Here is a 144,179-nt window from a genome sequence, read left to right on the forward strand (position 1 = left end):
CGGATGGAAGCAGTCACAGATGTATTTTGCCCCGTTCTGGACAGGATGGTTCCACCTGTGTACATTTGTGCGTAGCACAGGGGCACAGCCCGTGCCTTGCATTTCTAGGCCCTAAATTGTTAACTATGTCTTGCATTTCCAGGCCCTAAAATCTTAACAAAGCCAAGGCAATACTACACCAGCTGTGAGCTCCAGCTCCAGAGGCTGGATGAAGTAATGATTTGGCAGCATGAAGTATTCACCAAAGTATTGCAACACAGCCAGTCCTGGGGAAGAAAACCAGATAAAACAACATTGCTTAAACATTGAAGAACAAGATCTGTAGGGGGGACTTTTTTCTGGAAAAAAAAAATTGTTCTTGAGCACACAAGCCCTTCCTTGGGTCAAGTCTTGCCTCTCCTAATTTATTTAAAACACATCTTTATACCTTCAGAAGTATCTTTAAACCATCATGATTACAGTGTTACATCAGGTCTAGAGACAACTGTCTAGAGACAGTCACAAGTGCAACTTTTGTGTTTAAATATCCTTTCTCTTACTAAAACCCAAAGCTGCTTTGCGTGCTCTTTTTCTCCATCCTGTGTTTTGGTGGAAATGTGTAACTGAAGATACAAGTGAAAGCACTCCTCCTTTCTTTTCAAGAAAAACTGGAATATTCTTAGCTTATATATAGCTAAAAAGACTCATGGCTGTCTCTTGAGAAACTGCACGTCCTTTTCTATGTCAGTTTTCTCTGTAATGCTTCGTTGATGCCCTGTTGCTGCTGCAGCCACAAAGATTGACACACAACCGACCCAATGGGAAGATGATCTGATTAGGTTACGTAAATGGAAGAATAAATAAATTATTTTAATATATTACAGTTAGAGCTGTATATGCCCTTTTGTCAGGAGTTTCTTAGAACAGTTACTTTCATTTACTTCATTTTCACTAAATCTGATAAAAATGTTGGGGTTTTTTTCTTGTCAAAAACCCCTTATAACTGAAAATTGGATGATGACTATTGAGCATTAATTTTCCTGAACTTATCTGACTTCTTTGGCATATTTTCATTTTGAACAGAAAAATTAATGCCTGTAAACCAAAACGTTTAATTTAAATCTTGAATAGTTTATTTTGGAAATGCTACTGCAATGTCTCCGGAGCATTGCTCACTCAATTCACCTCTGGAATATGCCTGCCTTCAAAACCGTAGTTGTATCAGTGACTTCATGCTAAATACATGTTAAGTACTCTGCATTATGAAGGTATAAAATAAAAATCAGCACAGAGCTTGCAAAAATAAATCTATTTCTCAAAAAGTTTTCAGCTGGTGTTTTTGCCACTCAGGGATTTAACTTCTTTTTTTTTTTACCCCATCTTAATACTAGTTGTTGTCGACTTTTTTCTTTAAAGCTGCCTTTGCCTGTGGACTCCACAAGGGGGTAGGAAACCCTTTCTCACAGTTTAGGCTGTGACAGAAAAGATCGAAAGAAAAAATAATAACAGAGAACTTGACTATTCTGGCCACAAACCATTTAAGAATAAAAATATAGCAATTGTTTGAATAAAAATCACTGGCTTTGAAGACGGCTCTGACGGTGTTAGAGGCATTGCAAGAGGGAGGATGAGTGTGGGATGGGAGCTTAAGAGCTGGCTGAGGTGCTCTTAAGTGTGTCCTGCATGTTCAAACTGGGGTGTATCAGAGAGGAAGAGGACCACGGTGCTGCTCCCAGGCTGAAGTGCCCAGACGGATGTGGGAGCTTGAATTCCCTTCTGAATCCAGGATTGGAAATATATCCTCCAAGGGCAACGTTAGATCTTGCTGGAATCATTCACAATAAAAAAGATACAGGAAGTCCTACCCCTTCTGCCTGCTGCCCTGAGGAGAAGAACATGGTCTGGATTTGATGTAGACCAGAATTCATGCTAAAACAGTTCACTGTGTAGTTTGGAAAAATAGACTATTGGGAGAGCATGTATTTCAGAAAAAAATAATACAAAACAACTTACTGTGATTCTGTAATATCTAAGGAGAGGAAGAAATGAAGACATCTGCAGTGCTTGCATCTGAACATAAGTGGTATGCCCCATTGCACTGAATGTGGTTAATATATTATAGCAAAACCCACAGACACCCAGGTTCTCCTGTGCACCAGCAGGTGTGGTCCACAAAAAAATCCCTGTTACTCTGCTGCCCTAGTTTTTGTGAAAAGCAGTGCTTTGTTTAGCACCAAGTTTAGCACCAGCATCGAGTTTAGCAGCAGGTGGAGCAGCACAGCTTGCCACAAAGTCGTTCAGGAACCAAATCCCACCATCTGACAGATCTGTAAGTCTCCTTGGCCAGAAGAACTACTGAAGAAGATCTAGCTGCAGACTGCAAGTTGGGTAGCAAAACTGACTAAGTAGATACTCCTTTAACATCCAAGGGCACACACTGGACACACACAAGGACCTGACACACTGAAGCCTCACAGATAGCTCAAAATTTTTTCCTGAAGATTTGCAGTCTGGAAGAAATGTTGTCTTTGTAGGAGATGTATTGGGCTGACTCTGAATGATTTATGCTATGTGTTAATGAAGTAATTTAATCATTAATTAAAATGTCTCAAATTGCATTGTATGTTACCGGCTAGACATATAATACATAGAAGAATTTTCAGAAATGCCTTAATGTGGTCATAGAGACTTAATTAGACACCTAACATTAATTTAACACATTCTTGTGTAACTAATAGAAGGGATTAAAACTCACTCCGCAGAATAGTTGAGTACAGTGGCAAGTAACGCTGGCAGCAAACATTGTGAAGACACTTAAAAAGGATCTGTAGTTGCTTCCAAGTCTGGTGTTATATCTATTTTTTTGTGGCCCATCATCTGACTCATGGATGGAGTTTCACTGCTGGAAGGATGTCAGGGACATTTAACATTTGTTAGTTAACATAAAGACAGACCTGATGGTATGCAAGTTTCTCTGAAGAAGCCACTTTGAGCCGCATGCAGACATGACCTGGCACAGCTGGCTGCGACACTGACTCTGCCACATCCACCATGACCCCTGGCATGGTGCTCCCCTCTCCCTCCAGCACTGGCACACTGCGGGCTCTCCGTATTGCCCCAAACACTATGTATTTCATGTGGCTCAGCTCCAAAAGGAGAAGCAGAAAGTTCCTGACAGCATCCCAGATGGCACCCTGGCCAGTAAGGTGTCTTGTGAAACGCAAGCAGAGGTTGCCCTCTGCTTCACCAGAGCTTCCAAAGCTGGCCCCCAGGAAAGCACCACAGGAGCAATAACAGATTAAGATGAGTCTGGACAAACCTGAGGTGACAGCACAGGCTCTGAAAGTCAGGGCTGGGCTGTGGCAGAGATCCGGCTCTCCAGAGCTGGGCCATTGGCCACAAGCAACCTGCTGCTCCGTTTTCTTGCTCTCCCTGGGCACTGCTCCCACTGCCCTCGTGCTTAATCCAGGGAACTCCCTGGGCTTGCATTGAGAAATGATACGGGACAATGTATTATCCAACTTCTAGGTGCCTGAAGACCTTATTGCATCCAACCCTGCTCTGGCTGTTCAGCTGGTGGCAATTGTGCACAGAGTATTTGCATCAACCTAAAGACCTTGGGGTTTATGTTTCTTATTATGAAAGAATAATGGCCTTACGCACCACCCCAGACAAGTCTGTGACCTTCCAGCTCCTTGCTGTCTCAAGTGTTCTAGGGCTGGAGTGAAATTGGGATTCTCCAGATCCAAAACAGAACATGTTCATACTATCACAGAGGCATTAAAAAGTTTTCAGCAAAGAAAATGAGAAGCTATCACTGGTGTGCCATGTTAATATAGATGCAATAAGCCAAGAAGTGAATAAAACTGTGGGTGGCTTTTTGGTAGTCAGACTTTAATAAGGGTAGAGTATACACTCTATGCATAGTGCTAAAGGCAAGTAAGAGGTACAATACACACTAAAAAGACTGCAGGAGCTGCATTCAGTAATGACAACTCAGCCAACCTTATTTTAAGCATGTAACTGATGTGATTTCTGGCAGTTATTCATACTGACTTCAGAGAGAGCTCAGCATGGCAAGGACCTCCATTAGAGGCTCCAGGTCAGTATGAAAGTGTGATGGGGAGAATATGGGGTGGGCTGTCAGCAAGCATATTTTATAACATCTGGAGCCTGACGTCTAAACAAAGAGAGCACAAGCACACACCTGAGTGTGGGCAGTACTCTCGTTCCCGAGTACCCCTCCCCAACTAGGAAGCACACGAAGGATAAGGTCTTGAAACTTGATTCTGTTGCTTTCAGTGGAAAAGATCGACTTCAAACCAAAGTTACATTCAAATTCTATTTGCTTGGGAATCACAGTAGACACTATACAACTGCTAATGCCTCGGTCACAAAAGGGTGACAAAGACTCACCATATTAGCCTGGGATGTATTAAGTTGAGGACATTATTGATGGTGGACCTCAAGAAAGATTAGCTGCATGCATACAAGGTTAGGTGAAATACTGAGTTTATGGACTGTATGTAAATACTTTCTGAAATTAAAAGACAACCAATGCATTAAGAGATCCTGGAAAGACGTAAACTTCTGAAACATTAACAAGGCATTAAAAGCGAACACAAGTGGTAAATAAATATCATATAAAATGAGCCTGATTTTGTTAAAGAAATATTTGATGAGATAATTCTAGAGGACTGTCTCATAAAATTCATATTGTGCATTTCAGGCTTTTAATGAACCATGAATATCTGGTAATCCACTGTCTCTTCTTCATTTCTAGAGCTGCTGTCAGTAGTAGAATCTATTACTGTGACTGATCTCAGATAAAAATTTTATTGTACAAAAATATGGGTTGAATTTAAATGTTTTCAGAAACCATGGATGGAAAAAGCCATATATTAATGGATTCCAGAAAGAATTTAAATACCCAAGCCAGTTTAGAGTATCAAACAAACGTAAAGGAGTAGAGAAATTTAAAAATGGATGAACTAAGATTGCAAAAAAGCAAGAAAACCAACATATTAAGAAACCCATACTCAAAGTCTTGGCAGCTTTTCTGTCTTTATTCTTAGAAAGCTCATTTTTCTTATCACGTTTTGTGTGCCTGTGTGCCTGGCTCGATTCACATATGTGCCTGGGAGACAGTAAAAATTGTAACATAAATCCCTATCATAATGCAAGCAGGAGCAAATAAACCAACTGTAAATAAAACAGCCCCCCCCCAGTTTGTTGAATACGATAGGGCACAAGCTCGAGCATTTAACCAACATTTCATAGCCCTCAATTCCAGAAGCATAAGCTTCCGAGAAAACCACACCAAAGGCAGAAGCAGCGGGCGCCGGTCAGCACGCAGCTACGATTTATCTATGGCTGCGACAGTCACGGTGCTGGCGTAATGCAGAGGGTGGCAGATTGCATAAAACCGATCCATGGCAATGGAACGAAGGTGGTAAATGGAAGCGAAGCAGAGCATCAGGTCGAAACTGTAACGAACTTTCAGAATGTCATCCCAAAATACCAGCATTTCTCCACAGACCTCACCATGCTGTGGGGCATACCAGCGAAGCCCAGCAGGAAATCCGTGACGGCCGTGGGTGGGATGGGGAAATTGGCCGGAGAATGAAGCTGCTTGAAATACGAGATGGAAATGCTTATGGCCAGATTCCCTAAGATGGTGAGAATGAAGGCTGCTGTTATGAATAGATACATTACCCCTCGTACTCCTGGTGACCTTAAGCTGTCAGGACAGGATCTATTTCCAAACTCGGAGCAATCAGTCAAATCCCTCGAGATATTCGGAGAAAGCATAATCAATCCTGTACTACATTTTTCTGCTGGAGATGCAGTTCCACAGGCAAATTTAATTTTCACAGGTTTCCAAAAGATTCCAAATCCTAACATGAGAATACAAGAAAAAGTAAGTCAAGAGCATGAATTAAATTACTGGGTGAAATGCAGTAATTCAGAGGCAATTTTTCTCTTGGCATAAATAGGGAACAACTGCAACCCATTATTTTTCTGAAATGGTATATGAAATCTGGTAACTGGAAGCTATTATAAAATTCATTGCAAATAACATTTAAAATAAAGCAGCTGAAAGTAAACTTAATTGCCTCTTAAATTAACTACATTAAATGATAACATCAGTTTTATTTTGTGCATTCTATTGTGTCTGGAGCATTTTGTAAAATATGGTTCTTACATTTTATATACATCATAATATTAGTAATATTGAAGTATTAGAAGAAAAAGATTCATAGAAAAAGAAACCTCTCAAGTCATTTCAGTCTGTAAATGCTGTATGGGATTTTTTTTTTGTGTCTTCAGTCTTAGAACATTGATCTTTTTTCTATAGGAGAGATGTTATGGGATCTCACATACCTCAGCTTTCTTGGAGGTTTCAGTTAATGAGCTATTCTTCTAAATGCTCATCTTATGAGTCATAAATCAACTGCCAAAACACCCTTTTCCAAATTATTTACGATTCTAAACTCACCTTCTGTGGATTATGAAGTGGTAGCAATGAACACATCTAACGGAAATCGGTTGTAAAATTAGTATAAGAAATATTCTTTTTTTCCCCTACATATACACTTGTTTTCTGTCATAATTCCACTAACTGAAAGGGAGTGGAGATAGGCCGAGTCTTGTCTCATTGTAACAGACTGCGGTCCAGCTGCAGTAATTATAAATGGAACCACTAGTGAATACTTTCAAGGGCCAAAAAATTCCCTTCATTTATCAGGGGAGAACTGGACCCATTTCTTTCACCTCTTTTCCTAATAACTTTTTTTGGACTAAGAGCAAATTTAGAAATAGCAGCCGAAAGAGATGCTCTTGTCCAAAGCAATTTAACCCATGTAAAAGGAACTTGGGAAGCAGCTCGATCCAGTCACTTCTTCCAATAGGTATCACTCTGAAATGAAGAAAATACAGAAACAGAGCATCAAAAGGTTAAAAAGAATGCTTGGAAGTAATTTTTACAGGCTAACCCTACCAGCATCTGTTTTAGTAATACCACCAGTAGCTTCTTTAAGTAGACATTTTCCTGGTTTGTTATTGTCCTGCCAAACTGCAATGTCTGTAAAAGGCATTGTAACTTAGCTCAGATTAATGAAAGGTGGAAATTTATTTTTCTTTTATGACATTACATTTAAGTCCCAGGAGATTTTGAGTTAAAAATATACATATAATTTAGGGGTTTACATCAACAGAAGAAGATAAACAAAACCAAGTGTCTCTATTCCCAAGACTGTTATTTTTGTTTGCTCTATTAATTCATTTACCCTCATGTATAGGTGAGTTTTTTTGGTGACTTAAGGTAGTCAAGATATGACAAGTCATATCAAAACAGTCTTTGAAAGGAGAGACTAAAGGTAAAGATGAAGGGAAGATGTTGTGTTTTTTATCTATAGTGCATTCTATCTTTCACATTTTTTAACTTCCATTTCTAGTGAAGCTTAGAAATGAAATATTTAACAACCTTGAAGAAGATTACCATCTTATCATTTAATGGGCTGCAACAGCACTTTCTCTCATGCTGGCTGTATCTGCAGCTTTCACATAGTATACAGAAAGTTTTCCCCATACATTACAGAAACAGATGAAGTGTTAATTTAGGTCAATTTATCATCTGGTATTGGACAATCTATCGTTTACAAAGAAATAAAAAACAGGAAAGGTAGTATTTATTTTCTTATAAGAAAAGACAAAATTAATTCACTATTAATGTGAATAAATGGAGTCTAAGGACACAGGTGGATGTTCAGATTTAATGCTGACACGCAGATATACTGAACATGCATTAGAAATCCAAGGGTAAAGGACTGCTGTTGAGCAAAGACTGGATTTTTATTGAATGCAATATACAGTATGTCATAAGAACAGGGCAGAAAACAAACATGTTTTTAAAAATTAATTAAGCGAAAAGTAAGAACATTTAAAGGGGTCTACTTTTATGGCAGCTGCTTTAAAGACAAACAATGAAACTTTCTGTTGGAAATAAAATCCCAGATAATTCTGAGATTATCTACAACAGAATCATTTACAGACTCCAAAAATAGGAAAATTTTGTCATTGTGTACAGCAGAAATACTTTATCTTTGAGATCTGTCAGTATTTTTGAGACAGGCAAGTCTAGTAACTTTAAGTAATCAAGTGAGAGATATGCAAGCTTCACACAGATGATCCTTTATAAAACATAAACTTGTGCAGAAATCTGTGCAGACACAATTAGATTTTAAAAAATAATAAATCTGTGGATAGAGGCTACACTTCAAAAAGCATTACCTTCAGAAAGCAGTGTCCCATGCGCCTCACCATTGGTCCTCCTTTCAGCATGGGTCAGAAGGCAGTGATGCAGGAACAGTTTGACACCTCACCTTTCAGAAGTTAAGCGTCTAAAAACTGCTAACAAATTTACAGGAACTGAAACCTTTATAAAAGAAACTGCTTAACTGGGTTAAAGCAAGCCTGCAGAAAGGACCTTAGAAATTGTGTTTGAGAATTAGTTATAGAAGGCACTGCTGTACTGCAAAGGTAGTGTGGAGAGAAAATTGTGTAGTCATTATTTTCACTGGTAAAACAGTTTAGTTTTGTTGCAGCCTGTGAGTTTCCTTCATGTTGTACCATGTCATTTCCACGTTGTTCTTAATTATTGATCGGAGAGAACTATTTGTTTTCTTATTACTAACCGCTTTTATTCATCTGGGCTGGTTTCAGTAAAGCAGAAATCACAGCAATCAAGAGCAAAAAGACAAGCTCAAATTTTCTCAAAGAATTATTTTCTCCTATTGGTAACTGAGAAAGTTGAAAGGGTATAGGATGCACTCTGTTTCCAGTGATCTCTCTTTAACTGACAGGTATTGACAAGAGTACTCAGTGTTTAAAGAGACTGACTTTTCCTATACCGATGGGAAATAACAAGTCCAGACATCTAGGAGTGGGTTGTGGAGTTCCCACTGCCTAAGTTACCTGTGGATCTAGTCTCTTAGAAAATGAATTTGTTTTACAAAGACTATTGCATAGTCATCACATAGAAACATTTTCCATTACCCATGTAGTTGGTTGGATTTAAAGTGGCAGCATGAAGGTGAAAGGATCTTGTTAAAAAAACTAAAAATCAGAAAATTAAATTTAGTTGGAAAAATCTAGTCATGCAAGACTACGTAACATTATGCAAGACTCAGTAAATATTATGGGAGTTAAATTTCATAGAATCACAGAATCGCAGAATCACAGGATGGTTGAGATTGTAAAAACACACTCTGCCCCATCATCCAGATCATTAATGAAGATGTCGAACAGGACTGGACCCAGTATTGACCCCTGTGGTACACCACTAGTTGCTGGCCTCCAACCAGACTTTGTGCCAATGATCACCACCCTCTGGTTCTGGCCGTTCAGCCAGTTTTCAATCCACTTCACTGTCTGCTCATCCAGCCCATACTTCATTACCTTCTCTATGAAGATCTCATAGGAGATAGGGTTGAAAGCCCTACTGAAGTCTAGGTAGGCAATAACCACTGCTCTCCCATTGTCTACCAGGCCAGTCATTTCATCATAGAAGTTTATAAAATTTAGGCTATGTCTGATGGAAACAGACTAGTCAAAAAGTGCTTACAGATAAGCATAGTTTTTTTTCGAATTATGTCTTTAGATGCAGTAGTATGACTAAGATGATCAGAAAAACTACAAAATTAAAGAACTTTTGTAGAAACATGAAGTAGCTTATGTTTGACTGTATCTAGTATTTTCTTCTTGGTTGAGTGTGGATTAATGCATTGTAGAGGACAAAGAGTGTACAGTATGCACAACATAGATGAGTTAATGATTTAAGGAAAGCCATACACTTTGCATTATTTACACAGTTTGAGAGCTCAATTTTTGTGTTTCAACACTGCATTAATGTATTTTTTTATCTATCAGCTTAAAATACTCCATTTTGGAGCGAGGCTTTCCTTGTGAGACTTCTAGAAGGGTCCTGCTTGGACAGTTGGTGCTCCTCCTCTTCCCCCATCCTGCTGCATCTAGTGTCTGAGTGTCAGACCGCAAGACTTGGCCACAGGTAGGACCATCATGCATGAGGCCATAGCAGGTGGCAGCCCGCAGCCTGCAGCACCAACCACCGAAACACAAGCTACAGGCACTAAGGCAGAGGGGACAGGAGGCAGTCCGTGACTCTGAAGTTTACTGCCAGTGTTGTACAAAGCATGAGGGGAAGGAGACATTGCAAATGGTGCTCACTGGTGGCAAAATGAACAGATGTAGGTTTACTGGTGAAACAGAGCCTTTCATCATGTTGGAGCAATTGCTTTGCGCAAGATTTCAGGGAAGCTAAAACATATGAAATCACCCAGTGGAGACTCGTTTGTTTTGAAAAAGGTAGCCACCTGGGAAGTATTTAATAAGGTCACTAATTAAATGTGTCGATAAGGAATTTAACGATACCCTTTGCACTTCGTTTATATCATGACACTTCGAGGTGGCAGTAAGATACATTCTGCTTCACCAGACCTAACTCATAATCTGATCGGACAACAATATGAGGCATTTTTCTTGTGCTCTCCTAATTTATTAAAGTCTTGGGTCCAAATAGAGTCCCTGCAGCCTCATTAACACATCTCATTTGTACATCCCCTTCACAGTGAGAAATAACTTTGTGCTGCCTGTGATTAGAATTAATGAGAGAAAGTAACATGGGACTTCATTAAAGTTGCTCTGCTAGAGAAGGCACTCTGTAAACAGAAGGCAAAGAGGCTCTTTAGGAAAATGTCACCTTTAGATAATAGGACACCAGAGGAAAAAGTTAGTTCTGAAACTTTCTGATCTGGGCTGTGCGCCAAAGGTGACTATATTGTAGGCTATTAAGAACAAGGAGAGCAACCTTCTAGGTGTGGATGAAGGTGACCAGCAGTCTATGCGTGGAAGCCCCTTGTTACTTCTATGGAGAATAAATATTGGTGACTCTTGGTTAGATTAGCTTGCAGGAGAGTTGTTGGTCTATATACGGAAAATTTCTTCTTCTACTATTTCCATTTACGCTGAATAGATTGTGGTGATCTTGTGCAGCTATGATGTTGTGATGCCCTCTCTACTGGATGGGATAGGGTTAATTTTCTTCACAGTAGCTTGTATGGTGCTATGTTTTGGATTAGTGATGAAAACTGTGTTGGTAACACCTCCCTGTTTTATCTACAGCTGAGCGGGCCTTCTCTGCAAGAAGGCTGGGGGTGCAAAAGAGCTTGGGTTGGGGCACAGCTGGGACAGCTGACCCCAACTGACAAAGAGATAACCCACACCTTAAGATGTTGTGCTTGTGCTCAGCAATAAAACCTTGGGGGAAGAAGGAGGAGGGAGCACAATCGGGATTAAAGTGTTCATATTCCTAAGTAACCATTATGCCTGGTGGAGCCCTGCTTTCCTGGAAATGGCTGAATGTCTGCTTGCAGATGGGGAGTAGTGATGAATTCCTTAATTTGCTTTGCTTGTGCACGCAGCTTTGCTTTACCTATTAAACTGTGTTTATCTCAACCCATAAGTTTTCTCAATTTTACCCTTCTGATTCTCTCCCCTATCCCACTGGGGGAGTGAGCGAGCTGCTGGGTGGGGCTGAGCTGCGTACTGGGGTTAAACCATGACACCTTCCAAACTTCTGCACAGCATGCATGGGATGGTTTAGACTACCCTAACCCAAGGTCTCACCTATCTGCCCTCCCTGGCAGGTCCTCTCCTCAGGATGACCTACTGGCTGCTGACAATTTTTGACCTGCTTCCCTCCTGATGTGCTCCAGGGCAGGACATACAGAACTGCATGTGTGCCTCTGGGACTTCACAATCCACCATCCCACCACTGTCTCTGAGCTGCAGCTATTCAGGCAAATCTTCAGTAGTAGCTTCATGGATCACTGCCTAGATCCAAAATCTCATTTCAGGGCTCTTGCTCGTCAAGAGTTGGTCCTGAGAAGACATCTAACTGCTAGTTCCAGAAAACTGGCCTTTGACACAAGCATTTCTGGAGTCCCAGGATCATCCCAGCTTTTCCACAGTGCGAGATTCACCTATGCTGAGTGTTCCTCATCAGGACCTGGGTCTTCAGGAATCTGGGTCTGGTTTTTATTGGTTTAAGTGGATTCGTTTTGCACTAGCGTCTAGGCACGGACTGGAGAGGCATGTGCTCTGTTTGAACTAGAGGCAATCCTGCAAGCAAGCTAGGATCATATTCATTCATGGACTACTGCTGCAATTAGAAAATAATGCCAGAAAGATGCTAGAACAAGTTATGAAGAGAGACTGACTGGTTGAGAACTCAGGTAGAGCTGAAATTCTCTGAAAACACGGTAATGTTTCCAGATTTTCATGGAGATAGACAGTGGATGAGGGGAAAGAAACAACTTCTCCATTGACTTCCTGAAGGGAGTGTGTTAGTATGTACTCAACTTACTAAATATACTTAAAAAGCCTCAGATAGGCAACATTCCTCACAGGGAAAGATCACTTTCTTTCAATTTATAATACCACCAGAAAAAAGGAGGTATCACCTGGCAGCACTTCTGAAACTGCTATTTCAAGAGAGATCAAGATGTCTGAGCAATCATGCTGTTCATTTCACAAGGTAACACTGAGTATGAGAAAACTAACTACATTAGGCCAGCCTCACTGGGGATGAAGGAAGAAGAGAATTACCCATTCATTTATCAGAAAGATAGATTTTTTAATCTTAACTTTGTTCCTGTGAGATAAAGAAAGTAGTCATATAGTCACTAAGAAGGATTATCTTCCACAGCACAAATGTTGATGTGTTGTATATTTCATTGCTCTTTTTTGTGTCATTTTGGAGCGTACAAACTTACAAGGTGGCAAGGAAAGAATAAAAGAGAACCTTAGATCCTGATATTTTGCTCTGCTGAAATGTAGCATCATTCAAATTTTATGCTCTATAACATAGAGTGCTTCAGTTCTGTTCTACAAAGCACAGAAAAGAAAGACAAGATACACATACGATGTGCACTTACACAAGCAACATGAATGGAAGGCATCATTTACTGCTGAGCATAGCTCTTACTTCAGTACAGAGTCATCAATTTCTCTCCGTAGTCTCTTCTCAGGTACTAATCCTTTCCTGTCCATTCCCAGGACTGGTCCTTCATAGTCCAACCAGATGTCACACGATCAGGCCAGAGGCATTATTTCCTTCTGTTTGGTGATACGTTAACTCTAGAAAAGCCAGGTCATATATTAAAAAATGGGTCTGTGTGTCTTCTTCAGCTGGTGACCATGTGCTAGATTTTGACTTACTCGCCTGTCCTTCCTGCCCCAGTCTGGGTGTCCTGAGAAGCTGCCCACAGGTGTAACCTTGACAGCCTGCTCACTCAGGTGCCATCACCCCAAGCCGTTCCTATAGCCCTTCTTCTGCCATTCCTCCTGGTGCTTCCGCAGCCACCCTGCCTCATTCACCCTCCATTCAGGCCAACCATAGCATTTCTTCACAATTCTCTGTATACTTTCCTCACCAGCTGTCACGGCATTGCCATCAGACAAAACAACAGTATGTCCAAGTTAAAACAAAGTTCTGTAAGATGCAAATAGGAAAATATTTTACATTGAAACATTCATTAGACAAGTGTAATTTTCTGGCATTGTCAGGTTCAATGTTGCTTTTTGCTATTGCTTTTCATTCCGTACATTGTATTTTTCCTTCTCTTTGATCTCATTAAACGTGCTTTTGATCTCATTAAGCAGCAAAGCCTTTAACTGACAAACTCATAAGTGACAAGCACTTTTCACAAGCTGAAATGGCAACAGAAGGAGCTGCACAGCTTTTCTCTGACCCATTTTCCCTCCATGGAATGTGACCGTATGGCTGGTTATGGGCCTATTTTGACCTCTGCATACATACGGAAGCAGACAGACAAAACTTAAGACCTTTGGTTTATTACTCAAAGATGTCTAGAAATTCAAAAGGAAAAGGCTTTTCTGCTCTTTCTAGAGCACAATCAATAAACACAAATATTGTAATATAAACACATCTTGTTCAAGAAATTAATCTGTTGTATCAGAATAATTTCTTAATGATTAAGAGCATGGATATAAACTGCTCTAAGTTTTTTTTAAACTTAAGTCTTGCTCTTCTGTGCATTGCATATAAATAGCCATAACCAAAGCACCACATACAAATCCCAATCTGGAATGAAAGAAGATGTAAAGCACAATAACTGCTTCTCTGCTTGAACCAGATTTGGTAAATGAGTAAACAAATAGGTGTTTCCTTCATTTTCAGCTCTTGCATGTGGGAGGTTAGCCTCTAGGCAAAAATTCAAAGCTGTGAATCCAATGATTTAAAGTACGTTACTCTAAAAACAAATGAGTCCTCGAAGAGTCCTGTTGAAAAACTTTTCCAAGCAGAATCATTTTTAATGCCCTGCGAAACCACATGTAAAAAAATGCATAAACAATTGGATTAAATGTAGAATTTAAATAACCAAACCAAACCAAAGCATCAATGAGAATAGGAGGTGTCACATAATTCATAAATGGATTAGTTGCTGTAAAGAAGAAGAATGGACTCCAGCAGATGAGAAACACTCCCATTATTATGCCTAGAGTCTTGGCAGCTTTTCTTTCTCTGCAGAATGAAATGTGGTGCTTCATTTCAAATCGCATCTTTTTTTGGCTAACTGCATCAATGGATCTTGCCTGCCTCTTGGCTATAGAGTATATTTTCCTATAGATGTACAGCATAACAAATCCAGGGATGTAAAAAGACACTATGGAGGCCACAACACCTGAAGTTTTGCTAAAAATGACAAAGCATCCTCCTGCACAATGGACATGATTATAAATTTCTTCTGCACCTTGCAAGTTGAGGTCCAGAAAGATCATCCCAAAAGCAAAAGCAGCAGGGACCATCCAACTTACAAATATCATGACCAGCATAACAAAAGTATTTATCTTTGATTTGTATCTTAGAGGGTCACACACAGCATAGTAACGGTCGATGGATATGAAGGAAAGATGGAAGATGGAAGCTGTGCTCAGCATAATGTCTGTGCTCGTGTGGATCTTGCAGAAGAGCTCCCCAAAATACCAGCAGTGCTCAACAGAGCGCACCATGCTGCAAGGCATGATGAGGAATCCCAGCAGAAAGTCTACTGTAGCCATAGAAAGGATCAGTAAATTGGTAGGTGTATGGAGCTGCTTGAAGTGTGATATTGAGATGATAACCATCAAATTGCCAACCACTGTTGCCAGAATAATGCAAACCATGAAGATATACATGGAAACACGGACACTGTTTGACCAGCTGCTCCTTATGCAAGAGCCATTTACAGATTCACAGCACAGTTGCATCCTTACTGAGGTCTCAAATCCACGTAGGTATGCAGCATGGGTACTGTTTTTCCTGAGGTACATTTATAACTGTTATTTTCTTTTCTATACAGGGAGAGCTGCAGGGAGGGAAAAAAAAGGGCAATTGTAAACGCTTTAATTTATTTGGATGTGTAGGAAATTCACATTTCATTATTTATGAAGGATAAATTATTTTTTAATTATACTTTTAACAGAAAGACAGTTTTATCATTAGACTTCCCTTGAAATGTGAATCTCATTTGATGTAATAAACTGTATAACGGGGTGTTCTCACACCAGAGCAGCAGTGGCTCACAGAGGCCTGCACTGGGCCATGTCTTGTCTAGTGGGAAGATGAGAAGTCCTTTTCATTGCTTTCTGTTTAATCTTAATTCATCAAAATTGGTTGGAGTCCCTTATCTCTCACTTTGCTCTTGAAAATCAGTAATTTTAGATTCTGAAGCTCCCTCAACTTATTTTTAGATACGTAAGTCTAAGATCTACAAGCCTAAACCAGAAGGCTAAAGCTGAGGAGCCCATGCTCAGCCTCTCCTCCAGCCTTGTCCTGAGAGCGGTAACTCAACCCACTGTGCAGCCTGGTGAAACCAAAAAAGTTTCCATGAGCCCTTGGTTTTTAAGCAGATGGCACTGCCTCGCCAGATCAATCTTAGTGCAAACCTCTTGTAGGCTCTAGCTGTAAATAGAGACGTAAGGAAAAGATCTAAGAGGAGAAAACAACTTTTCTGCCCTTTTGCTGCCAAGATATAATGGAAGGGCCTGATTAATCTGAAGCATTAGCCGTTGCATAAGCAAATATCTTTTCTGTCGGGCTCTGTTTTTTTCAGTGCTAGTAGTTTGGGATTATTATGTGTGTTTATTATATTAATGCTGTTTTTAGCTAAGGCACAAACATGGAGAGAAATATTTTCTGGACATTGCTTTAGTCTCCATCTAAGGGCACAAATACTGCTGTCCTTCTGTTGTGTGTGCAGTAGCTTGTCCCTTTTGCAAGTCTCTCTTTTTACGAAAGCATTTAATGAAAGTACTTAAGCACTTGGCAAGCAATATTCATTGTTGGAAGATCTGTTTTTCTTTTAATTAACAAAAAAAAAGTATTGTTGTGAAAAATAAAGAACATTAGCATATGCTGATCAGTAGCAATATCATTCTGGTATGAAACAGTTGTTTAAGTCAGAAAAATATTGATATGGCAATTCAGCCAGTATTAATTTAACCCATTTACGTCAGGACTTTGCTGCCTCTGGATGTTCTGGATAGAACACAACAGAAAAATTAATTTTTTTCCCATATTGCAAAAAGTATTATTACAAGCACACTATGCCATTAGGAGCTGAACGGAAGCTGAATATAGATGATAAACTGTAGCTTGCAAAACCCCAACAGCCACCACTAGCAGCCTGTGCATCCAGAGGCACTCTCAGGAATACAGGACATGTCTAATCCACGTATATTTATTTACTGTTTGGGGTGCCTTTTGCTTCCCCTTTTTTCTGCCTACTAATGTTTAAGACCATCTCTGCTCTTTTTCACCTTGCTTTAACTATCACTTCATATATCTTTTCCTTCACTTTTGGTCAGTCTTTTCATGTTTCTTTTCCTGCCTGTCATTCCTTCTTTTGGCACATTTACACCCAAGGTAGAGACTGCACAGCTAGATGGATATTTATGAACCCAAATTTTCAATTTTCACAGCACAAAGAATTAAACACCAATTTAACTGTATATACTGGCCATAATTATAAAAGTTTTAAGCCCATTCAGGTTGTAAATATGTCACACAGATTTTGACCTTCATTTGTTTCATGTGTAAATAAGTTAAACAAATATGCTAAAACAGCCTATGAAGCCAACGAAAAAGAATTAAGGTGTTATCTCTAGTTTTCTTTTAGATTTGAAAGATTAGTAACTTATCTATTGTTCTCTGACAGAGAAATTGTTCAGCCTAAAGTAATATGATCACCCCTAGAAACTGTTTTTCTTTAAAAAAAATCTGATGAAGCTTTCAACAAGAAAGCAGAACGCTTCCCTTCCGTATTTAATTACAAAGTTTAAAATTCAATAAAATGGAAATATGAAGAAGCATACTTTTAACAACCTGTTCTCATACCTTTCTCCCTTCACGCTGGGTAGAAGTCTACTCTTGACACTCATTTGTTTTCTGCTGATTGAGTGGCACTCCTTCCTTTTAAAGACCATCTCAAAAGACAGCTGAGCCTCTTCGCCATCATAACAGTTCTGGGTAACACAAATTTTGAGAGGGTGGGCATTTAATCCACAGCCGGAGCAACCTCCAGAAACTCACAGCACATCACTGGAGGATGTTGGGTGTGATGAATGGCGTTCTTGACCCCATGTCTCAGGAGAAGCTGTTAATGTGAATAATAACTCAAACTGTTTATTTTGTCACCCACTTAAGAACAAAATCATGTCTGTATACTTGTTTAACAGGCCTTATTTATAGGTAAATTCAACTCATCTGAACTGCGTTTACTTGTTTGATTAAATGTTGTGGTCGCATTGTGAGCAGCCGAAGATTATCTAGGCGCAGAACAAAATCTGCCATGTAGTCTCCCTCTTGTAAGCTTCTAAAATATAGCAAAATATGTGAGTATAGGTAGGCTACAGCAGCATGTAAGATTTCCTTGAAAAGGTGTATTGTGTACAGAGAGACAGGATGTGTATTCACCAGCCTAGTTCTGATTACTCTGCTGAACAAATGGGTTTAATCAAACAGTCTAATCAGTTAACAGCTATTTGCAAGATACAGCTTAAAGTAAACACCTATTATTGGCTGTATTGGAGTCACAGATGAGGACCATCAATTTTTTGCTCCACAAAGGACCTCGCAACCTTTTAAAACAGTGATACTGCTTAACATAAAAAACTGTTAATATGGCGACCATCAGCCATTATGCTGTGTGCCTCAGGGCCATATGAAACAAGGCAGACTAAGATACTACTTCTTGCAAACTATGCAGCATGAGCTGGGTTAGCTGCTTCTTTATATTATGTGCACAAAAATCAAAATGAATACAAACAGCTCAGTTCTTTTCTTGAGGCTGCACTTTAGAGGGACTGCGGTGTTGCAACACAAGTTTGTCCTTGGTATAGGAAGAGAGTTTGCCAACTAATAAAAGTGCAGAGACAACCATCAGGCTGAGTGAGAAATCACTTGAGAGAGTCAAGAGGATAGTCGAGGAGAGGAGCCAGGTCCAATTGCTCAGAGTTGGAGAGATGTCAAAGAGACATTAGGCACCCGAATACTGGTCTCTCAGAGAGGTCCTCTCCCTTTTGAGATTCATAGCTGTGGGCCTGCCTCCTTCTCTTTGAGGAGTGAGTGTTTATGCCTTGGTAATTACCTTGACATACACATCTTGACATATACATTTTTTAGGAAGGTAAAATTTAGGGGAACAAATCCATGTTGCCTTATTCTGTACAAAACTCATTGTTATAAAGAAGTCTGGTGGCCAGCTCATTATGGGGACTTAGCCAAAAGGCATCCATGCATGCACACATGCTGCTCTCCTGACATGCCTCTCCTTCGAATGACGCAGCAGCCAAAACTCAAGGGGACGATCTGGAAAGGCATCTCTGCTTGAAGTGTTTGTTTCAGAAGCAGCTGCCTGGCAGCAACCAGCCAAAGCCCTCTTGGGGCTGGGGAGCCTTCCCCTGCCCTGAGCAGCTCTGCTCTGCTGCAGGCGGGCAGGCAGCAGCCAGCTATGAAGTCTGGGTTTTTGTTCTGCCTCCCTTCATGACCAGATTTTGAGTCTAGTCAGGCAGCATTTTCTTCCAGTTTCTGATTTGCAATAAAATGCAAATTTCCATTCTTCCTCTCACATGTGACATTTCTCCAGGAGGCAACCTGCTTCTTTTTAAACCTGCTGAGGACTTCGGGAAGGTTATGAGTCCTCAGGGAGATGAAATAAAATGAAGAGGAAGAGTCAAAACCCTATGATGTAAAACAGTATATTGTAGGGTTATTATATTTATCAGATGGCTGTATGACCGTTTTATCTTGTTGGCCGGGACTGTGCATTGAACACTGGAATATGCTGGTGGAGGGGAATTTCAAATAACAAATCTGAGAGCAGCCAGTCTGAGTGCAGGTCCCTGGGGCACGCCATGTTTGCTCTCTAGCTGACTACCAGCAATGCCTATATACTTTAAAATAATTAAATGTATTTTTAAAAGAGAAATGCAGAGAAAGGGACCTGGTGACAGCAAAGGTGAATTTTGTCCCTGATACCAACATGGCTGGGTTCTCATCTTGACTTCACATCTAAAGAAGAAAAGATTCATCTGTGGGGCTGGCCAGCTTTCCTGTTTCTACCAAAATTGTCTCAGGGCCAAGGGCTGCAAGACATCTACCATGTACTTTGCAAAGCATAGGGGAGAGAGCGGGCTGGGGCTGGTTGGTGAGCACAACTGCCTGCAGCAGGGACGGGACCAGTGTGGGGTCCAGCAGGCACCTTTGGTAGCCCCATGGCTGCAGGAGGCTGCCCACAGCCTGGAGATGGCCATAGGGGGTTCCTGAGGGCACAGCAGGATGTCTCTTTATATACTATTTTTGCAGATGCCCTTCACTCTTCTACCAAGCACCAACCCACAGGCGTAGCACTTGGCCTTCGTTATGTGTGAATTCACCAGCTTGTACTGCAGGACCCACAGACGTCGGAAAGGAATGAACCACATACCTAGAGGAAGCTGCGAGCTTGGGGAGGGTGGTATTTAATGGTATGTTTACTGAAATTAATGTAAAGTAGCAGTTTATAAGATATCAAGATAATTAAGTAATTAAGCAGGCCAAATTGTCAACTAATTTAGAGCAACTAGGAACACTTAGGTAACAAGCTTTCATGCTGTTGGTGCAGATGCTTCAAACAGGTGTTTTTCTTGTGGCTTAATGCTGATGTGGATCATGAAAATATTCTCAAACTTGCTATTTATGATATCAAAGAGAAATATGTCAAGCTGTATTTTTGGGAGACCTCAGAGCATTTATAAACAGTCAGTGTTCAATAGTCTTTCGAGTCTGTAATATAGTAAAACAGTTATACATCAGAATTCAAAGTAAAAACTTGCATACAAAATAGTTGCTGTAGCTTTCTTTTCTGCAAAATTTGTATCTCTGCAATAACTAGTTTTCAGAGTTTTGGAAAACCCAGAAAAAGAGATGTTGTCATAATGTCTAGCATACCTTGGGTCGTCTACACATCTTGTCTGTTTTTAAAACATAAAATAATTAGAATAGAAAACAGCACAGAAGGGAATGGAAATGGCACTTTTGCCAGACACCAAACCCATTTGAACAATGTGTTAAAAAATGATCTGTACTTCTTAGGCAAGACTGTGAAAGGGACGCTGGAAATGGGAAGGAACAGAATGGGGCTTGGGAATGAGAACTGTTACGACAGAAAAAAAATAAAAGACAGGACAGCATTGATTTCTACTGTGATTCTTTTACCTTGCATTTCTATGGGTGCAGTTTGGTCATTCGGAAGAAAATACCATTTTACAGTATCTGTTAGACAGAGGAAAGTTTCTCATTTTCATATGATTCACTTTAAAAACTGGCTGTCTGCAAGGGCAGCCATGGATTTAAAACTACTGGAGGCTCTAAGGTGGCCCCATGGTTGGAAAGGAATTTTGAAAGGATATAACTCCACTCACCATTTATGCAGTCCTCAGGAAAAAAAGCACAGCATTACACAAAAAATTATCTTAAGTTTCCATGCCTATGTTTGAAATCTGCAGGAAAACGCACAAATTCCCAATGAACTATTAGTTCAAAATAAATACTTCATTTTATGGGTGAAACGAGAAGATGTGCCGACAACTAATCTGAACGCTACTGCTGCAAACCTGGTGCAGTTCCACTGAAGACATTCTGAAATTATCCCAGATTTATACCGGAGGAATGTAAAGAAGAACGGATGAGTTGATTGACCTCTAGATCTTTTCCCATGGTTTATATTCTTACTTTTCAGTGGAAACCATCACTTTTCCTTGCCAAGTAAAAATAGCTGTTTATGCCATGTTTATGCTCTTTCTCAAAGGGTAGTGCTTAAGACTGGGACTATAAATCCAAACCTCAAGATAAATGCGAATCTCTGAAATGCACAGAGGAAGAAGAGATTCCAAGAAATAATGCAGCCCGTTGCCCCGGCTCGGCGGCAAAAGCTGCTCCGGCAGACAGCAGCTCCAGGGCTGCCCGGAGGGCAGGAGCAGCCCCTCGCCTCCCCCCGGGCAGGGCGAGCGAATCCCCCCACACCGCGGAGCAGAGGCACCCACACAGCCAGGCAGGTCCCCGGTGCCTCTCCAGCGCTCCCGTGCACCCACCAATCCCACAGGAGTGAATTTAGGACCGTGGCCAGTTTGTAGGTATTCGGTGGCCTCCGAACACCACCTCCGATACGAAGGCGAGCACGGAGGAGGGAGGCAGCGAGCAGTCAGCAGGTTCGATCCCAGCTTCGTCATTCTGCATCCTCATGGCTCTGGAATAACTTCATGGAAAGAAAGAGCCTTGCCCTGAATTCCGAGCTGTGCCTGTGAGGAGTTTTGCCCCCTGGCTCTGTTTCTCTTTCAGCTATCGGGAACAAATGACTTTTTAAATCATCCCCTCAGCCACCACCAAAACCTCATTGCTGTTGGAGCTAGTACTGTTCACCACAGAAAGAATGCGGTCACCTGTGCAGAATAACGACTGTTACCTGCAGCACTAAGCACAGAAGATTCATCTTTGAAGCAAAATAATATCCCAGACTAGCATATTAGCAGCTCACCGTGTTTCAGACAGCGTGACGTGGAGACAATACCTGCTCAGGAGTCACTTCCTCACCACGAACCGGTGCAGCCTGCGGATACAGTGCGATAGTGACTCATCCCACGTGAATCCCACAGCTGAGCGGCTGCACACTTGGTCTGACTCTGGTTTACAGCCTGCTGGAAAAATCTCATCAACTGGATGACGTAAATATAAAATATTCGGAAAAGATAAGCAGATAATAAATCTATTCTGACACCGGCAACTAGCATATGCAAAGATGACTGCATTTGAATTAAAGTAAAGCCAGGCTCATGGAAAGAAGCATACAAAATAAAGACAAAGGTTTATTATGGTCAAAGTACACATGGAGCTAGCAGCACTGAACTGTTTTTAAGATAGCCTGATGTTTCTTGCCCTCATTTCAATTTTGTGTAACTTTGCCAATCTTTAGCAATTTCAGTTACCTTTGAAAATTTGATTTTTCTATCCCAGACTGGATATTTTAAAAAAAATTCAACCACAATACTTCAGCAGTATCTAAGAACAAAACCAATTAAAAGATGTTTTCTCCTAATGAAAAAACTCTGCTTGTCTTTTATTTACAATGCTCTGGTGTTTATATGCTTTGCAGCAGTGACTTAAGAGGCGTTGATTGCCTATTTATATATCTTTCACCATCCCAGAGGAACTATACCTAAATATAGCCAAATTACAAATCAGCAGTGGCCAAACTGCAACTTGTTGCATTTTAAAGCACAGCTCTTTGACTGGCATTTGCATCTTCAAATGCTAAGTTCTAGTATTGCCAAGGAGCCCAAGGAAGATCGTCCATCCAGAAAGAAGGAATCCCAGGAGGGAAATGAACTGACCCACTTCGGGTCAGTTTGCGTGCGTCGACTGGTGGGCTGCACTGGTGGAGGGCCATGCCTTACAGTTCCTGCTCCCCTGAGGTTTCTCTGAGCCCTGGGTGGGACCTGTGGGCTCAGGTCGCAACTTCTCCCTGGGGATTTGGGATCGGGGTGGGCTTGGGAGACAGGAAAGTATGGCCCTGGCAAGGTAGCACAGGGGATGTCAGACTGAACAAGAGGGACAAGTCGTGGTGAAACGAAGGTCTTGAAATGTCACATTCTGGTCTGGAAGTGTGGCTACTCTACTGGAAGCCACGGAAACCTAAAATTGCCGATAAAGGCTTATATGTCAATAAGGAATCTGCTGGAGCCTCCATTCTCATGGACTACTCGCTCTTGCCTTTCACAAATGCTGGATTTGACTACAATAGGCACATACTGTTTTCCTAGAAATGTTAAACAATTTTAATGGTTTCTAATTGTCCGTTTACAAGCCCAACAGACTGCAGATGCCAGTGCTGCTGCACCGTGGACCATTTTCAAGGAAGGGGGGACCTGCCAGTGCCATCCTTTGCTTCCACGGTTGTTTGCTGCAGCAGGAGGAGGGAGTGCTGTGCATGAGCATCGCTGGTATCGTGGCACTGCAGGAACAGCAACTCAACTAGTGCAGAAACTACCAGTGTCAGAAGCTGTGCCCTTTTGTGCCCACCCTCCGCTGCCCAGTTTCAGGAAGACATGCATGGGCAACCTGATTTCTCAGCAGAAGAGCTTCATTTATCTTCTCAGTAGCTGCTGTATGTCATTTGAATTTGTTTATTTTGGATCACTGAGCGGGAGGTAAGGGTGCACTGGAATTGGTCTGAATCTGATTTTTTATTTGTTATGAAGTTCCTGCTTGCTAGCCATCTCCTGCCCAATACCTGTGAGACAAAAAGGGAACAGATAGCCAGTGACAATCACGTTTTAACTATATACAGTATTTTTATAATATGAATTATTCTGGTCTCTCAAGTTAGCCACCTAAATTAGTGTCTACTGTAAACATCAGTTTCTTTGCACTTCATCTCCTCATCTACATTACAGGATAAAAATTACTCCTAGCTTCAGAAGCACTGTGATTGCAGATGTTCGTAAGACACCAAGATATTGTCTAATGATGAGCCTTGGCAAATCAAGGAGGGGTACGGGTCGCATCCTTAGTGATAAAAGAGCAATGATCTGTAAGAAAAGACTCAGCAGAAGACAGATCTACTAGTAGGCATGATAAGACTCCCTTGGCAAAACACAGGAGTGGTTACATTAAGTGTTGCACGACCCTCAAATGCGAGAGGTTTCATGCCTGCTTTTTGTTTAGTCTAATGCTGGACTTGGAAGAATCTCTGCAAACGGAGGCTAGTGTTAACATGAATAAACAATCTGTAGCATTGAAGGTAGGCTCAGAAAGTCTTCAACACAATGAATGTTTAAGACCGTTGCTAGGTAGTGATGATTGATCAAACTTAAGCTTTTTGTTTATAGCTCTGGTCCTTATACATACAACCATCTGATACTCTTGAGGTATAGCTAAATGACATCTGCTATAAAAGGCAGCACACATGTGTTTTTTACCCACACCTGCCAAAGATTTCTGTCTTTCAGTCTAGCTACCAGGAAGTACATCACTGTCCATTAATGTCCATGTTTTAACAGCATGCTCTTCCCTTTTATAGCTTGGTGTCAGATATATTTGATTTTTACTTAGGCAAGGATAATTCTTCTTTCGAACAATGTTTCCATGAATGAATTATAATGTGGTTTCACAATTTGCTTATGTTAGCTATTGTGGCCAACTCAGTGTAAGAACGAACATCTCTGAGAAAACTGGAGAGGCAACTATTAACCAAGTAGGGGATGGGAAGAAAACAAAGGTTTGTAAATTTTTGATCAATTTTTGTACAGTTTGTCAATTGGACAACAAAAGCAAGACACTGGGGATTTTACAGGGCCAGTGCACCTAACTTCTGCTAGGGTGGGAGCTATATGGATCACCAACTCTCCTGGGCAAAGCCTATGACTTCCAGCCCCAACCAAACCCAGTCACGTGGTGTGAGAGCCTCCATGCAGGGTGCACTGAAAAAAACCAACCAGAACCATAACTGAATACTCCTTTTTCAATGTACAAAAAGAAATTTCAAATGGTTGGAAAACACAGCAAGGTGAGTTGCAGAATAGAAAAATAACCATCCTATGAAAACTGACCTTAATTTTTCCACATACTTGACTGTGATAAATTCAAGCTTGTCTCATACTCCTAACACCCATTTAAAAGTAAATGTTCAAAAACTTCTGTTACAAAAATCATCGCTTGATCTTGATGACTATCTCTAAGGTAGTCTATTTTTTTTTAATGTTTTATGTTATTATGTTTTGCAGTATGTGAGCTTGGCAACCAGCTGTGTGTAAATACGTATTCTCCTGTTTTCTGCAAAGTGCTTTCCTAAAGTTTGTCTATTTTTTCTGACAATAAAAGATATTACAGCTTCCTATATTCTTTGCTGCTCTGGCATTGTGACACCATCACACCTACCAGACTATGAGTTCATCAAAATTATCTTTACCATTAGAAGCAGCAGATGAAGATGAATAGGCAAAGTTAAAATCATGTTGTTGCAACACATTTCTTATATTTGTAGTGGAAATGCACTGCTGCCATGAGAATATCTGAACAGACAATGGAGTATTTCACTTTCAACTTTATAGTAATGAATAGCTACATTCATTACTATAGAAACATTTTAATACGCTCACAGATGGAAGATCCATGTGCTTCTGCTAATTCTTAATTCTTTTCTAACTGAAAGAGAAATTAGCATATTGTCAATATGCTAAGCTTCTGTTTCACCAAGACTGATCATTTCTAGCCGTGTCTGATCCACAGGTAGACAACACTGGGTAATACTGTTACGGTCATCTGTGCCTTCAGTAGGAGATGCTGTTTGTCTACGGTGTCAAGAGGATAATTTTTAGAAGGTATCCTGGAATTATTTCTCTGTTGGGCTCCATGACATCTCATAGTCCATCATAAGCATTCCCATGTTAGCTGTGATAAGCCTTATAATAATTACTGCTGTCTTTATTGACCTTTGCAAGTTATTTCTCTTTTTCAGCTTTCCTGCCCTGATGGTGGACAGTGACATTGCAAACACTGTCTGGTTGAGGTGGGGTTATAATTTGGTTCTTGATTAATTAGACATGTATGAATTCTTCAATTCAAACTCAGGTCATGGTCATTCTATCAATTACTCACTATATCTGCACTGATCCTGTGTACCTAGGGATGGTGTCCCATACTGCCCATAATTCACCTATGATAACATAAGTTGTTCATAAATATTTAGTATTGTATTACTGGGTCTAATAGTTGCATAACCTCTGACTGCACCTTGCTGTTCCATGTCATTAAATGGATAACTTGAATTGATGACTAAAATATTCATACAAGGACATGGCTGTATTCTGTCACTCTCTTTTTGCTCCAGGTGTGCTTGCTTTAATTCAAGATATACAATAAAGTACATCATTAGATGTTACTCAGAGTTAAACTTTCCCTATAGTTGTTACCAGTCTTAACTTAAGGCAGCCATAAGATTTGGATCACACTTGTTTTAATGCAATATTTTTCTACCTTGATCTGAAACCTTGCATCAATAAAATCTATTACAAACTTGTTTTTCTCTCTGTGTGATCAGAAACACAGTGGACAGGTGGGCCTTGTTTGCTTTGGCCAGCATCAAGGTATAAGGAAGAAATATTGACGTGTGAAGAGCAGGCTTTTCCGGCTCAGAAAAGGATGAGGTTCATTAGGAAACCATCTGGAGTAGCGTGTTGAGTCATTGACGTGAATTACATATAAATTAATTTAATGCTTCTCCTCTGGCATATCTGTCCCAGAGTCAGTAAACACTCCTGTTCTTTCAGAAACTCAAATTCTGTCCCATAAGACAAAAGTAGGAGAGGCCTTTTTTTCCCCCTAAAGATGAGCTAATGTTCTCTCTTTTCTAAGTCCCACCCAGCAAGTAGGAAAGTAAGTGCATAGCTGGTTAACTTTCCATGAATCCAAGAGAAACTGTTCTAGATGAATGTGATTTGTTGCATCGGTCATTCTTTGTCTCTCTGCTACTGTATTCTGAATCTTTCTGTAGTTTGCATCATTTGAAATCATCCTTTATTACAAAACCTCACATTTCCTAAAACTGAACTTCACCTAGTCACTGTGACCACCAGCTGAAAGTCTGGTTGGTTTTTGCACTCTTTCCAGGGAACCCTTACCCAAAAGCAGGGTTCATGGTTCCTGTGCGTTAAAATGATGGAGCTATTCTGAGACTGCTGCAATGGTCCATGTAACTTCATCCTCTGCTTGGTTTAATTCTTGCTGTGTCATCAGAAATGAGAAAGAAATAAACTCCTCAGCAGTCCAGTGTTTGGCACCCTCGTTGCTCTCTGAGGGAGAGAACAGCTGTGCAGTAAATTTTGAAAACTACAGGTCAACCATTCTTTAAATTTGGTTTTAGCTTAATTTTCAAAGAATCCTGGACTTCTGCATCCCTAATGGATGAGGTTCGAGACTCCTTTCCTGTTATCCCATAAACTACTTAACTAGCAATATCAATTGTATCCTACCCTTTTCCAACTCTGACAGCCTAAGACAGTCAGCTCTGCATGGATCTGGGAAGTACTCCATACTTCAGAAATGCCAGCAAGCAATACGTGAGAGATTTTTATGTTCAATCATCACATCCTGAACAGTGACAAGGAAGCAGAATGTGACATAAACTCTACGTTTGAATAAAGAGAAAACAGTTATTTTAAAATATAAATATCTCTCAGGAGCCCTATCTGCTTAACGCTAATTCAGGAGCTTATATAACTCTCACTGACTCTTCTGGTACAGGTAGTTTAGGAAAGTTTAACCTGGTATATCAAGATAAGCCTAGAAATAATATACTGAATGTCTACAATTCTGTTCAGTCTACATCTCCTGACTGTATTCCTCTTCAGCTTCACAAAGATTTTTATAAATTCCAAATCCATTTTGAGTGCATAAAATACTCAGGATACCAGCGACCTGCTAAGTGTTTGTTTGTTTCAAGTGCCACTGATGCATATGTCAGGCATTTCTTTCTAAAATGTCCCCAGATTCTTCTTGTTTGTGGATTGGCATGTAAAGCTATTCATGCCAGCCAGTGAAAAAAGATTTTAACCAAGTGATTTGACTGCCACAACAAAAACAAAAGTCAAATTACGCTCACAGGCCACTCCAGTAAAGGTTCTTTTTTTTTTTTTTTTTTCCCCACATGAGCAATTCTAGGCCAGGTAATAAAAGCATATTTTGCCTGAAGGGCAGCCAAACGGGAGCTGGAGGTGGGCGGCCGGGAGCGCGAGAAGGAGGTGCGGCGCAGGCTCCACACCCGTGTTTGCAGCTCTTGCAGTGCCTGCGTGGTGGGAGGACGGCCGGGGCCCGCGGCCGTCCCCCCCAGCGGGGCTCCCTCTTTCTTCCAGCCCTACCCCGCCGGAGCCAAGGCCTGAGCTGTCTCAGGGAACGACCGAGGCCGGAACAGGAAGGTATCAGAGGTACCTCCTCTGGGGTAGAGAGGGAAAAAGCAGGGTTCAGCAGCAGCAGTGGAGACAATTATGTTTTGAAGTTAAAAAACATTTCAGGATCTTTTTCAGTACTGGAGTTCACATGTCCGGGTAGCTCTTGCCTTTCTCTGGGCGTTTCCTTGACCTCTCGCGGGGCAGCACGGAGGATGGGTGGGGAAGCACGGCTGCGGGGACCACCCCCAGGGCAAAGCCCCCGGCTGCTCTGCTGCAGGGACACTTTCCACCCAACGTGCCTGACTGTGCTAAGCCCTGCGCAAACCCACAGACTTGCGTGGTCAACGGGATGACACTGCAAACCGTGGTAACCAGCGTGCTCCGTCTCACTTGCCCTTCCCAAACTGTTGCTCCTCATATGTGAGACAAGGGGCCCCCAGAGTGTGCCAGACCGCCTCGGGGAGCAGGGTCAGCTCCCACCCTTCAGCATGGCCCTCTGCGTCTTGGAATTCTGGAGCCCACACGCACTACACACCCAACAGTCACTAACAGTACTGCCACGGGTCGGTCATAATCTCACTTGACCAAAAACTCCTCTGTTTGATGAAAGACTAGCCTGGGTTACAACCACAAGTCAGGTGAGAAGATGATGAGGTGCTGGACAAGCCACCAGCAAGCTCAACCTCGAGGTCCTGCCTGTCTTGAATAACTGCTCCCAGGCGGCACAGTCCCTCCCCTCAGTGCGAGCTCAGCTGCTTTATTCCCAGGATGAAACAAGTCCTGGAAAGAGCCGCTAAAGTTGTGTGCTGAGAAGCAGCATCACCTGGGAAAACAGAAATCATCCAATTTCAAGAACTTGTGGGTAACATATGCTGCTGTGCACGGGGCGGGAAGCCACAGAGTGTTTCTTATGTGCCACACTAAGGGCAGCTCAGTGCTAAGCGTGGTGCAGGCTGTATGACAGGGATGTGAAGGGCAGTGGATGCAAAAGACTATGGGATAAACACGGAGGCAGGGACCACTCCAAGGCGTGTGTGGTGCGAATGAGGCCTGTTTGCTGCAGAGCACGATAGACACACCCCAGGTCCAGAACTGCCAAAGTTACACATGTCATTGCCAGAAGTCCCAAATAATGCCCGTTTCTCACACTACGTGGTCAAATGTGTTTCAGGTACTACAGCGTTGCCTATTTCCTCATGTTTTAACAGTTCCGAAGAAATTTTTCAAATATCCAGGAGAATGTGTTGCCATACGTGTTTATACGGCGAGTCCGATCTAAAGTGCATTGGACCTGGCGGGTGCACGCCATGCACAAAGCCGTGCAAGCTGAGGGACTGCAGAACTGAAGATGCTTTACAGAGCTCAGCTGGACTCAGCGCCTGTGTGGGTTGTGGAGGACCACTTCCTCTCTTTAAGCCTGCACCTAAACCCATTTAAAAAATCTGTTTTTCTCTTCATCGTACAGTCACTCGGTCAGAATGGGGCCCAGGCCCGTTGAGCAGGAGGGACGCCCTGTGGTGTGGTGTGTAAGGCTGAGAAACATGGACTCTTAGTGCTTATACAGTCTGAAAAACAGGCAAAAGGGACAGAAAGGTTTCCTTGGCAAAGATTTGTTCTGCAGCAAGTCAGCAAACTTCACATTTCACACATTTCAGTATCAGTCTTTTTTCTCCTGTTTTCCGGGCAATCTACATGATACCTTTGTGAAAACAATAATTTCTAATTAAAGATTTCACGTGACAGCGCATTCGTACCAAAAAATAGTCGCACTGGCTCAAGCTCTATTAAAAAATATACTCTTGATAAAGGTACGGGACAGAGTGATCACATTGCCGCCTTCCAAACAAACTCAACTGCTGCGGCTGCTGAGCAAGGCAGCGGAAGAGGAATGATACAGGGTAACTGCCACGGCTCATGAGGAGACGGGTCACTGCAGGGAATTCCCCTCCTGCCTACGGTGGCTGCGTACCAGCTACGGAGCTATGCTACGGGGAGGGTCGCAGAGGATGCGGCAGGTCCTTTTCATAAAGCCTTCCGAAAAGCGTCGCTGTTACGAGCGGTTTCGATGTGCCATGCTTACTTTTCAAACGTCCATCACGTAGCACCTAGTTGAGAAGAGAAAGAACGATACTAATAGTCCACTAGCAGAGTAGCAGTATTGCACGGTACAGAACAGATAGGCCTTAGATGTTGAATATTTAGAGGCAGCACTTCTAAAAGACAATCATGAGAAGGAAAGAAACCAGAATTCTCTCTGGCTTTGCCATAGCCTTTCTAAATTTCCTCGGACCTGAAGGTCTCTAAAACTTCCTCCAGCTCAATCTTTGGGAAAAAAAGGTCATTTTCTCCACCTCATATGAAGGTGAGAGTGAGAATAACTAGTTTGTTAGATTCTCATTAGTTACTCATACATGGTGATAAAGGTTATATACATATCTAGTACAGTAACTTGAAATCTTTCTTTGCTTTGTAGACCCCAAAACAATTTCCAGATGGAAGTAGAGAATTTCAAGCTACTGGCTATATGTTGCTTTTCTTAGTTACTTTTTACAGATCAATTTGTGTCGCAGCCTAAACCACTCATTCATGACAATTTGAAATCACTGTTGTTCACAGACTGTGAACACCTGCAACTTTTTGAGAGTCTCTGTGACAAACAATAAGCAGGTATTTGTTAAGAAAATATAAAATATTTTCTTAAAATTAGACCATGATCATATTTTAGCATACCAATAAATCCTTTGATGTGTATGTTTTCACAGAAATCCCATTCAATGCAAATATGCAGGATAAGCAATGCTTTTTCATTCTCTACCTTGTAAAAAAGTCCACCTTGTTTCCCCTAAAACCTTTCAAGTCTTTTTCACTGTCTTCAGTGTTAATTGTAAGCTTTTACAGACCTCTTCCTTAAGAGGTTATTAAGGTTATTAATCAATTAAAATTTCATCTAGCCTTTTACAGAAACATAATCTAAGGTTTATGGATGAAAACATGTTTTAATAAACATACATGATAAAATTTCAAATAAAAAATAAACCCTACAAAACCTTCAAAAATCCCTTTTAACATTTTTAACTGCATAGGATCTCTTCTCTTTTGCATGACACTCATTAATAATTTTTCTTGCTTGAACATTTTCTCAGAGTATTTGATTTCTTTGTCTACTAAAAGGTCCATCAGCAGAAACCTGTAGAAAATTGCTCCTTCAAAGCTGCCATTTATAGATTTAGGACCTGAAGTGGGAAGGCATATTTGCTAAAGAAAACACTGAAGAGATTCTTGGCCTTAGCATTTATATGTTCTCATCAGTAAAGATTAATTTAATCCATCCTCTTGAGTTATGGTCTGCAGAACCAAAGAAAGCGGTTCTTGGATGGGACTTTGCTGCCATATCAGTTTCCAGTGCAACGGCCCGGAAAACCTTGTGCCAAACAGCTCCAGGGTGCCCCATTACCTCGAACTCCCCGGGGGCCAGCTGCACCCCGCTGTACAAGACTTCTGGAAAGACGTAGTTGGTGCCAAAGGTGCCGCTGAGGGAGAACATCTCAAACTTGGTCTGGGCAGTCTCCACCGGCTTCCCGCACGTGTTTAGGTCTGTGCTCTTGCACTTGAGCAGCGTGCATATCTGCAAGGGGAAGGGTACAGAAAGGCAAAATACTAGTACGCTTTCAACAATCAAGATCCGGATTTGACTGCAAGAGAAGTTCTCATTATGCAGGAATGGACAAGAGTTTTGGGATGGTTGGGGATGTAGGCATATACAACCCACACCCGCCCCTACAAAACCAGTTACCTGCCAATGGTATTTTATGAGAGAACCGTGAAGTCCATCAAATGCACCCAGGACATAAACTTCATCTTCGCTCTTGTTCGACATCCGATAGATCAAATGACAGCAGAGATCTCCTTGGCAAACCGTGTAATTTCCAGCTTTTTGCCTGAGTTCACTGAAAGTGAATATATCCCGCCGGACAGTTCCCGAAAATGTGTCTTTTCCTCCCGGGAATTTCTTGATGCTTGTGGCATATGAGCTCCAGTTGACGGCAGGGGGGTAGGTGGGGGAAAGACGAGGGCGTGCGCTCAGCTCCGCTAGCAGGAGACATCCCTCCTCTGTCCTGCTGTCGTAATAGTAGGCGGCGGGTCCCTCTGGCGTGAACAGCCCGCTGCCTGCCGAGGACACCCACCAGCCCTCCGTCAGCCGGCAGCCCGGAGCACAGCTTGGCAGGGGGGCCAACTACCCCCCATGCCACACCGGCAGGCTTTTTCAGTAATGCTATTTTCAGTCAACATGCTACAGAGAACTTTGGAAAAATTTTAAAGTGCAGAACCCATCATAGTGTAAAAACACCACCTAAACTTCACAGGTTTTGTGCATCGCTGGACCTTGAATCTGAGCCTTAAATGGCAATTTGACATGTGAGCATCCCTTTTTTTAAAAAAAACTTAGGTTAATTTAAATGTAAATCAGAGCTCTAAGAAAGGCATATTTGCCAAAGAAGGAATCCATGGGAATAATTACACTTCACAGAAGGAAATCCAGAGCTGTGGTTTACACTCAGCTCAGTCTATTTAGGGCAGGCAAAAATGTTCCTCTGTGGCTTTCACTTCTGCTTCAGCGAAGAGTTACAGATGCAGCTACAGCAACGTTTTCTCTGTTTACAGAAAAGAATTTTGCAGTACTGCAAATTTGCAAGTATTGCAAATTGGAATCAAACCAAAATATAAACATCTTTAATTCTCCAGCAGCAACAAAAACCTGAAAATGTTTTATTCAATATACACCAGGAATCCTCCTTTTGGTTTTGGGTTATTAGGTTCTGTTTAAAACATTTTTTCCTCCATTTAACTTATGATTGGATTGTAAACAACACATGCTGCTTCTAAATAAGAGACTGAAAATTTAAGTGAAACTTTGTGGTATTTTTTAAAGGAAGTTGCACTTCTGAAATATAAAAATGTAATGTCATGGAGTTTCTCATTTTGCCTCTCCCAGAATAGTCAACATTTTCTTGCCTGAAGCTGTTTACTACATTCAATACAACATCTAGATTATTTTTAGTCTGATTGAAACACTATTTTCCAGAGGCTTCACTATTTGTAAAACATTTCTGCCGGCTTCCGAGTCCAGTACTCTGAAAACAATTTCCCTTTTCCCAGGTGCTACTCACCTGTCATTGCCGAGATGATGTTGTGAGTATTTGCTGAAAGCAAATTCACACCCATGCCCATAGCCCAGGCAGAGTGAAACTCAACCGCAGTCAGAAACGGTAGGACATTCATCCAAGCTGTTGGGAAGAGCACGGTGTCCACCTGCAACTCGCTCACCAGCACCACGGCAGGCTCATGGAAGAGGATGTCGAAGCACGTGAAGATGCCAAACTTCCCAAAGGGGGTCTCAAAGGTGACGGCTTCTGGCTCTTTAGGGTAATTAAACTGAGTTTCTCCTCTAAATAGGTTGTACTGCAAGTGAAGAAAATGGCATATTAGAAACTAAAAATAAGGCAACATTCCAGAGGTAAACCAGTGGAACAGGTTGCCCAGGGAGGTGGTAGATGCCCCATCCCTGGAAACATTGCAGTTCAGGTTGGATGGGGCTCTGAGCAACCTGACCTAGTTGAAGCTGTCCCTGCTCATTGCAGGGGGGTTGGACCTTTAAAGGTCCCTTCCAACCCAAAGATTCTGTGATTCTGTGATTATGAACAGCTACTTTTACATCTGAGATAGGCTTGAAGGCAAAGCTGTGGGTTGAGATTCCTAAGCTGGCCTGCACAGTGGGTTTGCCTCCATTCAGCCAACCTCCTCCTGCTGCAAAATGGGGTGGCTGCATCCCCGCTGCCTCCTGGAAGAATGCCCAGCAGTACTAACTGCTGAACCCTGCCAAGATGTCCCCTGCGAAAGCACTATCTGGCTTGGCTAAAATTGTGCTGAGGATCAGCTAACATTTACTGAGTGTGGAAAACTCCGTCACGGCTTGTTTCCCGTTTATATCATAAATGTAGCCGTTAGGTGTTTGGTATGCGGCACGCACTCTGCTGCTGCGGTGCTCCTGGGAATGATGCCTCATGGATTGAGCACTTGCCTGCTTCTCCTCCTGGCCATGAGAACCTTGTACGGGATCATCCTGGACTGGTTGTAGCTCCACAATTATGTAAAATTATTGTATCCACCAGCTGAAATTGGTGCCAGAGAGATGAAAAGTATACTGGTAACCAACGGCAAGGTGATGCTGAAGCACCTGCTTACCTTGTGGTAACGAGCCACCAGTTTCCCCTCCGGGTCAAAGACGATGTTGGTGTTGTACTGATAGCGACCGTCGCTGGGGCAGCTGGGATCACTGGAGTTACACGGCTTCTTGTCCCCAATGTTTGCAACCACATAGATGGAGTTATTCCTGGCCATGCAGCTGAGTCGTTCCTGCACGGGTGCTGGAGCAAATCTAATGTTTTTTAGGTGGGGGAAAAAAAAAAATTACAAGTTTAAATTGTGATGTGGAAGAAATGCATTCAGTATTACTGTCCCACTAATTGCATATCCTGAGGTGCAGATCAAATCATATTTTCTGTTAATGTTCTTCTCTGTTCATAACACCGTTTTAAATTGCTGGTCTCTCTTAGCTTTAAAAAATTATCTCTGTGTGTTCTTTCCTGTACCCTTAACAATGTTATTTTCTGTGTGGGTATAATTCCCAGATAACATACATACAAAGATATGGACAGCTTCAGAAAACAGAGGAGAGACTAAATCAATATACAAATATAAACTTAACTTAAAAATAATTTTCAGGCAGACCTAAATCTTGACATAAAAGACTATTTTAGCCTTTTTAAAGACTCTTCACTTTAAGGCAGCTGCCCATTAGCTTTAATAAAAAGTGGCCGCAGCATTTAGAGCTGAGGACTCTTGAAAAATCTTCCTTCATAAAGCCACAGAACAGAAGAATACAAAAGCTTAGCTTAGACATGAACCTGGTCCTCATGGGGTCCCCTACTGATGGGCATTCAGAACAGCCCTGTGCAACACAGCAGACTGTGCAAGCGGCTGGATTTCTAAAAGGTGTTTCTTTCAAATCCAGAGAAATACGTTGTGCGGTTTGATTTAGAAATCACCCAGCCACACGAACTGAGGATTGAATCCCTTTGTCTAGTCAATGAATCTGACATGATAATAAACTAGCTTATACTTAAAGAAGATGTTCACAACTGATCTGGAGTGATAAAGTTTTACATGTTTTAAAAATAATGATTTTGCCTAAATTTCTTCATTTTCTTCCTTTTGCAATTTTTAAAAGTGAGACTGTCTCAATGCTTTTTACTTTGCATATTCCCATTAGCTTTCAATTAAGTGTTGGTTTTGATGCATCTCATTTATATGGTACTTGGGATTTTTAATAGATTAAAAAAATTAACAGCTCTTAGGCATTTACTGGGAGCAGCTCATGACTCCATGAGACACTACTTTAAAACCACATACATCAGTGCAGAAGACATCACCTTGTGGGGTCGGTGCAGGGAATCCAGTTCACCGCCGGATCAGGGATATCCTCCAGGTAGGGATAGATGGTTTCTCTTGTGAAACGCCAGCCGTAAATGCCGTCTTCAGGAGTCACAATGATGTGGGCACCCTGACACGACAGGCTCCGTTAAGAATTCACCCATCAACAGAACCAGAAGGGTCAGCAGGAGAAGACAACACTAATTAACAACGCTCACAATACACAAAGTACCTGCTGGGCAGCTTCCTTGATGGCCCCTTCCAAAACATCCATGTTTTTGTTCATCAGGGCCAAAGCATCATTGGGAGAAACGGGCTGGTAGGTGGCATCTGGCAGGATGACCGCGTGCTCGTAGACGGCTGCGATGAAGGTGTCGGAGGCAAGGGCCTGAAGGACTGCGAGTGCAAACACCGCAGCGTGCAGGAGCGGCTGGGAGGGGAGCATGGCTGGTGCCTCGCAGCTCCTGCATCAGGCATGGGCAATATAAACCAGATAGAAAGAGGAGGAGTAAACACTAACAAGTTTGCTTTGGAAATAATCCTCTGTTGAGTAATCTGGGAAGGTACAGTACAGTTCTGCCAACAACTGGGACATTTATTTATAATAGGAAGTCAAAGAAACATTTCTAGGAATTGGATCTTGTTTCCGATTTGAAATGCTGTAAATAAAAGGTAAACTAAAGGCTAAAAGAGGACGTCAGAAGCAATGCTGATCTACAGGGGGCTCCCTGGAAGGAGCAATTGCACGCTGCATTTGTACATCCTCCTCCGGGCTTCCAAACCCGTCTTGGGGCGAGCCCAGACTGCCCTGGTTAGGGCACACTACTCCATATAACCTTACTGCGCGTGGCTGCCATCGGTTAAAAGTGCAGCTGGTGCTGAAGGCAGACCCCCTGCGTGACGTACAGCCCTCATGCTTCAGAGTGTAGCCAATTCATCTCCGCTTATGAGACATGTGGTCCTGCCATGCCTCTTGCCTGTGGCCAATAGCTTATTATAGTCGTAGCAGATGTCCTGAGAGCGTCCTCCCTCCCAGGCTCATACTGCGGTATAAACTAGCCCTTGAACTGTGCTGATCTCTGCCTAGAGCTAACGTACTCGCTTGTTTTATGAGAAAGAATTGAACAACACAATTTTTTTTACTATTTTTGTTAGGAAAATAAATTTTTGCACAATAAACAATTTGAAATTGCTCATAAAAAGCAATTTTTTTCTTCTGGAAAGTAATTTTTGCATAGTATTTTTGAAATAACAAATTACTACTGTAGTTTCAGATGCTTCATAAAAAAAACTCGTTAGACCTGCAGTATGTCTGTGAGGATAAAGGAATATAACCTGGCTAATCATATTTACCACTCCATAAGAAATCAAGGAATATATTCTTCATCCTGGCAATATCTTCCTCTTCACGATGTAATTTCACCCAGAAGTTTTATTTTTGTCCATCAGCCTGTCAGTGTTTAAGAGGCATTTGAACAATGCCCTTAACAACATGCTTTAACTTGATCAGCTCTGAATTGGTCAGGCAGTTGGACTAGATGATCATTGTAGATCCCTTACAACTGAAACAGCCTATCCTGTTCTGTTGTGTTGTTTTCTGTTCTGAATGTCTTGAAAAAGACCACGTTGTGCTCGTGAACGGCTGCGACGTAGCTGTCCAGGGCACAGGCCTCCAGAGCAGACAGCACCAAAAGCACGGCAGAGGCACGATCTTTAGGAAGCCCCATGTCTGGAGCCTGGAAGTCGCCCAAGAGGAGGACAGGGGCAAGCAAAGCCAGGGGACTTTAAACAGGGAAAGTCTTGCACAAAATCTGGGAATTCCGCAGAGTGGCAGAAAGCCGACACCAGGAGATGCAATCACCCTGCCCGGAAAGTCTCACAACATCGAAGGCAAGAGAGCTGCCAGCATTGAGCAATCCTGCCTTACGCCGCCAACAGAAAAGTCACGGAGAAGTCACCACTGTGCTCCAGCTGGAGAAACATGTCGCTTGCCAGATTTACAAACGATTCAGGTGTGGCATCGCTGTATTAATGCAGCTCAAGGCAAACCCAGGTCACAGCAGGAAAACCAGCCAGAGTTTGGGAAATCTCAGCAAAGACCAGCACGGACACATTCCTGCCCAAAGCTGAGGGTGTGGGGTGCAGGCAGGGCTGCAGGAGGCAGGCGGCTGGACCCGAGCTGGGTGCTGCGGCACGGGCACTACCCGTGCCACCCCAGCACAGCGCCGGCTCAGAGTTGCGGGGCTTTTTGGGGACTGCTCCACATCACGGGGGGGCTGCCAGGCAGGTTGTTTGTCTAAGCAAATGCGTCAGAATATTGCTCAGTAACTGAGCTCTGAAGATCTCTGATCCCCAAAGGTCTCTGTTGGAAGAGTATCACAAATGGGAATCACAATTTCCAAATTTTGCCTATTGCAACCTGTTTTCTTACGTCTACAGATCACTCCAGCAGAAATCTTGAAGCTAAAGCTGCACATGGACAAAAATCACTTTTATCTGGTTGCCCAAGTTTCTTACCTTCTTTGGTTCTAACTCGGCTGTCAGGTAACGAAATGCTTTTTTCCTTCACTTTCCTGGAAGAAGCATTTGTTTTCAGTGGTTCCACACAGCCTTGTCTTTATACAGACTGAGTTGGTATGCGGATGCGTGGGTAGACTTCACAGGATTACTTTCTATATGCTTGACTCATTTCACGCAATAACACATTTCACAACAATAAATGTTAAGCAATCTCTGTAGCAAAAAGAATTTAGTGCCATGATGGCTTATGCCAGTCTTCTATAGGAAAATATTCAACATACATATATACCTAAACCAAACCACAGTGGCCTTGAACCAAATCCTGAATTCAAGATACTCACCAGATTCAGAGTTGGGGTCATATACTACCTGCACATACAGGGCCTTAGCCAGAGGACCAGTCTCAGCAGTGAACAGGTCTGAAGGAGCTGCCACTCAGCTCCTGGACCAGCCACGCGCTCCCGCTTAATCCCTTCTGCACTGCAAGATGAGACCTTCTTGTGCACCATAGCCTCCCTTAAATCCAGATCCTTTCCCTGGGAGAGAGCTGCGGTGTGACCCACCAGGTTCCCGGGGGACAAGTACAGCATCTGCACTGAGCTTGTACCCGTGGGAAGAGCATCACGCTGGATAATCCCTTGCCAGACTGGGATCAGTCAGGCAGTAACTGACTTCAACAGTGAAGAAGGTTTTAAGAGAGCATGGCTCTAGCAGCACTGATGTTGAGCTTCCATGAGTCAGAGTACATTGTCTGGGGCTCTTGATAAACATGTCATTATGTTAGACATGACACTATGTTACATCACATGTGAGTATCTATTTGCATTTGAAAACAGAAAAGGTTATACGGTGTACAGCAGTGATAATCATTGCTGAAATTTGGATAGTATTCGCACTCCCAACGTCTCACCAGCTCCATAACAGAAGTACGTGGGACTGACGACCTTGAAGGCACCATGCTGGGACCAGGAATGGTGCCAGTGTGGGGAAAAGGAAGGAGGAATTAGACTAATAGGCTCTTAATGACACAGCCATAGAACATGCACATCTTTATACGCTGATATGCTGAAGGAAGGTCGCTAGGATCCAACAGCAGCAAAAAAGCACAGGTTGCTGAGGGAGAAGAGGAAACGAAGATGTGAACAGTGCCTTCTCACCAGCAGTAGCTGGTCTTAATTAGAAATCTAACCCCCCTAATTCTCACAGTAAATGAATTTTCAGGGCAGCACCACCCAGAATTATCATGAAGGAGCAAAGGACAAGGTTTTTTTCACATATGTTGGTGTTATACAACCAGAAAGAACAAGAGAAGGTGGGAGAGAAGAGATGCTATATGATACCAGGTCACTTGGTGATCTCTTTACTGGGTGCAAACAGCTCCAGCACTGAATAGCATCCAGTACAGCCAGCAGGTGTTGATAAGCTGTTCAGAGCTGGCAAGCAGAATACTTTGAGGTTTCAATTCCAAGACCTGGTTTGACAGAAATTTCAAAGAAATGCTGATTCATGTTGAGTTCTGACCAAGAAGCAGTGGCAGGTTTTGTTTCAGGGTTGGCTCTTTGATTTGAGCTCTTCCTCAGCCTCCATGATGCGCTATTCTGTGCTGCCATGTGACACACAATGTGCACCGATGGCATAAAGGCAACAAAACCAAAGCAACACAAATAGGAAAAAAAAAGTATGTGGTAAAAAAGAGCAGACTTACATAGGTCAGCATAAGTAGTTGTATATGAGAGACAAAGAATTATTGAGCTTTTTTGTATGGAGCTGACACAAATCATATCTTTCACTGCTTTATTTACTGGCCTCATAATAATCTGCAATTATAAAATCTGCAATGCTATTTTCATAGGAACCTATTCTATGGCCCACAATACAGATTTTCTGGGGGCTAGAAAAATAAAAATCCAGAAAACAGAGAGAGAAACACAACTGCTATTTTGCACTAATGAAAGATTAGTAATCTTATGATACAGAAATAGATACTTCTTAATAAATGGTAGCAATAAAATAATATTGCTGCATTTTTACTAAACCAAAGCACATTGATAAGAAGATTTGTGAAACTGGAAATAAGAATCGTGATTGTTGTAGTAGAGGATGCTGTATCGCATTTGGACATAAAATAGTGTACAGCTTCAGTTATAGTAAGTAACATCACGGGAAGGCCAGTGGCTGGGGGTCTTGTTTCAGATGATCCTTTTCATACCACCGTCCAAAAAGCGTCACAGTGATGACTGGTTTTGTTGGTCTTGTCTTACTCATCAAGCGCCCATCATTCAATACCTGATTGAAAAAGGTAAGAGAAGGACATAATTAGAGGCGTACGCATATGAACAGGCTAAGAACTCAGCAAGATGTGACAAAACAGGAAGAAGGTACGTCAGAGCACATGTCTTCCTGAAACTAGTGACTTCATTAATAGGTATTTAATAGGTCTGATTATTCACTATGAGCAAGGTCACTTTGGCTGTTTTGAGAGAGTTTGTTCTATTACTACACCACAGAGAACCTAGTATGACACAGCTCCAGGGTGCCCCATTACCTCGAACTCCCCGGGGGCCAGCTGTACCCCACTGTACAAGACTTCTGGAAAGACGTAGTTGGTGCCAAAGGTGCCGCTGAGGGAGAACATCTCAAATTCGGTCTGGGCAGTCTCCACCGGCTGCCCGCACGTGTGCAGGTCTGTGCTCTTGCACTTGAGCAGCGTGCATATCTGTGGGGAGAAGACAACAGCATATCTAGCAAGACGGAAACACTCTGGTAGGAAAGCCTTGTGCCATCAAAGCTAGTGTGTGTTGGAGCAGGTACCATCACAGGATCTCTTTCATAGTCTTTAAGCAATTCCTCTTTAGTTGTAGCTTATTTTTTCACTCCTTGGTCTGAATGGGGATATTCGAGACCTGCATTGCTTTAGTAATTAAGAATAACCTGTTTCTCACCTAAGTGCTGCTAGAGCACATTATTTCATCCCTGAAGGCCAAACCTGTCACTTCCACCAATTCTTCCAATTGCCAGTTCTCGTTTGAATATTCCTTTCCCACATGTCTTAGTGAGATGAGTTTGTGAATGGAAATTTTAGGCAAATGAAAAAAAGCCCTTCTCATGGGTACATTGTGCATCTATCCACACAGGTCCTCTTACTGATATTTGTACATGTTGCTAATGACACTTCTTTAGATGTCCTGGTAGTCCATGAGGAATCTGAGTTTTATGTTCTCAATCCAACTCCTGGTGAATATATGTCAAGGTGATGAAGTCAACATCCTCTGTTACATATTTGTGTTAGTAGTTGCAGCACATTGAGGAAATCAGGAATGGCAATGATTTGTCCTTAGAGTTAATTCTCCAGGTTACAGCTGATAAATGCTTATGGACACCATAAAGAAATATGAAATAGGGCTGGCTCTCCTGTGAAGATGGTTTTGCTGTGGTGATGGAGGATTTTGGCTGTGGCAGATATTGTGGGATAGAAGTGGTGTATTTGCAAACATCAGAACTATTATTCATCAGAAAATATGGTTTCATGTTGAAATGCAAATAAGCAGAGAAATAAAGAATCAAATTCTCTCAGTACATTCTGAGGAAATGAAAAAAATACTGAGGGAAAAAGGAAGTGTAGAAATTCCTGTCTTTAAAAAATTCAGTACTGGTAGAGACCATCTGGCACAATCACTGAAGTAAATTTTCCAAGCAAGCTCACTGAATTTATTCAAGCTACTTTCTTAAATGTATTAGATGAGCTGTTTGCTGGCTAAGACCTCCCCCCATATCCTGGAGTCTGTACCAGACGGTATGCAAAGGACATGTTGACAGAGAGAAGTAACTAACTAAAAAAAGAATACGCTGGCATAATAACTTAATTATGAAGGCAAGAGGGTTTTCTAATATGACTTTAAGCAAATTCAACCAGGATGTTGCTCACTGCCTTCCCAAACATTTGATTAAAGGAAAGGCAGAGTGGACATTTCCAGTAAGAGTTGTATGCCATTTAGTAAACCTCATTGCTATGATTTGAGTAATGACAAAAAAATAACATCTCTGTGAATCTAAATTATCAGAGCGTCTCATAAAGATAGATGCAATCAACTGATTTTTCAACAGCAACCTTTTCATGAAGATTAGAGGGGATTCACAACACTTACTGTAGATAGGCACAAAAGAGAACCTAAATTTAGCCAATACTGCATGCTTAAAATAACAGTGAGTGCACTCTGGGAACTTAAAAGAAGTTTAAAGACCTGTCCACTGCATTTGTTGGATTTAAAGGTAAGCAGGCTTTGATGTTTTAGCAATTACTTCCCATTGCTAACAAATAGGGTATCAGGACACCAGCATAAAAGTCGTTGTCTTTTTTCCCCCACAGGAGCTGGAGGTTTCTTGCTGTAAGGAAGCTTCCTAAAATAAGTAACCCCTCCCCAGAGAATCATTACCTGCAGATAGTATTGTCCTTCAACAACATGAAGCCCGTCAAAAGCACCTAGCACATAAATTTCGTCGTTTTCTTTCCCTGCCATCTTGTAGCTCAAATGACAGCAGAGGTCCTTCTGGCAAACGGTGAGATTCCCCTCAGGCTCAGTGAGCTTAGTGAAAGTAAACCAGTCATGGAAGATGAGTCCTCCAAAATCATGGTCATTTGGTGAGAATCTTTGAACACTCAGAGCATATGAGCTCCAGTTGACAGCAGGTGGGGAGGCAGGAGAAAGGCGAGGCTGTGAATCTAATTCAGCAATGAGGAGGCGACCGTCCTCAGTTTTCATATTGTAGTAGTATGTTCTGGCTCCATCTGGTGCATAAATACCACTCCCTGGGGAGAGTGCAATGGTCAGTCCAAAAAGAATAAAAAATTTCATATTGTCCTTTTAATTGTCCCTACTGCTAGCTTATTCACTATTTTATAAATATTACAGAAATTTTAGTCTCACCGAAGGTGACCATCAGAAATTCCGTGCATAGAGCTCATGTTTTGGCAAAGAATAGCATTTATTTCCCTGGGTGAAGTCCACTCAGTGTAGCCAAAGGCAGAGGATGTTATGTTATGGTTGTATTTATGACCTCCCCAGTTCTCTTTTCTCCTGTATGCAACAGAGTTGCCTGAGAATTCCTTTATTCTTGGCTAATTGATGTAAAAGAACCATCTACTGATTGAGACCATCCAAAACACAACACAGGCAAGTATCACAGGCCTGTCCTGGTGAACACAGAAGGAGATAGCAGCTGTCCAGCCCCACTTACACTAGCTGAGGACTCCTCCCCACGTGGGGAATTCACACCTGACCAATGCCAAGCAACAGAGGGAAATCAAAGAAGATCTGTTGTACCCATCACTGCTGAAGAGCCACATAAAATGGACAACAAGCAGTAGACTGTCAGGCATTTCAAATGAGAAGCCCCAAGCCAACACTTGGGGTTTCACAGCTCAGTGAAGATACTGGTCTAGCAGAAATATACTATCCCATAAGCTAAGCTCTAGAAAACCCGTGCTACGCTCTTAAAAGAAAATACAGAGTTCTTAGCAGTATTACGGCAACAGGCTTGAAAATTTGTTTTTAACACTTCTCCACAACTGTGTTAAATACAGCTACAAATAAGTCTTTTATTTGGCCAGAATAAATGGAGGCTTGTGTTGGGATTACAAGTATTTTTGTCGTTCAGCATTGCAGACTTACAGGTGGAGAGGAAAAGAACCGAAGTTTCAGAAGTTTCTGCTCAGATAGAAAGGGCAGTAACTTATTACTTCTTTAGAGGCATTAAAGGAAAGAAAGGAAAATCCTAAGAAGCCAGGGAGAAAACACCACAAGTTTGCTGTGCTTTGTATGGCACCAGGAGGGACAGGGTTTGTCAGATTCAAAATTTGGTGACTAGACTCTTCACCTTCCAAATAAATATATTATACTCCTCTGCAAACTCACCCTGCAGAATAGGGAATAAAGATTCGTGGCTATAAAGATTTTTCAGACAGAGTGAGAATGAATTACCTGTCATGGACATGCTGGTATAGTGTGTATTGGCAGCTAGGAAGTTGACACCCATGCCCATAGCCCAGGCAGAGTGAAACTCAACCGCAGTCAGAAACGGTAGGACATTCATCCAAGCCGTTGGGAAGAGCACGGTGTCCACCTGCAACTCGCTCACCAGCACCACGGCAGGCTCATGGAAGAGGATGTCGAAGCACGTGAAGATGCCAAACTTCCCAAAGGGGGTCTCAAAGGTGACGGCTTCTGGCTCTTTAGGGTAATTAAACTGAGTTTCTGACATGAAAAGATTATACTGTAGGGGAAAGAAAAAAGACAAACCAGTTAAAAGCACCTTCTGCAGTATCCTGGAGTCACTCCCTAAAATTTTTCAGAATGATGAGAGAAGTTTTTTGACCTGTGTTTGAAGCTTCCAATCTAGGAAGTCAGGCTAAAATCGTATGCTCACCAGTGTGCCCAGAAGGTGGATATGGGAGACACATACTGCCCTGACATCTAGCTAAGAAAGCGGCCAACTTTCTGCAGGTCTGTTGGTGTCAGCCATCTGCAACTCCCATAAAAATAATCTCTCCAGTCTCCCCACCTAGTTTATAATTCTGGTGACCCAAAAGATGCACAGAAGAGAAATAATAATGAAGAGGAGCACGGAAGATCTTGTGCCAAGAGGCAGGATTGGTGACCTTGGTGTGGAGGTGCACAGAGGGGCCGGAAGCACTCAGCACCAGCAGGAAGTGCGAGACAGTACAGGGAGACTGCAGAGCGGAGAAGAAAACAAAGGTGGGGGTGATGGAGGAAAGGCAGATGATCTCAGCCGACAGAAAAACCAAGTTTGCGACATTCTCAGCTGTCCAACGTTTTCCTTCTTCCTTCGCATTCACAATTACTAGAAGAGGCCTTTAATCGCCAGATGGCCTGGACAATACACATGTGCCTCTGAGCCAGAAAAGTCATTCAAGTGTACTGAACTTGTAACTCAGTGCCTGGGCCATGCCAGGCTGGCACATGGAGGACCGTCCTCCACAGTATCAGTGTCCCCCTCACCCAGTTTGCTCACAAAGAAATGGCATCATCTCTGAAGAAGCAAATGAAATACTGGACCCGAAGTCCATTAAATAAACAACTGCCTTCAATGTAGCCACATCTGCCTGATATCTGGCACAATGACCCTCAAACAACTTTGTTGAACCTTGCAGGCAGGCCCATAAAACTGAGAAAGGATGCTTTCACTGGCTGCAAATGTTTCAGGCCCATAAAACTGAGAAAGGATGCTTTCACTGGCTGCAAATGTTTCAATGCCCTCATCTCTTTTTATACCCAGCTTAGGTCCATGGTTTTGTCCAGAGAATTCCCATTATGCAAAAGCTGGACAGAAACATCATCAGAAAAAAAAAAACAATAGGAAAGGGCCTGTCTTGCTTAAATCAGGCTACTTATGTAGGATGAGATCCAGATGAACATTTTAAAATCAGGGAAGGTGAAAGGGTAATCTGATGAAAACCTGGCACTGAAAACCAAAGCTGTTCAAACAGTAGGATTTCCAGTAATCGGGAGTTAATGAACTGAGGAAGTCAACCAAAACCATATGCCACTAAATTGGACCTAAGCAATCATTTTTCATTCTAGTCTGTTCTGAGAAACATGAAGCAAATGCAAATTTGGAGTCAACAACTTCACAGCAAGAGAGAGATTCTTTTAAATTATAAACAGAAGAAAAAAATCTGCCATGGGACAACGATTGGCATTTAATTCTCTTGTCGAATGAAGACATTTTGGAAGTAGTGGAAAAATAGTTCCTGACTTTCCAAAGCCACTTTACCTTGTGGTAACGAGCCACCAGTTTCCCCTCCGGGTCAAAGACGACGTTGGTGTTGTACTGATAGCGACCGTCGCTGGGGCAGCTGGGATCACTGGAGTTACACGGCTTCTTGTCCCCAATGTTTGCAACCACATAGATGGAGTTATTCCTGGCCATGCAGCTGAGTCGTTCCTGCACGGGTGCTGGAGCAAATCTAATGTATTTTAGGTGGGGGAAAAAAAAAAGACTAAAAGAACCTGTGCTGTCAGTGGTGTCCACTGCTGGAGTGCTGAGGGCACGCTGGCAGCACCTCTTATCCCGTGGTCATTGAAGGGCAGGCAGATACACAGGGAGGCTGCAGCACTCCATCAGGTAGTTCCTGCACCTTGGGGCAGGTCCTGGAGCCCTCCCATCAGTGTCCAGAGGGACATGCCACCCCTGGGCTGCCTGCCAGCACCCCTCGGCATGCAGAACCTGCTCTGCAGCAAGCAGATAATCCTTGGGCTGGGAAAGGGTAGGAGAAAAATTGCTGGGCAGAGGAAGAGACTAACTTGGTGTCACACAGGAGGATATCTCAGCATCTGGCATAGTGGCACCTGAAGACCATAGCTTTGGGCAAGCAGAGTTGAGCTGTGGAACAGTGCAGTTGATGTGTTGAAGGCAATTCATCACCTCCCACGGACAGGAGTACACGTGGCATGAACAGCAGTGGTCAAGATGTGACAGGCCATGTGCCAGAAACTAGCAGCACCTCTGAAGCACCCATACCAGGCCAGAAGAGAGCGGACACCACCCTCTGTAAGGTGTGCATTTGGTTTTGCAAGATGTGTATGAGCTTTGGCAAGCTCATCAGAGTCATTCTGTGAAAGGTCATGGGTGGGCTGGGCCTTACTGGAGGACCATCATGCAAGATACATAGGTAGCACCGAGGAATAGGGCATGTCAAACTGTGATGGCAGGCATTATATTCCCACAAGGTGCTAATGTAAAGCCTGATTTAGGACAGTGAAGAGACACAAAGATCACCTTCACAAAAACTAACTGTGCAAAGAACTGGAATAGAGACCTCCTGGGACACACTGCTACACCACACCCCACACTGCTGAAAGGCTGTGTATTTTAGCTACTTGTGTCTCAGCAGAAAGTTGCACATCCTGGGCTTCTCCCCATCCTGAATCTTCCTCTCAGGACCTTTGGAGAATTACATCCTCACAGATGTAATAACATGCTCTAAGCATCTCATCATCAAGCAGGTGCAGAAAGCTGTGGTGAAAAAGGCAGACCACAGCTGTAGTTCCATGCCTGAGCACTTACTGCATGCTGTATGGATCTGAAGTCCAGCGCTTGGCTATAGGTTAGCTTGTCCCTGCTGGAACATGATGATTGAATGACAGGTCATGTTCTACAGCATAGACTATCTAGCAATTCAGACTTTATCTTATCTTAATTGTGGAAAACTAACATTAAAAGTTTCTGGGTTTGTATCACTCAGAGGTTTGGACTTTGACTACTAACCCCATCACCTCTGTTATTTGCTGCTCAGAAACTAGTTCTTGGCTGTCCACAAAAATAGTATGTGTGCTTTAATTTGAACACGGTATTTGTAAAAAAACCCAAACCAACCAAAAAGCAAATAAAAACTAGTGTTAAGAATTTACAATCAATCAGTTCTATTCAAAATAGTGTGAAAAAACTGAAATCAGAATGAGAAGCAGCATATTCTGGCATCAAATCTTTTCCAAGTACAAAAAAAGGATGTTTTCTCTGCATTCAGTAACCCAAATTCTGTATGTTTTTTGAATTTCTCTTTAAAGTGTCTAATTAAAAAAAAAAATGAGTAACAGGGTTCCCTTGTCAATTAGTCATGGACATGCTATAAATTTCATCATGTAACTGACCTTCACATGCAACTTACCCTCATGTCAAAAGCATTAACAGCTCTTAGGCATTTACTGGGAGCAGCTCATGACTCCATGAGACACTACTTTAAAACCACATACATCAGTGCAGAAGACATCACCTTGTGGGGTCGGTGCAGGGAATCCAGTTCACCGCCGGATCAGGGATATCCTCCAGGTAGGGGTAGATGGTTTCTCTTGTGAAATGCCAGCCGTAAATGCCATCTTCAGGAGTCACAATGATGTGGGCGCCCTGACACGACAGGCTCCGTTAAGAATTCACCCATCAACAGAACCAGAAGGGTCAGCAGGAGAAGACAACACTAATTAACAACGCTCACAATACACAAAGTACCTGCTGGGCAGCTTCCTTGATGGCCCCTTCCAAAACGTCCATGTTTTTGTTCATCAGGGCCAAAGCATCATTGGGAGAAACGGGCTGGTAGGTGGCATCTGGCAGGATGACCGCGTGCTCGTAGACGGCTGCGATGAAGGTGTCGGAGGCAAGGGCCTGAAGGACTGCGAGTGCAAACACCGCAGCGTGCAGGAGCGGCTGGGAGGGGAGCATGGCTGGTGCCTCGCAGCTCCTGGAATGATCTGAGTCATGGTCAAACGGTGCAAAAGGAGCATGCATAGAAAAGAAAAGAGGGACAAGGTTTAACTTCAAAGAAAGGAGGAAGTGCTGGTCTGTTAAAGCATAACCTTGGAATCAAGCGTTGCTGATGACATACGGGAAAGTCTAACAGTACACAGTAAGGATGTCGCAACTCAACAAGATTAAAAAACTGGGCAATGCCAAGATTAATTGTGCCAATAGAAAAATAAGTTATTAAACACATGGGTGGAAAGAATGGTCCATTTTTTGTTGTTAAACTTTTTTCTGTCATTGATTGCAATAGACTTTTGCTATCTATGTTGGCTCAATTCTGATACCCAGGTGAAAGGTGGATGTGTCACCCCTGGAGGTAGTCTTCTGTGAAGTTGAGTGGCAAAACTGAGGGTCTTAAAAATGTTTGCTTTATTCTAGCGTCTTAATATTCACCAGTTGCTGTGCTATGTGCCATTATGTGCAGCTTGCTTCCCAGAATTTCTATAGAGCAAAGTTATAGAATTATAGAATCACAGAACGGTTTGAGTGGAAAGAGACCTTTTAAAGGTCATCTAGCCCAATGTCCTGGTTTCAGCCAGGGTAGAGTTAATTTTCTTCATAGAAGCTAGTGTGAGGCTGTGTTTTGGGACTTGGGATGAGAAAATGTTGATAAGGTGCTGATGTTTTGAGTTGTTGCTAAGTAGTCAAGGACAGTCCAGCTTCTCGTGCTGGCCTGCAGCGAGCAGGCTGGGGGTGCACGGGAAGCTGGGAGGGGACATAGCTGGGACAGCTGACCCAGGCTGGCCAAAGAGATATTCCATACCATATAACGTCATGCTCAGTATATAAAGCTGGGACAAAGAAGAAGGAAGGGGTGGAGGGATGTTCGGAGTTATGGCATCTGTCTTCCCAAGAAACCATTACGCGTGACAGAGCCCTACTTCCCTGGGGATGGCTGAACACCTGCCTGCCCATGGGGAGTGGTGAACAAATTCCTTGTTTTGCTTTGCTTGCGTGCACGGCTTTTGCTTTACTTATTAAACTGTCTTTATCTCAAACCATGAGTTTCCTCACTTTTACTCTTCCAATTCTCTCCCCCGTGCCACCGTGGGGGAGTGAGCGAGCGGCTGCGTGGTGCGTAGTTGCTGGCTGGGGCTAAACCACGACAGTCCTTTTTGGCGCCCAACGTGGGGCTCGAAGGGTTTGAGATAATGACAAGTTTGATTGGAATGTGCTAGATGATAAAATTTATAGCTGTTATTGCTGTTTAGCCATTAATTGCCAGGCCCCTGTGCTTGCCATGGGTTTGCCTTCCCTGCATGTATTAGAGTCCAGTGCTCGTTAGTGGCTGCATTTTGCTTTCGCTGCTGCTGTACTGCTGATCGTCTGACCCTGCTGTGCCTGGGAAGATTCTGATAACAGCAATGGCCTTGCACCTGGGCTGGCAGATGGCCGGGGTATTGCTGGTTTTTTTTTCCTGTGCTGCTGTACTGAATAGGCTGGAACTCCACTGTGAACTTGAGTCGAAGGGACTGTGACCTGTGGGTGAGTCCATGTGGGAGCAGGACACCCCGAAGCGTCTGTGACCGTGCGTAAGCCCATGCCAGGAGCAGGTATATCTCGAAGCATCTGTGGCCATGGTTATGTCTGTGCCGCAGCAGGTATACCTCTGATGGGATTGTGGCACAAGGATAAGTCCACGTTGGAGAAGGTACATCTCGAAATGTCTGTGGTTGTGGATAAGTCTATGTTGCAGCAGGTGCACCTTGAAGCATTATTGGTTGTGCATGAGGTCATGCTTGGAGCACCTCAAAGTGTGTGGCCATGGAGAAGCCCTCAACAGTGCAGGTATATTGCTGGAGGAGCTGGAACTATGGGTAAGGCCACGTTGGAGCAGATTTATCTCTGGAGGTAGTGTGGCCCGTGGAGATGGCCGTTTTGGAGCAGGTGCACCTCGAAGTGACTGCAACTGTGGATAAGTCTATGCCACAGCAGATATACCCCTGGAGAGACTGTGGCTCACGGAAGGGACTGCAGTCTGTGGATAAGTCCAAGCTGGAGCAGGGGCAAGGGGAGGAGTTCATTGCAATGTTAAACCCTGTGGTCCAGTACAAAGGGCCCAGGGGTGGACACTGTAATGGAAATACCTTTAAACTGTTGTAACCCATGATTTGAGTTGCATGTTATAGGAACTACTATAGCAGGAACCACCTGAACGAATGGAGGACAAGCCTTACAAGAAGCAGTGCCAGTGCAGCAGTGACCTGACCTGAGCTGGCTTTGGTGCCCAGTAACTCCATGCAACACCCCCCCTCGCCTGTCCTGAGTGACCACCATAAGGGATGGAGTCCAAAGTCATGGACTAAATGAACTCAGCAGACATTTCACGGACATTTTGGAGGGAAGTCTATGGACTAAGGGGATGATAATCTGTGTATTATATTAAAGGATGGGAAGGGGTGGTGGTGGTTAATGAGGTTATATTGGATAGTGTGGTACCTGAGCATAACGTAAATGGTATGGAATAAGGGGTGGATAATGTCCTGGTTTCAGCCAGGGTAGAGTTAATTTTCTTCATAGAAGCTAGCGTGAGGCTATGTTTTGGATTTGGGATGAGAAAATGTTGATAAGGTGCTGATGTTTTGAGTTGTTGCTAAGTAGTCAAGGACAGTCCAGCTTCTCGTGCTGGCCTGCAGCGAGCAGGCTGGGGGTGCACGGGAAGCTGGGAGGGGACATAGCTGGGACAGCTGACCCAGGCTGGCCAAAGAGATATTCCATACCATATAACGTCATGCTCAGTATATAAAGCTGGGACAAAGAAGAAGGAAGGGGTGGAGGGACGTTCGGAGTTATGGCATCTGTCTTCCCAAGAAACCATTACGCGTGACAGAGCCCTACTTCCCTGGAGATGGCTGAACACCTGCCTGCCCATGGGGAGTGGTGAACAAATTCCTTGTTTTGCTTTGCTTGCGTGCACGGCTTTTGCTTTACTTATTAAACTGTCTTTATCTCAAACCATGAGTTTCCTCACTTTTACTCTTCCAATTCTCTCCCCCGTGCCACCGTGGGGGAGTGAGCGAGCGGCTGCGTGGTGCGTAGTTGCTGGCTGGGGCTAAACCACGACACCCAAACTCCCTGCAATGAGCAGGGACATCTTCAACTAGATCAGGTTGCCAGAGTCCTGTCCAACCTGACCTTCAATGTTTCCAGGGATGGGACATCTACCACCTCTTTGGGCAACCTGTGCCACAGTTTCACCACACTCATTGTGAAAAAATTTTTCTTTCTATCTAGTTGAAATCTGCCCTCTTTTAGTTTAAAACCATTACCCCTTGACCTGTCGCAACAGGCCCTGCTAAAAAGTCTGTCCCCATCTTTCTTACAAGCCCCCTTTAAGCACTGGAAGGCTGAAAGAAGGTCTCCCTGGAGCCTTCTCTTCTCCAGGCTGAACAACAACAACTCTCTCAGCCTGTCCTCATAGGAGAGGTGTTCCATGCCTCTGATCATTTTTGTGGCCCTCCTCTGGACCTGCTCCAACAGGTCCAGGTCTTTCCTGTGCTGAGGGCTCCAGAGCTGGATGCAGTACTGCAGATGGGGTCTCATCAGAACTGACTAGAGGGGCAGAATCACCTCCCTCAACCTTGCTGGCCATGCTGCTTTGGATGCAGCCCAGGATATGGTTGGCCTTCTGGGCTGCAAGTGCACATTGCTGGCCTGTGTCCAGCTTTTCCTCCCCCAGTACCCCCAAGTCCTTCTCAGCAGGGCTGCTCTCAATCCCTGCATAGGGATTGTTGTGACATAGCATCTCACTATACATAGATGTAATACACTTAACGTGCCGGCGACAGAACCATTCCTTGCATCTATCCCAGTGGTTCTCCCCGTCACTTCTGTTTAGCTGTACATTACCTTCTAACAGCCTTCCATAAGAAAATATGCATCTGGAGGGAATCTTTTCCTCTAAAATCAGGCAGGTAAGCCACCAGACAGCCATACGTCATTGCCTCTGTATTGGGTTTGTGTGGCAAGGTTTGGGAGCAGGGGATGCTACAAGGGTGGCGTCTGTGAGAAGCTGCTAGAAGATGCCCCTATGTCCAAGAGAGTCAGTGCCAGCCAGCTCCAAGATGGACCCACCACTGGCCGAGACCAAGCCCATCAGCAACGGTGGCAGCGTCTCTGGGGTAACAGAGTTAAGATTGGGGGGTGGGGGGGTAGAACCTTGGCAACAGCAGTTGCAGCTGGAGAGAGGAATGAGAATATGAGAGCAACAGCTCTGCAGACCCCCAGGTCAGTGAAGAAGGAGGGGCAGGAGGCCCACCAGGCGCCAGAGCAGAGGTTCCCCGGCAGCCCCTGATGAAGACCACGATGAGGCCAGCTGTGCCCTTGCAGCCCATGGAGCTCCACGGGGGAGCAGATCTCCACCTGTAGCCTGGGGAGGACCCCACGCCGGAGCAGCGGGATGCCCGAAGGAGTCCGTAACCCTGTGGGAAGCCCACACTGGAGCAGGCTCCTGGCAGGACCTGTGGCCCCATGGAGAGAGGAGCCCAGGCTGGAGCAGGTTTGCTGGCAGGACATGTGACCCCATGGAAAGGACCCAGACTGGAGCAGTTTGTGAAGAACTGCAGCCTGTGGGAAGGACTCATGTTGGAGAAATCTGTGGAGGAGTGTCTCCTGTGGGAGGGAACCCATGCTGGAGCAGGGGCAGAGTGTGAAGAGTCCTTACCCTGAGGAGGAAGGAGCAGCAGAGACAATGTGTGATAAGCTGACCACAGCCCCCATTCCCCATCCCTCTGTGTTGAAGGGAGGGAGGAGGTGGAGAAACTGGGAGTTGAGCCTGGGAAGAAAGGAGGGGTGGGGGAAGGGTGTTTTTAAGATTTGGTTTTAGTTCTCATTATCTCTACTCTGATTTGATTGGCAATAAATTAAATTAATTTCCCCAAGTCGAGTCCGTTTTGCCTGTGATGGTACTTGGTGAGTGATCTCTCCCTGTACTTATCTCGACCCACAAGTGGCTCATTATACTGTCCCTCCCCTGTCCCGCCGAGGAGGGGAGTGATGGAGCGGCTTTGGTGGGCACCTGGCGTCCAGCCAGGGTCAACCCACCACAGCCTGCCTGCCGCTTGCCTGAAGCAGAAGGACAGGCTAGTTCCCCAAGTGCAGTGGTATGCCTGCTCCTCTGCTCACCTTTCCTGTTCCCAGGAACACGCTGTGTATTGAGAGGCCTTCATTTTTAATCTTTTACTTCAATTCAGTTCAAATGCATTTTTTGCCATGACATTTTCCATGTTTTGACTTTTTAGTAGTGCCAGTGTTCTCACCCGGAAAGGGCTTTCTAACAGTGGGAAGCGCAAGAGGCTGCTTGCCTTCCACCTACACCAGACCGGCACTGTAGAGCTGACTCTTAGGAAAGACAGAAATGTTGTAGGTGAATGCAAGCACCAGAGAGTTCCCTGCAAGAGAAAAGCTGACCAAGCATTAGGAACATCGATTTGCATCTGGTAATATTCACCTCTAAGTACTTCTCTACGTACATTGCTAGATATAGCATGCTCATTCAGGAGCCTTAAATACGAGCCTTTAAAAGGCTGCAGTAGAGATTTTGGTGATAATTGAAGTAATGTAGCTCGGAAGCCTTTTTTCCTCCCGTTTTTCTTGCCAAATGAAATATGGATTGAGTCACATTAACCACAATCAGAGCAGTAAATGCTCCCTTGTATACCAACAGTGAGGACAACAGTCAGCCCAGGAAGGTGACTACCCTGGGCAGGGCTGAGCAGAAAAAGTTACAAGTGCAGGGGCCGGGCACTGACCTGCAAAATTTAAGCGACACTGCCAGGACAGGGGGGTTCTGTAGTTGGGCCGGGGGGAGGCATCCCTCTCCGCCTCTGGACCAGCAGGCACCGCCGCCTGCTGCCTGCAGAGCCGGGCACTCACCCGGGAGCAAGAGACTGATTCCGCTTAAACAAAAAAGCCACCGAATAAAACTTAACGTGGCTGTGGGCAACATAAGAGGAAGTTTCTCCGAAAGCTCCCTCTGTTTTTCACACCGCCATCCTCCCACTCCACTCTCCCCACCCCTTTACTGCATGGTCCCCCATCTCTGCCACTGCCTGGGGACAGCGGTTCTCCGAGGACTTACTTTTGTGAAACAGATGCAATGTGACGCTAAATCAGCTTTGTGTCAGAGGTAGCCTGTCTTCAGATTGGGGTCCTGCTCCTTTTCTCGCGCTAGGAGAGACTGCGCAGAAGACTGCTCCTTACTTGAAGGGTTAATCTTGCTGTGGAGAAGCCTGTGCGAAGGGTCACGCCTGCAACCATGCAATCACTGCAAAGCAGTGAGGCAACGCAGGCAGGGGTGAGGAAATCAGGGGCTGCTCATTTTTAGCAACAGCACATAGTTACGTTGCTTAGTTGTAAGAGGACACCATGTCCTAGGGCACAGATATAAATGTAGAGATACAGTCCTTCTTCTCCACAAAGAAGTATTTTCTGTTTCTTCCATTGTATGGATTGTAGAGGGTTACAATTTAATACGTTTACAGACTAATAGTGGTTTTACAATGTTGACTTTGTTCAAAAACAATGTACTTTGCATTCCGTGAGTCTATTTTTTTTTGTGACGTTGGTCAGATTAAATGTGAACAATGTTTTTATTTTGAAACAAAACTGCAGAACAAACAACAGAATTAACAGTACACTGAAATCTTAGCCACACCACATAAAGTAATCCAGTCCACTTGTTCAGAAAGTACAGTCTGCAGGGCCTACACCTGCACACGTGCCAGGGCATTCAATCTGTTCAAGCTGTTCACCAGCCTTTCCCAACACCTGCCTGCATGGTCCTGACTCTCCCTTGCACCAGCATGAGCAACCATTTCCTAGGAAGACAGATATGCACCTGCAAAATTGCTCATTTTCAGAATTTTTGACATGGACCCACCTGACTGCTTGAAAAAGATGACACAGTTCTCAATAGTTTTGTGGAAAGGATATTTTCCACACCCTGAAACTGGGGCCAGAAAGATTCAAGTAGACTCCTCCAACAGTAAGTTTGGGCGCGGCATAATAACATATCGCATGGTGTCCTCAGCTGAATAACTGTTTTTGAAGCAACGCTGTTTGGAGGCTTGTTTTCTTTTTCAAAGTAAATGGTAACTGAAAAGTTCAATCATTGGCCTTTAAAAGATCTGTTAATCTCTGGTTTAGAAAAGTGTGTGTTCAGGGCAGAACAATGTTGTGGAAATGACTTCTAATATCCCGCCAAAAATTCCAAAGACTTAAAAATCAGTTGTTATTGGGCCACAACCCACTGCTGTGTGCCTGAATCCTACACCACTAAAGTCAGATGGATTTATTTTCTATTGTCCCCAGTGAGATCAAGGTCGAGTCTATGACAGTCAAAACCTACCATGCAAAAACACATACAGAACTGCCCAGCAGAATAATTTATTTTTGCTGCAAAATCAAATCAACAAATCAGTGCAATGACTATGTTCTTGGAGAGCAACAGAATGCCATTATAATTATGGGCATTAACACTAATTAATATTAATCAACATTATGATTAGTTATGGTTAATTAGCATTACAGAAACAAGCAGATGACATCTTAAAGGATCTGCAGTGAAATCATGGTGAAGCTTGCTGTGTGTGTGGAGAGTCCTTTTCACACCACCTCCCAAAGAGTGTTACACTCAAAACTGGCTTTGATGTACTAGCTCAACTTACCAGATGTCCATCATTTAGTACCTAGTTATGGAAAAGTAAAATAAACAGGAACATCAGCAAAGCAGTACTATTGTATGACAAACACAAAATAATATATTAATTAATGTTGACCTAGCTGAGAGATGTCTTGAAAAAAGACAAAGCAAATCACGTCCAAGTCTCTTATTCACTTGGAGATACTACAAAGGCTGAGACAAACTACACTTCTGTCTTGAGCAAGATCTTTTTCTAGGAGATTTGGGGAAGAAAGGAATCGGGGAAGTGAACCTGCTGAATGAATGCAACTGAGAAAATCAGGCAGAAATAAAGCTGCCTTGAACTTAAGCCAGTTACTGAGACAGAGGACACAGACAAGTTGCTCATGTGTCTTGTAGTGGCTTTTTGACCATTTGTGTCACAAGTCTGACAACTGACAAGGGTGCCCCATTACCTCGAACTCCCCGGGGGCCAGCTGCACCTCGCTACAAGACTTCTGGAAAGACGTAGTTGGTGCCAAAGGTGCCGCTGAGGGAGAACATCTCAAACTCGATCTGGGCAGTCTCCACCGGCTGCCCGCACGTGTGCAGGTCTGTGCTCTTGCATGCACACGTGCGGGCATATCTGCGAGGGGGAGGGTACAGAAAGGCAAAATACCGGTAAGCTTTCAACTATCAAGAGCTGGATTTGACTGCAAGAAAAGCTGTTACGGTGAAGAACTTATGCAATATATCTACTCATTTATTTAGGCCAAGAGGATCCATGGGTGCTCTTGGCACTTGAAACTTTGTAAAAAGACACTTTGCCAGCACCACAGCAAGGCACTGCGTCTGTGTGTACACACATGTGTTTGTAAGTCACATGTGCATTCACACATATTGCATATGCATTTAGTCATAGATGTGGAATCGTTTATGACCTAGGTCAGTTATGTCAGCTCTCTCTGAGTTTCCTAAAAAAATGAAACCATACTTATTTGCCTACTCCAGTGGGAATACTCTAAAGATACAGAGAAAAGATATAAAGATGTAGCACATGAAAAAAAGCCTAAGAGTGAAATTTAAAAGAACCGATACACTGACAAGCCATGTGAATACAAAGATTATATCCGTATTTAGTTTCTTCATTTTGTTAGATAAATGTATGTTAGAGAATCACATCAGCACAATGGCACAATCCACTGAGCAGAAAACAGCGCTCTGTTGTGACAAGTCCCTATGAAGACAGGGAGAACTCTATGATCTTCTCTCCCTTTTGTACATGCATATGGAAACCTCCTTGAAGCGTTACAGCACAGAGTCAACCCAGGGTCTTCACTTTCATCATTTATAACATAGACAGAAAAACAGGATCAACACCCCTAATGAAGTCAAAATGCATCATGAAGAAAACAAATTTTTTCAGATGAGCCTAGAAAATGCCTCTTCTTAAACCCCCTCAATCAAAAATAAGACAAACACAAATGGGCTGCAAAGAGAATACTCCAGGCTTTCCACTGTCCAAATAAGAACAGAAAACCTTTACCTGCAAATAATACTCTCCTTCAACAACATGTAGCCCATCAAAGGCACCCAGAACATAAATGTCATCTTTCTGCTTCTCTACCATCTTGTAATTCAGATGGCAACGGAGGTCCTGCTGGCAAATGGCACGATTTCCCTTGGATTCAGGGAGCTCCATGAAGGAGAAGAGATCATGGTAAACCACCCCACTGAAATAGTGGCCATTTGATGGAGGCTGTTCGATCCAGCTGGCATACAATTTCCCGTTAACAGCAGCAGGATAGTCAGGAGACAGACGTGAGTGTGAACTCAGTTCTGCCACCAAAAGGTAACCATTTTCTGTTTCCGTATTATAATGATATGCTCTCGGACCATCTGGGCCATAAATACTACTTCTTGCAAACACATAACACCAGAAAACTTTTAGTCTGAAAGCAAGTGTATGGTATAAGTAAGCAATCCTCAGTAATTAAACATGTGGCAAATTTTATTCCAATGTTTACAAGAGTGTTTTGAAATTAAATTAAGCCTTCACAGACTACAATCCTAACCTAATGCTTTTTTCAATCAATGGAAAGTAGACCAAACTCTGATGTTTCATGTATTGTGACAAGATTAGTTTGCAAATTATATGCTATTATATATGATTTAAGTGGCTGAAGCTATACATTCCTCACTGAGTTTAGCTGCATCAGAAATCAGTATTTCTGATTAAAATGAATGGTAACACCGTCAAGTAAAAAGACTTCTGTAAGGAAAATATATTACCAGAAGTCACATCTTTATGCAGCCTCTTTACTTAAATACATAAATCTTTAAACAACCCATCCATAAGGAATATGAGTTATATGACATAGTGTCATCAATGACTGAGAACTAAAGGAACGGAATGTATCCACTTTCATTTTGCAGGTAAAGTTTGGGGCTACATTTTAGCAGCAGCTGTAAGTTTCTCTCAATTCAGCAAGCACACACCCACAAAACCTGTGCTTGACTTCTAGTATCTGCTCAGGAAAAATACACAGTGAAAACAGAGCCTGAAAAAAAAAGAAAACGTGACACAAGGTCTTGAGCCCAGAAGTAATGTCTGCAGTCCTTACAAGAACATTTCTCAGAGTTAGGTTTCCACCTAGTGGAGAAAAAAAAGGTTGGGCCTTCACATGACCAAAACATTGCTAAACACCAGAGTCAGAAGATGAAGAATCACATGCATAAACTCTCAGGAGTAATCATTTAACAAATAACTAAAGGTGTTATAGTCAACTTACGCATTTCTGAGTTCTTACATATCACATTTTGATTTCCTTTTTATCCGTACAAGTTCTCTTGTCCTAATCCTGTTGACATGTGCATGCATGCCTAAAGCTGATGGGAATTTCTGCCCAGGTCAACTGTACCACATAGATAGAAATGTTGCCCATGAGAACAAGATGAATTAGAGCAATATCACATTACCTGTCACATCTAAAGTGGAGTTGCATGTATTTCCTGAAAGAAAGTTGACGCTCATTCCCATAGCCCATGCTGAGTGAAACTGGACCGTCGACAACAGTGGGAGAGTGTTACCCCAAACAGTTGGGAACAGAATGGTGTCAACCTGAAATCTGCTTGCCAAGAGCACAGCTGGGTCATTATAGAGTATGTCCGCACAAGTGAAAATGCCAAAGTAGCCAAAGGATGTATTGAAAGTCACAAATTCTGGATCCTTTGGGTAATTAACCTGTTTCTCCGTCATGAAAAGGTTGTACTGCTCATGGAAGGGAAGGGATGGAGAAAAAAAAAAGATTAGGAAAGAAATCAAACCATTTAAATCAGACTAACGTTGACTACAATACGCATTCACTTAGATACAAGTGATGGAGAATATGTTTTGTGAACATGATACATCTTAATTTCGAAACGGAGAATTCACACCACTGCAAGAGGAGTCAAGCACAAATATCCATGGTTCTGATTTTCATGTGTCACTTCCTATTGAGAAGCAGTAAAAATAGAGGACTCATTCAGTTTTAATTAATTTCATTTAATTACTTGCTATTAAATTCAGAATAGCAGGAATGAAGATATCTTCAGGCAGTGGCTTTCACGTGTCCTGTGACACCCGCTCTGTAATGAGTCTATGTGCAAATACGTTTAAGCCTGGGAAGCAGCTTCTGTTTCACATCTTTAATCACCCAAGGATCATGCATTTCCTGAACTTAGTAAAATCCTCTTACCTTGTGGTAACAAGCTGCCAGTTTCCCTTCTGAGTCAAAGACAACTTTGGTATTGTACTGACAGCGACCATCATTTGGGCACCTTGGATCACTGGAATTACAGGGCTTCTTGTCTCCCATGTTGGCAATCACATAGATGGAGTTATTCCTCGCCAGGCACTCAGTCTCTCCAGCACTGGTGAGGGAGCAAACCTAAACAGCAGGGAAAAAAGAAAGGAAGTAGGATATCACAACCAGTCAACCCATATAAATGCCAAGACTACAGATCACAAGAATGGTAGGATTAAGTTAGTAATTTCTAGTACGAGACAGTTGTTTTCTGGTATTCAACAGAAGGCAGTGGTTTTGTACTTCAAAGCTTAGCATGCTGAAACTCCGGCTTCACTTCACGTTAGATAAGTGAGGAACAGAGGGGTTTTCTCGCAGTGGAAGTGAATCTTTGCACCTTCGAGTCTCCCGTCTGCTGCCCGCATGTGGCACAGAGCTGATCTTACACTGATACATGGGCTACTCTCAGCCATGCCACTTCAGCTCCCAATTTGGCTGCTGTGCTGAGGTAGCTTAGGATTTGTTTCTTCTATGGTGTGTTTCGTTATCTTTCACCAAATATTGCCTCCTCAAAAAATGGTGCAGTTTACTAAGGAAAATAAAATTTGAGCTTCCTTCCCTTTATAATGCTGTGGTGTCAAAAAGAAGTGGGTCCGAACACTATCATGCTTTAATCTGATGGACAAAAAATAATTTAACAGAATAAAAAAGCTACCATGTCATGATTCAAAAATATAAATGTGAAATCTTGTAGTATATCCTTTCAGTAGTAGCTGTTATTTTATTCACAAATATTCCTACTATTCCTATATCTTAAACATATTCTACAACATGCATGGAATACATTACTGAAATGTAGATTCTTTTAAATAAATCTTGACCTCTATGAGTATATTAACTAAAATCAAAAGAATTACAGCAAGAAAAAACTACAGAGAGAACTGATGAAGGAAATTGTCTGAAGCTGTTTATGGCAACTACCTCATGTCTAACCTGCCTTTGTTTCACAGCAGTTGTTCTGAGACATCTAGAACTATCAACGGCCCCTCCTAAAGGTAGCTGTCTTTCCCATCGGACCATTCCCTCATCCACAGCAGGGACGATACCTTGCAGGATCAGCACACGGAATCCAGTCCACCCATGGGTCTGGGATATCCTTGAGATACGGGTATATTTTTTCCCTTGTGAAGACCCAGCTGTAAATTCCATCTTCAGGAGTCACAATGATATGGGCACCCTGGTACCAACATAGTAAACAAAAAACCACCATTAAGAAAATGAATAAATGGTCAGTGTTTACCAAAATTAATGTTTCTAATGAGGTCATAATACCTGTCTGTCTGCTGCTTTGACAGTTGCTTCCAAAACTGCCATATTTTTGTCCATCAGCATCAAGGCCCCCTCAAGAGAAACTGGCACTTCAGTGTCCTCTGACAAAACGACATTGTGCTCGTGAACGGCTGCGACGTAGCTGTCCAGGGCACAGGCCTCCAGAGCAGACAGCACCAAAAGCACGGCAGAGGCACGAGCTTTAGGAAGCCCCATGTCTGGAGCCTGGAAGTCGCCCAAGAGGAGGACAGGGGCAAGCAAAGCCAGGGGACTTTAAACAGGGAAAGTCTTGCACAAAATCTGGGAATTCCGCAGAGTGGCAGAAAGCCGACACCAGGAGATGCAATCACCCTGCCCGGAAAGTCTCACAACATCGAAGGCAAGAGAGCTGCCAGCATTGAGCAATCCTGCCTTACGCCGCCAACAGAAAAGTCACGGAGAAGTCACCACTGTGCTCCAGCTGGAGAAACATGTCGCTTGCCAGATTTACAAACGATTCAGGTGTGGCATCGCTGTATTAAAGCAGCTCAAGGCAAGCCCAGGTCACAGCAGGAAAACCAGCCAGAGTTTGGGAAATCTCAGCAAAGACCAGCACGGACACATTCCTGCCCAAAGCTGAGGGTGTGGGGTGCAGGCAGGGCTGCAGGAGGCAGGCGGCTGGACCCGAGCTGGGTGCTGCGGCACGGGCACTACCCGTGCCACCCCAGCTCAGAGCTGCTCCAATCTAGCACAGTGTAGTTTGGCTATACCTCGCAGAGTCCCTACTTATCACAGCTTCACAGGTTGTACAACCATGTTAGTAACAGCAGACAGGTATTTAGACATGCCACCGCATGAGACAAGCACAGCACTAGCCAGGGGGTTGCTGAGTTTCCTGTAGAAGATCCCACTGCTCTGCTTTAACCATCGTTCCAGGACTCCTGGGTAATCATGGCAGGAGAACATGCTTGTCAGTTGATTTGAACAACAAACTTGGAAACCAGGATTCCTCTTCAGGTTTCTTTTGCCTCCATTGTGTACGTGAAAGAACAAAGAGGGGGAAAAAAGCATTGCCAGAAAGGCAGAGGAGTTAGTTAAGCCTGTCTCGGTTCCCCTTGAGTGCTTTGGCTGAGCATGTGGAAGTGAGGAGGTTTCCCCACCACACCTTGTTGGAAAATAGTAGCCCTAGACTTTTGATAGATTTACTGTTGCAGAGACAGTACAAACATTACAGCTGGCATTTTCCAGGACTGAAGATCAGTTAGTTCTGTGTAGAGATGCTAATTCTCTTCATTACCTTCGCCTCTTCACTACCTTCCTCCTCCTTTTCAGGCACTTTCAAGATAATACAAGTGCTAGCAGACACAAAGTCTTTTAGACTCTTGTTTAAGAAAACTCACAAAACTTAGGAAAAAAAGTTGCTTTATTGAAAACAATATTATGCTTAATGCTTTATAATTTCAAATTCTGTTTTAACATTTTATCAGTTAAGGTATTACAAGGTAATGAACTTTCTTTAAAAAAATACAGAAAATCACTGTAGCAAAATAGTAGCTTTACCCAAGAATAATGCACAGCAGGCTCAAGTATAGAAACAAGACATTTGAAAACACACCTCTTCACATACAGTGGTGCACTGTATATGGAACACAAATAGGCTGACATCTGAGTATTACTCATCACTTCAGCCAATCCACATGAGGACTTCCAAAAGAAAGGCAGTCAGTGTTTAGTGTTTCAAAACAGTAATGCAGCTACAAATAAACCACAACGGGTTGTTCACTAAGGGATCGTGTATCCCAGCTCCAGAATAATGAAACACTGTTGTTATGTCCACTCATCTCAACACTAGGTTAAACCACAACAGTAAACAGAGCAGTGAAAGTATGTCTGGCTATGTTTCACTGCCCATCAGATGAGTTTGCTCTTCATTACTACCAGGAGGATTTTGCAGGCTGGAACTGGAACTGTTTGCACAAGCAAAAGAACAGGAGAGAAGAAACAGGTTTAATATTCTTTACATAATTCTATGCAATACCAACATAATGGCAAAAAAGCCACAGATTACATGGAAAGAGCTACATGGATCACTGGACTTGGTTCCCCACTATTGCACAGAACCAGGTACTATTGCTTTCACACCGGTCATTTCACAGAATCACAGAATGGTTTGTGTTGTAAGGGAACATTAAAGGCCATCTAGTCCAAGCTCCCTGCAATAAGCAGAGACATCTTCAACTAGATCAGGTTGCTCAGAGCCCCGTTCAACCTGACCCGGAATGTCTCCAGGGATGGGGCATCTACCACCTCTTTGGGCAACCTGTGCCACGGTTTCACCACTCTCACTTTGAAAACTTTCTTCCTTATATCTAGTTGAAGTCTACCCTCTCTTAGTTTAAAACCATTACCCCTTCTCCTATTGCAACAGGCCCTGCTAAAAAGTTTGTCCCCATCTTTCTTAGAAGCCCCCTTGAAGTACTGGAAGGCTGAAAGAAGGTCTCCCTGGAGATTTCTCTCCTCCAGGCTGAACAACAACTCTCTCAGCCTGTCCTCATAGGAGAGGTGTTCCATGCCGCTGATCATTTTTGTGGCCCTCCTCTGGACCCGCTCCAACAGGTCCATGTCTCTCCTGTGCTGAGGGCTCCAGAGCTGGATGCAGTACTGCAGGTGGGGTCTCACCAGAGCTGACTAGAGGGACAGAATCACTCCCCTCAACCTTGCTGGCTACGCTGCTTTGGATGCAGCCCAGGATACAGCTGGCCTTCTGGGCTACAAGTGCACATTGCTGGCCTGTGTCCAGCTTTTCATCCACCAGTACCCCCATGTCCTTTTCTGCAGGACTGCTTTCAATCCCTTCATCCCTCAGCCTGTACTGATATCAGGGGTTGCCTTGACCCAGGTATAGGGGTTGGTCTTGTTGAGCCTCATGAGGTTCACATGGGTTCACTTCTTAAGCTTGTCCAGGTCCCTCTGGAAGGCATCCCATCCCTCAGGTGTGCCAACCACACCCCTCAGCTTGATGTTGTCTGTAAATGTGCTGAGGGTGCACTTGATACCACTGTCTGTATCACTGGTAATGATATTAAACAGTACCAGTCACAATATGGACCCCTGAGGGACACCACTCATCACTGATCTCCATACAGACATGGAGTTGTTGGCCACCACTCTCTGGATGTGACCATGCAGGCAATTCCAGCTCAGACACCCTCCTGGAGAAACTATCAGTAGGGTTTGCTCATTAATGCCACAGTCCTGTTGCTTGTATAGAACAGGCATTGCCTGGTGTAGGCCTCTGTTCAGGTCAGTAGGGATTTAGGAAAGCCAACAAACAAAGTATCTAAGCAATGTTTTTACTGCTCATCTTGTCATTCATTATCAGGTTGGTCGTGAGGAAAAAATGGAAGCACAGCTTTCAGAGGTTTGCTTTATAACATAGCTGTAAGTAAAATAAAATAAAGAATAAATATTTCAGCATACCTTCTCCTTGTTGCCTCAGTGATATAGAATATTCCAGTTGCAAGACCCTTTGAGGAAACAAGTCAGTTACAATTGTAATAATAATAACAATTTTATGCAATAGCTCATAACTGCAATAGATATAAAAAGAAAAAAATGTGTAATTACTTACACTTAACAGTGCCCATCCTCCTTGGATGGCTGAGGCCCATTCAAAACCCAGCTTTTCATTTAGAAATCCTCCCAGAGTGGGACCTGCAAATGCCCTGCAACAAATCAAAATGAGGTATTGGCATCCCAAACAAAAAAGATAACATATCATATTCTCAGAGATCTTTTTAATTGCATTTTGTGGCCTCCCTCCATTGATTCTCTCTCCTTTGTCAACAAAGAGATTGTCTTCCACAGACCTAACTTTCATAGAATTAATTCTTTAATAAACCTGTCTAGTTACCTCCTCAGCTGGAAATAGGTTCCACATCAGAAAGCTGAATGCACTCTTTTCTGTATCTGGAATGGCTTAGAGGCTCCATTAATGACCATGTTCAAACAGAGCATCAACACTGATCAATTCTATCATAAAAGAAATTTAAACTCTCGTCCCTCAAAATGTAAACCTCCCCAAACTTCAAGACAAACGATGGATATAGGCAGGTGGGGAGGCACATTGTGACAGATGTGGTCACTGCAAGGTTGAGCTGTATGTAACTGCCCTCCACCTTCATGTCTGTCTACCAACGCCATGAAAAGTTATGCAGCCGCTGCCACTTTATGGAAGGTCCTACATGATACGGTCCCTCGCTAGAGAGAGGGACAAAGCTGTGTAAAACTACAGAGGCTTCCGGGAAGCAAGTCACACAATAAAATCAGGTTTGATAACAGCACAAAACCAAGGTTTGGTAACTTTATACTACCTATATCTCTACTGAGTCCTATGCCAAATAAACAGGACAGCTAGAACTTCAGTTGGCTTGGAAAAAATGGTGCAAATTTGTACCACTAAAACCTACCTGCACCCAAATAACACTACAAGGAAAGATAAAAAAACACCCTGGAAGTGGCTGTCCAATCGGGGGTCTCTGGCACTTCCCACTGAGTGACAACTCTGAAGGGTCACTCAGCCAGTAGTGCCTTTCACTAATTTCTGTGATGGCCACTGTGTAATAAACACAGACACACTCTGCTAAGCTATGCAAACACAGACCTTAAATAATGTCTGTGGCTGAAAGAGAAGAGAAGATTCTACCCTAAGTTAGCCCAGGCACAGGGAAGAAACGCAGAAAATTAATAAGGGAGAACAGAATTAGTCAGGAACAGATACCTTCTACCTCCACGTGGGTGGACTTAGCTATATAAAAAATGAGGGTTCACCTCTCTCTGTATTAAGCATTAAATATTTCAGTGACAACAAAAATGACCACAGAGAAGCACAAGCTAACATCCACTCAATCACTGCAGCTTTTTGATATACAGGGCAATGCATTTCAAGGAAGACAAGTTCAGAGTCCATTCTCTTTGTTGAGTAAAAAGCTTTGTTTTAAGATGTCCAGCAGGCACCTGTTTAGCAAGAACCTTGAATGACTGCAATACAAGACCTCTGGTTGTAATGCAGCAGGCTTTCGTGTGGCAATAGTGTAGAACAACCAGACATTCATAGCTTACAAAAAGGTGACTATATACCTACCCAAGGGACCACATGGCATTGAAGAGCCCAGACACCAATCCCAGCAGACTCAGATCTTCTTCAAATCCATTCTCACTGCAGAAAGACAGACCAGTTAGAGTAGCACAACATATTATTGTGTCTCTACTCTCTACTACAACATATTATTGTGTCTCTATTGAAGTCTGTAGCCCTCCCCTATAGAAAGTTTTTTTTCCCTCCTTTTAATTTACACACACAAGCAAAGGTATACAGTGGAATCATGTCTGTTTACCCAGTACTTTCTTCTTTTCTGCCTCTCTGGAGGATTGCAGTGCTACTCCTCATGTCTCATGTCTTCTGAATAAGACTCGTAACACCACACCATCGCTCATTCCCCAGGTTTCATATGGCAAATATAAAACAGCGACAGGTGGCTTTTAAGAAGGGAAGACCTTGTACCAAGTGGAACATACTAATAAGAGTAAATCAAGGCCCTTCTAGGTCATTACTTCCAAGCCACATCACAGAACTTGTACTTTGAGCAAGTATGACTCCTGCAGGTGCAGCTGTTAAAGCCAATGCAGTCTGAAAATCCTGTGAAAACTGCTTGCTATTAATCGTTCTCAAAAGCTGAAACAAATCCCATGTATATGAAACCACATGCAGGTCACCCTATGCTATGAGACCCAATGTCTGATGGACTCCAGTGTGTTCATAATACTGAGGTACATTTACAAAATTATATTTGGAGTATAGTGACTGGAGCGCTTAGTCGGAAAAAACTAAGACAAAACAGTAGTGGAAGCATTTAAGTATTACTCACTGCCTTTGTCTCAAAAAGTGGAAAAAAGCCACACTGAAACCCCACTTCATATTCATCCCTGAAAATTAGTTGCAGTTTCCTACTGTCAGTAACATGAAAGATGTGTTGGACCAAGTTACTTACTATGCACAGTGCAGTATCTCTGGAAACACTGGGATAGCACTCATGCCAAGGGAAAAGCCAATCAAAACCAGCACTAACACAAACATCCACAACTGACTGAAAAACAGATATTTAAAAGAAGTTAGCTGCTAGAGGCTCTTTTCAAGTAAGGACCCTGTTTGACTGAAGGCTGTTATATCAGCTCTCCATGACTGACCAGAAAACTAGGTTTCTTGAAGCCAAAGAGAACTCTAATTGAATACTAATACTTGAAAAATACAGCTCTATTCTTAAAAAAAAAAAAGTAAAAGAATTTGAAAATCCTGTGCCCAAATTAAATATTTCCTTATCAAATGCAGTTCATTTTAAGAGGAGCACATAGAGAAGCGGTAGACAGATAAGCTTAACTCAGCAATACATATGTCCAAGCTCCAGGATTGGTTTGTTGCACGAGAAGGATTTTGTAGCCCAACACATTATGACCAAATAGACCTAGCTAAAGGAAAGAATGTTGAAGATTTTACCCATTTCTTTTTCTCACCAGCGCAAACGTATCATCTCACCAGTTTCAAATGTATGACCTTCTTTAAAAATTAAAAGTCTAGGAGAAAGGAGTTGACTAGTTCTGCTCATTAGCAAGCCTATCATTATCTTTAACAGAGTATATAAACTAGGACAAAAGGACTGTACAGCTGTTTTGTAAATATAGCAGAGTGTTTTGCTGTGAATTAACTTGAGAGATATGGCAATGCAGTGTTCAGGTGCAATAGACATTGTCTTTACTCAGCTAGCTAAAAAAAAAAGTTATAATCTGGCATTTTTCTCAGTAAGCTATATACAGAGAGAAGAAAAATCAATACTGCTGCACAGCCATGCAAATAAACCCCATAGTTAAACACTGATGAAATAGAAAAATTTGAAAAATAAGACAGAAAGAGAACTTTGTTTTGCTGCACTGGAAATGCCACAGAACTGGTAGGAAAGGAAAATAAAAAGCAGCGTTCTTCCCACCACACACATTAGGAGCACAAGTCTTATGAGGAGCGACTGAGGGAACTGGGGTTGTTCAGACGGGAGAAGAGGAGGCTGAGGAGAGACCTCATTGCTCTCTACAACTACCTGAAAGGGGGTTGTGGTGAGGTGAATGTTGGTCTCTTCTCCCAAGTAACTAGCGATAGGACGAGAGGAAATGGCCTCAAGTTGCACCAGGGGAGGTTTAGACTAGATAACAGGAAAAATTTCTTTACTGAGAGAGTGGTTGAACATTGGAACAGGCTGCCCAGGGAGGTGGTGGAGTCACCATCACTGGAAGTATTCAAAAAACGTGTGGATATGGCGCTTCAGGACATGGTTTAGGGGACATGGTGGCGCTGGATTGGTGGTTGGACTTGATGATCTTGAAGTTCCTTTCCAACCTTAGTGATTCTGTGATTCTGTGTGATTCTGTGATTAACATGAGCAAATACAGTAACAGTAAAAAGCAAAGGAAAAGGATCTATTTTACGAAGGTGTAAAATCTCCATTTTCAGATGCTTCCACTGCTTTACATTCACAGTTTCATGTTAGAAGTTAAAAAACCCTGTTACATGGTCAGAGGTGCTAATTGTAGACTTGTGGACATACATGACTATGGTCATGATAGCCATCACAAAAACATCACATAAGGCGTGTGGCTCAAGAAGAGGCAGTTTCAATGGAAATTGTACCTTTCAATGTGCAGTACAGGAGCAGGTCCTAACATGAAAAAGCACAGTGCTGTCATTAAGCCTCCAGATACCAGCAGCCACTTCCTGAGGTACTGTCAAAGAAAAGGAAGTGGTATGTAATTTAAAGATGTGAATTTGTAATGTAACTATTTTGTCTTTCCTAATACACCTCTTCTAAATCTTCATCTCCTGAGAAGTACGGCTCCTGTAGAGACCATCATTACACACACACTGGGAATTCACAATTTCCCTGCCAGTTCTGAACACCGTCAAGAAACACTGAATTCATGTGTCCTTGCCACCAATGCAATCACTGGCAGCAGCTGCTTAGTACAGAGATTTCTTCAGGATACTGAATAACGATGCTTCTCTGTTAGCAGAGTATTTTAGGTCTTACTCTTCCTTCCATGCAGCATTACATGTAAATCTCATGTACAAAAGCCTTTATCAGTTTGTGTCAGGAAAAAATAGCATCAGAAAACTGGCACTGTCCTTCATGGACAGCATTCAAAACGTAGGTTTCCATGGGCCATTACCAGTGGCTGTCAAGCAGGCAGTTTTAGGTGTTCCACTATCATGTCAAAGTCTCTTTCTATGATGCAGTTAAGAGCTAGAGATCCATAGCCAGTTGCTGCATTGATCTAATTTGGCTATTACACATTTTAAGAGATAAAGTCAACACAGCTAACCAGAACATCTTTACTCCTCTTCTCAAAAGCTGATAAAATTAGATGTGGTCAAAAGCATGGACAACTGGGACGTGTTTTCCCACTCTCCATTCCATATTGGCTGGAAATAAATTGTGCTTAGTCCACTGGAAAAGCTCACCACACTTCAACTACAGGATACTTGTCCAACATCCTTTACTATTTTGGACATTCTTCTATTACCTGGACCTTGCAAAAGAGACCTTCAAGTTGGCAGGATTCAGTGCAGGTGCAAGGTCCTGAAAGACAGATCCCTTTACAGGACCAGGCCCACATCCATCGTTTCAGTATAGGAAGTCCTCCAGTTTTAACTAAATGCACAGAGTGCTTTACTAAACTTACACAAACAGCAGGATCGTACTCACTGGCAGTTTGTCACTTAGGAGTCCAAGGAGGGGAGAAGACAGGGAGTACGACAGTGCCAAACCGAGGAATACCAAGCCCACATAACCAGCTGGGAGTTTGAACTATGGAGAGGAAGACAAATAAAACAAAAACCAAAACATCAAGCCATATGTGCTGCATTTATTAAAGGACAATCCAAGAATTGTATTGTAGGTGAAAATACCAAAATTCGTAATTTTAAGTATTTCATTCACATCATACAGAGGTTTTTCAAGTATTTGAAGTCATCGGCAGAGCTCCAGTTCCCTCCATTTCCATTTCTAAGCATGGAGTGAAAACATCTGACACAACTGTCGTCAGATAAAGCCTAAATAATCTCAGGAGGAAACACTATGCTATGTCCCTACACAGACACACTGGATTCTAACGATATCTGGCACATTTGAAACAGACACTTTAGACACTGAAATTTAGATGGATTTAGTCTTTACCTCTCCAATCTTCAGTTTTATTTCCACTTAGAAAAGCATAAATGCTGTAGTCATCCACTGCTAATCAGTGCATCTTAAAAGTAAGTAGTGCTGTAAAACACCGCTCTGGTTTTTCAACTAAGGGAAGATTTTTATGAGAATGAGTAAGAGGCTTTTTGCAAACACCCCGAGGTCTACATTTTCCTAATGCAGAGTCTCATTTCTGTATTGAAACAAAATATGTAATGAACCAAAAGCATACTAGTCTCTCAAATGAGTGCTTTAACTACCAGTTAGAAGGTATTCCAAGATGTTTCATGTGGCATGGACTACATAAATATTCCCTATTTCTGTGCCATATGCAAGCACATGATAATAACTCTAATTTAGTGGTTAGAACACCTGCCAAGAAGGCTACAGTGCTTTCACAGCAAGTATCTGTTAGCACAGAGCAGAAGGAAAGCAGGAAAGCCACACAAGTGCACAATATTCTACAGTGGGATAATTACAGATCCCTCCTGGATGGTGGAAGAGGTTAGCACCAAGTCTCCTCCACCCTGGATGAGTGCTTGAAGTACTGGACTAGAGACATGAAAAGTAGCAGCACAACCACCTGTAAATGCTATTCTCTGGGAAAACAATAAATAAACCACTCAAAAATCATTGCTTAATTTCACACAGGAACAGAATCTTAAACTGTTTACTTCAAATTCATTACCTTAAACACCATGGGGAAAATAAATAAATAAAATTAAGTAGGAAACAAATAAATATTAAAATAAATTAAAAATAAGTAAATTAAATGGCATTTGCCTTTCTAATGAGTGAGTGGAGAAGTCAGCTGGCAGGCTACATAGTTGCAATCAGTTTAATTTTGGCATTGCTCTAAGAGAAGGCAGAACTGTGACATCATGTCCCCGAAAGCAAATGTCCACATCAAGAGATATAACATTGTCAGTGACTGTTGCAGTTTTACAGAATGTGCTTTCACACAGGAGGAAAAAGTCCCTCGATTACAAAACCAGCTGCTTCGCCTGGTTCAGAGAAATACTCTGCAGTTGAAAGCCAATTAAGTGGAAAAAGCACATTTTTAAAGGTCTTAAATTTCCTCATTCTCAAAGTTACCGAGACCCAGCGGCAACAGATGGTGTCAATGGAAACTGTGATTTGTCAATACTGTGGAAATCAAGTTATTTGGAAATTGTATTATTAACAGTTAATTAGCAGTGTAATTGAATAAGGCTTAATTTTGTTTAGGATATTTAAACCACATTTATAGCCAGTTATTTACTATTTAGCAAGTGAAGACTTCCTTGCATGTTAACAGGACGTACCTTCCTTAGGATAAATAGAGACATTGTGGGATCCAAAAAGCCCAAGCATGCACTTAGGGAAAAGATAGTAAAACAGAGTAGTAGGACTTTCGGCAGAAGAATGAGCTTCCAAAAGGAGTCCTTGCTAGGGATTGAATCTGTTTCAAGAGAAAAGGGGGCAAAATTGCAGTATTTTCAGCAGCATAAGCTCATGATCGATCTTCTTGTTTTAGAAATTAGTATTTCCCTTTTTCTAGTCCTGTTACTTATGTTAGCTAACAAATGAAAGTCAATAGTAGACTATTATGCACTATACTATTTTTATATTAAAAACCCACATTTGATAGGTGAATAGAAGAAGAAAAGTACACAATTTAAATTCCAACATTGCAAATCCCCAACTTGAACAAAAGCATGTACTATTCCAATTGTGTGAAAATATGGTTACTTCTCTGCTAGCCCTTATACAATGAAAATCTCGTGGCTATGTCTCAACTTAAAACAGGCACACATGCGTTAACCCTTCTTATCCAATTAGAGAAACATGCTTTGAAAGTAAAACAAGACGACTGCTATTTATCAGTTGAGATCTGTCCAAATTTTTAAGCAACTAGACATTTGTGTCTCCTACATGTTCAGTTTGTACTCCAGACAGGAAGCTTCTTTCAGATGTCATGGTTAGATGTCACTTCTAAGTCGGGCTCCCTTCCTGATGCTGTCAATGCTTTAACAGTTGAATGTGGTCTCAAAGTATACATAGAGCTAGAAGTTCATTCATGAGCATCCACGAGCTCAGAGCTAACATTTATTTAACGTAGTTTCAAATTGGCTAGTAATATCATGACTCCAGACAACTTCAGAGCCTGGGGAAGTGTAGGGGGGGAAGCCAGCAGTAGCAGCATGTGGTTAACCTCTGTAAGTTTTTTCTAAAAGCCAATGTATATGAAGTTATTTGCCAAGATTTTCATATTTAGGAGGAAAAAAGATTTTTAAAAAGAAGTATTTTAAAGTTACTAGCTTTTTTTTCTAGAAAAGACTAACAACTGCAACCTTGCAATTACAATCTTGTGTGAAGACTTATCTTTAAGTTAGCTTTCTGTTCAAGCAGGACCATTTAAAAGTTAATCAAATTTATATGACCTCCAGCACTTCAGTTAACCCCCTCATTTATTAACTTTAACATTCTTTTACGTTAATCAGATCCTGCATCATTCAGTACAAATAAACCGCTTTTGTTCTCCCTGTAATTCTGGTTTTCCCCCGACTGCCAACCCCTCAAACATGTCAAGTCCTCACTTTAAGCAAAACCTATCTCCAGCTTTTTTTCAACTAGCTGCAATAACAAGCTGATACTAAGCAGATACAATTTATCCTTTACAAGCCCTGAAGTTAAGGAGACAAAAGAAAAGAAAAGAAAAAGTATTTCTCAGTTCGCTTCTACAGTCTCCTTAGTGTTTGCAGAGATGGGCATGAGGTGTTGGATTCTTTCCAGGCCATGTGCACACATCAATTTAGGTTAGCATTAAATCATGGGCCTGATCAAGATCACGAAGTAATTCAGCTGCAGCTTTGCCCTCTGAATTGGATCAGTATCCAGAAGCTGGTATTTTTTTAAAGGACAGTTAAACACATGAGAAATTAAAGTGAGTGAAGGAGGCAGGAAGAAGGATGCTTACCGTATATTGGTAATATGCACATATTCACAGGCACCAAGACCAACACTACGCATCCCAGTGTAACAAAAGGGACCTCATAACCAAACGATTGATACAAAAAGCCACCTAAAGGCGGGCCCAGCACCAGTCCAAGTCCTGTAAAAATTTCAAGGCTGCCCTAAAAGGCAAAAAAGAAAGCAAGCAAAAACCAGGTCAGTATGCTGAGAAACTCTAATGTAACAATAAAAAGCAAGCTGTTTGTCTGAGGAGCAGCACAACATAGACAGGATACTGAAACGAAAAAGGCACTGCATTGCTAAAGAGAGTAACAGCTAATAGTGACCTTCACAAAGTGGGACAGCAAAAGGAATTTCACATTTGTCTGCCGTAACAACCATCACCACTTTTGCTTTACCACGGAGAACCACCTGTACTGTAGCGTTAGCCCCTCTGCTGTCACCAAACAGATCCCAGTCCTGAGGCAAGACAAATGCTCTAATGATGGAAAGTATCTGTAGGACAACTCAGGCTGAAGCAATCATCTCTCCCACCTTATACTCCAGCCTGAGGGGGAGGACCCAAACAAGCCTACTCAGATGGGTCATTATCTCATGGGGTGACATATGCCAAGTCAAAGCTTTCCATAACCAACTGTTTGGATTCAATGACTAGCTGTAGAAAACAACAGTGAAACTGCAATTATTCAGATTATTTTGGCTATAATTTAGTAATCTGGCATCTTTTATAAGATAATAATTTTTAAAAGGACAATAATACAGTTACACTTAAATCTTGTGTTACACTACCATAGTCCCCAATGTCAACTTCTGCCTCAACAGTCAATTAATCAATGCAGAACAGAGGAGGATAAGGTAAACCTGATATTGTAAGAAAAGTGATATTGCTTATGTTCTGAAGTTCATACCTCCTCCAACAGAGTGATCATGTTGACAGATGCTGAACTTCTCACTTCAACAAGGCTGACATGCCTACATTTAGTAACTTCCCCGTACATTCTCTAGGGTACCCAATGGGCAAAAGTTGGGCTGAAAACTGGTATGAAAAGGGTAAGGAGAGGAAAAGTGCTTTTGAGTATCTAGCACTATCAAGAAGGGCAATGGAAAACAAGGCTAAAAATCCCTCATCCATTCCTTCAGGATTTATGATTTTACCCTAGGATGCACCTTGCTTCAACTAATCAGCTCTTCCTTCTGCCTCCTGCCCTGCCACCACCATGAGCAGAGCTCACACTAACAAGAACCCACCATCATGTCCATTTAAGGATAGTAAGTCCACATGAATGAATTTAAAGAGGCTTTATTCTCATGCAGAACAAGACATTAGAGTATATAATAGGGCAAACAGACCAACATTTAAAAGTTATGTCTTCTGACAGCACTCTTTCTTGATTTTAAACAAAGGTAGCTACCAAGCCACAGCTGTGTAGCATTTCTGATTGTGTTCTTGAGGTGACCTTCATTACCACATCCTGTTTTCAGCTATGCATCATGTTTATTGTGCTGCTACCACAGAATTTCATTTAGTTTTAAGTTTGGTTATAAGATAGATAACTAAGTCCCTCTAAGTCAAGGTTACTTTATGCACTTATTGAAACTACATTTTAAAATTTGCAAACAGGAAACCTTAACCTTATTGACTAAATAAATCCAAACCACGATTTTATATATATATATCTATATAACTTGCTTTCCAAGGAAATTGCCAGCTCCTCACTGCTGATACAATTTAGTAGTTTTTTTGCTAGTTAGGAGCAAAAAATATGTATTTTTATAGACATTTATTTACAAAAGTAACCATCCAAGTTAACAACAATATTAATAAAAGCATCATGTTTTCCAATTTAATTAAATATTCTGAAGGATGTTATTAACATTCGTTCACCCATTAACATTTAACTCGGTTATTTCTGTCAGTCTGTATTTGAATTGAAAACCAGAATTTATTGAAAAACAAAGCAGCATTTTACTAAATACAAAACTTTTTTCCCCTCTAATACCATAAAAACCATCTAAATAAGGGTAATATTTCTAGTTGAAATGAATCATTGATGAGCAGAAATAGTGCCCTCCAGATTTCAAGAAGTTCTAGCTCTCCTCTTCTCATACATCACTTTTATCAATAGATTAGAAAAATGAAACTAAAAGTGTTTCTAGTTTTGCATCTTTCAATCATTTAAATCAACACTATTTGAATGATTTAATCAAATTTCTTGAACCAATCCACATGGATTCTTACCATCCATGTGGAAGTAGTCACTAAAAGCTGTACTAGTATTTTAAGAGTCTGATTTCAACTGAAGAGATAACTACTCCCATCAATGGTCATCTGTCTTCAAAACATAAGCAGCTAATACATGCTGCTTAATTTATATCTGATTGGAGTTACGCTAAGGTCTAAACTTGTTCTACGATTGCGATTCTAGATTACAAACAAACATTACGTGACGATTTCAAATATGCCTGCACATGAGACAGCAAATTTTCTCCTCTTGGTTTTAGGCTGCCTACTGACAATTTATCATATTGCGGCTACTTGGCTTGTAACACTGTTTTTTGCACTTACCAGGACAGTAGCTATATTATTGGGAAATGCCTTTGCAAGGATTGAAAACGATGCTGTCATCGCTGCTGCAAAACCGACTGCATCCATTGCTCTTACTAAAAAGCACAAACCGATGAACATTGGTCCACTTGGCACCTTGTCCAGCATTCTGAAAAAAACACAAAAAACAGTAAATTGACATCTCTCAGGATGCAACAAGTCACCTACTAAAGGTCCTGGTGCATCATTTCTTCTTAAAGGACACAGTTACAAGACACCCAATGCTTTCTGTTGCCACATTTTTTTGAAGCACATAGGTGAAGTCATTCAAACTCTACCAAACTATTTCTGGCAGCTTTCTCCTTTTCCCCTTTCTTTGGTGGCAAAAAAAAAAGCAAGAAAAACCTCACCTGTGAAAAACTCCAATGCCATCTTTTGTTGTATTTCACAGCTTTTCCAAGCAACTGTGCAAGGAGTCTGACAAAATGAGTTACAACTACCTAATAATAAGAGCTTCCTTCATAGTTAATAAAACTTTTATATTGCTAAAATGAGTGGCTTAGCCTCTCTGCCTGCCAGGCAAAGCTTCTCATTTGCACTCAATATTTTTAAGAAAAGAGTAATTAAAACATTATGCATAAATAGTTCCCTTGCTGCTGCACTTTAAGACTTCTTGCTGTTCATGAGCTATAGTAGTTATGTAACTACATAGAACCTTCCTCCTTTGCTTTCAAAATAGTAACCAGGCTTTGAAACCTAATGAAAAGGAGAAATGTTCATTCTGCTTTGCAAGGGATAGATAAAAAGTAAAGATACAAAAAGTTTGGTGACCTAGCCAACACTCGAAAGATGCCCAAGAGCTTCCAGTTTTGTTTTGTGTCCATCTTTTCATACAGATGAAAATGATTAGAAGACAAATACAACAAAACCAGCCAACAAAAATTACTCACCCAAACAGAATGGTCACACATCCTGAAACAAACATGCCTGCCACAAACATGAATTTTGCTCCAATATGCGTAAGCTGTAAATTAAATACCATTTTTACATGTTATTATTTCAAGCATAGATCAAAAATCTTTCAAAGTAAGTTAGTGTTAAGGAAACAAAACATTATGGGCACTTTATAGCATATAAAGATAAAAGATCTGGAGACACTGCTCCTGCTGGTGTGCCTTCATGCAATACTGAACCTAAAAATACTCTAAATGGTTAAGTGACTTAACCCAGTTTTCAGAATGGTAAGACAATGGTGCAGTTAACTATTTCATAGTGGCATGCTGCAGCTTCTGCAGAGCAGCAGGTTACAGCAGCATTCCTCATTATAGACAGAAAGTAATACATTCCCCCTCCAGCGCTGTCAGTGATGCCAAGTCAACAATACCTGTCACGTATATGGCTAAGGAGAGTCAAGGAAACTGATTTTACAGCAAATTTTTCACAACCTTTAACAGCACAAAGCTTTGGCATAGGAAGCACAGTAGCTTCAGGCATCCCCGTTCATTATCAGGGAAAGGACCTCACCTTCCTTCATTTCAGACTCCATCACCAGGGTGAAGGATGACAAGAGGCATGCCATAAAGTTAACTCAATCCCATAACAAAGTACATCTGAGCTTCTAATTCCATGCTGTAACTTCCCCTAAGGACAGTAGGTATTTCAGACTCTTTTCTTGTTCAGGCCTGGACAAAGTCCCTGTATTTCAGCCATCATTACTAAAGCCCATATTTTGCCAAGTTTCACTGAAAAACCCTCAGGATTTCTGATTGCTAGACTGTCCACCTCTATTGGTGCTCACTTCACCTGTCTGCAGTGAGGATGGTATGCTCACTCTCTGTCTGTCTCCCCAGCAAAGCTACTTGGTGAGCGTTGTGCCATAGTTGAATGCTGTCACTGGCACCAAGATTGGGCTTACCGATGGCACTTGTGTGACACCTTGATAAGCCACCTCACCACCAGAGAAAATCATTCACCATGGGGCCAGCAAAAAGACCCTCAGCCAAAGAAAGAGAAGATTGTGACAGTGCAGCAGCCCCAGCTGAGGGTATAATCCTGAGCAGCCCTGGCCAAAAACACACAAGAGAGCAGTGCTCCAGCATATAAACAAACAAACTGTTATATAATTTATTTGTAATTTCTCCAGCATGAAAAAAAACCTGAATCTGTGGAAACACTGAAGTTGCAAGAACTAGAGACATTTATCTCATATTGCTATATAATGAAGTGGAAGGGAAAACTGAGTTAAGCAGCAGAGTCGTAATAGGAGGAAATGTTAAGAAAAAGACAACATACCAGAAAAGAAGGGGTGCAGCTAACTAAGGAAAAAAAAAAAAACAAAAACCAAAACACCTTAAGAACATCACCAAAGGCAAATAGAATATGTAAGTAAGTGCAATAAATAGAATTGGGGGTAGGAGGAAAGAAGGTAACAGAAAGAATTGATCAGCAGATTACTCTGAAGCAAACCGAACAGTTAACCAGAGAAACAAAACAGCTACACATCCACCACCCTATGCTACCCTCAAGAACTACAGAAGAGTAATTTTTAAGTCATACTGACAAGGCTTAGATCAGATTCAGACTGACTGGCCAGGCTCCAGTTACTGCAGACAGAAGCCTGCAGGAGTGCTGCTGAAGAGACATCTCTTTTCTCAGCCTTAGAGAACTATCTTCATGTACCAACCTGTGTCATCACAGAAATAAGTTACAGCTTCAATTATACTTACATAATTTCCCAAGACTAAAGAAGTCAAGAAATTGACCAAAGCAAAACATCCAAAAATCAGGCCAACAATGGTGTTACTGGCACCTTTTTTTTCTGCCTGCAAAAAAAGATCACAACTGTGTAAAGATAGAGGAAAAATCTTGAGATGAATAATACTCATGCCTTGTACACTTATTTTTTCTAATACTCTATTAGCGTAGTTACAAAGCAATTTCCTTTCTCAAAGGCAGTAGGGGCTCATAAGGTAACAACACAGCAATTTAAAGACATGTTGCACTTCTATTTAAGCTGTATGTAATTAAGGGAAAAGCAATGTTCATTCATCAATGAATGGAAATACTATGCTGTTCGCTGAACTACTGAACAGGTGACCAGACTTTGTACAGGTGGCTTCAGCTGGTGTGCAACAGAGCTAGCTACAAAGCTTTGACCCCTCACGTGGTGAGAGGGCAGTAAAAAGAGATATGTGTTATCTTCACTGTATCATGCCTCCCCATAACAAGTACCAGGCAAATTTTCTTTACTTATCCAACTGGCAAAATACACTTACTTGGGTACAAGCCGTACATAGGAATACTTAGAGCAAAAATAATTTTAAAATTTCTTTGTTAATACTTGGGAACAACATGGTCATGAAAGAAATGGACTTCTGCTGCAAAAGGCACCATGACCCTTTTTTTTCATCCTGTATTTAAACATTGTATTCACTCCACATAAGCAGAGATTATTTTTTCTCCCCTCCAGTTGCCAGGTCAGGAAGTTTAACACAGTGAATGACGGCCCAGCATGAGTTAACAGAGAGGTAGCTATAAATAAAAAGTCATTGAGTGGCTAAGGCACTGAAATGCAAGTCAAGACATGGACAGAGTTTTAATCTCAGTTCTACTACCAAACTGCAGTACAACACTGGGCAAAAAACTACTTCACTTCTCCAAGCATCCATTTCAACTTCTACCTCATATCATGTTTGCTGCCTCCTCTGCAGCCACAGGGAAGATGAAATTAGCCCATGGACAGGATCCGAGCCACTATTATATACATTTTAGCCAGCAACAGGCTATCCACTATGAATTCCCACAGCTGAAAAGTCTAACTGAGCATACAGATAGCCAATAGAGTCCGACAGTGTTCAAGGTCCTTTTAAAAATATCAACATACAAAAAATAATCTAAAGAATAGCTGGCTAAATTGTTTGTTTACCTCTGAAGGGAAAAAGGGTCCCAGGATTGAATAGCATATCATTGAACTGAAGTTTATAGAAGCTGTCGCAGCCATTGTAAATAGCTGCTCTCTGGTGAGCCTTCTCGGTTCCTCACCAAGTGTTTCTGGCATGCCATCTTCTTAAAATACAAAAGAAAAAACCAGAAAGTATTATAAGCCGAGAGAGGGAAAAACAATTGGCAAATCAGGTTTGAAAATTAAAACCCGCACAAAACTTCTACCCTCCCGGCTCTGGGGACTTCAGTGAAGCCGTACTACTTTTTCCCCCTCCTGCGGGAGTGCAGGCTTCGCCGATGGGACGGCAGCTTCCCGCGGGGTCCCGCCTGCAGCCGCCCCCCAGCCCACCGCGACGGAGCATGCACCACGGAGCGCACGCTTCGGGGGGCAGCCCCGTTGCGCGGCACTGCGGGGCTCGGTCCCGGGAGAAACCTGACCCGTCCCCTGCACGCCCGCTCCCTTCCTCAGCGTAGGCTCCGGCGCCGCCGAGCGGCCCTTCAGCAGCGGCGGCAGCGGGTCCCCGGCCCCCGTCGTGCCGCCGGAGAAACGCGGGGCAGCCCCGCCTCCCACCTGGGGGCCGCTCGCTCCCCGCGCCCTCCGCCGCCCGGCTGTCCATGGGGAAGGAGCGCCGCGCGCGCAATGGCCGGCGCGGCGCGGCAACCTCCACACCGCCCCGTCTGGCAGGGGCCGCGAGCTGGCAGCACACCGCGGCCAACGCCGGCCCCGGCGGCCCGGCCGCCGCCACTGAGCATGCTCGGCCTGCGGGGCGGCCTGTCGAGCCCCACGCCCCGCCGGGCGCTGCCGGCCGCCTCCGGCCCCGCCGGCAGCCGACGGGAGAGCCGCTGCGGGGCAGCCCGGGGGGAGGCCGGGCGTGCTGTGGCCAGCGGGGCCTGCCGGGCCGGGCCGGGCCGGGCCGGGCGAGCACCAAGGGCGACAGCAGGCGCCGGGCTTTGGACAGTCTGGTAACAACCTGCTGGCTTGCAGGGTGTGCTGCACGTCTGGCTCAGGGGAAAGGCTTTATGTACTGGTCCTGGTAAAATATGGAATGCAGCCTATGTGCTTGGTACTGCGGCTTTAACAGGTCACAGGTGAAGAAAAGCAAAGAGGTAGCAGGCAAAGATCCCAGTGGGATTGAGTGCACCCTCAGCAAGTTCACAGATGACACCAAGCCGAGTGGTGCGGTTGACACACCTGAGGGATTGGGATGCCATCCAGAGGGACCTGGACAAGCTCGAGGAATAGGCCTGTGTGAACCTCATGAGGTTCAACAAGACCAAGTGCAGGGTCCTCCACCTGGGTCAGGGCAATCCACAGTATCGATACAGGCTGGGGGATGAAGGGATTGAGAGCAGCCCTGCTGAGATACTGGTGGATACTGGTGGATGAAAAGCTGGACATGAGCCAGCAACATGTGCTCACAGCCCAGAAGGCCCACCGTATCCTGGGCTACATCCAAAGCAGCATGGCCAGCCAGTCAAGGGAAATGATTCTGCCCCTCTAGTCCGCCCACCTGGAGTCCTGCGTCCAGCTCTGGAGCCCTCAGCACAGGAGAGACATGGACCTGTTGGAGCGGGTCCAGAGGAGGGCCACAAAAATGATCAGCGGCATGGAACACCTCTCCTATGAGGACAGGCTGAGAGAATTGGGGTTGTTCAGCCTGGAGAAGAGAAGGCTCCAGGGAGACCTTCCTGCAGCCTTCCAGTACTTCAAGGGGGCTTATAAGAAAGATAGAGACAGACTTTTTAGCAGGGCCTGTTGCAATAGGACAAGGGGTAATGGTTTTAAACTAAAAGAGGGCAGATTTCGACTAGATATAAGGAAGAAAATTTTCACAATGAGGGAGGTGAAGCACTGGCACAGGTTACCCGAAGAGGTGGTAGATGCCCCATCCCTAGAAACATTCCAGGTCAGGTTGGACGGTGCTCTGAGCATCCTGATCTAGTTGCACATGTCCCTGCTCACTGCAGGGGGATGGACTAGATGGCCTTTAAAGGTCCCTTCCAACCCAAAGATTCTATGATTCTATACTTTCTCTTTTCAGTGTAGACTCTCACTCAACAGATTCCAACTACTTTTAAAACTCAGTCCTCCTCTTTTTAATACTGACATGTGAGTAATGAGTAATCCAATAAAGCCTGTGGAGTCAGATTTCCACAAAGTCAATGCCTGCAGTAGAAGGCTGAAGTGTGGGAAGTAGCAGTTATGTACTGTGCTCAGCATGAGCTATGGCTCCAATAATGAAATGGGGCAATGAGCTCCCCGTGCACACATACAGTTTACTTATGCACTGCTCATTGTTGTCAGCAGAAACTTTTTAATGGAACGTGTTTGTTAATTCTTCATATATTCTTTATAAGCTATAAATATTTGCTAACCTTTGAACCAGGACTTGTTACCAGCCTGTCATGATATTTTTTCAAGTCTAACAAAAAATAATTTTTTTAAAAGTATACAAGCCTTTCTTGCTTATGTCATGTCTGCAGCAACTTTAAAAAAAGTATCTTTCCTTTCAGATCCCAAATAATATGTAGAATCCTATAAATACTACAAGGGTCTACGCCTATTATTTATGTTATTTATATGTTATTTATTATGATAAAAGCATCCTAAGAACAATTGCTTTAAAAGCAGCTTCCTTTGTGGACATCCAGGACATTCTGAAGTATGTAGCACATGCAGGAATACGTATCCCTTATTATTGTTCTGTATATTTGTAGACATCTTAGAAACACTTTTGCATTACAATCCAGAAATCACTTAGCCAGTGCTTATTTGCATCATAGTACTATTTCTTTTGCCAGAAGTCATAGAGGCTGCACACAGGTATTTGGAAAGAGTTTAAAATGGCTGTAATGTAACCACATGATAACCACATCCTTTGAGAGTCTAGTGCAGAAACTGTCCAAGGCAATGATAACCAGCAAACTGTTTTGCTCAGTTATCATGACATCAAAGGCCTTTCTTCTTTTCAAATCAGTGTTGAAATGCCATAGCTTGTCCTCTTTCTGAGACCCCACAATGGTCTCACCATAATTTCTCCATGCGCCTGAAACTCAATGCAGACATCTCGTGCTCCTGAGTAGCAGCACGTGGTTGGCTGCTCTGAACCATTACCTGGAGGTGGAAACACACATCTCTTCCCCACTGGGCCGGTGAGCAGGACTTCTATCGATACAGGGCAAGAACATCAGTAAAAATAGCCTGGCCTCCCATCTTAATGATGCAGAATGTTTTTTTGGACTGTGACCAGGAAATGAATAAGATAATTGTTTAGGAAGAGTAGGGTGAAATGTGCACTGGTGTTATTTGCAAGAAGGCTTCCAATTCAGTGTTCCACAAGACTGAGAAATCATGTCTGTTTTGGAAGGAAAATGAGATAATTCTATCTTGTGACATAGGAAATTTAATCATAGCCCATGCCTGTGCTCTGTATTTCTAGAAACAGATGTCAAAAGGGAAAAAAGTTTTGCAAGGTTTTTTCAGAGCTGATTGTTCAGTGTTTAGCAGTGTCATGGACCTCTCTTGGGAGGCTGCCTTGCCTTGCTGTGCTGCTGTCTGAGCTACTCATTACTAGGTTCTTGAGTCTCCACAGTTTACAACATGGCACCTAAGTTAAGCCATCACTGGAGTCTGGCGTTTTGAAGAAAAGATGGGTCATGGTCGCCAGGGCTAGCACAGGGTGAAAGTAAAGGTTATGAAGCAAGAGACAAGGAGAGAAATAAAGAAAGAAAAAAGGAGCAGGAAGAGGATGGCTGAGACAAAGTGAAGCATTATATCCTCACTGCAGTACTGCTCTTCTGAAAAAGACCACAAGTTCAGTTGCCATCTTGATCATAGAGGGAAAAAACAGGAAGGTGCCACCCTGGAAGTGGTCACAGGGAAGTAGAAGACAGTCACAGGGATTCAAGGAATTGAATGGAGGGCACAGAGGGTAGTAGATATGACCAAAGGATGTTTAAGTACATGCAGCAAGATGGTGAATCTGAATGGATTGGCTGGTGAGGCTCCAAATTCTTGAATGTCATGTGACAGCAGCTTGGGGTTACTCTTCCTCTCACCAAGTCCAAGTTTATAGACAGCATGTTATGCTGTTTATAATATAAGCCAATCCTGAGAGGACCGAGTTCCTCTGCTGGGGCCGACTGGAACACTGGGCCAGCATTTGCACTGACCCCACCTCAGCCCTCTAGAGCCCAGGCAGGCTCTTGCACTGCATCTGGCAGCTCTTAGTTTTCTTGCACTCTGCTTGTTACCCTACCCACCCACCCTCAAGTGCGCTAGAGGTACTCTCTTAGCACAGGACTGCAATCCTTGGCTTAAATGTGTCACGCCCCATGGCTGTATGCCAGCATTTAAACTGCAGGGTGCCAAATGGACATTGTAACTCCAAGAGGTTAAGAAACTAGCTATCTCTTGTAGGAATCTGGGCAGAAAGGTGGAGCAGGTGGAATAGTGCCAACAGCGTGCAGAGTGCCCACATGAACGCTGAGCTCACATTAACACACTGTGCAGCGGAATGCACTTTCAAACAGGATCACATGCTTCCATTAATTATTACACACAAATATGTATACTTGCTATGCTATACCAACATTTCAACACAGAGTTCAGTGCCAGTGGAAGCCTCCCCTCTATACATACATAACTTTTATCTTAGCACAGCTTTGTTTTCTTGCAATTGTGTTAGGAAAACTATTCTTGCATATTGTACTTCAGAATATTAGATTGTAATTTGACTATGAGTATCACTTTTGCTGTAATATAAATCTTTTCAGATGTGCATACTTCCATCTCCTGGACAGAATATGTATTGCACTTATCCAGTGATACTGATGTGTTTCAATGGCTCTCTAAGGACTTCTTGTTGTCCTTTGATGACCTTGAGGGACATAATTGTTTACTGTTCCACTCAGTACAAAAACTTCTCTATAATTAGGCATCTTTGGGGCTCTTTAAGGGGCACAGGAAGATTAAGTGATAGATGGATATAGGGAAGAACATTCTCCCTGAGGAGAGGGAAAGAATAATTTTTGTATGTTTGCATGCTTTCTGGGGTCTGAGCAGTATGAAGGAAATTATATATTCCCACTTCTTATGGAGGAAAGAAGGGAGAAGTCATGGCCAAATGTCCCACAGGAGCTGCTAAATGAGAATACCTGTCTTGGGATGGCAATGGTTGCAGCCCACTAGTGTGTTGCAACTGGGGTTGCAGTTCAGAGTTTCAAGCAATATATGTCGGTAGTTGGAGGCGGCCATGTGCACCTTGGAGGCTGTCAGCATGAGTAAAGGGCAGCGTTGTTCCTACCAGCTTTGCCCTTGGTGGCTCAGAGTGCTGGGAGAGGAGTGCCCCCACACTACGCTTCTGTCTCCATGGCTGTTTTTCAGAGGGCTCTGGTTAGCTTCTGCCCCCTCTAGATCTCTGTAATATCAAGGGTATGTCCCGGGCTGCCTCAGAGTTTGACATTAGCACCTACAGCCTCATGGTGCTGCAGTCAGGCCTTTCCCCCGTGCAGACTCAGAAGGGTTGTGCTGCCAGACCTCAAGGCCTGTGGGGCAGTTCTGAGTTAGCTGAGCGGTTTCTACGTTCCTGCTCTGTCCTCCCCTGTTCTCCTCAGCCCAGTGGGTCACTGTGTGGTTGGCATCTCCCCACTACCTGGACTTGGCCTGCAGCCTGCCACTTGGCAATGCCAGGAAGATCAAAGAAGGGTACATTATAGAAAAAGTGACTGACAATGAGGGTGACAAATGTCTTCAACTGTATTAGCCACAAACCATGGCTATCAATATTTGCTACCTATTTTTCACAGAATCACAGAATCATTAAGGTTGGAAAAGACCTTTAAGATCATCAAGTCCAACCACCAACCCAATACCACCATGCCCACTAAACCACGTCCCAAAGTGCCACATCTACAGGTTTTTTGAATACTTCCAGAGATGGTGACTCCACCACCTCCCTGGGCAGCCTGTTCCAATGTTTGACCACTCTCTCAGTAAAGAAATTTTTCCTGATATCTAATCTAAACCTCCCCTGGTGCAACTTGAGGCCATTTCCTCTCGTCCTATCGCTGGTTACTTGGGAGAAGAGACCAACACTCACCTCACCACAACCCCCTTTCAGGTAGTTGTAGAGAGCAATGAGGTCTCTCCTCAGCCTCCTCTTCTCCAGTCTGAACAAACCCAATTCCCTCAGCAGCTCCTCATAAGACTTGTGCTCCAGACCCTTCACCAGCTTCATTGCCCTTCTCTGGACATGCTCCAGCACCTCAGCATCCTTCTTGTAGTGAGGGACCCAAAACTGAACACAGTGTTCGAGGTGTGGCCTCACCAGTGCCAAGTACAGGGGCATAATCGCTTCCCTAAGTTATATTTTGCTCTTTGTTGTATTTCATCGCTATGTATTTTTTACAAAGATGGCAATGTGCAGAGCACCCAACAGTCAAATTGGCGCGTGAAACATATAGGATGGACCAAGTCCCATGTCAGACTGACAGTGCCTGAGCAAGTACCATGTTTGAAATGCGATGGCCGTGCTGCATGCGCACAGATCAACTGAGTCACTTGCAAACGCCCACGCACCCACCACGCATAACCTGTGCGAGCATCAGACAGAACGGGAGCGTGCGGTTGCACTTTTGCTATATATGAGGTACAGTGAAGTGCTGCAACCCCCACTGAAAGATGGCAGAGATTTACGTAAGGCTGTTCCCCATCTTCCTCCAGGCTGCCAGGTATGGAGGAACGGTGCCATCTGCAGCCAGACCACTTCAGCAGCAACAGGTGCGCTTACTGCCGTAGGGAAGATGAAGGGACCCTGCCCCGGGTGGCCCCTTGCCCCGGGCGGCCCCTTGCCCCGGGCGGCCCCTAGCCGGCCGCTGCAGTTGGCCTTGCCCCCAGGCGGCCGCTGGGCCGGGCCGGCTCTGGCACCGAGGGAGACCCCGCGGCCCTACCGTCGCCGTCTCCACGGCTGCGCGAGGGCCGGGCGCGCGGCAGGCGAGGTGGCGGATCAGGCAGCGCCGCGGACAGCTTCCACGCCGGCGCGGGCTGGGGTCCTGGCATGCTATAAGACCGTGAGGCGGAAACCCCGCCTCTCTCTTTCGTGTGCGGCTCGCGGTGGTGCGGGGGTGAGTAGCCGTGATGGCGCCGAGGCCTGCCGGGCTGAATCCCCGTGGCCGGCTGGGCATCGCGGCGGGAGCGGGCCGGGCGGGGGCCCCGGGGCGGCCGGTGCCACTCACCGGGGCGGCCTGTCTCTGTATTTGCAGCAGGAACCCGGGCGGGAACAGCACCCACCGAGAGCGCCATGGCCGAGGAAGGGTGAGCGGGGCCGGGGCCGTTGGGGGCGGCGGGTGGAGGAGCCGCGCGGGCCGCTTATCGCCGCAGCGCGCCGTTTCGCGCCGCTCCGTTTAGGGCCTTGCGGGCCCGGCCGTGGAGCTGCCGCATGCTTCCTGCAGGCGAGAGGCTGGCTGCTCGGCCTGGGCCTGGCTGTCGGGGACTCTGTGCGTGGCTTCCGCTTCTTTGTGAGGGAGCGTGGAGATGGCATCACTCGCCGTGAGGATCTAATTTCTCTGGTTTCTTTAAAGTTTTTCCAGTTTCTCCTTTGGCTTGGTTCTTTAGCTTGTTTCTGTATTTTTTTAATGATTGGATGCTTGCAGGTGAACGCGAAGCTGTTCCTTATATTTGTAAAATGTTGGCACGATCAGAGCAATATCTGTCTTCACTTTAGCATTACTGCTGGAGGTGTAATGGATGTTAACACCGCCCTGCAAGAAGTGCTGAAGACCGCACTTATCCATGATGGCCTAGCTCGCGGTATTCGTGAAGCAGCCAAAGCCTTGGACAAGTAAGTGGCGTTTTCCCACGTTGTCTACGGTGAATAGCAAATCTGGGTCAGGTATGTTGTGATGAGGTATGTTGAACACATACAGTGCTTACTTTGTCCTGATGTTTAGTTGAAAACTTTTGCAAGAAAATGTTTTTCTGCCAAAGAATTTTGTCTTTTGCTATCTCTATTTTGGGGTCTTTAACTGTGATCTTAAAATACAGATACTAAACTTGGTGACTCAAGAATAAACGGCATACAGTGTATTAGGTTCTGTCTTTCTGTGACCCCAGTGCTATCAAGTTTTCATGTGCATTGGTTTTGTGAAGAAAATGGAATGAAAATGCAATATGTAGCTATGGAAGTCTGGGACTCGGGTATCTTATATGTTAAGAAATGGTATACTCTTTTCAAAACTTTGTAAGAATTTGAATTGGGAGGGTTAATATGTATGTCAGACTTAACTGGGAAGAGATGGTTTAATTTTTATGAAGAAAAAGTGAAAATCTTAGGCTGCCTTTACTTTTTTTTGCTAGCTTCATTTGTTGTGTTGCAGCTGTAAATAATAGCTTTGGTACAATATCAAAATGGCATTAAACTTTTCATATATGTGCCAACCATGGTAATTACCTATGTTTTTTTGGTAGGGTGAAGTATGATATAGGTATGTGCATATATGCACATACATATAAACCTTTGTGTGTCTATATATAGGCACATGCTTTTAAGACCACAGTCCTTAAGTGTAATGCTACAGTGTTTGGGTGATGACTTAACAACAGTTTGTCGGATACCCCTTCACTCGTCTTATGAGTGAGAACAGCAGTCTGACAAACCTGTATGCAGAAAGCTCTAAGACAGGATACCAAATAATGAGAGAACTTAGGTGACTGACAGCTAGTTTGTAAGAGATCTTTTGAGTTCAGCTACAACTTTGTATGCTGTATGTTCAGAGGATGATGTATGTACAAGGCTCATATACCATTTGTGTGTGGTGGTTCTTGCTTAGAAAAGTTTCTGAAACATTCTGGTGAAACACATGATGAACGCGGCCATAGAGAAAACTGACTTTGTTTGCAGTGCTCAAATTACATTAGGTTAAGCATAGAAGACCTATACAGCTCTCTTTGTCAGGTATCCCTTTGGTATTCTTAACATTGTACCACACTATACAAAGATCCTTATTAGAATTGAGGCCCTGTCATAAGAGCTTCTTTGAACGTAAGTAGAAAAGATTGTTCTGAAGAGCTTATAACAACTTGACATGGAAATTCAAGCTTTTAATAATTACAATTCTAATGTTAAATTATTGTAATCTGAGGTAAACAAGAAGCAGCTTGTAACTTGGTTGCTTTGTAATAGTGACACTAGTTCTTTATGGGACCTGGTGTTCATCCAGCCATTACACCTTCTTCTAATGGCTGAGAATTTATTTAGTGGATTTTCTAGAAGTTTCCAAAACTGAAATAGAATGTGATAATAAAGCGAACAATGTTATGAGTAGTTTGGTACCTATATGAAAAACATAAAAAGTAGCAGGTCATATCAAAAGTATATATAGTATTTCAAAAGCATATGGTGCTTGCCTAGAAATCAATGTGCTGAATTTTTTTCTTCAGTTTTGCTTACTAAAAAAAGTTTAAGCAGTATCTGAAGTTAAATCTATAAGTTTTCTTTTTTTTAGACGCCAAGCCCATCTTTGTGTTCTGGCTTCAAATTGTGATGAACCCACATATGTAAAATTAGTTGAAGCACTTTGTGCAGAACATCAGATAAACTTAATAAAGGTGAGTATTGGAACTTCACACACAAGTTTGGAGCAGTTAGCCTGCTTGCAATATAAGCTACTTGTTCCAGCATATAGAGAGCTTAACCTTTAAAACACTATGCTGTAATTCTGTATATGGCTTATATAAGCAAAATTTCTTCTAGCAGAGACTGGTTTAGTTCTGTGTGATTGTCATAGAAGCAGTACAAAACCTGTATGTGCATGTAAATGGAAAAGGATGTGTGTCTGGTATTTTACAAAGTTAAAATTATGGTTTTGGCCTGTATAATAAGTAAAAATAATGCTGCAAGTGATCATGGACCCTGGGAGGAGTCCCAGTATGACTTTCTTCAAATTAAAATACTTAAGAGCTGTACAATGATGATACTTTGGCTCCCTCTACTGATACTTGTGAGGAAAGCAGCCATCCGTTACCCAATGCTTCTGAGTACAGCAGCTTTTTTGCTGAACCCAGTTATGTTAGAAATGGCTAGTTCTAATGTGATGCAATGTTTTACACAGGTTGATGACAACAAGAAGCTGGGTGAATGGGTAGGTCTCTGCAAGATCGACAGAGAAGGAAAACCTCGCAAAGTAGTGGGCTGCAGTTGTGTGGTTGTCAAAGTAAGATGATGATAGTTACAGCTTATTTCTTGACTTCTGAAAATAAGCAGTAAGGATAAGGTTGCTTTACACAAGGGAATATTAAATAGAGCTCTTAGATTTTTATTTTTTAAACAGTTGCTTTCCATTTTTGGTAGTGAAAATAAACTGCTTCCCTGTTCTGTATTCCCTTTTACATTTATTTAGGATACTCATTCATTTTGTGAGTTAATGGTTGTGTCTTTAAAGTATGCGCACTTGCCACTGAGCATTAAAAGAAGGGCCTTTCAACTAGAAGAAATTAAGTTTTGTTTCAGAAAAAAATGCCAGTTCAATGTGTCTGCTCAACTTGAAAATGTTTTGCAGAGCATATTTTAAAATGACACTGGTAAAGTAAAGCCATGGTACGAGCCTTGAAGACTTTGTTGTCTTTGAGGTCCCAAGAAATGGCTACATGGATCAATAAAGACTAATGCCTTCTGCATGTGTTTTCTTTCTTTTGCTACTGTTTCACCTACTTTCTTTAAGCAGAAATGAAGAAATTGTTTGGATCCGTATCAATGGGTGTTACACTTAAGAATAGTCTTTTATTAGAGAACGAAGGGAAGGAAGCTAGCAGATTGCTTGAGGTTACTTGTAGGGAATTTTGGGAATATTTGGGAATACCTTGAGAAAAAGTGTCAGTCTCAGATGTCCTTTTAAAAATAGGTGGTAAAATTTTTAATGCGTCTATGTTGTTAATGCCCTATCTTCTGTTACAGGACTATGGGAAGGAATCTCAGGCCAAAGATGTCATTGAAGAGTACTTCAAGTGCAAGAAATGAATGGAAAATAAATTTTGAACCTGGCTAGTGTGTATGTGTGATTAATGGGTGGGTATCAGTGGAATAGTTCTTTGAGTTGCAAAGGATAACATCAAAAGATGAAAGGACTTTTCAGGTCTGTGTAGTTTATTAGTATGTTGACTGTCAGCTTGCTAAAACGTTAATGGCAGTCCTTGCCATTCCTATTCTAGGGTGCTTTTCTTTCCTGTTCCTACCCCAGAGGTCACCAACTTGGGGAACTTTGCACAGCTTCTCAGTTGTAAAAATGTTGATGGTTACTGCCTTGATTTGGCAGCGCTTAGGTCTGTACTTTAGCAGGGATTGAGTAACTTGTCAGGGAAAGCCCGAAGTATTGCTGCATCTATGATGAGACTTTGGCTCCCTCTGCTGAAACAAATGAGGAGAACAGCCATAATCGTTACCCAAATCTTCTGAGATGCTGCAGGCATTTTTTTAATGCTGTCTTCATTTATTCAGGGAACTTGCTTGACACAAGGTGTCTTTTGGGTTTCACACACACCCCTGGTTCTGAAGCCAATTGTGGGTAAAATTGGCTGCTTATAAGAAGTACTGTCATGTACTTCTAGATCTGTTCTCAGTCAAGGGTAGCCAAGTAGTGGAGATCTCGCTGCTCAGCAAGGCAATGTTGAACTCTGACTTGCCCAGTGTCTTGGTTTCCCTAGTAGTTGGATGATGTACAGAACTTGTGGTTTTGTCAGTTTTTTTGCTCTTTGACAGCAAGGCAGGATGGGGACTGGAATTCAAGATTACTTTTCTGAGTTTTATGTCTTTTTTTTGCAGCTCTCATTAAAGCTCTAGAAGTCTCTTGGTTTTGGTCCTGTCAGTTTTCTAGTAGCTAGATCTGTGTGACTTGGATTTTTGAGAGGTTCCTGTAGTAACATTTTCAGGTGTATTTAATGGTGGAGTCACCTGTTCCAAGTTGGTTAAAAATGAGAAATGTATCTGTGTGCTGAACTTTAGTCTGGTCTGTGAATTTCTCGGAGTTCAAGTAGCTTTTAACATTTTAGTTAATGTCAAACTTGTATGACAAATGGAAGTTAACACAAATGTACAAATGTTACATTTTCCATTTTGTTTTTGAATATAGTTGAAATTGCAGGAAGTCGCTCCTGTAGATAGAGCCTTAGTTGCAGATCTTATCTCATTAAATTACTAGAGGTTTCTAAACACTGAGAATAGGCATAACTTGTAGGAATATTTCTTTTTAAAAGAAGTGGGAAAAACACTGTTGGAAAAACTGCAGTTGTCAGTTGTGTTTAACTAACAATGTTGAGTATGACTTACATAGAGAAGCACACCAAAGCACACTTTATCTTTTTCCTGTCTTAAGCTGCATCTTCCAAGAGTTTTGGTTAAAATACACTTAAGCTATTTGTACTTTGTATTTTTATAAAGCTATTTTCAGCTACATTATAGAGAAAGAATTGTCTGAAGTGCTGGTAGTGTTGGCAGTCTAACAGGATTTATGGTTTACTTTTCCTTGGCTGCCTATCAGAGTTAAATTCACAAGGGGAATTGGGATTCAAAATTGGAGCTCAGTCCCTGGGCTCAGTGGCCTTGTGTTGCTGAGGTTGAAAATTGTTTCTTAATTGAACATGCTTCTGTACCAGAACATTTTTTTTAACCTGGTAGGAGTAGTAATCTTAACTCCTTGGATCTCTGGATGCAGTGTAACTAAAGGTACAATCCAGTAAGCTCCTCCAGGGTAGCGGGTGAAGATACTTGGAAAAGATTAAATCCATAGACTAGCATTCTCAAATTGGAGGAAGACTTTGCTAAGCCTGTATAAGCAAACTGAACTTTTCCAGATGATTGGGTTTTTTGTCTAAAGTACAGCTTTTCATTTTATTGGTGGTTTAACACAAAATGACCCAGGACAGTGGAGAAGAGCATGGTCCCTAATTCACGTACACTTCTCTGACTACAAAGGGAGTTCAGGCAAGTAAATTGTCTATAGATACTTACTTTCTGGATGTGTATGATTATGTGAAGTTATCCTAGCTTGCTTAAGGCTTTAGGGCTATTTGATAAAATTGGGGTTGCTCTAGCATGGACAAACAATAGACCTTAGATTATTTTTTAAACTGGATTTGCCCTTCTAAATGAAACTTAATTTATCTTGAGCTCAAATCAACATTTCTGCTGATACAATTAGATTTATAAGGAAGTTCTATCTTGCGATGTGAAGCTCTAATACCAACATACTATAAAGTTTCAGAGGGGGCTACTTCCTAACTTCTTGTTGGGGCTGGAAATGGGAAGGATGTCAGTGGAAGAAGAGAGGAAATGGTGTGTCCAGGTGAATTACAGTTCTGAGATGATGATCCTGAAGTGAAAGGAAAGTACTATTGCTGAAAATGAGGAGTAAAAATAAAGGTGATAACTAATAAAATTCTTTAGAAGTTGTCTGGCATTTACTTTGCTTCCATACTCTAAAGAGGTGGAAGTCTATTCAGCTTGTTTTGTGTATTTAATACCCAAAGTTGTTCCCCTTTGCCCTTTCCTCCAGATTTCTTTATGGTGAAAGCTAATTCCAAGTAATACACTGCATTCCAATATTCTCAATGGATTTCCTGTCCAGCTCTAACACTGTAAACTATCTCTTGCCTCAGTGGGACTGCAATTTAGGAGCAAGGTCATAGTCATGGAGTTGTATGGCCTACAGGTGGAAGAGCATTGGTCCATAAGGATAGACAATGTACAGCAATGTGAGGAGATAATTTCCTAGTTCAGGGCATATTTATTCACAATGCTTCAGAGGAAGATCTTTGAGAAATAGGATATGCAGGGTAAAGAAAAATGTTCTGTGAGCATTCACAACCTATAAGAGGGTTTCAGTAAGAGTACATTAATTTGGTTAATCTAGACAAGTGCAATAGTACCACTTTCAGATTCATGTTAAATGTAGGCGAGATGTCTGTTTTTGTCAATTTGGAGTTGGTATGCTGTTGGGTTTTTTGACATGGGCAGTGAAATTCCTTACAAGTATTTTGGCTTGGTTTTTTTTCCAAGTTACGTAGGGGGAAGATGCACATTGAATCTATAGTTGTGTAAGACTTAAGGTTTGTTAGCACATTTGAAATTATACACTTAGTGAAGTTATTAATATTCATTGTAATGTAAATAGGTCCTTAAGGAGTTTTACATATATTAAGCCTGCAGACAATTTGGAAAGTAAGTCTAGCACACTCCCAACTATTCAGCTTCATAGAATATTCTACTTCATTTAACACATTTTACCTTGTTTATTTTTGGGGGGTGCGGTGGGGAGGAGGTATCTTCATTATCAAAATGGTTTCTGTGTTTCATTTATACCATGGTATATGGGATAACCATGCTACTTGGTTATACATGGTTATACCATGGGATAACCATGCTATGTAAGCAGTAGCTGAGCTATGCATTTGCTCTTCACTGTTACAAGTATGATCAGTTAACTTGGGAAAAGGGGTTCAAGTAAGGAGAGCTGTAGTCCAGGAGCAAGTTTGTTAGGCAGCATTTCTTTTGCAGCAATGGAATGATACATCAATATTACGTTCAGGGCTATGATTTTTTTTTAAAAAAGCTGGTAATTTGACATGTCAGTGAATATCAATACTAGGGAATGACAACTCTTCTCATGCCAAGGTTTTTTTTCATTGGAATAGAACCAACATTTCCTAAATACCTTTGCCAGAAAAAATTGGGTTGGGATATTAAATGTTCTGATCAAAACACTTGGGTATCAAGTTAGAGCTTTTCTCATAATGTTTCATTTCCCTGGAAGTGACCTTAGAACCTATACAGGGTTAGTGCTGGAGAACTGATTAAGATTCAGTTTACTTGGTACTTCCTATACTTTTTAAAGACTGTCACTAGTGTTTATTTTCAAAAATGTCCTGAGAACTAAATTCCAACCAATTTTTCTGGTTCACCTTAGTCTTTCATTAAAGTGAATTTGTTTTTTATTCAAATTGAGGAAGACAAGTGATTGCTAGTCCTTCATATTGGAAGACCTAGCATATGCGTCTCTGAGACCTCTGCTTTGTAGACTAAAGAGACCTGGTTTCTTCATGCTTTTTTGATATATGGTATTTTTGTTTTGCTGTAGAAGATGTATTGATATTGATGCACTCTGCAGGATTTAAGGTAAGGTTTCAAAGGAGACTTTGGATTACATTTTATGTAGCCATCTGTAGTCATCACCCTAGTGGTACCTGTTACCTGTCCCCTGATGGTATTAAACATGGGACTGGAAATTAAAGACTTTGGAATTTGAGTTCCAGGACTGACCCTGACTTTTCCTCTGTTGCTGATCATATTTAAAGTCCCTTGCAGGTTTTCCTTGTAAAACAGGGATAACAAAGAATGGTTTGCTCAATGAAGAATGTTTGGCTTTTGGTTGGCAGAAGCAGTGGAATGAATTTCTTTTTTCTGGACTAAAATACCAGTTTTTAGTGGTTTTGCATGGATTGGTAGTCCTTTCCAGGTTTAAATTTGTATCTTTCCATGTGAAATATAAAGCTAACAAAGTGCTCTGAAGAAGTGCTGGTAAGCCATTGTGAAGGTGCCAAGTACAAACTTTTAGATTGTATTGGAAGAACATAGTGTGTGAGATTTAAAATAAAAAAAATTCTTAAGCTCATTTTGTTTTGGAACTGCCTGTGTATCATCCTGACTCGTACTGCTTTTCTGTGACTTGTGCATTTTGCGTTAGATGATAAAAGCTTGAACATAAGCACCACCACCGTGTATTTACACAGCTCCTACTTTGATGGAGTATGGGCCATGACTGTGGCTCCTGTTGGGGTGTTGGTTATACCTGCCCTCCATGCTCTCCCATCATGGTGCCCGTTCTACTACTTCAGTCCCTTTGGAGTCTGGGATAACAGCAGTGCTACTCCATGCTAATTCTGGTTAAGAAGGAAGTATGTGTGCTCGTAATGTGTAGTGGGGGCCCGAGCGCTCACCTGAAGGTAACTTCCTCGCGGGACAGCTCATTCATGTCAGGTTCTCCCACTGTAATGCGCTGAAGTGTTTGCAGTAGCACAAACTTCAGGGGGTCAGGGCTTGTCAGCAGCAAGTTGCCATGATGCACAAGCACTTCTGCGGGCTCCAACCATTCTTTTGGAGAGCGTTGTTTATTCCGCCTGCTTTTCCAAGAAAAAAGTATATCTTCCAGACTTATTTAATGCATAAAATATTTTTATGGAGGGTTAGCATTAATCCCACCTGAAGAAAAAAGTATTTAGTATTAAAACACACAGTATCCTTCGCACTTTGTTACAAAAAAGGATAAACCCCAGTATTTTCTGACTAATATTCCTGATTTAGAATTGCCTCCACCTGTTCAGTTTTGTTCCTTGTTCATGCTTACAGAACCTGGATATCCCTCCTGCAGGCTTGTGTCCCTCTTGTGTCCATGTTACTGAAGCTGGTACAAACATGGTCCCTTTCCTGGAGACCTCGCAAAGGTGTCTCATCCAGTGTTGTAAAGGAACTCTGAACATACATCCATTTTCCAGCCTTGACTTCTCCTTTGGAGATGATGCGTTTGGGCTGTGAAGCCTCAGGAGGATCTTAATTTGTGCTAGGCCATTGAACCAGATACTGGATCTTGGATGAGCATAGTTGTGGCTTGGTTTATGTAGCCTGAAGGAAGACAGAAGTAATGGCAAATTATTTTCTCAGTGGTTTTAGACGATTAAGTAAATTCACAGGATATTTTTCAGCCTTTGGTCAGCAAGCAAATGTTTCTTTTGGGAGTCTTAAATTGAGCAGATGAAGTGGTTCATATGATGTTGCATATAATGATCCTACACACATAATTTTCTCATGCATTGGCATTATTTTTGAATTAAGGTCCACCTACAAAAAGCTTTAAACCCATGTTAACTGCTTCATGTAAAGCTGATGGGTTCTAAATTATGGAAGTAAACCACTGTACAAACACTGAACTTTCAGCCATTGGTACCTGTGGCTTCCTCCTTTTAATTCAGAAAGTGTCTGGGTCATGTAATATATGAACTAGTAGAAAGTAATTTGAAAATCACTTTGACTTACAGGAGCTTTTCCTCTCCTCCTCCAATTCAAAAGCAATTGGGGTGATTTTTATAGTATTTAAGCAAAAGTATTTAAAATATTTTCACCAAGACCTGTGCAAGCAATACAGTATTACATAAAATGGGGATGCTTTTGATAAGTTAAAGTAACAACAACGCTTTTAAAAAATTTACAAACTGATATAATAATTTTGTTTGTACCTGATTGGTTTGTTTACAAAAAATCCTTTTAATGATTATCTGATATTTCATATTGCCAAAAGATTATTAGGCACAAAGCAGTGTTATATAAAAATGTATGTCTACAAGGGGAAAAATGTTTACGTACAAACCAACCTAGCCGTTGTTGTGCTTATCTGATTGGAAGTATGGTACCTTCAAGTAGTCCTTTAGCTCAGTGTCAGGAATCCATTCATCTTTGCTGTAGCCTGACTGAGGCTAGTGTCTCTAAGATAGTAAGTTTTACTGTGTGAAGCACAAGGGTAAAGTTTGTATGTCAATAGTCTACAAAAATACCAATCCCTAAGTAGTCAGATACTCTTTTCTAAAAGCAGTGAAATAGGCATTTAGGTCGGTGCCTGGCATGCCAAGTTCCTGCCCAGTAAAATTTTACAATCAAGTTATGAAAGTGAAAAAACATATTTTCTGCTGATGTGCAAAAAAATGTTTTTTAAAGAAAATTTCCTGTTTTCTTACTCCAAAAAATGGTAATTCCACTATGCTTCATTTTTTCCTCCCGGCGTCTCCCTCCCTCTCCCCCCAATGGTTCTAAGACATTTTACACAATGAAAGAATTCCAATCCCTGTTAAAATAAGCTTTGTATTTTAAGGACAGAAAAAAGCGATGCCCCCAAAGTAACCTTTTATACTGATTGTATTGTTAGCAGCCAGTGTGTTGGATAACATAATACAGATGCTTAGGACAGGTTTAGGAAGGCAAATAGGGGGGGAAAAATGAAATGTTTCTCGTTTTAAGAGTATGTGTTTAAGGGAATGGAGGTCATATTTTGTAGAACCTCTCCACAAAAAAATGAAACACCCTCAGATATCCATATATATAAAAGTGTTTGTATGTCAATACAAGCTATGGTATATATTTTCTTTTTCATCCATTTATTTGAATGGACAATATTCAAGTAACACCCTTCAGCTTTGCTTTTCTCAGGGCAGCAAAATATAATGTTTGTCAGCACATGTACAAGAACTGCCTTTATGTGCATGGAATTTAGCAAGCTACTGTACTCTTAAAAACATATAAATTCAATTCCCATTTCTGCAGAGACTGACTTTCACCCTTCCATTCCTTCCATGGGTATATTTTATATCCAAATCAAAATCTCAGCTGGTTCTGACTCTTCCGTCATGGCTAGCTAACCACGACAGCTTTTAACGTTTCCTCTTAAAGACCAGCATGTCTTGATCCTTTTGTGATCATTGTGAACAGCATCATCATTCTGTCGGACTCTCAAGCCTATTTACCTTCCCTCTTCAAATGAAAGTGAGTTGGAATATGTTTGCCTCTTTTACTTGCAGTTATGTGACAACACCCCTAAAAATGCTGTTTGGGCATGAGCTATGAGTGATTTTGCATATATTCAGAAAAGAAGAAAAACTTCTAGCCAAACTGGCCTACAGCCAAGAAGTACGGTTGAAATGGAAGTGCCCTGTGTATAGCTGTCTCCATTATCTTATGATAAAATCCATCATGTCATTATTGACCGAGCTAGTATGGTTGGGAATATAGGTAATGTTAGCTAGTCCTTCCCATAAGATCCTAATTACATTGTTTTATTCCTTATTTTCTATGGCCTGAAATTGTTCTTAGTAGAGGGTCCATCTCAAATATTTTGATTTTTTTTTTAAATTTACTTAAGGAAACATAGCTGTTTCTGAGACTTCTGTTGTGTATACGTTGTTTGACAGGTGGTTGTTTACCTTTCTTTTTAATCCTAGCTAACTTCTTAAAATCTTGTCATTGGAAGTGCAAGCGTTTCCATTCATGGACTTGAGATGTAATAGGAAGGTGGGGGAGCACTTCCAGATGATGGGTGAAGGAGGAGGATTGGATGTGTGGGAAAGAAAAGGCAGGCTGGTCACCATAATTTATAATAGGTGGGGGCAGAGCAGGAACAGCAAGAGGCCGTGTCAATGAGAGACAGGAGAATCTGGTATTGAGCCTCAAGCATTGATTTCTTGCCAATAATAATCCGTGAAATGAGTGACAAAGTATGTCTCTCATTGTGCTCTAGCCCTGGTCTGTAGGGAGGACCAATGCCAAGGGACAGAAGAATTCAGTGAAGAGGGAGTAAAGATGCGTGCACACATACATGTGCATGTGCAATCTCGAAGGCAGATTACAATGCTCCAGGTAATATTAGGAAAAAAAAAGGGCTGTACAACCCCCGTTCAAGTCTCTTGGCACATATATATTCTTTAAACACACAGTCATATGCTGTTGTTTCTACAGTTGTCTTACACAATTTGAAGACAAAGCCGACGAGCAGACCCTAAAAATGAGCTAGAGCTTTACAGTGAAAAAGGCTGCTGTGTGTAAAAACATAAATAAAAAAGGTTAAAAATAGTGATGTAGATCGTACTCTGCCACTGAGTTCCTATGTATAAGTTGCCAGGTCACTTAGAAACGCTGACAAAGGGTGACTGATGGTGACTTTTCATTTTCTGGGTGTAGCAGCTTTCCTGTGCCTTGTTCTGTAGGAATGCCTAACATTCACAGCTATTGAAATGTTGGGTTAAGCATAGAAAGCTACCAAGCATGCTTTTTTTTTTCCTGAGAAATAAAAATTTACAAGAGTCTCAGAGGGGCTAGTCTCCACGGACGGGTGCCTGCATCTTGCCCGTTACGGTTTCCCAGGTGTAGCACGGGGAAGTAACCCCCGTTGGGAGGGGGGCGAAGGCCAGCCCCTCGCCGCTCCCGGCAGCGCTTCCCCAGCCAGGCGGGAGATGGCGGCCGTGCTACAGCGGACGGGCGCCGGCGCCGGCAGAAGGGCCCGGCGTGCGGAGCGCCGGGCTGCCCCGGGGTGGGCTTCGCGGAGCAGGTGCCGCGGGGATCCCGGCAAGCTGGCGGCGTAGGAAGCGGACGTGAAATGAAACTCCTTAATGCCTTTGAATGTTGTCGATTTCTGTGCGTGTTTTCCAGTGTCGTAGCCTTGTAAAATCCAAATAAGGCAGGTGGTTAGGCTTTTACGGCGTGTAGAAATGTGTTTGCGTAAAGCAAAGGACTTTGTTGTACAGCTGCGACTCCTTTAATCTGGCTTTCTCGGAGTTCTGCCACACAGAGCAAGCGTTCTCGTCTGCTTGCTTTCACAGGCATATTCCATGAGCAAGGTACAAACTTACAGAGGTTTGAGGGATGTGTTTAAGTAGCCGGTTGTCTGGAAGTTCACTTTGTACGTTATGAGAAGCACCATCTATGAGACTAGAGAACACCCGTGTCAAATTAAGCATTTAAAGGACAATATAGACTTAAGATAAGGGCCAAGATAGGTAAAGGCTTTTTTTTTTTTTCCCCCGCTGCCTGAAGTGTCTGATGTATTACAGTGTTCAAAGCATTTCAGTATGCTTATATTGTATTCACACATATGCAATGTATTTGAAACATTCCTACCAAGGAGATTGTGGTAAAAACTGTAATGTGCAGCTTGCTGGGTTTCATTGTAAAGTAATATAATCTCCACATGTGCAAAAGCCAATGCAATATTTTATTTTTTGCTTACCCCAGGGAATGTGATATTAAATTTATCAGCTGAAGTATTTGAATGAGAACTCATAAATATTTTTTGAGGTGCATCAGTGGCGTACATGGGGAGGGAGAAGACATGCAGCACTGGGTGAAGAGGAAGTAGTTGATACTTTTCATCCTCCTCTGTCACATAATAGCCATGTCTTGGCCTTCAGAAGGGGTACTGGTAAATTTTCTCAGTGACTGAAAACAAGTTTTAAGTTGGGGAGAATTTGTTAGTCACTGATTTTTGTTGATAATTATTAACATGGAATTCAGCTGTTGTTCATATTGACTACAGAGCTCTGGACGCCTTGCGGGGAGAGGAGATGGCTTCTCAAAAGCACGGTATCATTCTGAAGACATTTCAGATACACAAGGGGGACTGTTGGCCTGCCCGTTTTCTCCGATGCGCTGTGATTGTAGGCACCCTCACTGGGCAAGGTACTGCCAAATCTAAGAGGGGTCTGTGCACTGTGTTAATGTAGTTATAAATCTTTCAGGGCTTAGGCAAGCATCTCTGCATGGCATTACCCTGTGGTGTTGTGTGATCTAGTCTCTTGTCTGGAGTTAATTTGGGCGTCTCCAAAACAGCTCTGTGGTGCTGTAGAATAATCCAAGCCATGCTGAGTTAGCAGTTCTTTGTCATCGTTGGCTCAGTGTTCAGCTGCAGCCCAAATTGCCCGTATCGGGAAGGGTACTGAGAACATGACCAAAGATCACATTTTGCCACTGTAGAAAATCTTCTTACCTCCACATCTTGAGTACTGCATAAAATTGGTCTTCATATCTCAAGAAGAGTGTAGTTTTTTCTTTTAAAAAAAGAAAAAAGGTATGGAAAAGGACATCTAAAACTATTAAGGGGAAGTAATAGCAGGCTTATGGTCTCACTTCAGTTTGGAGAAGGCTGAGCGGGGATGAAGCTGATTTAAAAAATCAAGAAGGCAGTGCAGAAGATGAGTGCTAGACTTGTTTACCAAATTGTACAATGGGAGATTAGGGAACATGCATTGAAACTGATAGGATGTAATTTAAAACAGGTTTTTAAAAATGCCTTTCTTCAAAGCATGCGATAAACTTCTACAACTTGCTGTTGCAAGAAAGTGTGGAGTCAGAACATGTAAAGAGGTTCAAAACGGGTTAGACAATTTAATGGATAAAAGGTGCAAACCAAATACTATTGGGAATAGGCAGCAATGTTCCCTCTGACATCCAAAATCTAATAGCAGGATGCAGGAGGAGCGTGAGGATTGGACCCCAGATAGTGGCTCGTTTCATGTGCTCTCCCTAAGCAACTTCTGCAACAGCCACTGTGGGAAACAGAAGACTCTGCAATGGACAGTGGTCTCACCCTGTGGGGCATTTCTGATAGGAAAAGATAGGACAGGCATGCTCCCAGGAGTGCTAAAAGAGCCCAAATGGATGCCTAAAACCTCTGGTTTCCTGGTCACAGCCATAAAAAGGTACAAAAGGAATTGTTAGCACTTGCAGAGAAAGCAAGCAAAGAGGAGGTGGCTACTTCAATCCTTTGGAAGTGAAGAAGCTAGACTTTTTCAGAAATCTGCTCTACTAGCAGCCAGCTCAAAACTGAAGGCTAGCGGAGTCTGAAGGTGCCTCAGGGTGGTAGATTATAGAAGTGAGAGAAGCAATACACCTTTTTACTATCATTTAAGTTGAGGCTATTAGAACTGTGAAGATAGCTAATCCAGTTAGCTTTCTAGATAGCTGTAGGTAATCTTATTAAAAAGCTCTCGGGTTTTCTCCCTCTAAGGTTGCTCTGGTTTTGCCGTGGACATACCTTCTGTGCTTTTGTCATCTTGGGAATTACATTGCTGTGATGCACTTCACTTGGGAGTACTTATCAAGCCAGCTCAGAAACTGAAGTCAGTCCAGGGCTGAATTTGGCACGTGCCATCTATTGCCCTGCGAGTTATATTGCCTTCTTGCACCAGGATGGGCTATTTCCAAAAGGAGTTGAAAGTTGTTTTTTTCCCACTCCATAGAGTCTTTAATCACCTGGGCCTGTCCATATTAGAAATCAGCTCTTCGCTCTCCATGATATCTCGTCCAGCAGAAAAGGTGAACTGGCACTTTTTTGGTATAATAGTGAGGGAGTTCCTGGCACTTCAGAAGGCATTTCTCCCTTTGATGTAAAATAGCCCATGTGTACTGGCTTCTCTGGCACACTGCAAAGTTCACCAGTTCTCTTAAGTTTTTCTGAGAGGAACAGAATCGTGAAGGTGGTGAAAGGGTGAGTGGGGGCAAGGATTTATTTGTTTTTTTCTTTCTCTTAGCTGTTGTTGGCCTGAGATCTGAGGACTGAAGCTAAATTTGTAATTTGTAAGGACTGTATTTTGAAATATTTGCCAGTTGCTCCGGATAATAAAATAGGGATTTTTGTCCAGAGGAGAAGAAATGAAAATAAACAAACATGGATCTTTTTCACCTAATTTATGATCTGCAAATATGGTTCCTCCTCAACCTGCATGATTAACTCTCTTCAGTCAAGACTGACCATTTTGATTACATCTTCTATCAATAAAAAGGCATGAAAATTTTTTTCATAAGAGAAAAGAAATCCAACAATATCAGATGACTGCAGTGTAGATTGTTTTGCCATTTGTACTAGGATTTTAACCATATTACAGCCAATATATAAGTTACAGTACCTCACCTTTAACATCATTGTCAGATTTAGTTTAGTGGAAATTGCCCTTATTCATACCAACTTTAAACCCAGTAGAGATGGAAAGCTTTTTTGTAGGGTTGATACTACTTGTTCCAATGGATGCTGGTTATGGTATAGCTGGTTTTTTTGACCATTTGGATGTATCAAGAGGGATTACGAAAATTTGTTTAAAATGTTGCATTTGATTAATACTTTTGAAGCCCATTTTTTTTTTCTTTTAGAAATATTTTGTGATTTAAGTCCTTATAGAAAATAGTTGATTCCCGAAGGAAAAGGTGTAGCAGTTCTGTGTTAAGGTCTCTGTTCAAACTTACTATCCCAGCCTCAGAAATGTGTTTTCACTAACCTAAGAGTGTGATAAGCTGAAGAAGAGGGTGCGCAGTTTAGGCATTTGGCAGTGCTTCCAGTGGAGCTGCTGTGCTGGGGTAGTGGTGGAGGTTCATGAAGTGAGGTGTTCTTTCGAGTCTATCATGTCTCAGCTACTTTACAATCTCTGGAGGGTCCCAGGCAGAGTTTCTACAAGCTGTGCCTTGGTGTTCACCAGATAGTACATGTGCTGCAGATGTTTTAGGCTGATCACCTGAAGTTTGTGATAACTACAACACGTGCTATGTTTTGGATGATCTCAATAATACGTCTAGTATCTTATTTCTGAGGCATTTTTGCTGCATGAAGCAATAAATTCAATTCTGTCATCATTAGGCAGGTGTTTATATGTACTGCAAGACTTTAATCTCTCTCCAGGGAACAAGATACTTTAGGGGCCCATTCTGTGACTTGGCGTTTGCTTTGCATCTCTGGCATGGTCCTGTTTCTCTCTATGCCAGGAGAGCAAGCATGGTTTTATGGTTAGGACATGGGTTTTGGATCGTTCCCCAGCTTTGCCAGTGGTTGCCGTGAAACCTAGAGCAAATCTGTCCCTCAACTCACCAATTACAAAAAGCCAGGGTACCGTGGCTTTTTATTTCTGCTGTGTGTTTCATTACGTAGCTTAGAAACCCTTTAGGACATGGACTGCGTTGTGTTAGATGAATGTATCATGGATCTTTGTACTGTAGTCACAGTCTACTGGTAATAATAGAATAGAAGTTTAATCTACAGAATATTTGATAAAGAGGTCCCAAAAATACAAATGACTTGCCATCACTCTGTACTTTGATAGTCATATAATGTGCCAACAAGAGATTCATGGTTGTGACATGGCTACCATAATGTTTGGGTTTGGGAGAGTGTCAGTGTGTACTGTTTTCCTAAAACAGGTTTATGTAGGTGGTGGGCTGATTTGTAACTGGATCATGAATTATTTTTTTTCAGACCTACCCAAGTCCTATCCATGCAGTGTCTCCCTGGTTCCTGTAGGGAGTCCTGGTGATCCCTCACGTTCTCTGTCTCCGAGGGCCTGGCTGTTTCTGGCTGCAGCAGCTCCCAGGTCTGAAGGCAGTTTACAGCATCTGAACGGCCTGGGAAACCTGGAGTCTGCTCACTGATGGTTGTTGAGCAGTCATTAGTGAAACCTTGTGCTGAACCTTGGTAAAAACTACTTGGGTAGCCATGAGAAAATTTGTAAAACAAAGAACAGAGTGGAAGGAAATGCCTTGGCAATGCTTTGAGTAGAGAGCTTATAAGCCCACTAGCTCTTATTGTCAGAAAATTAACTCAGGGAAGAAAAAAATAGCGTTTTTAAAGTTTTGGATCCTGGGAGAAAACTCACAAAGAAATTCATCAGATTCTCACAAGATAATTTTGGTATTGAATCAGCCCAGCCATAAAGGCAATGTTAAAACCATTATGTCAAGGAATTGTGGTCAACTGAAAAAAATAAATAAACGTTTCCAAATAAACTTCCCGTACTTAGAAGATAGTATGGTAGGATAACGTTAAGGCAAACAGAAAGACTATGAGAAGCCCAGACAAATCCTCACAGCTTTAAACATGAGCTAATTTGTTGTATGCATGAAGTCAAGAAAGCAGCTACCATTTGCATCAAGCAGTTAATGTTTTCTTTTAGCTATATTTCAAAAAAGTTGTTCCATTGGATTGAGATAATATTCTTTGTATTACTCTCAAAAACATTTACAAATTCTTTATATTATAAAATGTATTGTAGTCTAATACTTCAGATATCTGTGCTGATACAAAGGAGAAATTTCTACGTTGTTATTTTGCAGCTTTTAATTTGTTTATTTAAGGAAAAATACACCATAATCTAAATTTCTTTTTCCTGGGGAGTCTAGGAAAAGGAAATTGTTTCCTTTCCTGACTCCCCCACTGCATGCATTTGCACACATACAAGAGGACATGTGCATACATGTTTCCCTCCCTGAAGGAGGTAATATACTTGCAGATATTCATGTTATCTCTACCCATTTCTTTCCTGACTTTAATAATAATGTCAGAGTTTCACACTCATTTGTGCTTAAAACTCTGAAGTCCTTAAGAATTTTTAGATGTGCAGTACTTGAATTGGGTATATTTTTATTCTAGCAATCAAATGTCCATTTTATTAGTTGTTTTCTGTGTTAGAAAGTTTCTGTAGTAGTGATTTTTACTGCTTTCTCTTCAGAATTAATCCAGCCCTTTCAGTCTCTCTCTGTAGGTAGTGTCCCCCCTGCCCTGCTGAAGGTGGACCTGTGCAGCCAGGAATGCTAAAGTCTTGGGGCAAGCAGGAGAGATCCTGATCTGTAGTTCAGGGGATACAATCCTGAACTGGGAATGGGGAGAAAGAAGTTTGGTCCTTTATGTCCAAATAATTTCTTGGGACTTTGTTTGCTTTTTTCCTTCAGTGACTCTCTGAAGTGAAATGCAGAAGCAGTCCATGGGACAACATACCAGGAATGTTATTGACTTTCTCCTAGTAAGGTCCCTCATCTCTCCCTTGCTGTCTCTGTTTATGACTTCAAGGCTGGTTTATCAAACCTGTGTGTCTACAAGGTACAGTTATCACCCCTTATTGCCAGTGGAAAGCAAAAATGGGAGTCACTTAATCTCACCTTAAAGTATTTAAAATGGTGATTGAAATGAAGCATCTACTCCTCTGCAACTTCAAAAGGAGCCTTTGACAACGGACCCAGATGGCTGCATACCTGTGGTGCATGGGCCCTTGTGGTGGAAAGCTACCTCAGGCCAGGTCTGGGTCAGAGTCCCCCATTTAAGCAGCCCTGACAATATGTTACAGAAAAAGCCTGAGCTGAACAACCATTAGTTTTCTTACTCCATGTTTTTTTCTGCTGGAGTCTGAGTAGCAGCCACTAATATTTGTCTGTTCTCCAGATTGGGCAAGAATGGGGAGAATCTCCCTCCTTTAAAAAAAAACAACGAACCAAAAAAAAAAAAACCCCAACAACAAAAAAACAGGAATTGCCACAAAGATGTGTATTGTGCTCCGCTAGTGAGCTGTATGTGGGGGAAGACATAGGAAGGAGATCAAAGGCAGGGTCAGTGCTTAGAAATAGTGTGTACACAGTACCAGATGGACGCTTTACCCAACTGCAACCACCTAAAAACCTCTCAGCTTTGCTCTCAGCATGCAAGCTGGGTATACCCCAAAGCTCAAATTGCAATCCATGAGACTGCAAACCCACATGGCCAGTCAGGTATGCTGAAAGTCAGTTAAATAAATCCCAGTAAATGTGAGCACGCCGTAACTACCCCTACTTTTAAAGGAAGAACTATCAAGTAGATGTACACAGTTGGGCCCTTCATCCTCACTGGCTTCAGTGGAAGGTGATATGGAAACTCTTAAATCGGGTTTGTAGATTATTTAGTCCTAGAAATAAAATTGTTTGGAATGAAAACACCTAATACAACAGATCATTGCCACCTCTTCCACAGCATGTTTATTCAGGATGGCACATTTAAAAAAGTAATGGTTAGAGTGTTTCGTCCCCTCTGAAAAACTTTGAGACACAGAGGACACTCAGTGTCTCCCCACCTTTGTTATAAGGAATCAGAACTGTGTGCCCACCTTTTGTACAGACCAGATGCTAGGACTTGGAGTTGTATCTAGCCTTAGCAATATAGAATATGGGCAAAACCACAAATGTGTCTAACCGTAGGAAAGATGTACAGTTTTGCTTTCAGTGAATGTAGGAAACAAAGTGACCCTACAAAATATGGAACAGACAAGGTCTAAACTCTTTTTCACTCCACATGAGTGCCAGGTATCTGTATTACAGTAGTGATGCTGTCAATAAAGCTTGGAGCACTCCTGATTCAGACGTGGCAGAGAAGCTCAGGCTTCCTCAACCTAGGGTAAAACTAAAGCTTCAAAATTAAATACCAAAAACCTTCTCCATGGCCTTTTTTCTCACCTGCCTGTAGTACCAAAAATATCTCATGTCTCTGGGTTTTGGCAGAGCAGAGGATGGCTTCTGTACCTCCTTTTATGTCATCACAAACAGGTAACTACTAAGAGCACTTGTACGCATAGGAACAGTCCCTGAGTGCAAATCAGTGAAATCAGCCGCAGGGCTGTGTCTCCCCTTGGAGCAGGAAATCACTCAGCTGACAGTATTATAAAACATTACGTAGTTATTAAGTGGTTTTCCAGTAATTTTTCAGTACTCAGCAGAAAACATTATCATAACCGATATACATTAATTTTCTCTTGTTTATGTGTGTATATAATGTAACTTCCATTAAAGTGCCATTACATTTACAAAAGGGATTCTGTAAAAATGAGCTGGTGGTCTTCCAAATTTATTCTTTCAATGGCTCCAGATCAAATTTGCCTACTTTTAACAATATTTTTAAAAATTGACAGTGTTGCAGATCCAACCTGAAATCAAGTTGTGTTCTTTCTGTGTTACATTTATAATGAGGATCATTTAATTATTTAGCTGACAATGTTGTTAATGATGTGCGAGAGAGAATAGAGTCTGGCCCCTCCAACCTTTCTCCCTTTCCATCTCACCCTCTCAGGAGTCATCATAGTTGTAGGGTGTTAACAGAGGAAAAAATCTGCGTTGGTTAGTCAAGTGAGAATGTATAACTGGATGACAAAGACAGCATTCTCTGGGAAGGTGCCATACTGAAGGTTTTCTGATCATTGTGGTATTTTAAGGCTAATGAGAATTTAGTACACATGTTGAGTGAAAGGATTTAGCATCTTAAATTACTGAGAAACTAACTTCATTGGTGGTTGTCTTCTGTTTCCTTCCACCGTGGCTCTGGAGAACTTCTGCAAGAGCAACCTACAGCCCTAAATCCCACCCCAGATTCTTGTGTGTTACTGTTGGACGTTGCCCAGGATCCATCAGAGGGCTGCTTTCGTCGCACGTCATGGCTATACTGCTTCAGCCCCCTCCGCTCCCCCATCAATGCTGGAATCGCTCACTGGCCGTTGCACAGCTTCCCCAGAAGTAATAGGTCTGTCTGCATTCAAACGTTTTGCATATACAGCTTTGTCAGCTAAGAGCATGGGAAGAGAAGAAAAGAAACATGCCACTAATTAAATCATCAGTTCTGGTAAATGTTCTTATACCAGCAAAAGGCTCTATCGAGAGGTGTAACTTAGGTCATTTGGGTAGCTGGTATAAACACTGCTAGCAAAAATCTCTTGCCGGTATACACCACATCTCCGCTCCGAGGGTTTGTTGTGAAATCTACGTCTGCAAAGATCTTGTGCCACAGAGAAGGCCCTCGCCACAGGGTGGAAGAACCATTATGTTGAAAGTTAAGTTTCAGTTTTTCTAGTCTAGAGTGTTGTCTGAAACGGCATGAAATGGGGGTAAATGGGCAAACATACCCCAATATTTCCTAACACTTTAGACAATAGCTTGGCCTTCAGAGGCCTTGGCCTTCAATGTTGTCTCTGCCTGGAAGCTTCTCATCACCTGCAGAGCCTCCGGCTGATGATCCAGAGCACGCAGGCTCCAGCAGAGAGCTCTGGCCAGTCTTGCCCTCTGGTTTCTCCCCCTAATTTTGCTGAGTGGAGATGGTGTGAGTACCTCTGCTCTCTCCCGGTATATGGTACTGTTGATACGTATATGATACAGTATATGATAGTATATATCCAGTACAGGAGGTGTTACAGGTGATGACCTTGCCACAGAGCGCGCTGGGCAGAGCAGAACAGCAGGACGTCGGATTTAGTGCCCCAGTCTCCTGTCGGGCAGCGGTGGCCTTTTCCAATGGTTTGCCTGAGTAGAAAAATGCAGATCAGAAATATTCCCCTTCCATCCAGCCTAGAACATCTGGACTTTGCTGAAGTCATTAGCGCAACTATTTCACAGTGAACTATCTGGCAATTAGCAGAGTGAGGCCACATTAGAAACAGGATGCACGACTGAAATTTTTAAAACCCATGGTGATCCGAACAACCTGGGACTAAAGTACAGAAGAATGAAAGCTCCTGTTCACACGGGTTTCGTAGCTTTGCTTGCAGACAAGAGGGAAATGTGTCTTAACATAATCTTCATTTTGAGGGACATGCACACATGGACTGACTGATCTGTTAATTATAATCAAATGAAAGCGAAATGCTATTATATATTTTAAACAATCCCTAGCAGTGCCACTGCTATCACTGTCAGTGCCTGGAAATTAAAGAAAAAAAAAATAAACCCACAGTTTTCACTGTTTATCTGCTTTTGTGTATATCTATTTAGCTTGGTTTAGGCTATGAAATTACTAGACTTGTCTGGTTCACTTTCCTTTATGGGCAATGCAATGTTCTGGTTTTCATATCCTATAAAAGTAGTGATGCCACAAAATTACAAGGGAAATGCTTCGGTCTCTCAGTATAGATATAATTAAATCCAACTAAAGTATTTTCATTGCCTGAGGTGAGGAATCTTAAATAAAATAAACAAGCCACTCAGGTAATAACATAAAGATAATTTTAAACACCATATTATCAGACCATTGATGAGAATTTTCAATTAAATATTTAAATTTAATCCTTTTCTTTAATAAAGCATGCAGTCATTGTCATATTGTATAATGCCTATAATCAGCTATACCTAACAGGACTGTAATCCTGTTGAGCTGCTGTAATGGCATGAACCACAAAAGCAAAACCCAAGTGGTTTATCAATGTCAACAAACTCCCAGATGGAATTACAGTCTTATACGCACTGTTTAGTTGTATGCTATTCATTATAGCATATGACAAAAATTATGCTTCTATTAAAAAGGCACAGATGAGAATATGTGTTGTTGATGGGGACCTGTTTAAAGAGCAGAAGATATCTATTGCTGCAAAACAGAGTAATTTTCAGTGCAGTACCTTTTCAGGGTATTTGCAGGATGATGGGGACTTGGATTCAAGCTCTGAAAGCAATACAGTGCTTTAGGCTCGGTAGCATATTCCCGGGTTTGTCTCTTCAGCTGCAGTTTTCTTGTGTTGTCTGCCTTCGGGGAAATCTGTCCACCTCTGGAGAAAGCGTGAGCTGGAGCATGGCACCAAGAATGTTTGGAAAATAAACCATGAGGCACTGGCCAGGGAAGTCCTTTGGGACCCATCGGGACTTTGTCGCAGAGTGGGGGCACTTCTAGGATGTTTTAAGGATCATTATTTTGTAAAATTTCAAAACAAGTCAAACAGCAGATTCCAAAGTTCGATGTGCTGTCTGTGCGGTCATGTTTATCATCCTTTTAGAAAAAACCCAGTGTAAAGAAAAGCTTTTTCCCGTCTTATAATGAAATTGCAACTGGAAAACTGGGATGAGACAAACAGGGACCTAAATTGTACCAAGTAATAGTGTTTTCTGAGTTGGAACTAGCTTGGGAATGCCCGAAGTATTTCAAGGGTTCTTCAGTGCTTCAGATGCCACAAGGTTCACCCATCTATGATTGACATAGATGAACTTTTCAATATTTACAGGTGTAATAGCTGCACGGGCAGAGAGGAGAGGTGAAAGCAGAAGAGGCTGAACCTGAGGAAGCGGGCCGTCATCCCTCAGGACCCCCAGGAGAGATGTTAGCTCTGTGGATAACCAGCCCCCAACAGAGACGACAGCTCTGGGGGTGACCAGAAGAGTTCAGCAGTTCACTCCAGGGAAACAATAAGATGGGGTTTACAGTGAGAACGGTGAGCTATTGTGGGTTTAATTCCCTGGTGCGATATCAGAAATAGGGTGATAACATTGTCAGATGGTGCTTTCTGTAGCTCTCAGGGTTATTTAATTCCCCCATCTGAGAGAACTGAAAGGCTTATGCCTGCACGGAGCTGGCTTCTCTGAGTGAGGTTTGTGCAGAAGCAATGGTGGGAAGAAATGGGATATGCATGCAGGCTAAAGAAGGAAAACACTCTGTTAAATTCCACGCTGCAGCAAGGAGGTGCTTGGTGCAGATTTCTGTGGGATGTGCTGCAAATCTCAGTGTGCAGGTCACGTGTCTGGGAGCATATAAACTTACATGGTACGTGGGCATCTCCAATTTGCCACTGGTGTGTGACCACAGACACCAGCACCAGGAAGGGTAATTGCTGACGCAGCATCAGTCTCGTCATCTGCTTTTCTTCTGAGTTGGACATGCACGGAGCTGTCTTTCAAACATACGGAACCTGGCTTAGCAGAGGGAAAGCAGGGCATGCTTTGGATTGAATGATGGGTCGTGATAGCTGGGCAATATCAAATGTACACAGAGGATAAGCTCCAATTGCTTCTAAATGGGCAGCATGGAAATTATGTTCATTTGCAAGTCAGCAAGAGATTTTAAGGGCAAAGACTAGGAAATCAGCTTGAGCTGCGCGGAAATATTTTCATCAGGTTAATCTTGGGTTTTCTTTGGTTTAGTAAAGCAGATTTCATCCCAGTGTCTCCTCAGAACTAGTCCTCTAGACTCTTTCATAAGTTTTCCTCATGTACAAGTCCAAATTTGAAGTTTAATTTCATAAAAAAAAATCAAAATTGGACTTAGAATGTGAAAGTTTTCTTGTAAGGTTTATATTTTGTATTTTTCATTATACTTTGTATTCTATAATTCCACAACATGTCAGTAGAAACATGTTTCAGGATAGTAGAAATACTGCCATAAGATGTAATAGTTGCAGTATTTCACATACTGTTTTTAAAATTGCAAGAGCCTGCTTTGTACTGACTGAAGTATCAAATCCTCTTTCCACAGCAAAATGTTTCCTCTGCATCTTCTAATGAAACCTCTTGATACCTTTCCATAACAGGCACACCTACGGCTAACAGGAACAAGCGTAAAAATATAAAACCATAAATGAGATTTGAAATGAAATCTCAATTCGCAGAACCTTTCCAGTTTTCCAAGACAAATGCCAGAAAAGCAGGATATTTTTAGAGAATTGTTGTTGTTATAATTCAGAATTGAATTGGGGAAGAAAAGAGAACTTTAAAAGCTTTCTGCAAATATGACTTCGCTATCCTTAACAATTTTCACAAGGGGACTAAAAGCAAGAATAAAACCAGGCGTTACAGAACCTTCTGCCCCACTCCCTGATCCCTTCGCAAATCTCTTGGTGCTGCTCCTGACTGCCTGCAGTTGGGTGGTGGGGAGTTCTTGAGAGCGCTAGAAGTAGCAGGTGAGAGGGTTAAATAAGCTTCTTAAACAATTTCCATCCTGCCACTGCCCTGTTTTAAAATCCCTGAATTACTCACCAGCAGAACTGTTTATTTCATTATTAAAATGAGGCTGCAGGGCTCTCCCTTCTCTCACCCACGCATGATGGTCACGGAAGGAGAACTACTCCCACATGATTACAAGGTCTGCTATTAAGTGTGAACTTCATATTTAATTGTAATTGCTAGCAAAATATAATTTAACAGCAAAGTATGCTGAATTTGTAACAAAGTACCCCTTTTATTTGAGCAGGAATATGGATGCTGCCCAAATGTATCCGCATGGTTCCAATTAAGCGGAGGAATGTTTAATGTAAAACTCAACTTGATGAAAATAACTGAAGTTTCTGACAAACCAATAAATTGGAGTCTAGAAAGCTCTGCGTATACAGTACAGTCAGGGAGGGGCAACACCCTCTGGGTCATCAATTTTGGTGCAGTCTTCCTGTTCGTTTATGCTAAAATAATACTATGTAGGTAATTCAATTTCTCCCCAGCTGTAAACATAGAGAGGAATGCTGGATGCAGATCTGGCCAAGGATGGAGGGGGGCCTGGGCTGACTCCTTACCCCTGTGCAATTTCCAGGCTGAAATTTTGAGAAACTTTAAACCTAGGGTTGCTCTTCTTCTTCTTCTTCTTCTTCTTCTTCTTCTTCTTCTTCTTCTTCTTCTTCTTCTTCTTCTTCTTCTTCTTCTTCTTCTTCTTCTTCTTCTTCTTCTTCTTCTTCTTCGGTTTCGGCTTCTTCATCTCCTTCCTCTTCTTCTTCCTCTTCTTCTTCATCTTCATCTTCTTCTTCTCTTTGGGGACTAGCACATCGAGAATTCTCAAAAGGTCCCACAAAATATCTACTCAGAACATCTGAGCATTTGTTGATGGAGTTCTGAACACAGGGTTACCCGCAGGACCTATCAAGGATGCCAGGCATGCTGCAGGGAGACTTGCAGCCAGCCAAGTCTGCTCTTCTCAAGCCCCTGTTGTTACTGGCAGGCCTCACCTTGAGGTTTTGTTTAAGCTCAAGGTTATGCTAGAATCAAATTCTGATCTTGGATACAACTATATAAAACTGGGTTTACTCCACCAGCAGAGTTCAGAGTGTGGCTCTGTACCTAATACAGGTTTTGTGTTGTTTTTTTCAGTAGAATTGACGAATTATAAACCTAAAGATGTGGTGGTTAATAAACACTGCACTGCCAATAGAAAAGGAAGCAAAAGCAATCAAAATTAGATGATATTCGGTATCATGGGAACTACAAATGCTACTGAAGACTCATTATTCAAAGATGTCAAGAATATTCTATTTAAACAAGAATATTTATAGAGTAAAAAGTTTCTGCTAATAATAAAAGCCTCTTCTCTCAGGTTGAAAATGCCTTCCTATGGTTTATCAATGCATCCATCCCCCAAAACATAATGACCATCTACTGCTAAATGTCCATGCTTATTTCCCAACTTTTATGTATACTGCTTGATTCCAGGCACGAACAGAACAATATTCACTTCTGTCAGACTAATAGAAATGGGATATGTTAAGGAGGAACACTGTGGTAGACTGATTATTTGAGCAACCTTGATGTTGCCTATAAAGCATACAGTCCTTCTTGGGAGTCCTGCCTTTAGGAAGAGAAGATTTTCAGGGCTATAAAAGCAGCATGAATCTTGAGAGAACTGGAGCTGAGGGATGCTGGTCATGTCCTTGCAAGGAGAGCTGCTGTGTGTGGTAAACGAAATAATCATCAGCTCTTTAGCAATCACACATACACCTTCCTCAGGGACCGGGGAAGGTAGGCTAGGTGGGGTGAGTGCAAAATGAAGGCAATAGATTATGAGATGTCTGCCTTCTTACTGCTGCTGTTACCAGGCTGTACCTCACTCTTCTGCACAGCCACGTCTGTGAGCAGCACAGGCTCAGGCTTTCAGAGGTGGTTACGTGCCCAAAGGGTTTCACCCGTAACTAGGCCAGGGTCTGTGGAAGGGACTAACTCTTGGGTACCCCAGCTGAACCCATCACACCCAAACAGCGTGAGAGGAGAGCATGCTGGGAGACCTGTGCCAGTGTGGGTCTCCTTATCCTCCTCTGAACCACCCACCCATGATCTACCTAATCCTCTTTTTTTCATTGCAAAATTCATCTTGTACACTGATGTTCCCTCACTCTTGCTCTGACTTGCCTACTGAAATGGTGGACTCCTCAGCAGTGTTTTCTGTACCTACCAGGACAGTGCCTGATCTAAGCCAGCCCATAACGTGCTCCTCTCACATGCATAAAAATTGATCTCGGTTAACATAAACTGCTCTGTAATTCCGCTCAGGGTTTGTGTGTGGGCTATTTCTCTGGATTCAGCTGGCATCTTGTCTTACTTGGGTGTATTGCTAAAGGCTCTCATGCAAGGGCTGTTTTGTTTCTCCAGCCCCCTCCCCTCTCCTCCAAACCTCAATAAACAGCTTTGTAAGACAAAAGAAAAGCCGGCTAATTAATTTACCCTTTCCTCTCTACCTAGGAGAGGTTTGTTTGCACTTGAAATGGGGCAGGCTGGATTACTCTTGCACTCCCAAGGCCATTATAAGAGCAGACTTTAAAACAGGACTTTGTAAGTACCTATGTTTGCTAGAAATATTTAGCTGCTTGGTCCTGTGACCAAAGCAAATCGTTCACTTGAGCAGAACATGATGGGCTTTTATTTCCCATTATGGGAAATACAATATGTGCAATCCTGAGAGCATTGTTTGGTAGCTGACATTTGAGGGTCAGTTCAAAGTTATTGTTAGCTGTCTCCTGCTCTTGCCTTCCATTTTTTTGCTGGTCTCTTGATAGGAGTCTGTTACAGTCAGCATTTAAGTGTCCTTTTTAAGGGTAAAAAGTTATTTTTGCCAATTTTTCTTGTAACTTTACAAATTCAGAATGCTCTCTCTCAGGTTATTTTGAAATATGGTGACAGAAATATGAGCTAAATAATCAGCAGCGACTCAGAGGATCTAATATGTATTTAAAACTATCAGGATATATTGTTCTATTTTCCCAGAAGCTTAATAACGAATAACCGTAAACCTGGCATGTTTATATTAATCTTTGTAGGATATTACAGTTTGCACTCAAGACCTGAAGTATTTTTTTCAGCGACAACACTAGCTGGTTTGTGCCTTTTCCATTTCTTCTATGCTAGACGGGCCAGTACATAAACCATGTGCTATTTTCTTATTGCACAGACAACAGCTAGAAGATAATACAGAGAGAGAATAGACCACATTTATGCTTTCTACTGTTGAAATACTATCAACAAGTTCTGTTTCCATAGGGTATTTCTACACTTTGGAAGACACTTTTTGTTGGTATGCTAGAACTTTAAATTGGTACTTAAGGAACAGTTTGACATTTTTATGTGTTACGTTATCTCAGAGTATAAACTGACTCATGAAATTGGTCAGAAAGTAGTTTGATAACCAGGAGCAAGTTAAAACTTCAGCATTTAGGCTTAGACACATCAATAAAGATACTGGAGGGGAACGGTTATGTTTGGGACTTGTGTTTAACTCCCTGTGGGTGTCCTCCATCGTGGGCTGGCTGGCTGCCGGAGCCGTCCATCAAGGGAGCTGCAAGGACAGAAGTGACTTGGAGATCGTGCGGTTCTTTCCCTTCCACAGTCCCTAATTAGGGACTTGGGAAATTTTTGCCCTGGCAAAGCCAACAGCATCATCAGCCCTATCTGTCCACTCAGTAAGGTAACACTGAGCTGGAAAGAAGTCTGTGCATCACGAGCGTTTGCTTGCTTTAGAGGAGCTTCGTAGCAGAGGTAGCTGCGTCGCTTCTCTAGCTGCCAGCCCAGCTTAGTACCTTGGTGATGCAGCACCTGTGCAGCTTGTGCTGCAGTTAAGTGTGTATTTTAATGTCCTTTTCCTGATATAGAAGATTAAACACCTCTTTTGTGCTTTTCTAAAGGTTTTGCCTAACTCTTTCAGGCCAGTGTGCACACAAAAGCAACCCCCTCCCTGCAGCCTGTGTGGCCACCCCCCAGCCCAGCTCTGGTCCCGAAAGTATGTGTGGTATTCGTGGCACTGGCCCGGCTGCAGCCGCGCTGAGCTGATGTTAGCCGAAGTGAATCTGGTGCTTAAAATGTCTGTAGGTTTTGTGCTCTTAAAAGTGATGGACTAATGCTCTTTGGCTTGCAGCTCGAATAATGTTACGTTTCCCCGCGCGGTGTTGCCAAGCGTGCTCAGCCTTGGCCTATATTCCTTCTGCCGTAGAGGCTTTAAGCCAGGCTAGACAAAGTGTCCAGTGGAGAATAATCTTGCCTTGGGATGATGGTAAGCCAAACAATCTAATAAAGCTTCCTCACTTTCAGTTTTTGTCACTCTCTCTTCTCTAAAGCAGGTACCTGCTGGCCAGGCAGGGAATTTTGTGACCTGCAGACCAAGGGGACAACGTCAGACCTGTGGTCTTGGTTTGTCAGCGGTGAAAAGCCGGGGCAGCTCCAGCATCGGCTCACACCACTGTCACTTAGGTGGCCCTCAGCGTGCAGATGTTCTGCTGGGCATTTCCATCACCGCGACAAGCAGGCAGCGTTTTGTGCTCCCTAGGATTTCCAAATGTCTGGAATATTGGAGTAGGAGAAACCGTATCTTTCTAGAGCTTATTTTTATGGAATGTATTATGAAAAGGGGTCCTTAGGAAACAGCAAGTCACCGGAACGCTTATTAAAATGACCTTAAGGTCAGATTCTGCCACTGTTAATCACAACAGTTGTACCTTACTCTGTGAGCTTTTCCACTGGATTCAGTGGGATTACTTAAGGAATTTGGGTACTACTTGACGGGACCAAAGTGGCAGAGAGGCTGGCCCTTAATAAGCGTAGCAGCTGTAACCCAACATGCCTTCATTTTTACCTTCTATTTTAGTTCGGTAAAAATACTTCATATACAAGTTGTTTTCTTTTGAAATCCCTTCTTCACAAAGGGGAAAAGTTATGTAGCAATTGTTAATATGTTTTGTCATTTTAATCAATATTTTAATATATTTATTGTTGTAATGTGAAGTTATCTTTGCTGAGAATGTGTTTCTAGATTAGAAGCTCCCTGGTTTTTGATTTAAAAAAAATTTCTACAACAGGAGAAAGAAAATAATTTTATTCTGAAGTCTTCTTGAAATTTTGTGGGTTTCACAAAGATATTTTCCAGGGTTTGTTTACATTTCTTTTTTATTTTATTTTAAGCCACTTCTGCCAGGTAGCCTGATTTAGAAGAACCGGGCAATACTTCATGCTGTTTCTGAGATTATAAATAGTGGACAATGACTTGATTCAGTATTCTAACAGCTGCATGAAACAGAGTGGAGCCACTATACAATTCTTAATATAAATGGGAAACTCACCTGTGAAGAATTATTTGCACTTCCACAAAATGAAGCAATGAGAACTTATTTACACACTTTTATGCACTAGGAGAAAGGGATGCAAAAATTATTTTTTTCTTCTTGCTGGAGAAGATGTCGAATTTGGCTTAGGTTTCACTCTACTAAATAGGTTCTTTTCAACCAGAGACACAAACCACTTCTTTGGGTGTTTGCGAGAACATTCTTAGCTTTGAGCGTTAGTTCAGGTTGTGGAACTCAAGGGCTTTAGTCCTGTGCTCATGAACAAGCTTAACCCCATCTAGTCTAATGGTCAAATTGTTCATGTCAAACATCAAAACTAGATTTTTTTAAAAGAGCTTAATAATGATTTAACTGCAATCAAGTGTGCACTATGCAAATTTAATCCAGAAGAATCAAATGTCAATATTCAAGTCAGAAAATACATGGTTTAGTACTGTTTTCCTGTGTCCTGATGATGTGACTGCAGTTATTGAGATGTTTCTTTTTAATTTCTTTGTGATGGAAACAATCATGACTATATACAATAAAAATTTATGTCTGAGTTATGTCATGTGAAACGACAGGATTCTTTTGCTTCTTTCCTTGAGTGAAATTGTGCCTTAAAAGCATGTATGTAGCTGTCAGTGATTCTTGCAAGTTCCGTGGATATAAGGGTGAAAAATCTGGTGGAGTGTTTAGCTAACCAAGAATAATTATTTCTTATTTGTTATTTTTCTAAGTGTAAAATGTTTTCCTCAAATAGGAGCAGAGCCAAAGAAATTTCTTGTTATTTTTGAACATAGATTAGTCAATGTGAACCATTAACAAGCAACTTTTATGCTGAAAATACTTCTGGACTATTTGGACTACGTTTCTGAAGAATTAGTACATTCAAAGAAGAGTGAGATTCATATCATTTATATGTAAAAGGAAAAAGGAGATAGCTGTTTGCATTTATCAACCCCAGAGGAGGAAAAATCTGCATGATCTCTTCATTTTTTTGACAGTACAAGATTGTTCATTATTACATATCTATAAATGGTTTTGCCCAATACAGTACTTAACAGCCTAAAAGCTGAAGGCGATATTACTTCCCTAGAAAATTCTTTTGTACATAATATCAGCCGCTTGAGAAGTCATTTTTCCCCTAATTTTAGCTCTAGTAATTTTAGCTCTAGTGTTCCTCTTTCTTATCGACTGGTGTAACTTTGTGTATATTTCTGTATAATTTCTCCCTATTGGAGACACAGCAGATCTTTTAAATATTTGTAACTGACGTTTGCCTCTGACATAGCCAGTGTCCAAGTTACTCATTTTGTTTTTTATTTTTCTCGCCTGCATGTGGTGGTAGCAGTACTACATCTGCAAACTTTACTTTCCAGTCTTACGATAGCACCCAGAGAGTGTGGTGATGGGTCATGGTCGCGCAGGGCTAAGTGCCGTGCCAACGTAAACCAAGGCACCGTAGCCGCCGTGGAGAGCTTACAGACTGAGCATAAAATGGGGAGACAGACACCAATGTGGGGAATACCAGAAGAGCAGGGGAAGCGCTGGTCAGCCCTCAGGGCTTAAAAACGTAGGGCTTAGGAAAGGCCCCGCCTTGACCAAGCCTTGAGCAGTGGTTTACTGGGGTGTCTGAGGGTGTGCTTTCCTTCGGTCAGGTCATCTGCGATGGGCTCCGGAAAACGGGCCCTGAGGAAGATTGCTTTAAACCAACAGCAAAAACTTTTGTTGGTGTATGGGGTTAAGCCTCAAGACATTTCCCAGGATTGAGAAATCCCTTGGCTTCCATGTGTGTATAAGTGCATTTAGTCTCTTTTTTCCTCAGGCAGACAGTCCCCGAGTTTCTCATTTCATAGTTTGCACTGGCTGGAAGCAGGAGGAGTTTATTATATTTAAATTTATTTATGTTATACTTGTGACTATTATATTTCTTAATATTTTAAAATGCCATAAACATTTCAAGTGCTGAGGGCTGAATCACTGCAAATCACAATAAATCCCAGTGTTCAGAAAGTAAATCAAAGGGGTCTGTCCCCTCAGCCAAAAACACACTGGACCGGAGGAGCCTCCTTCAGGGGCAGCAGAGGAAACCTGTGAGCCCCCCCAGAGCTGGGTGCCCAGGCATCCCAGCTGAGGTACAAATGGATTTGTGGGTTCTAGAAATGCGTTAAAATGACTGGCTGGTAAGTAGTTAAAAGAAATAATCATGACAATACTTGAATCTGACCTTCATGGGAGAGGCAACCTGTGTTTTTTGCAAACTGGTACAGCTCTTAGCAGGGGACTCCCTGGCCCCATTGTCCTCCGTCCCATCATGAGGTCCCTCTCGTCAGCAAGAAGTAGGAGGTGGTGGCCCCCACCTCCACTCACTGTCCTGGTGGGGCATGGTCACCTTTGGAGAGAGCTTGGGACACCCTCCTCCTACTCCCCATCCTCTTTGTACCTCCTGCTTTGGCGGCTTCACACTGTCCTTTGCCTTTTTTATTCACCCAGTTATACTGCACCCCCGTATTCACCCCTTTTGCTGGAAAATCAGGCCGAGGGCTCATGCTGTGGGTCTAATGAGGGCCACGCAGGGTCAGCCACACTGGCCCCTCAGTTCCCACGAGCATCAGTTCCTTACAGGACTGCAGCTCCCACGGTGCTGTCTGCGACCCGCACCCCTTGTTTCTAGGTGTAGCCATTTGCATGTGGCTGCTTAAAATGTCGCCTTTAGGAAGAGGGGTACAATCCATGTCGGGGTAAAACATTCCTCTGAAAGAGATGTTCTGATTTAGAAATGCACTGGAAAGTATTGCACCATTCTGGGTCTTTAAAATACAGAAGAGAGTGATTTATTTTGCTTTTTCAGCACTTTTATTACATGTTCTAACCCTTGTCATCTCATTCTATGTTATGTTTGCTTTTGCTCTTATTGTGATTGTTTTTATTGCCAGCCTGATCAAGTGAACATCTTTGTCTCTATCAATTCTCCATGCTTTGTAGTGTCTATTGCTTCTGTATCTTTCTCTCAGATGTGTTATTTATGACTCTATTTCTGTTTTTTTCCTCGTCGTTGCCACTGAGTCAAAATGCATTTGTAGCCAAAGTTGTGATCCTCGGTTGTGCGATAGTGTTCTTGGGACTTTTTGTCATAATGTAATAAATTATTTTTGAGAAGCACTTCCAGGTTTTACCATCTATTCTTCTCCTCCCAGTTTTGCTCATAACATTCCTTATTTCTGAAAATTAGTCTTTCTGATGGACCAACTTCACCTGTTTGTGAAACGTAATCTGAGACAATTTCTCATTTTTAGTCCAGTAACTGGTTTACCAGAATTCAATTGGTATTCAACCAATATTCACCAGAATACAACTCAAAATGGAGGTTTACACTATTGATGAACTTTCAGCCTGTAGAAAATCTTTGAAATAACTTTACTGCATCACAGCAGATTTTGCTTACCTGGGAAAGGAAGAAAACTTTGGCACTTCGAAAGCTTTGGGATTTCAGATAGATAGTAATTTTCCTTTAACCTTGCTTACTTAGGTAGCATTAGCTGCGGGCAGGTGTAATGCTAATTTCTCCTTACCAACCGGGAGAGTGATGCTTCTGAAGAGGAGTTCAACCCCTTAATTCATTGACATCATTCTTCAGTGGGGGTTTGGGCGAGTCCGTATTTCAAGAAGTATGTATGAACTTTGATGCGCACATCATCCATCTATCAGTAAAATCTGTTGTTCTTCTTGCGTTTCTGCTACCCATTCTTCTGGAAGAGTGAAGACAAGGAGGCTATTATGCTCAGCTGGAATCCTAACTGCAGATATCCTGCCTTTGGCTTTCACTCACCTAATGTTTGATATGAACGTAATGATATGATTTTTTTTCAGGATACAATCAGTTGTACAGTATTAGAAAACGCTGCACTATGGTGATTATGACCATAATAAACTAGCAGCAGAAAAGATTATGAAGCTGGTTTTCTGTCCAGTAACTGGCTGCTTAAGCTCAAATTCAGGAAAGCATTTCTATAGAAAAACAGGCTTACAGCGTGCTTGACGAACGTCAGTCACAGGTCTGCACCACATTAAGGCCCATTTCAAACAGGAAGACACTTAAGCATGTGTATAGGTATTTTTCAAAATGGAGACTTCAGGCATAAATGTAAGAAGGAGATTTTGCAAGAATTTAGGATGAGGTCTGTGTGCTAGTGTAGGATTGTACCCAGGGACAAGTCCTTGCTGAAGGGCAGTTCCCCTCTTTTTCTAGGATTTTCGCTACACAGTCCCATAGATCCCGCTCAGACAGCACTGTCGTGAGAAACTCAGCTAGCAATAAGGCAAGTGAAAGGGAAGAAAAATAAAGCAAAAGTTTTTCTTACCAGTCAGCCGGGATATGTTTGGCAGAAGGTAACACAGTTGTTCAGAAAACTGGGCAGTCAAGCTAGAGGTGCAGTCTGCAATACTTTATTTTCCAACAAATGTTTCCACTTTTTTCAGTTGAGTTGTCATTGAGAAGATTTTGATTAGTTATTAATCAAATGTATTTACAAAATTCTATGTCTGTAGTTAATTTATGAGTAGTTCTTGGCACACTTCAAACAGCTGTAATGGCTGTACAGTGTATATGGTGTATTTCTGTTTCCTGACTGGATGAGGGGAATGAGATTTCCACTGCAAATAATTTTTGTAAGACTTCAAAATTTGCTTTTCCCGTGTATTTAAAAATATTTTTAATACTGTTTCCATGAGCATTCCTGTTTTTGTGAACACAAAGTCAACATGGTTGAAATGAAGAGTTTAAAATTCTAAAGGAAAAATAAAGCGTTTCTTTTTTCATGCAATCATCCAACTTGACCCGAAAGTCACTTTAATCCTGGTTCTAAGGTTTCATAGGGAAGTACAGAGCCACAGGCACGTTCACACATTACTCGTGTTCATGGAAGCATTAATTGAATTTCCAAAGTCCTGTCTCAGCACATGCTACATGCAGCAGGAAGGACTCTTTATAAAAGTCTCTCTCACTGTTGGATCCCAAATCCTTGTGTGGCAGATGGCTTCACACAAGGGAAGGAGGAAGGGAATACCTAGAGTTCAGGTGGATAACCAGTTACAGGAATGGCACTATGGTGTAAAGAGGCATTTCGTTGGACGAAGGCAAGCAAAGTAGCATCGGGGCTAACTACAAAGATGCAGTTTTCCACATTGTGGGAAAAAGAGTCATGTAGTGGTGTTCAAAAGCATTTTTACTCTGGATTCCTGAAAGAGGAAATACTTTTCCCATGCCATAAGTGATGCTACCAGCAACAGATAGCCCCTGAGGTTTTTTGAGTGACATCATACAAACAGGATGAACACCTTCACCTTTGGCACAAAAATCTCCAAAAAATATGCAGGAAAAACCACCCTACTGCTCTTTCATTAAAGCTGTCTTTTCTAAAACGCCCCCAGTGCAGATATCCCTGCCCAGCTAAACCCAGACCGCCCCTGCAGCAGGGTGGGACGGATGTGCTGGATGGAGATCGGATTAGTCATGCTCCTGTCAGTCATCGCGCGTCCCGACACCAAGGGAAAGCTGGCAGTGCAGCTGGGGAGCCCCAGCATTTCAGGGAGCCAAACCAGCCTCGCCTCTGGCTGCTTGCTAGCAGTGGTCAAGATTGCCTTTCCTTCTGACCAGTTTATCTGGGTCTTGGCATCTGTCCGACTCTAAGCACCGCTCAGGACCAAAAGGATCTAAAGCTCAGACTCAGCTTGGCTAGGTTTCTAGGGATTTTTACAATTGAATTTTTTCTTTTACTTGTGCAACATTTCCAAGAACTACTTTACAATATATATTTTTTTAGCATAGCTGTCTGTCAATTTTCATGGCAAAAAAGTATTTGGAAACTGGAGAATAGTAATAGTAGAGTTGTTTTTAAAGGAATCACCCTACACCATTCTAGGCCAAAACCTTTTATTAAAGTTTTATGAAAATCCTCTCCATTTTTTACATTCCGGTTGAGTCTATTAGCTTTGCAGGTTTTGATGATCTAGCAGGTATAAGCACTTCTCACATTAAATGCAGTGTTGACAAAGGAAATTCACTAGCAAAGGTTTCATTAACTGGGGATTATACTGAAACCTTTTCCCAGAATTGCCAATAAATGGAGCCCTAATCCAAAATTTGGCTTTAAATTCAAGTGCAACTAATATAATTTTGTGTTTGGTTTAAAATTACCTGTGGTTATTTTCTCATTTTTGCAATATACAGCATTATGTCATCTGGACTCTCAAACAGTATTGTTCCTGTGATGAAAAAGCAAACTTAAATCCCATGTATGAAAGAAACTTCAGTTTAACTTGTGATTCCAATGAGTCCTGTGGAAAAAAAACAACAACCTCTTTCAAAGATGGAGAATTAACTGGTTCCCTCAAATGATGCCATAGGTAATGGACACACACTGCTCGTCCAGGACCTGGTCCTGGGGTGAAAGTCACATCTACAGTGTGTCAGCACCGCTCGGATCTGAGGACGTGCCCTCCCGGTGTTCGTCAGAGTTTACAGCAAGAAGATGCAGAGATGAACCTGAGTCGTGAGGGTGCCTGCGGTGCCCGGGGGTTTGCAGTTCCCCCCAGCACTCAGGTGCTCCGGCCGGGGGAAACCTGGCGCCAGCGCGGGCTGTGGGTTTGGCCGTTGATGTAAGCCGTTTGACAACCTGGCCAACTCTGGTATAAAAGACTGTAATACCTTCCTCCGTGTCTCTCTCCCGGCGTTGGGAGTTATCTGACAAGATCTCCCGGTTTGCTCTCTCCAGGCATGCGAAGAGGCTACAGCAGCTGCCGGCTTCTTCAACCGAGAAAGTTTGCAAATTTTCAAACTCTTTGGGTGGGTGCAGGAGTCGTATGCGGTCTTTCTAAGTTTGTTTCTGCAATACAGTGGCCTTTTTCACCCTGTTTCTAGGGGAAAAAAGTTGCAATGGCAGATTAGGGAATTGCAATTAGGGAGGCACTTGGGGCCCTGCCACTATGCTGTGGTCCCTGATACCCAAGGAGGAGATCCCTGGCCTGGAGAGGCGACGAGAGCCTGATCCAAATCTCCTCAACTCAATGGGAATCTCTCCAAGGATCTAATAGGTTTAGGGTTTATAACACAGTCTGCTAAGATGAAGTTTTTGAAACTACCTGAGGGAGCGGAGCGTAGCTTTCTATTAAAATTAATAGGAATTGGATATTTAAATTCCTTAGACGTCTTTGAAAGCCTTACCTCTAAGTAGCGTATAAATATCTAATGTAACTTCCATTGCAGCTAATTTACGGTTTATAGTTAAGATGATGTAAATTCTGGGGTTTGTTTCAAAATGCAGTTCATTTATTTACAACTCCCAAAGCTAAGCCACTGTTTAGTGTTCTATGAGAAGAAAACCAAATATTTTGTAGTAGCCGGCACTGTGGTCACAACTGGTGTTCAGATCCAAGTCCAGAAGATTGCAATATCTCATGAGAAGAACTGAGGCAGAATTGTAAATCTAGAGTCTCTTCGGTTATCTTTTTAAAAAGGAGTTTGGACTCATATCACCCCTGGCTTCCTTAACGGTTTTACATAAACAGTGAAATGCCTCAGGAAAATCACAAACAGCTCTTCTGTCAACAGATAGCTTCATTTTCTCTTCCAGATTAGGGTGGTCTGAAGCTATCAGCAGCTGATCTGACAGAGTAAATCTGAAACAAATTGCTGTTGCTATAATCCTTCCTTGGCATGAGGTGCTGCGAAGGAGAGAAACCAAGTATTGTTGCATAACTAAATTGGTTTGGCTGGTGGTTCATTAGCGTGTAGGGAAGAGCATTAGGTTCCCTGCAATTCCCATCTGTCTGTCTGTCTATCTATCTAAATTTGCTTGGGATGTATTTCTTCCCCACCCCCGAATAATGTAAGAGGAGTCATCTCCCAGCACTTCCTGGTGTTAAGGTTGATCCACGGGTGTAAAATTAAGTTCTCAATTTCATCATCTGAAGACTTTTTTTTTTGAAGGTTTAAGAAAGGTGTCCGACTGTGTTTGTTTATATGTTTCCTGAGACTACTATTTTGGTTGAGATTAAAATACTATTGGAAAAAGCTGTTAGTCATGACAGCAGCTTAGTAGTACTGTGAAGGTGATGCCCAGATGCTTGAAGTCCTGGAAAGGCTGTAACGGAGGTGACCAGCAGAGTATTGCTAGCTGCCTTGGCACTGGTGGAGCCACTCAGTTTGGTAAGCAAGAAGCAGCTCTACATTGCTCCCAGAGACCTTCCTGGGGAGATGTGGTTCAGATGCCATATCTGTGTTTATTGCCATTTCAGGGACTGGATGTTGAAGACCGATTGCCTCCATCCCAGGAAATCTCCAAACGCAGTTGGGTTTCATTTTGCACCCTTGGCCAGCACCATGCTCTGGCTCGGGACAGAAGAGGGAGTGGTGGGAGAGGTGGGGGATTTGTGCTCTCCTCACAGGAATACACTGCAGAGAGTGATACCTCTGAGGGTGCGTGTCTCCTCACCTTGGTACCTGCCCTCTCCTCTTTCCGCTTTGGTTATTGCATGCATGCTTGTCTCCATGGCTGACAAACTAGTTGAATTGCTTTGGGATTTTTTTCCTTTTGTTGGAGGTAAAACACCACCAGCAGAAGAGATGGGTCCCCTCTTACATCTTAGTGTAGTATCAAAAGCTGCTGTGTGAATTAAAATTATTTTTCTTTCCTAGCGAAACAAAAGAGCTGAAAGATCTTAAAGCCTAATTGCATCAAAGGAAGGAAATTAAAATATCCTTAAAGGAATTCAGGTTGCTGAAAAACTCAAGTCCAGCCCAGACGCAAGTATGTTTTATATTAAAACATAAAACAACTAGCCAGTATAATATTTCCTGAAGTTTCATCGATCATGCTACTGGTTTCTGCTGGGAGGGAAACATAACCTTCCCTTGCCATGTCTCAGGGAAAGTAAATAATATTGTTAAGAAGCTTGTCATATCACAAGTGCCTAATTAGGGAGGCTTGGCAAGTTTGCAGACTTCATTAAACACAGTGCAATGCCAAGAGGAAGAAAAAAGTTGAGGGATCTCTGCAGATTATATAGGGGCAGGCTGACCTGCATCCTTGTACCACTAGACTGTAAGAATGGTTTCTCCAGAGGGGCAGAGAAAGTAGCACATGGCTGCATGGACTGAAGCACAGAGCTGACAGGAGTGTGGTTGAAGCAGCTGCAACAGGGCACCCAGTTTGCTCTCGGGCTTGCAGAAGACCATGGAAAAGCAGGAGAAGGGTTTGGCAGTAGCCCTACACATTCTGAAGACAACCAGAGACCTGCTGGATCCGGGAAACTGCAGTGTTGGTGTGTGGTGAGAGCAGACTCACCACGTGGTGACTGGAGTTGGGGCTCCACCAAAAGAGAGCACGGTGAAATGTGGTCTTTCTGAAGAGACTTCCCACCTCAAGGGCTTGGTCCTCTGTGCTGTGTGTGGAGCATATGTCTGTCTCTGGTCCTGGCTGAGGGTATGAGCTCCCACTAGCCACTCGGAGGCAATGACAGTGGAGGGAAGGAGAGTCCCCTCCATCCTGGTCCTTTGTTGGAATAGGAGTGCATGTAAAGCTGAATTTCCCTCCACCTCAACAAATTCTCCAAATGCCACAGCCCAATGGCATTCTGATGGGGATTTCTTTTATTTCCTCCTGTTGAAGCAGTTGTGTTTTTAATGCAATAATTGGGGGACCTAATGGTGGTAAGACACTGGAGAGCTGAGCACCAGTCAGGTCAAGACATTATAGCTCTCCCCTCTCCCAGGTTTTTGTCTCAGCCACTGAGCTTGAAGATAGGACTTTGCTGGTCCCTTCTTTGATAGCCAGTTGATTACTTAGTCAATGAAAAGTCTAACAGCTTCAGGAGGATAGACAGGGAGGACCATAAACCTGGATACTGTAGAGCCTGGGAGAAACAGAGCTGGAACAACTTTCCCATACTGCAGGTAAGTGGGATTTTTAACCAGAAGTGCAAGAAGAGCAGTAAAAAGAAGAGCAGTAACAAGAGACCAGCAGCAAGAGTAAGTAGCAGTTGTACCACGTTGCCTGTACTGTGCATGGACCAATCTGAGGTGTGCTCTGAGACCATCTAGTTGGTCAGATCCTGCAGGGTGGTTTTGGCAGTGGTCCTGATATCACTGACACAGGTGCCAATCTGCTCAGCATTGCTGAGGCTAACACATTGTAGACATGTCCAGAGCAATTCATCTAGATAACTAAGAACACTTACTGGGGGTGGAAGGCATAGCCATCTCAAGCCTTTAATAATAAAGCAACTGAGCTTTATTTGCTAGAGTGGGAGGAAATCCTCTTTTTAATTCCTTCTCCTTAAAAATGTAAAGATATTTTCAAATCTTAAAAGCATGTTTTTTTAATATTTTTTTTTCTGGTGAAAAGTTGAAATGCCTTTTAGGGGAAGAAACAGGGTCTAAGAACACTGTGCTTTACTATTTATTTTAAAATTAAGTTTTCTATTAAGGAAAGAAAGAAATAAAAAAGTCCTAGCTACATATTTGACACATTTGCATGACTAAAAACTGGAAGTCATGGGGCAAATTAATATTAAGGGCGTGTATAAACATATCATTAAAAATAGAGTGAAAAATAAACAGATAATCCTCCCAAATTGCTTTCCATTCCCTAAGCTGTAACTTCTATAACTTTATAACTCTGTGTTTACTACTAATGAACCACCAAAATGTTAGGGCTGTATGAAAGAACTGCAACAAGTCGTGACTTCACGGGATAAGCCCACAAAAATCTTCAATCAGCCAAGTCCATGTCAGGATTAGGCATATAGAGAGGCTTAATTAGGCATTAGTGAGGCCCTTAATGGAGCTACAGTGAAGGACACCTGCTGAGGATCTAGTCGAACATCTCTTTTAAACATATTTATACCCAGCCTCTGGGCTGTGGAGTTGACATTCAGTGCCTGCTCTGCTGCTCAGCCTGTGCTTGCAGTTGTTTACAAGCTGAACAGCAGGGGGGCAGGGGCACTAAATAAATAACATACTGTCAAGCTATTTCCTTATTCAATAATGGTTTCTCGTTAGTTCCTTCCTGAGCCATGATCAAGGAAGTATATAAAGGCCTGAAGACAAAACAGTTCATTCTTTTGCTTTTTTTTTTTTTAAATTGGTGACTTGGAAAATTCTACTATTGTTGTGAAAGGTATACCTGTACCTGTATCCCCATTAGTTAATATATTCACTGTTCTTCCAGCGTTACTGGCAAAATATAGGTACTATTTCCTATTGTTCACATGAGTTTTACACCAGGGTAAATGTTTTGGCACTTTTAACTTGGACCACAGAAAACCACTTGGCAAGGTCTTCATGATGTCCCTGCTCTAAGTGATTTTTTTTTCCAGACAAGCCCTCTGTCTTCCTCCTTTATACCACTGACATGGTGAACAAGGAGATGCTCAATGGTCGCCCTCATACCATGACAGTCCTGTCTGCTTTTCATGAATTTTCTCTCCACTCCAAGTGTTGCGTATAACCGGTGGCTTTCTGGGATAGAGGAATAAATAATCTTGGGAAATAAGAGTGGGCTTGGGCTTGAGTCCATGTGGAGACTCTTCACACCATGTGGGTGCACTTTGCTGTTCAGACATGGGCTGAGGCTATCTTCAAGGGAAGGGGAGGAATCTGGTATTTCAGCCCACATTGTTCCTTAGTGCAGACCTGAGCAGATGTTTACCTTTGGATGGACAGCTGTCACCTGGCTTTGCCACCTCTGTGTTTATCCATCAACCATGTTTGTGGGAATTGTTTGTTAGGGAACCGACCAGGAGCCTACCTATAGAGGACCCATGTAGCTCATGTAAAGGACCATGAACTCGTAGGCAGCCAGAGTTGAACATGTCTTTACAAACTGCAGACTAACAGCTTGGGTGGTACCAAAACTCCTACAGGATTAAGGCTTCTACATTTTGCTGTCTGTCTGCACCTGGGCTAGGTGTCTGAATCCCAATCTGGTCAAAGGAGAACTTGTCAGTACAGTCTATGGACTCTAAAGAGAGCTTGACTGGTTGACCAGTCACTGAATGAATCTCACCCTGTAAATGACAGGTTGATTGAAGACAGCAATATTGATAGATGCTAGATCAGAAAACTCAAGCAGTTTAGCCACCACCCTCATCAGGATTGCAAAAGAGAGTGTAGATGCAGTCAAGCTGTCCAGCCAGAGATTGGTTGTGTTCAAGAGTGAAAATGCCCAAATTTTGATTCAGAGCTGGATGTCTTCTTGGTAAGATGTCATTCAGTAAGAGCATTCAGAAGTCTGGCTATTAGACAAACTATTGCTTTATGTTAATTTTACGTTATTAAAGTACAGGAAGGACTGTTTTTTCATCTGAAAAACATGACCTGAAACAGGGCTATTGCAGTTAACATCAATTTCACAGAAGTGCCACCCACCAAGAGATTTTCTGAACAAGATCAAAAATCAATTTATCAGTGCTCCCATTAACTATAATGCCAGGTCCTTAGCAACTTCTCTTTTAGTGATTATCTAACTTTGATCACACACTGAATGCCATGAAAAACTCATATGTGGCTCAACCATCTGGCATTATATTATACATTTTAAAAGGTGCATTTAAGACCTTCTGTGGCTGGAATAACACTTCTGTGGAGCTAGTGCTCTGATCTGTGTTCCAAATCCATCACATTATTTTCTTATGAGGCCAGAGCTACCATCACTAATTAAGCCTTTTATTTTGTTTTACTAGATTATCTGGTTTTTAACTTTAAGATCTCCTTGGCCAACCAATGGAATATGGATGAAGTTATCTGAGTAAATCCATGCCAACTCTCGGACAAAACTAGCAGAGCAGATTTAAGATTGCAACTTTTCCAAAATGTTGAAAGCAAAGTTTTCCTTCTTTTGCAAGGTCCATGAACGTCAGTTTGAATGTTGCAAACCAGACCTCATCATAGCTGTGTTTTGCTACTTCACCAATTTTTTGTCTTACTGGGTATGTTTGATTATATGCCATTCCCAGACTTCGCCATTTTGTTATGATGATGTGATAAGACAGGGAGCATCAGGAAAGCCTGAGGTTCAGTTTCCTTCTTTTCTATATGAGTCAGAAGGTAGATGTTAATCAAAATCAATGCCTTTGCATTCCCATCTCCATCACATTTTACAGAAATATATACATTGTTTGGTTTACTCTGTGAAATAGGCAAGGGAAGATAGAAATGTAAATATGATAAGAATGAGTTAGGAAAGCATATAGATCAGAGGAAGATGACAGGGTGAAAACAAGCTGCCGTATCCAATGGGTTAGAAAACGTTTCTATTCTGGATGTTATTAACAACAGTAGGTGAAATTCAGCAGGTTTGGGAGTTGCATTTGGGTCAGCTTGTTCAGACTTCCCTGCAGTCTTCTTAAAGCAATGAAGAGATTCTTTAAGTATAGTTTGGTTTTAAAATAACTTCATTTCTATCTGCTTTGGGCTGAATTGGTGAACTCTCACCCTGTGCCTCCCTCCTGGATTTGGAATTTCTCCACCAGAATTTCCTTTTAGAGCTTCACACCAGAAGGTACAAGCTTTTCTTTGAAGAACTATCTCAAATAAATAGAAAAGAACCATTAGCAATTTGTATGTCACGGATTCATATTTGCTGATATTTTGACCACTGGAGGTACCTGCTGAGGGTCAGTTCCATGCTTCCAGGGGACTATATATCCCCCATACACCTGGTGGGGGAGATGGGGCACCCCTTGAGCTTGACTGTGGTTCTGTCATGGATTCTTTTGTCTGTGAGGCAAGAGCAAAGGTACAGATCTGGTTCTGTTCTCTGAGTGTCCTGGGTTTGAGATCTCTTTCTTGCCAGCCTTTATCTTGGCCTGATGTCCCCCACTGATGCTGAGCACTGATTGGAGCCTGTGTGCTTCGAAATGACAATTTCTACAATATTTTAAAATCCCAGGAATGGATTAGCATCACCAACATTTTTCTTTCATGATTTTGACCAAAGGCAGCAATGGCTGCTTTGCATTGTACTGTGCTTCCTGCTGTTCAAGTGCATGAGCTGTGCCCAAGGCCACCTACCCAACAGCCAGGATAAGGCAGACTTGAGGCCCCATCCTGCACAGATTCAAACAGTGATGTTGCTTATACAGAAGGTAAGCTGTGGTCCATAGAACAGTGCCTTTGTGCACGGCTGGAGCTTAAACACAGCCACCAGGAACTCTGTGATCCAAAATGAGCTACATCTAATGAGTGTAGGTACCACCAGTCCCAGAGGGCTGTTGGAGCTGATTGAATCATTCCCTTGGGCTGTGGAGGGATTAAAGCTTTTCAGTGCTGATTCGCACACTGTAGGAAGCAGTCTGAATCTCACTCTTCACCTTTTCCTCAGACTCTACTTTGTGAATTTACAGACTGTGTGCGTGGCGGAGAAAGACAAGTAGTTTCTTTGAAAGGTTTTTTCCATGCACAGTGTCTGGAACAGTATCACCAACCGTAGCTCAACCACCACATCAGCAAGAAAATGGTACAGTTCAAATTAATTTTCAGCAGTGATTTGGCCTTCAAATTGTGTCTGACCTTTGAGATATTATTTGAAGTCTCTCATTTGTTACTATTGAAGCAAACAGGAGAAGAGGCAGGTCTGTGAATACCACTAGCTCTGTGCTGAGATAAAAATACTACTCTGGCAATATGCAAGCTGCATTTTTTCCTTCATCAGATGTATGGTATTGGTTTTTGGTTTGCTTTAAACAGCATAGTTTATTATGCTACAGTTTTAGAGAGCAAATTCACTTTTCTATACAGAATAGGATACCTCTTAGTAAATAATGCATTTGGCATTTCAGCTCTGCATTAAAAGAATTATCCTCTTTGATAAAAACCTGTCTTTGATCAAACTTGTGAATATCATTAAAAAAAAAATGTTGCTTTTTGGAATTACATTTGCTTCAGCATCCAAATGTACCCTAGGGAAAGATCATTGTTCTTCCAAAAAAAAAAAAAGAAAAACCCCCAGACCTCTGCCAAATACTTCTCTATTATGCAAAAAGTCTCCAAGTGAAAGAAAGAGAGAGGTCAGAGTGGTGCGCTTGCCAGTAAGAAAGCTGAAAAAAACAAACAAACCTGCAATTATAGAACGGATTTCAGCAACAAAGATCCCTTGTATGAAGTATGGGCAAGATTTCTTTTCCATATAAACCTGTCCACGTCTGAAGTAGCTCTGTTGATTTCAGTAGTTTCACAGACCTGTACTGATTCTTTGTCCCATGGGAGTTACAGGTATTGGACATGTCAATGCAAAAGCTTGGAAAATGAATAAGTAACAAATGGCCTAACGTACTTCCATGGAAGTGGAACGGGTGAGTGCAAGAAAATTTACATCATGAGGAAGGTCTGCATGCATGTGTCAACTGAAGGCCTAGCTTTTAACCTATTAAATAATTTTGCATTTCTTGGCTCTTGCTTTTAAGGTCTTTTGACCCAACAGACGACACCTGAAAAGCTTTTAGAAGTGTGTCAGAAAGGCCCCATCTCTTGCGGGGACTCTGAGCTCCCTTCCAGGTCTAAAGGGTGAGCTGCCCGGGAGCTGAGGGCATGAAGGGATGAGCTGGTCCTACTTCTCCGATGAGGGCATGTCCTGCAGAAATTACAAGCAGAAAGGAGTGATCATGCCATAAGGTACCACTCCAAACTCCCACTGAAGCTGATGGACTCTTTGGGTGCAAATCTCAAGGAAAATGTGGTTGGAAAAAAAATAATTCCATCTATTTGGAACTATATGGAAGGATTTATGTTTCTATGTCATAGGTAATTTATATGTTATCTTTAAAGTTTGTGCCATATGTTCTTAATTTTCTAACCTAAAAATCTGACAAACATTTTAAACAAATCTTTAAAATTTCCCTAACTTTTGTTTTGTTTCCAGGTTCTATCAGAAATCAATAAATAAGCAGTGTAGTTTAAAAATTAAACAAAACCCATACCCTTACCTTAAGTACTACAAAAACCAGAATTAAAACCGCATAACAAATTGTAAACATAAAGCCGTGTCGAATGCAAAGTAAAAATCCCTCTGAAAATACCTGTGTCACAGAAGACCTCAGTGTTTTAAACAAGGTTCTTTTCCGGACAATTTTTGCAATGGTAATATTCTTAAAGGTTTATGTTAAGGTTCATTTGATTCTATTTCTTTAATTAGCCGAAACATCTACCAAAGATATGCATGCAACAACTTTCAGTTGGGAAATTTAAATCACCGTATCTTGCTGCTTACAGTTTCTGTTAATATACAGTTAAGAAAACATAGCAAGTCTTTGTTTCTAGAGAATATTATATTCCAGTTGCAATGCAGCAGGCATAGCTTCACTCATTTTGGAAGTAAAACGGCCATGAATATATTTGTTCTCTAAACCAAAGCCCACCAAATATGCTTTCACTTAAGCATAAGTGTGCGTGCCGCTTAAGCTTGTGTGCCCATACATATGGGCTCCTACCGGCTGTTTTGGGAGGAACACCCTCAGCTGCTTTGAGTTGCCATAGTTCCCTGAGATATTTTTGTCAAAAGAAATTAAATGATTTTGTTGCAAATGTTTAATCAAAAGAAAATATTTACATTTATTTCTAGAAGGGTGACAGCAAAGGGGGCATACCAGCCAGCTTACCTTTCTGCTCCTCCTCTAACTAGTTTCAGATTTATTAAGCAACGAGGAGGGAGGAAGCAGGACTGTGCTAGCAGTGGCACTGATTACCAGCTTTGATGGACTGAATACAAGAATTTCTTTGCTTTTTTGTGTTGTGTTGTCCCAACACCTGACATTATTTGAGCCGATGGATTTTTTCCACTGGCTTTTACCTTAGAGGAAACAAGTCTATGGACAAGAGAAACTCAAGGAAGACATTTGAAGCACTGTGGTCAGGCTTTTTATCCTGACTTGTCTTACAGTCTCAACTTCATACTTCTTGATTTCTAACACAACTTTCAACAATAAAAAGGGGAAAACATCTAATGTGGTCTGGAAATGCCAGTAAATGTGGAAATTATGGGAATGGCATCCACTGACTGCAGGAAGTTTGAAAAGCAGAACAAGGAGAGATCACACCTCAGTAAAACATCACCAGGGGAAGAGACTCCCAGGCAAGACAAGCTCAGAAAACTTAAACTAGAAAGTATGATGAAGCTAATGACCTGAATTCATTAGCTTCTAACTGGAAATTTTGGAGGCCTGTTTTCCTGTTCTTAGCTTTATTAGTTTTTTTGCTATGCAAAGAACATTCTAAAAAGTCTAGGAAGAGGCAAACGCAGCATGATGGGAACAGTCTCATGGAAGAAGATTATCATAGATTATTACATGCAGTGATCTTTGTCTTCTATCCTTTCCTTTATCTTCCTTTTTCTTGCTTAGGTGAGGAAATGTAATGGAGAAGAGGAGCTATTGCCTGACCAGCGCGGAAATGGGTAGATTTGAGATTGATGGATAAAAAACCTCAACAGCTTAGAACAGGGTTACCATGCACTAAGGCGAGGTGTAGCCCCTGAATAATCTGACTTCAGTCTTCACCAACATGCAGCATTTCATGCTCATGGCAGAGCAATCTAAGAGCCTTGCTTCAGCGAAGAAAGAAAGAACTGAACTCATAGCTGCATTTGCAGCTAAAAATAGGGGGATGTCAGTGTGCTGCCACATGACATTTTTTGGCAGGGAGCTGGAACATTTTCGTTTTGCAAGGCAAGCCAGTGGCATTGGATTTGCATGGCTCACGACCGCTCTACAGGGACCACCCTCTCTCTCCACAGACCCCTCCCTGCACCAGCCTTTGCCAAGGGCTATGGATTTCTTCCCCAGAGGGTCTTTGAACAGAGATTTCTCCAAGTGCCACCACTGGCCCTTCCCATCAGGGTAAGCTGGCAGAAAATTTCGTCAGAGGGTGGCTTCCAACAGATGAAGCCTCTCCAAGAACAGTAAACAGTAAACACACCAAGTTCTTGCCCACTGCATCAGGGCAAGAGTCCTGTTTCAGAAAATACCGTGTTGGTAAGGCTGATTTCGGTGTGTCACACGCAATTGCACAACATAACACGGTGCAATGACGTGAGACAACTAAATGACAAAATGCTGGCTCTCAATCAAACATGTAAAGCACCTATTTTCGGCTCTACCATCTGCTATCAGTTTGCACAGTGTCTTTCCCAGCTGAAAACACAAGGCAGATTGGCACAAACGGAGCATTCCTCTGGCTGGTCACAGACTGCAAGATAGAAAATTTTTCTCCTCTTGTGACCAGCCCATCTCTGATTTTTTTTTTTTTTCCCATAACAAAATAGGCTGTTTTGTGCAAGCTGAATCATGACAAGCTAAAAAGCAAACCTCCAGGAGGAATGTTCTCTAGCGTGCTACCAGGCATAATAATGGTATGTCATTTCCTTCTTCACAGTGAGTCTGCAGAAATTAACAACTGAAATTAATACCAAGATTGGATGAATTTTTTCTGCTGAAAGTTTTTCAGTAGGCACCCTTTTTCAGTTGCCTGATACTCTACAAGATCATTAACTTTACTTTAATCTACTGATAAACGGGGAAAAGTTAGAGTAAGTAAGAAATTTTTTTAGCTGGAAAATAACTTCCTGTGAACAAATAGACACTTTGGGGTATTTAATGTGGGAAACAACAAAACAAACCCAATAACCTCTAAATTTTCCTGTGAAGGCAAGCCCACCACAAGCAACTGTTTTGCTGGTGTGGGGATTGATCACTCGTTTAAAATAAAATGGTTACTCCTTTAGAGAACCTGATTTGGAGGGAGGGAGGGAGCTGATCAGGAATACTTTCCTTTATAATAAAGATCAAAATGAGGAGGACATTTGCTTTTTTATTCCCTGAATAAATAAGACGTTTCTGAGTTGAAACCCTGGCTCTGTTGACTTCACTGGGGCCATGATTTCACCCCAGGAATTATTCTAAAAGCATTACTCATTTAATAAGCATACCACACTAATTCTCTACTGTTTCCGTATGAGCACCTCCCAATGCCAATGTAAACCCACTGCACAAAGCTACATTAAAGCAATATTTATGGTTGAGACCTTAACACAAAAGTCAGGAAACTCAGAGTTATGGTTCCCCCAGCCAACCATAACCAGGGGTAGCTTTAGTGTTTTGCATTACTGTGTCTATGCTCCACAATGTATGTCCAAATACCAATGACTGAGTTATAGCTGCTGTGGGAACTATCGCTTTGGATTTTGGTATATTTTTGCATTTAAATTCTCAACCGGGGTCATGAACAACTGTGAAAATTATGATTGCAGCAGAGGTTAGTATCTCCAGTTTGCTGTTCTCAGTTACTGCCGAGGGTGACATGGGAGAACAGTGTGCTCTCCCTGCAGTGTGGGTGACAGGAAGGCCGAGCATCTCTTTTATGTTGACAAACAAAATACTTCAGCTGCACTCGTAAGGTATATAACGATTAAGTTGTCTACAAGGTCTGTATCATTCAGCAGATACTCTGAGAGACAGTAAGGGAGCTAATAGGACTTGTCAGAGATTACTTAACGTGATTCTAATTCTAATATCCAATTAACTTGGTCAGGGACAGGGAATAATAAGCTGCTGCTCTGTACATTTTATACTGTGTTAGGAAAATGCTGCATTTTCACTTCGAGGGAAATAGGCCTGTTTTTACCAAGTGTCCTCAGGAACAAACTGCATGAGATGTGAAGAGGAGAGAGTTTGCACAGTGAGCAGCACTAAATGACTCACGGCGGTGTGCGAAGTTCTGCCCTCTGCAACAAGTGCCTCTCCAGCCGGGATCTGCGGCTGTTCTAGGGCAGTTTTACTTGTAACCTACTGAGCAGTTAGTATGTAGTTTATTTAAATAATTATTTTAGACATTAATATTCTGCAGTAAGGACTAAAAATAGATTTAATAGTTTGACAGTAACTGGAATTTGATGCAGAGGTTTACAGTAAATTGAAGATAATTTTTGTAATATTTCTCAAGGAGCATGAAATTGAACTCTGACTTTACAAAGCTAGCTGACTCAGGAGTGGGTAATGTCTTGAGTGCCAAAGAGGAGCAGCAGAGGCTAGAAGCTCTCTCCCCTCAGCCTGTGCCAGTGATGGGCTGGAACTAACTAGTCCAGCCACAGAGAGAAACGAATAGCTGAAGGTTGCTGGCATTTGTCTACCATAAACGCTGGCAGAAAAGAAATTACTCAGGCATGTATTTCCTTAGGTGAGAAGTTCACAAACAGAATCAAGATTGTACAACTCCCGTTAACTTAGCTGGGCTGTATTTCCTGAGGTACTGTAGCCTCATGTACATTTGGACTGCGATCACAATTTGTAATCGTTAGCAAACACGGCCACTTTTCTAAGGCAGGTTATAATCTTGTCTGTTGGGGAAATGTTCCAACCAAAGCAGAGCATGATAAGTGGAAAGAGAACTGTGACTGCCTACTAGCAGCCACTCCAAATCATCACCTTTGTTTGCTTTCAGATGTTATCAACATCCCACTGCAAGGATGAATGAAGTGATATACCTGGCTCATGGACCAAGACATGAAGAGTGTTTTCCTCTGCTCTTAACAGATGCCAGCAGCAGCACACAGCTGAACTGGCCCTTCCAAAAGCTAATCCCTTTTGAACATGGCTGCTGATATGTTCATACCTCATGCTTATGTGTCTTGGCTTTTAGTTTTACATATTGAATTGCTCGGATAAGGTCAATATGTACAGCAACAACATTCTCACTGACTACATGAGGCCAGCTGCTCCCGCCCCATATTTCCATCATATTCCCACCCCTGTCTGAATATAGCAATGATATAATTGGACTGCATAAGAGAAAAACTGACTGGTTTAAGGCCAGGTGATAGAAATATTGTGCTTTGTGCACATGTATATTTCTTCAGTGTATTTTGCAGTAGTTCTAACAGATCGCTCTACCTTAGGTAAGAGTTAAAGCCAAGTTGCTTCACACAAGGCTTTTGTACAACCAGGTCAGAGAGCAATATATTACTTCAGATGAGTTCACCATTGATTTTCCACTGTACATCCCAGTGTTGCATGTGTACAGTGCTATGTCTAAATGAGTATGCGCATGGACAAATCTTTTGTATGCATGCACTTAATATCTTGGAGAAAGGACAGAAATAAGAAAAGCTTATAAAAATATCCCGGGGGGGGGGGGAACTATTTTTAAATCTGTACAAGCAATATTTCAATTGTTTTAAAATAATCTTTATTGGAAACTGCTTGAAATATAAACATATGGACATTACAGTCCTTTGCAAAACGCTTGCCTGTGCTCTGCTGAACTGTTGGTTAATGATCATAGAATCATAGAATCGTAGAATGCTTTGGGTTGGAAGGGACCTTAAAAATCATCTACTTCCAACCCCCCTGCCAAAGGCAGGAACACTAGACCAGGTTGCTCAAAGCCATCCAACCCGGCCTTGAACACATCCAGGGATGGGGCATCCACAGTTTCTCTAGGCAAACTGTCTCAGTGCCTCACCACCCTCACCACCTTATTTATATCTAATCTAAATTTACCCTCTTTCAGTTTATAGCCATTACCCCTTGTCCTATCACTACATGCTCTTGCAAAAAGTCCCTCTCCAGCTTTCCTGTTGGCCCCCTTAGGGTACTTGAAGGCTGCTATAAGGTCTCCCCAGAGCCTTCTCTTCTCCAGGCTGAACAATCCCAGCTCTCTCAGCCTGTCTTATACAATCATGGAATAATTTGTGTTGGAAGGGAGCTTTAAAGGACATCTGGTCCGTAGTCTTCATAGGAGAGGATCTCCAGCCCTCTGGTCATCTTCCTGGCCCTCCTCTGCACTCACTCCAACAAGTCCATGTCCTTTTTCTGTTGCAGGCTCCAGAGCTGGACGCAGTACTCCAGGTGGGTCTCATGACAGTGGAGTTGAGGGGGAGAATCACCTCCCTCGATCTGCTGGCCATACTTCTTTTGATGCAGCCCAGCATATGGTTGGCTTTCTGGGCTGCAAGTGCACATTGCTGGGTCATGTTGAGCTTCTCATCAACCAACACCCCGAAGTCCTTCTGCTTAGGGCTGCTCTTGATCCATTCTCCACCCAGCCTGTATCTGTGCTTGGGATTGCCCTGACCCATGTGCAAGACCTTGCACTTGCCCTTGTTCAACTTTATGAGGTTTGTTTGGGCCCACCTCTCAAGCCTGTTGCGGTCCCTCTGGACAGCATCCCTTCTCTCCAGCAAGCTGATCGCACCACACAGCTTGGTGTCCTCAGCAAACTTGCTGTGCGTGCACTCAATCCCTCTGTCCGTGTTGCCACCAAAGATCTTAAACAGTGACGGTCCCAATACTGACCTCTGAGGAACACCACTTGTCACTTGTCTCCACCTGGACATTCACCTGCTGACCTCAAGTCTTTGAGGGCGACCATCCAGCCAATATGATGAGAAACTCTGGCATTTTATACTCTTAAAAATAATGAAAAGTAGTTAGAATTGTTTACCAAGCTATACATTGATCCTGGGTGCAGTATAGTTCTGGCAGACTCATGATCTTGATTGATCATGTGTTACTTGTTGGTATGTCATGCTTACCAGTTCACTAGGATGTTAGTGTGTAAATCCAGAAGTCTAGTAAGTGTGTATCACGGAACTTGTAAAGCAAGTTGGAATTAGATGTAAACATACTTTTCAGTGCTACTTCTGTGGCTGAAAGATATGTTGCTGCCATGGCAACATGATATCAGGCTTTTGGGTAAAACGGAATTATCTACCCCACTGTTTATTTAAATCACACTTTGTAGGTCATTTCCTACAGGTTCTTTGAGTTCTGACTGTCTCCTATTGTTAGGTGATATGAACCAGAGTTTGTTTTTTTCTTTTTTTTTTTTTTAAGAAAAAAGGATTGTTTATGTGCATATGTGTCATGAATTAGGGTTCTGTAATGGGAACTAAAATCAGGAGTGGTATTTGGAAAGGTATGGGGTAGCTAGTACCTACCACTTAGCTTGATGTAAGCAAGAGCAAGATACAAGTCTCTGCCCCTTTGTCTTCCATGATTTTCTTTTGCACGTATGGAGTGCTTTGCATACCTGTGACCTCTCAATTAACGTTTTTTATATCTCAGTAAAACGCCGTGCTACTTTTCCAGATGTCCTAATCCTTTATGTAAATGAACTTATTAAACCCAGCCACCAGCCTCGGTGAAACCTGCCAAATCCACTGTGTCTGGACTCACACGCTCCATAGACTAAGCTTTATTTGCATAAACTTGTTCTGTAAGTGTAATCTTACTTATCATCTGCAGAGTTAAAGTTTCACTAATGTAAATCCCTGACAAATCAAGCACAGATGTAAGTGTTTGCCCCCAGGCTCAGCCTGTCAAATCACTGCCACCCTTGTATCTTCCCCCTGCTCCGCCCTCCAACCCCTCCTCCATCCTCCCCACCCTGCAAGTGTTTTTTAGTACTAGTAGTCATTTAAAACTGTTTATGTAGATACATTTCAGGTACTAAACATGACACCAAACATTAGTCATTTGGCCTTTTTCCTTTTGATCAAACTGTCTCACAAAATAGTGTTGGCATGTAATTCTGGGTGTCTGGTTGTACCACCTGGAAAAATTTGCTCTGCCAGTCCCCACGTGCCAGACAGATTGTTTCGGTTTGCCAGGCAATGTTCCAGATAAGGAGTCGAGCTCAATAAATGGTTAATGTAAGCTGGCAAATTCCACAAAGCAGCCAAGGAAAATTCAATCAGAGGGCAGCAGGGGCTGTAACTCCCTAAAAACACCAGAAAAAAGGGTATGATGGGGTGGGGGGATGACTCTTGGGCTTCATGTTCCATTGTCTGTGAGAAATGAAAATTCCCTCCCAGTCATAGAAACAGTAGATTTAAAACCAAAGCAAAATCTGCCAGCTCTTGAACTTCTTATGAAATGGAGGAAAATGTTACTTTTGAATTCAGAGGGTGTTGGCATACACTGGGTTTGTTTCTGATTACTTTAAGGTCTAAATATGTTTCCTTTGCTGGTACCCAGTTGCTATTTATTTGGCTTTAGTCTTTGATCTCCCTCATGCTGGCACATCATAAAAAACATATTTCTGTTTGAGTTCTATATTATGCAGTTAGCCTCTGCTTGGTATGTTCACCAGGCTGGTTGTACCTACAGAATAAGACTCTCTTTGTTTTTGATAGACTCCAGGTGTTTATCACTATAACTTACTAATGGATTTGACCACAGAATATGCATGCAAGACGCAAACTGAAAAACTAATAGCAAAATTTCTGGTTTGATAATTCAATGGCCTGCTGTACCATAACCACAGGAATCACACACGTGCACGCATGCATGCACACATGCACACAGAGTAGGTTTTGTAAAAGCAGGGATCTTTTGCTTGCTGAGTTTCCCTGAGATTAATTTTCTGTTCTGGAAATTAAGTTTTGCTTCAGATTTATTTGTCACTGAGATTTCTTTGAAAGCTTTCAAAATTTAAGCGCTGCTCGTTCAACTGTATGCGGTAGTACATTTTAGGAAGGTCCCATGTCCAGCTGAGGTGCCGCAGTTCCTACAATCCTCCTCCTTCTTCCTTGCAATTCCAAGAAAAGGGAGCATTCCCATCACCCTGCCCAGCACTGGCAGCTCCAGCAAACGTGTTTAATCCACAATAGCTTGGGGGCTGCAAAGGTTAACTGTGGTATCTTGGGTGAGAAGCCATAGCTTCATACCATGTATTAACCTCACTGCTTTGCAATAGCCAAAGATGACCTTTTTTTTCCAATTCTGGTGAACCTAACCTTTTCTAGTAGGAAATTATAGATATCTCACTTTAAAATAATTCCTTATTCCTATACATACCACCAAATGAGCATTGCCTGTTTAAGTGCAGCTCTCTCATCACTTTAAACCCAGAAATAATCTGTTGTTGAGTCCTTAGGAGGAAGCATTTGCAGCAAAATGGCCAAACATACTTACTTGCAAAGCCAATACAAGAGTTTCCTCTGTGGTTCTGCTAGAAATGCAAACAATTTTTGTATGCTTTTGGCTATGGCATATGATGCTTACAGGAACAGCAGCTGAACTGCAGGCTGGAGGACACACTGTAAAGGTCACAGCAGCAGTGACAACAGTGTCCTCTGCCATCCCTGAAGTTAATGCTGCTTGTAATGTTAAATATAAGACATATGTTGGAGGCACTCCATTAGGGTATGGTGTTGAGGCTGAGGAAACTGTTGTTTGTACCTGCTAAGAACCTGGTTTTCACAAACAGCTGGTTTTGTTGGAGACTCTTGTTCTCTGCCCCTCACCGCTCAGGCAGCAAGGAGCTGTGTCGGTAAGCTCGCGCCCTCACTGCAGCTTCTTTACCAACCTTGGATCACAAGACTGAGTCAGAAACACCACCCAAGCTGTTTTTTTTTCAGGAAACTGCTGTTCCCTGAAAACTGTGTTAGTATTTTGCACTTTTGAGATCAGTACTACCATGACAAGACTT

General features: G+C 42.2%; 6 protein-coding genes and 1 pseudogene across 8 annotated transcripts; 1 reads left to right on the top strand and 6 right to left on the bottom strand.

Moving 5' to 3' along the window:
• Positions 1-4,770: 4,770 nt before the first annotated feature.
• Positions 4,771-5,790, bottom strand: TAAR2 (trace amine associated receptor 2; the record flags this gene model as incomplete). Its single annotated transcript, XM_081998535.1, is given in 6 exon segments — positions 4,771-5,116; positions 5,118-5,207; positions 5,209-5,324; positions 5,328-5,344; positions 5,347-5,481; positions 5,484-5,790. Coding segments are annotated over 6 exon segments (1,011 nt in total).
• An 8,538-nt stretch (positions 5,791-14,328) lies between these two features.
• On the bottom strand, positions 14,329-15,354 carry TAAR1 (trace amine associated receptor 1; the record flags this gene model as incomplete). Its single annotated transcript, XM_081997019.1, has 1 exon — positions 14,329-15,354. The coding sequence occupies exon 1, from the start codon at positions 15,328-15,330 to the stop codon at positions 14,329-14,331; it is 1,002 nt and encodes a 333-aa protein (XP_081853145.1). The 5' UTR covers positions 15,331-15,354.
• Positions 15,355-30,527: 15,173 nt separating this feature from the next.
• LOC309403491 (pantetheinase-like) lies at positions 30,528-36,478 on the bottom strand (the record flags this gene model as incomplete). Its single annotated transcript, XM_081997642.1, has 7 exons — positions 30,528-30,647; positions 31,997-32,167; positions 32,336-32,705; positions 33,707-34,002; positions 34,786-34,978; positions 36,033-36,163; positions 36,266-36,478. 7 exons carry the CDS (start codon positions 36,476-36,478, stop codon positions 30,528-30,530), a joined length of 1,494 nt encoding a protein of 497 aa, XP_081853768.1.
• A 4,180-nt stretch (positions 36,479-40,658) lies between these two features.
• LOC309403961 (pantetheinase-like) lies at positions 40,659-48,789 on the bottom strand (the record flags this gene model as incomplete). Its single annotated transcript, XM_081998266.1, has 7 exons — positions 40,659-40,839; positions 41,099-41,269; positions 42,987-43,360; positions 44,532-44,823; positions 46,345-46,537; positions 48,344-48,474; positions 48,577-48,789. 7 exons carry the CDS (start codon positions 48,787-48,789, stop codon positions 40,711-40,713), a joined length of 1,503 nt encoding a protein of 500 aa, XP_081854392.1. The 3' UTR covers positions 40,659-40,710.
• Positions 48,790-56,438: 7,649 nt separating this feature from the next.
• On the bottom strand, positions 56,439-61,824 carry LOC309404153 (pantetheinase-like; annotated as a pseudogene). The gene is made up of 7 exons: positions 61,612-61,824; positions 61,386-61,516; positions 60,232-60,423; positions 59,471-59,762; positions 58,038-58,435; positions 56,968-57,137; positions 56,439-56,558 (listed from the first exon to the last, which is right to left on the bottom strand). The product of its transcript is annotated as a pantetheinase-like (transcript).
• Positions 61,825-63,481: 1,657 nt separating this feature from the next.
• SLC18B1 (solute carrier family 18 member B1) lies at positions 63,482-80,933 on the bottom strand (the record flags this gene model as incomplete). The annotated part of the gene is made up of 14 exons (XM_081997262.1): positions 63,482-63,554; positions 65,068-65,114; positions 65,219-65,312; positions 66,731-66,805; positions 67,638-67,733; positions 69,323-69,414; positions 70,395-70,496; positions 72,179-72,315; positions 73,834-73,990; positions 76,396-76,543; positions 77,325-77,398; positions 79,101-79,196; positions 80,300-80,439; positions 80,888-80,933. 14 exons carry the CDS (start codon positions 80,931-80,933, stop codon positions 63,482-63,484), a joined length of 1,377 nt encoding a protein of 458 aa, XP_081853388.1.
• Positions 80,934-87,430: 6,497 nt separating this feature from the next.
• On the top strand, positions 87,431-91,355 carry RPS12 (ribosomal protein S12). Of its 2 annotated transcripts, XM_081997875.1 has the most exons (6): positions 87,431-87,441; positions 87,580-87,631; positions 88,041-88,157; positions 89,821-89,923; positions 90,427-90,528; positions 91,269-91,355. In XM_081997875.1, the coding sequence occupies exons 2-6, from the start codon at positions 87,618-87,620 to the stop codon at positions 91,329-91,331; spliced, it is 399 nt and encodes a 132-aa protein (XP_081854001.1). In that variant the 5' UTR covers positions 87,431-87,441; positions 87,580-87,617; the 3' UTR covers positions 91,332-91,355. The 2 variants fall into 2 exon arrangements, with proteins under 2 accessions (XP_081854001.1, XP_081854002.1); XM_081997876.1 differs by lacking the exon at positions 87,431-87,441 and having other exon boundaries at positions 87,467-87,631.
• Positions 91,356-144,179: the final 52,824 nt, after the last annotated feature.

This window comes from Phaethon aethereus (assembly GCF_964289735.1).
Source record: "Phaethon aethereus genome assembly, chromosome: 3".
Classification (NCBI taxonomy): Eukaryota; Metazoa; Chordata; class Aves; order Phaethontiformes; family Phaethontidae; genus Phaethon; species Phaethon aethereus.

Coding starts and splice junctions, on each gene's coding strand:
- RPS12 (XM_081997875.1), top strand. Junction 88,158..89,820: donor GCAGCCAAAGCCTTGGACAA/GTAAGTGGCGTT, acceptor TCTTTTTTTTAG/ACGCCAAGCCCATCTTTGTG. Junction 89,924..90,426: donor ATCAGATAAACTTAATAAAG/GTGAGTATTGGA, acceptor TGTTTTACACAG/GTTGATGACAACAAGAAGCT.